General features: G+C 52.0%; 48 protein-coding genes across 48 annotated transcripts in view; 27 read left to right on the top strand and 21 right to left on the bottom strand.

Annotated features, from left to right (window-relative positions):
* Window positions 1–281: 281 nt before the first annotated feature.
* On the top strand, window positions 282–801 carry BDQ94DRAFT_132335 (uncharacterized protein; the record flags this gene model as incomplete). Its single annotated transcript, XM_026764036.1, has 1 exon — window positions 282–801. A coding segment is annotated over exon 1 (244 nt), but the record flags the coding sequence as incomplete, so codon positions are not given.
* BDQ94DRAFT_132334 (uncharacterized protein) lies at window positions 794–1,377 on the bottom strand. Its single transcript, XM_026764035.1, has one exon. It carries the CDS (start codon window positions 1,117–1,119, stop codon window positions 808–810), a length of 312 nt encoding a protein of 103 aa, XP_026632107.1. The 5' UTR covers window positions 1,120–1,377; the 3' UTR covers window positions 794–807.
* Window positions 1,378–5,232: 3,855 nt separating this feature from the next.
* On the bottom strand, window positions 5,233–7,284 carry BDQ94DRAFT_156043 (pyruvate kinase CDC19; the record flags this gene model as incomplete). The annotated part of the gene is made up of 8 exons (XM_026768580.1): window positions 5,233–5,478; window positions 5,537–5,618; window positions 5,668–6,501; window positions 6,600–6,721; window positions 6,775–6,855; window positions 6,911–6,957; window positions 7,015–7,059; window positions 7,161–7,284. The coding sequence occupies 8 exons, from the start codon at window positions 7,282–7,284 to the stop codon at window positions 5,233–5,235; spliced, it is 1,581 nt and encodes a 526-aa protein (XP_026632106.1).
* Window positions 7,285–11,129: 3,845 nt separating this feature from the next.
* Window positions 11,130–12,508, bottom strand: BDQ94DRAFT_164869 (F-box protein; the record flags this gene model as incomplete). The annotated part of the gene is made up of 2 exons (XM_026770137.1): window positions 11,130–11,251; window positions 11,311–12,508. The coding sequence occupies 2 exons, from the start codon at window positions 12,506–12,508 to the stop codon at window positions 11,130–11,132; spliced, it is 1,320 nt and encodes a 439-aa protein (XP_026632105.1).
* Window positions 12,509–12,592: 84 nt separating this feature from the next.
* Window positions 12,593–13,145, bottom strand: BDQ94DRAFT_1428 (uncharacterized protein). Its single transcript, XM_026766104.1, has 2 exons — window positions 12,737–13,145; window positions 12,593–12,660 (listed from the first exon to the last, which is right to left on the bottom strand). The coding sequence occupies exon 1, from the start codon at window positions 13,009–13,011 to the stop codon at window positions 12,754–12,756; it is 258 nt and encodes an 85-aa protein (XP_026632104.1). The 5' UTR covers window positions 13,012–13,145; the 3' UTR covers window positions 12,593–12,660; window positions 12,737–12,753.
* Window positions 13,146–21,293: 8,148 nt separating this feature from the next.
* Window positions 21,294–22,045, top strand: BDQ94DRAFT_164866 (DJ-1/PfpI family protein; the record flags this gene model as incomplete). The annotated part of the gene is made up of 2 exons (XM_026770136.1): window positions 21,294–21,300; window positions 21,375–22,045. The coding sequence occupies 2 exons, from the start codon at window positions 21,294–21,296 to the stop codon at window positions 22,043–22,045; spliced, it is 678 nt and encodes a 225-aa protein (XP_026632103.1).
* On the bottom strand, window positions 21,978–24,138 carry BDQ94DRAFT_1357 (uncharacterized protein). Its single transcript, XM_026764733.1, has 3 exons — window positions 24,030–24,138; window positions 23,780–23,946; window positions 21,978–23,729 (listed from the first exon to the last, which is right to left on the bottom strand). The coding sequence occupies exons 1-3, from the start codon at window positions 24,065–24,067 to the stop codon at window positions 22,330–22,332; spliced, it is 1,605 nt and encodes a 534-aa protein (XP_026632102.1). The 5' UTR covers window positions 24,068–24,138; the 3' UTR covers window positions 21,978–22,329.
* A 481-nt stretch (window positions 24,139–24,619) lies between these two features.
* BDQ94DRAFT_164864 (mitochondrial 37S ribosomal protein uS8m) lies at window positions 24,620–25,132 on the top strand (the record flags this gene model as incomplete). Its single annotated transcript, XM_026770135.1, has 1 exon — window positions 24,620–25,132. One exon carries the CDS (start codon window positions 24,620–24,622, stop codon window positions 25,130–25,132), a length of 513 nt encoding a protein of 170 aa, XP_026632101.1.
* A 2,229-nt stretch (window positions 25,133–27,361) lies between these two features.
* Window positions 27,362–27,754, bottom strand: BDQ94DRAFT_132312 (uncharacterized protein). Its single transcript, XM_026764034.1, has 2 exons — window positions 27,573–27,754; window positions 27,362–27,478 (listed from the first exon to the last, which is right to left on the bottom strand). Exons 1-2 carry the CDS (start codon window positions 27,700–27,702, stop codon window positions 27,372–27,374), a joined length of 237 nt encoding a protein of 78 aa, XP_026632100.1. The 5' UTR covers window positions 27,703–27,754; the 3' UTR covers window positions 27,362–27,371.
* A 686-nt stretch (window positions 27,755–28,440) lies between these two features.
* Window positions 28,441–29,833, top strand: BDQ94DRAFT_1325 (uncharacterized protein). Its single transcript, XM_026764073.1, has 2 exons — window positions 28,441–28,637; window positions 28,723–29,833. Exons 1-2 carry the CDS (start codon window positions 28,576–28,578, stop codon window positions 29,630–29,632), a joined length of 972 nt encoding a protein of 323 aa, XP_026632099.1. The 5' UTR covers window positions 28,441–28,575; the 3' UTR covers window positions 29,633–29,833.
* Window positions 29,834–32,296: 2,463 nt separating this feature from the next.
* bna4 (kynurenine 3-monooxygenase) lies at window positions 32,297–34,358 on the bottom strand. The gene is made up of 3 exons (XM_026764033.1): window positions 34,072–34,358; window positions 33,703–33,917; window positions 32,297–33,639 (listed from the first exon to the last, which is right to left on the bottom strand). The coding sequence occupies exons 1-3, from the start codon at window positions 34,193–34,195 to the stop codon at window positions 32,479–32,481; spliced, it is 1,500 nt and encodes a 499-aa protein (XP_026632098.1). The 5' UTR covers window positions 34,196–34,358; the 3' UTR covers window positions 32,297–32,478.
* Window positions 34,359–34,647: 289 nt separating this feature from the next.
* BDQ94DRAFT_132303 (methionine aminopeptidase MAP1) lies at window positions 34,648–36,511 on the top strand. The gene is made up of 3 exons (XM_026764032.1): window positions 34,648–34,905; window positions 34,992–35,390; window positions 35,449–36,511. Exons 1-3 carry the CDS (start codon window positions 34,771–34,773, stop codon window positions 36,097–36,099), a joined length of 1,185 nt encoding a protein of 394 aa, XP_026632097.1. The 5' UTR covers window positions 34,648–34,770; the 3' UTR covers window positions 36,100–36,511.
* Window positions 36,512–36,870: 359 nt separating this feature from the next.
* On the top strand, window positions 36,871–39,268 carry BDQ94DRAFT_132300 (putative MFS multidrug transporter). The gene is made up of 6 exons (XM_026764031.1): window positions 36,871–37,172; window positions 37,236–37,493; window positions 37,546–37,690; window positions 37,741–37,774; window positions 37,828–38,501; window positions 38,569–39,268. Exons 1-6 carry the CDS (start codon window positions 36,969–36,971, stop codon window positions 38,910–38,912), a joined length of 1,659 nt encoding a protein of 552 aa, XP_026632096.1. The 5' UTR covers window positions 36,871–36,968; the 3' UTR covers window positions 38,913–39,268.
* A 576-nt stretch (window positions 39,269–39,844) lies between these two features.
* On the top strand, window positions 39,845–43,536 carry BDQ94DRAFT_176801 (EF hand domain protein). The gene has a single exon (XM_026772758.1). The coding sequence runs from the start codon at window positions 39,948–39,950 to the stop codon at window positions 43,416–43,418; it is 3,471 nt and encodes a 1,156-aa protein (XP_026632095.1). The 5' UTR covers window positions 39,845–39,947; the 3' UTR covers window positions 43,419–43,536.
* Window positions 43,537–45,646, bottom strand: BDQ94DRAFT_1266 (WD40 repeat domain-containing protein). The gene is made up of 2 exons (XM_026763877.1): window positions 45,442–45,646; window positions 43,537–45,347 (listed from the first exon to the last, which is right to left on the bottom strand). Exons 1-2 carry the CDS (start codon window positions 45,562–45,564, stop codon window positions 43,719–43,721), a joined length of 1,752 nt encoding a protein of 583 aa, XP_026632094.1. The 5' UTR covers window positions 45,565–45,646; the 3' UTR covers window positions 43,537–43,718.
* Window positions 45,647–45,778: 132 nt separating this feature from the next.
* Window positions 45,779–47,261, bottom strand: BDQ94DRAFT_132293 (cornichon family protein). Its single transcript, XM_026764030.1, has 4 exons — window positions 46,859–47,261; window positions 46,557–46,712; window positions 46,426–46,492; window positions 45,779–46,364 (listed from the first exon to the last, which is right to left on the bottom strand). Exons 1-4 carry the CDS (start codon window positions 46,957–46,959, stop codon window positions 46,272–46,274), a joined length of 417 nt encoding a protein of 138 aa, XP_026632093.1. The 5' UTR covers window positions 46,960–47,261; the 3' UTR covers window positions 45,779–46,271.
* Window positions 47,262–47,685: 424 nt separating this feature from the next.
* On the bottom strand, window positions 47,686–51,610 carry BDQ94DRAFT_132291 (putative ATP-dependent permease ADP1). The gene is made up of 3 exons (XM_026764029.1): window positions 49,723–51,610; window positions 48,256–49,671; window positions 47,686–48,184 (listed from the first exon to the last, which is right to left on the bottom strand). The coding sequence occupies exons 1-3, from the start codon at window positions 51,349–51,351 to the stop codon at window positions 47,948–47,950; spliced, it is 3,282 nt and encodes a 1,093-aa protein (XP_026632092.1). The 5' UTR covers window positions 51,352–51,610; the 3' UTR covers window positions 47,686–47,947.
* A 489-nt stretch (window positions 51,611–52,099) lies between these two features.
* On the top strand, window positions 52,100–56,225 carry BDQ94DRAFT_156035 (putative long-chain fatty acid transporter; the record flags this gene model as incomplete). Its single annotated transcript, XM_026768579.1, has 6 exons — window positions 52,100–52,132; window positions 52,203–52,651; window positions 52,714–53,442; window positions 53,809–53,813; window positions 54,218–55,008; window positions 55,065–56,225. The coding sequence occupies 6 exons, from the start codon at window positions 52,100–52,102 to the stop codon at window positions 56,223–56,225; spliced, it is 3,168 nt and encodes a 1,055-aa protein (XP_026632091.1).
* A 617-nt stretch (window positions 56,226–56,842) lies between these two features.
* On the bottom strand, window positions 56,843–57,278 carry BDQ94DRAFT_132287 (uncharacterized protein). The gene has a single exon (XM_026764028.1). It carries the CDS (start codon window positions 57,099–57,101, stop codon window positions 56,943–56,945), a length of 159 nt encoding a protein of 52 aa, XP_026632090.1. The 5' UTR covers window positions 57,102–57,278; the 3' UTR covers window positions 56,843–56,942.
* On the bottom strand, window positions 57,182–57,625 carry BDQ94DRAFT_164852 (uncharacterized protein; the record flags this gene model as incomplete). Its single annotated transcript, XM_026770134.1, has 2 exons — window positions 57,182–57,466; window positions 57,524–57,625. The coding sequence occupies 2 exons, from the start codon at window positions 57,623–57,625 to the stop codon at window positions 57,182–57,184; spliced, it is 387 nt and encodes a 128-aa protein (XP_026632089.1).
* A 1,116-nt stretch (window positions 57,626–58,741) lies between these two features.
* On the top strand, window positions 58,742–59,794 carry BDQ94DRAFT_1229 (uncharacterized protein). Its single transcript, XM_026763811.1, has 2 exons — window positions 58,742–59,366; window positions 59,446–59,794. The coding sequence occupies exons 1-2, from the start codon at window positions 58,849–58,851 to the stop codon at window positions 59,669–59,671; spliced, it is 744 nt and encodes a 247-aa protein (XP_026632088.1). The 5' UTR covers window positions 58,742–58,848; the 3' UTR covers window positions 59,672–59,794.
* A 1,752-nt stretch (window positions 59,795–61,546) lies between these two features.
* Window positions 61,547–65,693, top strand: BDQ94DRAFT_156034 (putative C6 transcription factor; the record flags this gene model as incomplete). The annotated part of the gene is made up of 8 exons (XM_026768578.1): window positions 61,547–62,154; window positions 62,222–62,692; window positions 63,303–63,729; window positions 63,791–64,010; window positions 64,059–64,093; window positions 64,149–65,382; window positions 65,428–65,558; window positions 65,607–65,693. 8 exons carry the CDS (start codon window positions 61,547–61,549, stop codon window positions 65,691–65,693), a joined length of 3,213 nt encoding a protein of 1,070 aa, XP_026632087.1.
* Window positions 65,694–65,790: 97 nt separating this feature from the next.
* BDQ94DRAFT_1195 (ubiquinone-binding COQ10-like protein) lies at window positions 65,791–66,738 on the top strand. The gene has a single exon (XM_026763738.1). The coding sequence runs from the start codon at window positions 65,892–65,894 to the stop codon at window positions 66,642–66,644; it is 753 nt and encodes a 250-aa protein (XP_026632086.1). The 5' UTR covers window positions 65,791–65,891; the 3' UTR covers window positions 66,645–66,738.
* sod4 (mitochondrial 37S ribosomal protein mS42) lies at window positions 66,739–67,959 on the bottom strand. Its single transcript, XM_026763732.1, has 4 exons — window positions 67,863–67,959; window positions 67,619–67,799; window positions 67,422–67,546; window positions 66,739–67,358 (listed from the first exon to the last, which is right to left on the bottom strand). Exons 1-4 carry the CDS (start codon window positions 67,920–67,922, stop codon window positions 66,834–66,836), a joined length of 891 nt encoding a protein of 296 aa, XP_026632085.1. The 5' UTR covers window positions 67,923–67,959; the 3' UTR covers window positions 66,739–66,833.
* A 665-nt stretch (window positions 67,960–68,624) lies between these two features.
* On the top strand, window positions 68,625–69,851 carry BDQ94DRAFT_164847 (uncharacterized protein; the record flags this gene model as incomplete). Its single annotated transcript, XM_026770133.1, has 1 exon — window positions 68,625–69,851. The coding sequence occupies one exon, from the start codon at window positions 68,625–68,627 to the stop codon at window positions 69,849–69,851; it is 1,227 nt and encodes a 408-aa protein (XP_026632084.1).
* Window positions 69,852–70,090: 239 nt separating this feature from the next.
* On the bottom strand, window positions 70,091–71,797 carry PIG-S (GPI-anchor transamidase GPI17; the record flags this gene model as incomplete). The annotated part of the gene is made up of 2 exons (XM_026770132.1): window positions 70,091–71,497; window positions 71,552–71,797. 2 exons carry the CDS (start codon window positions 71,795–71,797, stop codon window positions 70,091–70,093), a joined length of 1,653 nt encoding a protein of 550 aa, XP_026632083.1.
* Window positions 71,798–71,967: 170 nt separating this feature from the next.
* On the bottom strand, window positions 71,968–73,093 carry BDQ94DRAFT_1188 (uncharacterized protein). Its single transcript, XM_026763722.1, has 3 exons — window positions 72,437–73,093; window positions 72,142–72,385; window positions 71,968–72,094 (listed from the first exon to the last, which is right to left on the bottom strand). The coding sequence occupies exons 1-3, from the start codon at window positions 72,784–72,786 to the stop codon at window positions 72,053–72,055; spliced, it is 636 nt and encodes a 211-aa protein (XP_026632082.1). The 5' UTR covers window positions 72,787–73,093; the 3' UTR covers window positions 71,968–72,052.
* A 1-nt stretch (window position 73,094) lies between these two features.
* On the top strand, window positions 73,095–75,426 carry BDQ94DRAFT_1185 (IZH family channel protein). Its single transcript, XM_026763717.1, has 2 exons — window positions 73,095–73,704; window positions 73,761–75,426. Exons 1-2 carry the CDS (start codon window positions 73,528–73,530, stop codon window positions 75,084–75,086), a joined length of 1,503 nt encoding a protein of 500 aa, XP_026632081.1. The 5' UTR covers window positions 73,095–73,527; the 3' UTR covers window positions 75,087–75,426.
* Window positions 75,427–75,690: 264 nt separating this feature from the next.
* On the top strand, window positions 75,691–76,725 carry BDQ94DRAFT_164843 (hem-containing dehydratase protein; the record flags this gene model as incomplete). Its single annotated transcript, XM_026770131.1, has 1 exon — window positions 75,691–76,725. One exon carries the CDS (start codon window positions 75,691–75,693, stop codon window positions 76,723–76,725), a length of 1,035 nt encoding a protein of 344 aa, XP_026632080.1.
* A 693-nt stretch (window positions 76,726–77,418) lies between these two features.
* Window positions 77,419–78,392, top strand: BDQ94DRAFT_132272 (uncharacterized protein). The gene is made up of 2 exons (XM_026764027.1): window positions 77,419–77,733; window positions 77,793–78,392. Exon 1 carries the CDS (start codon window positions 77,424–77,426, stop codon window positions 77,685–77,687), a length of 264 nt encoding a protein of 87 aa, XP_026632079.1. The 5' UTR covers window positions 77,419–77,423; the 3' UTR covers window positions 77,688–77,733; window positions 77,793–78,392.
* Window positions 78,393–78,443: 51 nt separating this feature from the next.
* Window positions 78,444–78,873, bottom strand: BDQ94DRAFT_1165 (uncharacterized protein). The gene has a single exon (XM_026763680.1). It carries the CDS (start codon window positions 78,770–78,772, stop codon window positions 78,521–78,523), a length of 252 nt encoding a protein of 83 aa, XP_026632078.1. The 5' UTR covers window positions 78,773–78,873; the 3' UTR covers window positions 78,444–78,520.
* On the bottom strand, window positions 78,444–79,669 carry BDQ94DRAFT_132271 (uncharacterized protein). Its single transcript, XM_026764026.1, has one exon. The coding sequence runs from the start codon at window positions 79,160–79,162 to the stop codon at window positions 78,818–78,820; it is 345 nt and encodes a 114-aa protein (XP_026632077.1). The 5' UTR covers window positions 79,163–79,669; the 3' UTR covers window positions 78,444–78,817.
* A 1,285-nt stretch (window positions 79,670–80,954) lies between these two features.
* BDQ94DRAFT_132270 (uncharacterized protein) lies at window positions 80,955–81,523 on the bottom strand. The gene has a single exon (XM_026764025.1). The coding sequence runs from the start codon at window positions 81,226–81,228 to the stop codon at window positions 80,983–80,985; it is 246 nt and encodes an 81-aa protein (XP_026632076.1). The 5' UTR covers window positions 81,229–81,523; the 3' UTR covers window positions 80,955–80,982.
* Window positions 81,524–82,947: 1,424 nt separating this feature from the next.
* Window positions 82,948–83,229, top strand: BDQ94DRAFT_164842 (uncharacterized protein; the record flags this gene model as incomplete). Its single annotated transcript, XM_026770130.1, has 2 exons — window positions 82,948–82,973; window positions 83,025–83,229. The coding sequence occupies 2 exons, from the start codon at window positions 82,948–82,950 to the stop codon at window positions 83,227–83,229; spliced, it is 231 nt and encodes a 76-aa protein (XP_026632075.1).
* A 462-nt stretch (window positions 83,230–83,691) lies between these two features.
* Window positions 83,692–85,236, bottom strand: BDQ94DRAFT_1149 (alpha/beta hydrolase). The gene is made up of 2 exons (XM_026763641.1): window positions 84,739–85,236; window positions 83,692–84,686 (listed from the first exon to the last, which is right to left on the bottom strand). The coding sequence occupies exons 1-2, from the start codon at window positions 85,140–85,142 to the stop codon at window positions 83,864–83,866; spliced, it is 1,227 nt and encodes a 408-aa protein (XP_026632074.1). The 5' UTR covers window positions 85,143–85,236; the 3' UTR covers window positions 83,692–83,863.
* Window positions 85,237–86,977: 1,741 nt separating this feature from the next.
* On the top strand, window positions 86,978–89,081 carry BDQ94DRAFT_1143 (glycoside hydrolase family 7 protein). The gene is made up of 4 exons (XM_026763627.1): window positions 86,978–87,666; window positions 87,716–88,102; window positions 88,154–88,355; window positions 88,412–89,081. The coding sequence occupies exons 1-4, from the start codon at window positions 87,451–87,453 to the stop codon at window positions 88,963–88,965; spliced, it is 1,359 nt and encodes a 452-aa protein (XP_026632073.1). The 5' UTR covers window positions 86,978–87,450; the 3' UTR covers window positions 88,966–89,081.
* A 338-nt stretch (window positions 89,082–89,419) lies between these two features.
* On the top strand, window positions 89,420–91,065 carry BDQ94DRAFT_132262 (WD40 repeat domain-containing protein). The gene is made up of 2 exons (XM_026764024.1): window positions 89,420–89,815; window positions 89,889–91,065. Exons 1-2 carry the CDS (start codon window positions 89,457–89,459, stop codon window positions 90,778–90,780), a joined length of 1,251 nt encoding a protein of 416 aa, XP_026632072.1. The 5' UTR covers window positions 89,420–89,456; the 3' UTR covers window positions 90,781–91,065.
* Window positions 91,066–91,248: 183 nt separating this feature from the next.
* Window positions 91,249–92,369, top strand: BDQ94DRAFT_176797 (uncharacterized protein; the record flags this gene model as incomplete). Its single annotated transcript, XM_026772757.1, has 2 exons — window positions 91,249–91,884; window positions 91,966–92,369. 2 exons carry the CDS (start codon window positions 91,249–91,251, stop codon window positions 92,326–92,328), a joined length of 999 nt encoding a protein of 332 aa, XP_026632071.1. The 3' UTR covers window positions 92,329–92,369.
* Window positions 92,370–92,582: 213 nt separating this feature from the next.
* On the top strand, window positions 92,583–93,958 carry BDQ94DRAFT_132260 (maleylacetate reductase). The gene is made up of 2 exons (XM_026764023.1): window positions 92,583–93,292; window positions 93,367–93,958. Exons 1-2 carry the CDS (start codon window positions 92,767–92,769, stop codon window positions 93,912–93,914), a joined length of 1,074 nt encoding a protein of 357 aa, XP_026632070.1. The 5' UTR covers window positions 92,583–92,766; the 3' UTR covers window positions 93,915–93,958.
* Window positions 93,959–94,016: 58 nt separating this feature from the next.
* On the top strand, window positions 94,017–96,203 carry BDQ94DRAFT_1114 (2-(3-amino-3-carboxypropyl)histidine synthase subunit 1/2). The gene has a single exon (XM_026763571.1). The coding sequence runs from the start codon at window positions 94,281–94,283 to the stop codon at window positions 95,991–95,993; it is 1,713 nt and encodes a 570-aa protein (XP_026632069.1). The 5' UTR covers window positions 94,017–94,280; the 3' UTR covers window positions 95,994–96,203.
* Window positions 96,204–96,743: 540 nt separating this feature from the next.
* On the top strand, window positions 96,744–99,491 carry BDQ94DRAFT_1116 (uncharacterized protein). The gene has a single exon (XM_026763575.1). It carries the CDS (start codon window positions 96,843–96,845, stop codon window positions 99,456–99,458), a length of 2,616 nt encoding a protein of 871 aa, XP_026632068.1. The 5' UTR covers window positions 96,744–96,842; the 3' UTR covers window positions 99,459–99,491.
* A 356-nt stretch (window positions 99,492–99,847) lies between these two features.
* On the top strand, window positions 99,848–100,858 carry BDQ94DRAFT_1104 (NudC domain-containing protein). The gene is made up of 4 exons (XM_026763554.1): window positions 99,848–99,891; window positions 99,950–100,193; window positions 100,259–100,580; window positions 100,664–100,858. The coding sequence occupies exons 2-4, from the start codon at window positions 99,954–99,956 to the stop codon at window positions 100,693–100,695; spliced, it is 594 nt and encodes a 197-aa protein (XP_026632067.1). The 5' UTR covers window positions 99,848–99,891; window positions 99,950–99,953; the 3' UTR covers window positions 100,696–100,858.
* Window position 100,859: 1 nt separating this feature from the next.
* Window positions 100,860–102,380, top strand: BDQ94DRAFT_1105 (Zn(II)2Cys6 transcription factor domain-containing protein). Its single transcript, XM_026763556.1, has 3 exons — window positions 100,860–101,053; window positions 101,115–101,420; window positions 101,471–102,380. The coding sequence occupies exons 1-3, from the start codon at window positions 100,946–100,948 to the stop codon at window positions 102,260–102,262; spliced, it is 1,206 nt and encodes a 401-aa protein (XP_026632066.1). The 5' UTR covers window positions 100,860–100,945; the 3' UTR covers window positions 102,263–102,380.
* Window positions 102,381–102,640: 260 nt separating this feature from the next.
* On the top strand, window positions 102,641–103,417 carry BDQ94DRAFT_164832 (uncharacterized protein; the record flags this gene model as incomplete). The annotated part of the gene is made up of 1 exon (XM_026770129.1): window positions 102,641–103,417. One exon carries the CDS (start codon window positions 102,641–102,643, stop codon window positions 103,415–103,417), a length of 777 nt encoding a protein of 258 aa, XP_026632065.1.
* A 224-nt stretch (window positions 103,418–103,641) lies between these two features.
* On the bottom strand, window positions 103,642–104,815 carry BDQ94DRAFT_176793 (A4/G1 family peptidase). Its single transcript, XM_026772756.1, has one exon. It carries the CDS (start codon window positions 104,755–104,757, stop codon window positions 103,777–103,779), a length of 981 nt encoding a protein of 326 aa, XP_026632064.1. The 5' UTR covers window positions 104,758–104,815; the 3' UTR covers window positions 103,642–103,776.
* A 1,799-nt stretch (window positions 104,816–106,614) lies between these two features.
* BDQ94DRAFT_1083 (autophagy protein 5) lies at window positions 106,615–108,056 on the top strand. Its single transcript, XM_026763515.1, has 4 exons — window positions 106,615–106,798; window positions 106,855–107,002; window positions 107,049–107,484; window positions 107,544–108,056. Exons 2-4 carry the CDS (start codon window positions 106,883–106,885, stop codon window positions 107,957–107,959), a joined length of 972 nt encoding a protein of 323 aa, XP_026632063.1. The 5' UTR covers window positions 106,615–106,798; window positions 106,855–106,882; the 3' UTR covers window positions 107,960–108,056.
* Window positions 108,057–114,563: 6,507 nt separating this feature from the next.
* On the bottom strand, window positions 114,564–117,861 carry BDQ94DRAFT_132243 (SAM and PH domain protein). The gene is made up of 3 exons (XM_026764022.1): window positions 117,677–117,861; window positions 117,420–117,620; window positions 114,564–117,349 (listed from the first exon to the last, which is right to left on the bottom strand). Exons 1-3 carry the CDS (start codon window positions 117,677–117,679, stop codon window positions 115,076–115,078), a joined length of 2,478 nt encoding a protein of 825 aa, XP_026632062.1. The 5' UTR covers window positions 117,680–117,861; the 3' UTR covers window positions 114,564–115,075.
* A 3,861-nt stretch (window positions 117,862–121,722) lies between these two features.
* BDQ94DRAFT_176785 (C6 transcription factor rosa) overlaps window positions 121,723–124,327 on the top strand; it is a gene marked incomplete at its 5' end in the record, with an annotated part of 2,685 nt that continues 80 nt past the window's right edge. The window contains 3 exons of the mRNA XM_026772755.1: window positions 121,723–121,909; window positions 122,013–122,213; window positions 122,273–124,327. The exon at window positions 122,273–124,327 is cut by the window's right edge and continues 80 nt beyond it. Of these exons, the coding sequence (XP_026632061.1) occupies window positions 121,723–121,909; window positions 122,013–122,213; window positions 122,273–124,170 (2,286 nt within the window). The 3' untranslated portion in view covers window positions 124,171–124,327. The remainder of the gene's footprint in view (window positions 121,910–122,012; window positions 122,214–122,272) is intronic.

Raw genomic sequence — 124,327 nt, 5'->3', positions numbered from 1 at the left:
TGTCTGCACTACAACGTCAATCCCCTGCTCCGGCCCGGATCTTCTTGCCCTCGAGTACTACAACGAGCATGGTGGAGACCCGATATTTGAGCCAGACTGTACTTTAGGACAGTATGTCGAGGATATCTGTCTACATGCAAATGCAGTATGTACGGCGAATGGCTGCGAGAAGCGAATGTTTGAGCACCACCGTCAATATGTGCATGGTGAAGCCCAGATAAGTGTTTTCACCCAGCCCTATCCCTCGAAATTGCGGGGCCTCCAGGATACAATCTTGATGTGGAGCTGTTGCAAGATCTGCGGTAATGAGACCCAAGTTTTTCCGATGTCGGAGAGTACCTGGAAATATTCGTTTGGGAAGTACTTGGAACTCTCGTTCTGGAGCAAGAACCTACACGCTCGGGCGGGCGTTTGCCCTCATGATTTGCAACGTGATCACCTTCGATTTTTTGGCTTCAAGGACGTCGCTATACGAATCCACTACGACAGCATTAATTTGCTTGAGATCATTGTTCCCAGAACTCGGGTTACATGGAAAGTGGACAATGACTTGAAGCTCAGAAACGAGGTTTATCAGCGAATGGAGCATCGCATCACTAGGTTCATGGTTTCAGTCAAGGCACGGCTCAAGGGAATCAGTGTTGAGACCGTTATCCCTCAACAAGCCGAAGATTGCAAAACGCAGATAGAGCACCTGAGTAAGAAGGCTAACGAAGACCATATCCTCTTGATCAAACAGCTACAGGAAAAATACACCAACTCGCGATACTGGGAAGTAATCCCCCTGAATGAAGTGATCCGCTCTGTTCAGGAGAAGGTTGTCGAATGGGATGCTGCTTTTGCTGAGTTCGAGAAGAATTTCTTCCCTTCGGAAAAGGATATCAAAAGATTGGCCACTCTGCAGCTGAAGAAAATCTTCATGGACAAGGAAGTGATACCTGAAGAGCCTCCTACCACGCCAAACGAAGCCGACAATGAAATCGTCGAAATGCCGGAAAGAATGCGATTAACGCGCCGTATGACCCTTTCTCCGGAGAAGGCACAGGACGTCCTAGTATCTGTTGTCGAAGAGCATTCGGGAAAGAAAGACGTTGCTGCAAGCCAGGGGAGTGATGCCATCAAGTCTGACGATGTCGGCTCTGCAACTCTCTCTTCCAGTTCAGGGAGCTCGCAGTTCTCACCCCCGCAGGCTGAGATTGCGGCCGAAAAAGAGGTGCAGCATCTGGATCTTGCAACGCCTTTGAATCACTCTGAGCATCCGGTACTAGCACCGCCTACCACGAAGGCAATAGACAGTCAGGAGCCCCCGGAGCCTTTAGAGTCACCGGAGCCAAAATCTACCCCTACTGAGTCTGATGTAATTTCAACTGAACCCCCTCCTGAGGAGCCAAGTGCTCGTCAGAGGAAGAAAAGTGACGAAATTGAAAGAACTGCAACTCCGAGTCGTTTTCCATCAGCCATCCCCCGACTTGCCGAAGCTACTTTGCGACGCAGTGGGAAGTCTACTTCTCCACCATTATTCCGTGCTCAAACGCAACCTGCTCCTTTTCAAAGGGACCTAGGCAATGATACAACCCCAATAAAGGGCATGAAAATCGCTTTTGGCAGATTGACACCGTCGGACGGAGCTCCAAGCCCTCCGTTGGACTCCAAGTACAGGTCTTCGGACAACAAGAAGCTCTCGGAACGTTTCAATCTGGCACTCCGAAGTGGGAGAATGACGCCAGGCGCATCTCTCATACCTCGTTCTATACCGACCCGAAAGAACTCTCGAGTATCAAACCTGGCTAAGCACTTCGAGCAGTTGAGCCGCGAGTTTGAGAAGGAACGGCAACGCGAAAGAGCGCGACGAGCTGCCAAAGGTACCCATTCTCGCGCAATCCCAATAGCGTCCTCGAAACCGATCGTCGAGGTATATAAGAATGTCAGGGAAGCAGTTGAAGAACGAGAGCCCTCGGGCGAAGGGGAAGATTTTATACCCCCAGCATCACGTATCCCTCAAGACCAGTCCAGCAGAAATAGCGAAGAACTACCGCGACGGGACTCCGAGGAAGAGAGCAGGCAGGACGATGCCTCACAGGAACCTTCTGCTCCCAAAGAAGAAAAGGAGAGCGCTAGCCCTGAGGACGAACATATATTGTCTGAGGTCGAAGGTGAGGAACACAGTGATGAAGATCGAGACGACCTGCAAAGAACAGACTCGAATGATGAGATGAAAATGTCACCTGAGGACGAGTCGATGGATTTGAAAGAGTTTCCCAAGCATGAGAGGAGTACACTATTGAAGCTCCTGACAAATTTCTGGTCGGAGCGTTCTGCCAGCGGCTGGGCACCTCTAGATTATCCACTTACCATGTCCGATCATGTTTTTGCAGATTGCGACATAATCGTGCGGGAAGACGAACCAAGCTCCTTGATCGCGTTCGCTTTGGACTCCAGCGACTACAAGGAGAAATTAGAAGCCATTCAAAGGCGCTACGAGGAGCCCGACGAGAAGAACACATATGAAGAGGATGGTAACGATGCTTTGGACGAGACCCGAGTCGAACATGCACTCTTGAGGTCGACCGGTACACATCTGAAGTATCAATTTCAGGAAGGTCAGGCCAAAATGCTGTGCAAGGTATTTTACGCCGAGCAGTTTGATGCCTTACGGAAGAAATGCGGAGTTGCAGAGCGGATTGTAGAATCGCTTTCTCGATGCGCCAAATGGGACTCCAAGGGAGGAAAGACCAAATCTTTATTCTTGAAGACCCTCGATGATCGCTTCATTCTCAAATCGCTTTCACCCATCGAAACACAGGCATTCTTGAAATTCGCCCCAGCGTATTTCCAGATTATGTCCGAGGCACTGTTCCATGAGCTGCCGTCTGCGATTGCGAAAATGTTCGGTTTCTACCAAGTGATTATCAAGAACCCCGCTACCGGGACAGAGTTCAATTGGTTTCTCCTGTTGATGGAGAACTTGTTCTACGATCGTGTCCCTACCCGGATTTTCGATCTGAAGGGTTCAATGAGGAATCGCAAAGTCCAGAGCACGGGAGAACGCAACGAGGTCCTTCTCGACGAAAACATGGTTGACTTCATCTACGAAACACCGTTATTTGCGCGGGAGCACTCGAAGAAGCTTCTGAGTCAGAGCGTCTGGAATGACACTCTGTTTCTGGGACGCCAAAACGTGATGGATTACTCGCTCATGATCGCTATTGACGAGAGTCGTTCAGAGCTAGTGGTTGGCGTAATCGACTGCATCCGCACATACACCTGGGACAAGAAACTAGAATCCTGGATCAAAGATCGTGGATTCGCTGGTGGCGGCAAGAATCGACCTACAGTCACCAGTCCAAAGGAGTACAAGAGTCGATTTAGGGAGGCGATGGCGCGATACGTGCTCCAGGCCCCAAGGTATGTCTCTAAGACCTCACACTCCCCAATCTCAACAACACTTGCTGACATGGCCATAAGCTGCTGGCACCAATTCCAAAATTCCCAGCTCTACAGATACGCCCCAGTTGAACACTACCCGAGCCAGAGTTATGCCACCGCGGACGCTGATGCTCTCGAGGAGACGACAAGCTGAGCGGGTCAGTTCCTCCACGGACAGTTCTGTACTAAATCAAGACCTTCATGACGGATATGACTTGACGAACACGACATGATGTACCAAAAATTCCCACTTCCAGTTCATTCATTGATGCTACATTTACACTTGGCGTGTCCATCCAACTTTTGTGTACGGTCTTTGAGCGGTATTTCTTTTTCTTTTGCTTTTGCTGTTTCTCCTCGTTCCACAAGCATTCCTTCATTTTAATGAGTGTACGAGACCACCATTACCACCACCCACCTAGACTACTACTAAATAGGACCTACCATAATACTACGCAACCAGCCATAATGACCATTACAATAACATAAGCAAAACAAACAGCAACCTGAATACATTCCTACATAAAATCCAATTCATAAAAAAGGAGAAACAGTATACCCGAAGGTAGTAAGTAGTAGAACGTAGTAATCCTTTTTCCGGAAGAACCCCGCGACACAGACACAGACACGAACTTCCCGAAAACACCATCGGCTGAATTCGGGACGTTCGGGTTACCATTCGGGAATCTGATTTGCTGCTCCGCGGTTTTAGTTCTCCTTCAGTTCAGTTTTGGGCAATCTGATTTCCCACATCGTCGCGTCACGGATTTTCTTTCTTTTTTTCTTTTCGTGTGCTCCTCTTTTTTTCTCCCCTCCTTTTATTTCTCTTTACTCCTTTCTTTTTGTATGTCGGTTGTTGAAGATTGCTCTCTCTCCATTGCTCTTTAATGGCGGGTGTAAGGCGGGATAATATAGCCTTACGCTCCGCGCTGCGCTACGGAATTGACTCACGAACTATTTAACATGACTAACTGAATTACTGCCAGTGGCTACTTACTAGGTAGCTATGGGCTGACTGAACTTCTGAAATGTGAAAGATTGACAAATACCTTGCCTCGGTTGAGGCTTCTTGTTCCGTTCCCCCGCACGAGAAAAGGGCTCTCGATTCGAGGGCGCATTGGGAGGGGTTGGTTCTTGTGCCACCCTCTTGTCTCGCTCTCTCTCTCCGTTTCTCTTTTGATCTACTACTACTTACTCAGTTCTCTTTTTCCTTCTGCAACTTTCTACATGATTGTTGGCTGTTGTTGACGAAACTACGTCCGATTCATGTCTTCGGACATGCCATCCATGGCTTTACGAAGCGATTCGTTGTTTACCAACATTAGCTACTTTGCTCTGGCGAATGATGAATTCTCAAGGGATTCGGAATGCATTTCCACTAACAAATCGTACTGACTGACACTCAGGATGCTGTGCTTTATCTCATCGAGGCATTGTGAACAACTCATTAAATTCTAGCTTTTGATCGCAGCAAAGTCCACCAAACATGGCTGGCTAACTAACGTCAAATCAAGATACATACACATTACGTTCCCAAGGTGTGTGTCTTCCCCCAGCGCGTTTCGGGCTCAAAGTGAATGTGGTGGTAGACGCAAGTGCGCACTCCTGGTGCTCCTCGTCCTGCCCCGACTAACGAGTCTCGCAGTGAAGACACAAGCAGCCTGCCCGCGGGGAGACTACCTGAGTCATCGCATGGCGGCGAGACCGGTCTACGATATCCAGAGACACACCCTTGACGCTTTCTATCCAATCGCTGTCGTTACCGTGTCATCCACCAACCGGTGGCATGCCAGACTGCTTTTGCATTTACTCAGCCAGGCCAAGGTTCTCCTCAGCAGGGACCACACGGACGGTGTTGGTGTGGCCCATACCGCCGCGCCATCCCTGGACACAGACGATGTTGTCACCCTTGTTGATGATGCCGAGCTTAAGAGCGTGGTTGATACCCCACTTGAGACGGCGGTCAACATCCTCCTGCCAGACCTTGACGTTGAAGTCGGGCTTCTTCTCGGGGAAGAGGAAGGGCCAGACACCACGGTACAGGTGAGAGTACTGGATTCGACACGTTAGCACACGACCTCTCGAAACAACACTACGCTTCTCGACTTACCCGGGAGGCAGCGGGGTTACGGGTAACCATGACAATGGGGCAGACGGGGCGGTACTTGGAAAGGTAGCGAGCAGTTTTACCGCTGCGATCTGTCAGCAATCATCCTACCCAACTGGATATTTGCAACTCACCTGGTAGTCAAGACAACGATGGCACCAGCGTTGAGTTCCAGACTGGCGCTAACGGCAGCCATGGCGATGGACTCGACAGTGTCGGTGGGGCGAGGAGCAAGGTTGCGGAGCTCATCGAACACATTGAAGTGGGGGATGGCAACCTCGGCGAGCAGGCAGGTCTCGGACATCATCTTGACGGCCTCGTTGGGGTGGTTACCCTTGGCGGTCTCTCCCGACAGCATGACACAGTCGGCACCGTCAAGGACGGCGTTGGCAACATCGGACACCTCGGCACGAGTAGGACGAGGGTTGTATGTCATGGACTCGAGCATCTGAGTGGCACAGATGACGGGCTTACCCTTGATGTTACACTTGGCGATCATCATCTTCTGGGCGATGAAGACCTTGGGGGCGGGGATCTCGATACCAAGGTCACCACGGGCAACCATGACACCGTCAGTCTCTTCGAGGATCTCGTCGAAGTTGTTGACACCCTGCTGGTTCTCAATCTTGGCAATGATCTGGATCTCCTTGCCCTCCTCACCCAGAACCTCACGGATGTGGCGAATGTCGCTACCGCGGCGGATGAAAGAAGCGAAGACCATGTCGACCTTGTTCCTAACACCGAACTTGAGATCGGCAATGTCCTTCTCGGAAAGGGCGGGGAGGTCAACGTCAGTGCCGGGCAAGTTAACACCCTTGCGGGAAGAGATGTTGCCGTTGTTCAAGCACCGGACGCGGATGGTCTTGTCATCTACGACTTCGAGGACCTCGAAGGAAAGGATACCGTCATCAACATAGATGAGCTTGCCAGGAGAGATCACCTTGGTGATGTTCTTGTAGTCGAGGTACCTACAATCCGACTTGTTAGCGGAGTCCATACACAGACACATCTGCGCTGGTCTCCCGATCCACTGGCAAGATCGGAAGAACGCGGGGAGGAATCTTACATGTTCTTGTCGTCGGAGGCGGTGGCATATTGCTCGTCGGTGGTGATGTTGAGCTCGTGGCCCTGCTTGATAGGGATATCCTTATCATCGGGGGTGTTTCCGGTACGGATCTCGGGACCTTTCTACAGAGGAGTTAATTTGAAGGATCGCGACCAGCCAAGGGACCCGAACTTACGGTATCAAGAGCAATGGCGAGAGGACGTCCGACCTGGGTCTTGGCGGCCTCGCGGGCGTTGTCGATAACAGATTGGTGGTACTGGGCGGGTCAGCATATCGTCATGTGCCAATGCACGGATGGGTTCCCTTCTTACCTCATAAGAACCGTGGGAGAAGTTCATGCGAACAACGTTAAGACCGGCTGCAAGCTAGTCAGCTGATTGATAACTCCCAGAGTTATAGGTTTTATCGCTCGTACCAGTGCGGAGAGAGTTGATCTTCTCCACGGAGTTGGTCTTGGGGCCTAAAGAAAAATCGGAGGTTAGCTCGGATGAGGTCAAGTGCGGGGTGCGAGGTCCTCATCAAGAGATGGCAATCGCAACGACACAACTGGCAGGAACGTACCGATGGTTCCGATGATGGAGGTGCGGCGGAAGTTCTTGGAGGGCACCATCTCAGTGTTGAGCTTGGAGTGCCACTCCAACTTCATGCGGTTGCTCAGGTGGTCGAGGGAAGAGCTGGCGGCCATCTTGACGGATGATTGATCTCTACTGAACCGGGGGGGAAGACAGAAGAGAAGGGATTGATGAAGATGGAAGAAAGAATGGAGGGAGAGAAGGGAGGAGAAGAGGGAGAGATAATAGGGAAGGAAAAGACGGGGCCGGTGAGCGAGAGAAGAGAGAGATGGTGGACTAGAGGAGGGGTGCCCGGGAAGGAAAAATGTTGGCGGCGGTGATTGGCTGGATCGGCCCTTTTTGGTGGGATTCCTGCTTTGGGACGCTTTTTTCTGTCGGTCGGTTCCCCGCGGGTTGAGAGCTGGCTTGTTAGTTGTGCCTCCAGCTACGGAGTAGTTACAATCACACTTCCCATCGCCTACATAATTCCCATTATTAATGACTTTTTCTCCCCCCCGGCACTATCGCTGGGTATCAAAACTCAATTATTTGCTGGGTGATCCACCTTTCACTGCTTTGCTACTATTCTTTGATCGTAGATACACCTGCTGCCTCCGTCCGCTCTTTTCACTGGTCAGCCAAGGGTTTCCGCCCAGCGATCAGCAGCATTTGTCCACTTCATCCTCAGGCACCTTCCCTCCGCGCATCTCAGGCATTCATACGCCGCATGCAATAATAATTGGTTGGGAAGACCAAAAGCAATTCAAGCCCAAGCCACAATCAGACACCCACACAACATTCTGCGAAGTATCTGGCAGGACCACATGATACCCTCTCACTCTGTCCAGTTGACCCCACATCGTCGCGGATCCATTCTCTCCTAGCGAGGTGGATTTGGATGCTTTGTCGGTGCTGAATTTTCTCCTCGCAAAAGAGCCCAATGCCCTTCGCAAGAACTATTTCCCTGACTCCATCGGAACCCATAAGGCTGAATTTTGCTCTGCTCGGACGGACCCAGTTGCCAGTTATGGAGAAGCTGTCTCCCTTTTTATTTTTATTTTTATTTTTATTTTTATTTTTTTTTTTTTTGTCCAGTGGGTAATTAATCATAATAATGAGGACGAGACTTTGGCCAGTAGACAGGGACCCTAAGTAAGTACTCGGAGGTTTTCTCTTCCACTTGGAGGTTTTTAACTCCGAATGTGCCGCTGCCTTCACTGGGAAGATAGATAGTTAGGTAGGTCAGGATGAGAGAGAGATAGTAATAGCAGCACCTTAACCACATATATCCGAACTGAAACTTAGTCTCTCTTGGCTCATTATGGCTAATACTTACTTACTTAAGTGAGTAAACATAAAACATCCAGAACAATGGTATGGTCGTTCTATTGATATTCTTATTTTCCGTGATTGGACACCCACAAGGTAGATAGATAGTAAGTAGTAGAGAGGTACGCACTACCTACTGAACCCATATCCTCACTACCACCACATAAGTACCTTCTACTTACAATCACGGATACCGATCAACAACTTAGCACCTGTTATTATAATGTATGTGTATACCCGTCCCGACTCAGCCCCCGGTGAATCTGGATAATCTGCAATATGCATGCTAGGCCATTCCACTCCGTAAGTACTTAGCCCGCCGTCGGCTCGGCACACTTCCTCTTACAAAGATAACTATAGCTAGCACACATATTCTCCATAGCAGATACATACTTAGTATGTTAGTATGCAGAGCCAAGCCCAGTTATCTTCATTCCCTTTTCGGTAGTTGTTTCATCCTACATATCATCCTCATCCACCCGCCTAGCTATTGACAAAGTACTGCCGACTTGGCGGTGCTGTGATTGCGTACTGCTCCGACGGAGGAGCATAGTTCAGTTTCGCTTGGCTTGGATTGAGGAAAATGGTTTCGGACTTCGGCAAATGGATGGATGTATGCATGCTGATCTATTCAGTATTGATGTTTGTTAGTATTTGCTTTTTGGGTTGAGTTGATTTAGTTGTTGAGGCATTGGAAACTGAATGGGAGGGAGTGTGGGTATTTATGATTCATCCTATCTCTAAAGTCATTACGGTGTAGCATTATCTGTCAAGCGATGAAATAACTAAGTAATATATAGACACTGCCCCTCCGGACTCTGTACTTTATGAGCTGTAACAAACACACCACAGACAAGTGGCCGCTCGGCTAACTGCCTACCTGCCGAGACTTAGTACCTAGTTACTACGGAGTACTTACTAACCAGCTCCAGCTCACTAACCACACCAGCCACACAACTCCTCTCCTCAAACCCAGCCACCTAAATGACCACCCCAGCCTCGCTCACCGCCTCGCCCAGTCAGTCGCCCACGTCATGTGAAAGCCACGTGAACCCTCTACCTCGATGACTCTCCGTGGGGTGACCTGCTGCTACCTACCTACCTATCTTTCTTTTTTCTATTCCCACTGACAAGAACTCCCACGCCCATACCCCTCGCTCCTCCTATTGATATAGTCTGTTGCTGCAAATCATTTACCTATCACATTATCACACACGCAGAAGTTACTCGTCATCATGGTATGTCACATACCTAACCAAGCCTCGTCCGTCCCCGGCCGGGTTGTTCTACGGAAGAGACGAGGATATGGGATAGATAGGGTATAGAATATGGGATATACTAATATATTCTTGTGCACATTCAGCTCGGACGTCTTAGCCACTACGCTTTCGATGCGGTTCTTAGTACGTACCCTTATTATTATTTTTCTTTCTGTTTAAGTTGGGGTTTGGAGCTGACCTGTTTCGCAATCTAGTCTCGGCCTTCCTGGCTGGCGTCAAGCGCTCGACTGGATTAACGTAAATACTACGCCCCATTTCTACGCTATCATCCATTCTATCCGAGGGTCAGGAAACTAATCAGTTCATCCCGCGCTCATCCCCCCGTCTTGGGGGTAATCGCGTGGGGTATTTCACAGCCCCAGTCTCAACTCCGACAAAATCACCGATAACAAGGACTTCAAGAAGTGGATCGACAACTACCTGGGTGTGGGTGAGTGGGTGATGGATCAGTCTGTGGCTGTGTTGGGTTCGACTAGCTACTTCGAGCGCAAGCGGTAGATCTACTACTACTACTACTACATCTCAACTACCGATCGCATCGCTTTTCCTATGTCGGAGTCGCCGGTCGGCTTACGAATGAATTGAATGGATCTCTTGTGGGGTGGGCATCTATATGTGATTTGCCTGGGTTAGGCGAATGCACTACTAGGTGAAACTGCGAGTTTCTGGCTGGAGGAGAGAAGGCGGGATAAGACAAGAAGGATAACAATCCCGTCGCGGCTGGGGTATTATTCTGGAGTTGGGAGGGATCGTTGCTCATGATTGATGATGGCATTTCGGCTCGTGTTTGAGTAGCGCAAGTCATGGCGTTGGGTATTTTGCGTTGGCTGTACACCTTGATCCATGCTCCAATGGCAATTTCCTCTGGAACATTCGCATCTCTCCTCGATACGCCTGTTTGTACATAGGTTCCCTGTGGAGGGACAACTCATCTATCTCTGCTCTCCGCTGTTAGCCAAACAACGGCCCGGACTACCCATCGAGGTTGCTCCCGGTGTTTTCTTATCCACCACTACAGTCACCGTGTGCAGGTCACTGACTAGCCATGAGGTTATACAAGAGTATCCGGTTTCAGGAGTCCAATTCATTTCAATATGGTAACCTCCGTAGAGCCCGCCTTTGGGCCGCGAGTGTGGTCTCGCAATAACAGATGCGCCAAAGTGAAAGATTGGTTGTCACATGTAAGCCCGTGTGGGTCTATCATAGCACATGTGTACTCGCTAGAAAGTTTAACGTCAAAAGCGTCCGCGCATGTCAAAGCATAATCGCCAAAATAGGAGCCCGGGTCATATTCTGGAAGCACCGTGGGGTATGGAATGAGTGACGTGATTCGTTCAATCGTAACTTTCGTACTATGTATTCATCGAAACCTATGTCCGGAGTAATGCATCGATGTCCAGACGACGGTAATAGGAGATATGGCCCATAGTTTCCCAATAGTGCGCCACGCACTCTGGCGAAATCAAAATGAGTTGGGATGCGATAAACGTATCTAAAAACCAGGTCAGTATGCAAAGCGAGATGCCCGGCCACTTTTCCGATCAAACTTACCATCTCTGAAACCGAGGCCCGCTACATGGCCTTTGCTCCTTACTATGCGTGCTCCTTGAAAGAGAGCTTCCTCCGCAATGCGAACAAATCCTCCTGGACCAATGTCATCTGCTGAGAATGATATTTCGCCACGAGGAACGTTAGGGTCTCCAGTGAGCTTGATAGCCTCAAGGCTGCATCGCCCTTCCCCTTGGTCACGTTGTAGGAAAAGCAGAAATTCACATCCATGTGCTGAGTAGTCTCCAACCCAAATGCCTTGGTATGGTTTCTTGTCCGTAGGCGTATACAGCTCCGGGTCAAGTGTAGCATAAGTCGACAGCGTCTCACTCCGGCCAGCGGTGAAGATCGGCATGCCCAATCGGAAATGTGCCCATCTTCTAATACGAAACGCATGCTCAGAAATTCTGTCCAGCTGTGGGGGGTGGCGTTCCCACTCCGGGTCAACTTCACCGCGATAGACGCGGTGTTTGGTTGGAATGGTTATTGGAGGCCATTGTTTGTTCGCCACAACATCAGACGTCATTCGGGTGGAACAAAGCGAAAACGAGTTGAAGACATGCTGCGTCTCGAGGGGCATAGGCATGCGGGTCTCACCGTGTAAATATAACGGCCGTCCCTCGTGGTGGTTCTTAAGGAGCAGGACTGGATCGTCTAGCCACAGACTGACTTTAGGATTGAACGTTTGAATAATAACATCTGGGTTCCAGTCCCAAAGTTGAAATTGGTGCGAGCGACGTTCTGCGATGACTCGGTAAGCCTCTATGACGCCCCGTCGGTGATCATAGCGGGCGAGAATTAAATTGCCCGTGTGCTCAGTGTCTGCAAACCAGATTTTGTTGCGAGGAATAAACCAGCAAGGATGGTGGGCGATGTAGAGACTGCGAAAGGAGTCAAAGACACCTGGTGTGTGTATGGGCTCGGGAAGATTGGAGTTGATGATATTGGCCCACAAAAGCTCGTTGGTCGCATGCTCAGCGAAAGTGCGGCAGGTGGTTGACAGGCGAGCGAGATCTTGAGCCGATAAATATGACAGTATTTGCTGGACTAGCTCAGGGGGAAGCTCTAAAAATGGAGCGCTGAATTCCCTGGGGTTGTTGGAAGTTGTTTCCGATAAAGACGTCTGGGGATCGTCGTCCATCTCCGCGGGTGCCTGTTTCCGTTCCTCCCAGGCCGGCTGATTCACAAGCGCAGCAGTCATCACGAGTCTCTTGAATGGACTGAAAGCCGAGAAGCCAAGGGTGACAGGTGCAGCAGCAGATGATCTGCCAGATAGCGCTCGGAATAATTGAGTTGGCCGTGAGCACAAGAGCAGGGGAGATAAAGTAGTCAAGGAAGCAAGTGGTTGACGATCTGCATACTAGTAAGTTAGCTTCCACTGGATTAGCGAGGGGAAGGCAAGTCCAGCTGGCCGCCCGCATGACATCACCCTTGCAGCCGCCTCGATCACCTCATCAACGGAGCTGTCCAGCCAAAGTCTAAATAAAAGGGCGGTGCATCCCTGCGAACATTGTGCAAAGCACGGGATAACCAGTGTGCGGTGGTGTTGCTGGGTGATTCTGCATTTGATCGCATCTGCTCGCAGGAGACTTCCCAGTTGTGGTGGTGGGCAGCCGGCAGTAAGAGAAGTTGAGTTGAGGGGAAAACGCCAATCTGGCGCTCGTCACGGGGATGGCGATAAGATACGGAAACAATGTCTTTCATTGGCTGGTCACACAGCAGAAACAATACTCCTTGTCTTTTCCTTATTCCATACTACATACGAAGGAGGTAATATCCGGATAGCTCGATAATCCCGTATTGATCATGATTTGAAATACTCACAAAACAAAGTACAGCGCCTGAAATGCAAGGCAGCGGGGGCAGTCAGGTGACTGGCGCAAGGGTGGGTTTGTTTACGCGTTCCCAATCGGGCAATGGCCCTGTCCTTCAACGCGTCAGGAAGGCACGATGGGCCCTTGCCTATTCGGGAAAAATCACAATACTCCAGGTCCCGTGGTGATTGCCGTCAACTGTTGTTCCGAACTACCATCATTATTACTACTGCTCTATATATCTATTGGTTTGTTTCACGGCCCTATAGCATCATTATTGTCTAAGCCAAGTGTCACAACCATACCTTTCTCATCCCCAGAAAAACAAAGCAGGGGCTGAGATCGTGCGACATTTGACTCACCCAAGTCAGGTCGATACACAATCGCCATGGACACGAGACAGGCGAAACGAAAGAGACAAAACAGCTCTTCATCCAGTCAAAAGCCTCAAGAGGCTCAAGAGCCTCCCACGCCGGTCTCGATCAGAAGAACTCGTCGAACCGAGTATTATATTACCTCCGCCACCTCTTGCGAGACCCCTCATCAGAGTAAAAAGGTTCGCTTCTCAGACCCGGGTCCTGGGCGGCAACATGGTTCTGCCCACTCAACAGGCCTTACTCCGGCCATGTTGCGGTCTTCCTTCGAAGAACGAGCAGAAGATGACCCGTTGATTCGGAGCCCAAGCCGTCGCCAACGACGGCGCTCAACCCCTCTTCCGCGGTCTCGCCGCAGTATGGACGCTCCTGATGCTGCCAGTACAGCCTTCCCAGAGCATGTAGTGCAGTTCACACCGTTGCGACAACTTCTAGACGCGCGCACGAAACGAAGAATCCGGCGGATTGGGCTAAGTGATGAGATCAACCATCTAGAGCGCGAGAAGAGGGAATCCGCCCAGTACGAGAAGACACTCCAGTCGCTACTACGCGAACGAGATTCGTTGAAGAATGAACTGGATTCGGTCAAAAGAAACCAAGACGTATCCAAGAGTCTAGCAACCAGCGAAGAAACCACATGGCTATCGCCACAATCCATGATTGAACAGGTATCGTCAGAGAATGTCCGATTAAGGGAACAGCTTTCGTTCCCTTCGCCGGGTGCCACAACAGACCATGATACCATCAGCAATTCCGAGGGAGAAACAATGGTGATCAATGAGAGTGCATGGGATTGTGATACAATGCTTATATCAAACTCGCCGGATATTCGGGCCTTAGATGCCCGGCTTTCAGTGCCTGATAATATTTCACTTCTGAGCCAAGGACATGCGAATACTGATGCATCGACTCAGGCATCCATACCTGACCACAGGCAAGAGGCGGAGATCATTGCGCTTTCAGCCGACCTCGCAGCTGCCAGGAAGGAGAAACGTGACTTATTTGAGGCATGTCGCGCCCGTGTCGCTTCGTTTGGCGGAACTGCAATTGAAGGTCTCCTTCGTCAGTCCTCTCCACCGCCGGACTTCCTGGATCAAGTCCTGCCTACCCTGACCCAGACACTGCGGCGTGCTTCTGACGCTGCCCAAGCACTGGACAACGTCAAGGAAGAATTGTCGGGTCTCGGATTTCCTGGGAATAACGCTGCGGAAATCATCTCTACAATGCGTGACCACTTTCGCGCCGCACGCCTTCAACTCGAACGAGCAGTTCCCGGCGAGACCGCCAATGCTAGCCTCAGTGATGGCAAAGCAACTCTGGGTGCATTAGTAAAGCGAGTTGAGGTGCTCGTCAAGAGCCTTGGAGACGAGCAGGAACGACTAGAAGGCTCCGTAGGCCGGGAGAACGCAATTCGGGGTCAGTTCGATACTCTGTTGGCTCGATACGAAGGTGCATCGAAGAAGATTCAAGACCTGGAAGAGTCTATTGCCTCATCCGCTGGAGACATGCTTCACACACGAATGCGTATGCAGGAGCTTGAACGCGAAGGAAAGGAACAAGCTGTCAGCATTCAGCGGCTGAGTGCTGCTCTCGACAAATACCACGAGGAAGTCAAAGGACTAGAGGCCCTGGTTACTGAATTGGAGGATGACAAGGCGAAGAATAACGAGTCACACAAACAGGAAGTGGACGAACTACAGCAAAAGCTGGAAGAGCAGGCCCGTTCCCTTCGTACTACCGAATCAACCGTTGTGGAGCGGGAAACTCGCATCCGGGAATTAGAAGAGGCCCTTCAACAGAATCGCACCCGCGTGTGTGACCTCGCAACCAAGATTGAGTCACTCGAGGCTGAGCGCCAGCAGACGATACAGGGTTTGGAGCAAGAAGCAAAGGAGGAGCAGCAACGCCTTGAACAAGAAGTGGGGTCGATGAATGTCCTCGTCTCGGAGCTCAACACGTCACTGGCGGAAGCCAAGTCAGATATTGACCGACTTCGCCGTAGTAACACTGGCTTGGAGGAGCAGCTGCGCCTGGAAGTTGAAGCAAGGGACAGTCTGCTGGATAAATGGGCTGCAGAGCAAGCGCGGTCGTTTGCCTTCATGAAGGAGACCGTCAATAATGAGCGACGGAAAGCCAGAGTACGCACTGCGAACTGGGAGCTGCGTTCGGACGAGATCCAATCATCAGATGGCCTGAATATCGGCAGCGAACCCATCACACCGGTCAGCATAACAAGATTTGTCGACGTGGAGGCTGGCCGGGGGAAGCATCGTAAGCGCCTGGATAGCGGGGTAGGAATACTCACCGACGATCTGGAGGATGCAGATGCTGGTCTCCTGCCAGAGTCGCTGCCTTCTGATCCCGCCGAGTTGTTGTAGTCTGTCTGGTACACGGGGAACCTTGGCACGTTGTTCGCTGTGCGTGGAAAAGTCTGCAATATATTTTGGTTAGCTATGCATGTTATTCGAAGAGTCTACTAGGTCATGTACATCAAGCATTGGACATAATGAAATGATTTGATAGTTATCTGTTGTGCTTCTGTAATAGCGAACGAGGCCAGTATTGGTATCACAGCGTGTGACCCAACTTGAAGGTGTGCCAGAGTTCATCAGGTCTACTTCGATCAACACTAATAAGGTCCCACTTTCAAAAGTGCTTCGATTTTGTGACACATCAAAGATACTTTTAACCAACACTTGCTTGCATATATGCAGATGCCGCAAGTACGTATGGTACCACCACACCTGGATCAGTTGCCTTTGATCTCGAACTAAGTCAGCAAGAGGCATTGACAGATACTCCTGGTGGTGCCGATAAGGCAAGCTCGCATTATGATACGTCTTCACGTAGAAAAACCAAGTTTCCTTGAATGCATCATTCTCACTTCGGAGCATGGTTACATTCTTGACTTCCGTCCGCATACTTTATCCAAATGAAAATTGCTTGAGAGACAGCCTTAGAACCAGCGCGTCGGTCTCACGCAGTACGGAGGCCTAGCCGAACTAACTACGTATAGCTTAAGCCTGGGCCTCAGCGGCCAACATGCACCTTGCTTTAATTTCTTTCTATTGATGAATATATTTCCGGATATCAGTGCATCTAATGGGAAAATGGCAGTGGTTGCAGCGGTCTGATGGCAGCTTGGGGTTTCCATGGTTGAGTCGGACTCCCTGCGTTATAAGGTTCATCCCGCGGGTGGGGGCGCTTTGATCTTTACTGAATTCTGGCACAGCTTCCCCGTCTCCCTTGTTTGCGTCAGGCCCTGCGGAATCCTTTTCTCTATACAAAGTACTATCGATTGATTGTTAATATTGTTAATATTTCTGAAGACAGGGTGACAACCGTGCCATGGGGACTGCAGTCAGCGGGGGGACCACAGCTGGGACTACTGCCATGTGTCATGTCCGAGGGAAAAGGGAGAGAGCGAGGAGGTCAGTGCATCCATACCCACCGGGGTAATTAAAGGAAAGCACTAACAGGCTAACAGCATCCTTTTGATTATTCCATGAATGCTCTAGAAGGACTAGAATGGCACTAGAGGGAAATTGGTCGCCGTTAGCATCCTCTCGAATCCATCCCTGATCCACCAGGGGTTTCCCAGGGAATGCGTCATCCAGGAACCTGTCCACGAACACAGCACCACTAGCTACACAGTAATTGCACCAACCATTGCGGGCTGACGGGGATGGAACTGGTTTTTGCCACCGGAAGGGGATGCAAGATCGGGGCCAGCATGTGAACTAAGGTTTGGGACAATCGGGGGATGCACGATCAAGGTTTCGCTAAAAATGTGTCGCAACTTGCAAGGAACTGCAAGCTGGCCTTTTAGGGGCGTGGGGGAAGGGAGACGATCGGGGGAGTGCAGGAGATTGCAGGAAAGTCCCGGCCAGTCGGGGCTCCATGGTGACCATGACCAACAGTCAACTGAACAGATGCTATGCTGTGTTGAGAGTGAGTAGAAAGAGAGGCACGGGGTTTCAGCTGGTAAGAGGACTGTTTCATCCCACCTCAGCAGTAGGATCAGCAGTAGCCATCATCAGTATTGACTGTGTATGAACATTTGCAAGGAGTTGGTGCCGATTATTCCGTCGATCGCAAAAGAAAGGAAGAGAGTCATTCCCTGGGGGGGAGGTCAATAGTGCCGGAGACTATCAGGCCAGGGGGAGGGAAGCACATCCACCAAAAGAAAGAGAGGGATTATTAGTTATTCTTGTTCATGATTATTGAATAATACGTAAGGCCATCCAGGCAGAGACCGTCGAGGAACCGAATCTGAGACGGAGCGCCATCAACTTGAAGCCGCGGATCCGACCCCTGAACCCGCTGCCTCAGGCGTCGGGGCCTCGTTGCTGTCTCTCTCCACTTTCTCTCTTTAGTTGGAAGTGACTCTCTCTCTCTCACTTCTTCTTCTTCTTCTCCTTCTCCCTCTTTTCTCTTGCTTTCCTCTCTCTCTTCCTCTCACCTACTCATCTCCATCCCCCCTGCCATTCATTCATCCTGATCACAGCTCTCACTCAATTCCCTCTTTGTCCACCATGGTTGTGTCCACCGCGGTTGCATTGTCTCACCTGCATTGACTTTGTTTACCCCCCACTACCGAACCACTGTTTGCCTCCCGCGTGTTGTTAACAAATTGGGCCTACTGTTTATCTCACGTCACCCCGTCCCTCCTCTTTCTGGGACGCGTTCATTCATCTTGTGAATGCCCTCCGATTCCTTCGCATCATCCGTGCGAAGCGCTGAATCCCCTCTTCGCATCTCTACCTCCGTCGATTCTCTGACCAACCCCTCGAGCTCCGATTCTCCCCTCCCCAGTCCCATCCGCCACGATCAATACCCTCTGCTGACCTCCCGCTTCCGCCACTTGTCGCCCAAACGAGCCGCCATCATGAACGAGACAGGCGGCCATCCTGGTGTGCGAAACCTTCTTGCTAGGTTCGAGAACAACCAGAGCAACACCACTTCCCCTCCCTCCCGCGGTCGATCTCCCGCTGGCTCCGAACATTCCGCCTCTGCTAGACCCTTGTCCAAGGTGCGCGCCAGCTTCATCGCTGTCGATGGGGCCACTCAGCCGAACCCTGTCGCAGGGCTTCGCAGTGTGAGTGGTCGCAGCGATAGCCCTGCTGCGCCGTCCCGGGTCAGGAGCTTCAATTCGGAGGATTTCGAGGGTGGCTTGAGAAGTCCGTTGTCTGTGTCACCAACCAGCAACGGCTTCCCTCAGAAGATCACCGAACAGCCAGTTGCGGCCTCGGAGACGCCACAGAATGATGTGCCTGAGAAGAGCGAACCTGCCCCGGTAGAGCCCGAAAAGCCCTCAGAAGAGGTCACTGGGGAGCCCCCTGCTCCGGCTGCTGCTCCTGTCCCAGCTTCTCCTGTAAAGGCCAGCAATGTCTCCCCCAAGCCGACCCCGACCAAGACAGTCGCCAAGCGACCATCCACTATCCAGGTGGGGAAGACGGCACCCAAGCCTGCTACCAAGTCGCCAGCGCAACCCCGTACGCCCACATCTCCTGCCAAACCCGAGGACAAGACTTCTCGGACCACGCGGGCTACCCGGCCGACGGCCACGAAGGCTGCGGCCCTCGAAGCCCCCAAAGTCGCACACAAGCCGAGCCGGACGTCCTTGAACACTGCGACGAAGCCCGTCACCAAACCTGCACGGCCCTCTATGCCTGCTCGTGACTTGACGAAGCCGACAGCCTCGACCGCATCTCGTACCGCCAAAGCTATCGCAGCCAATCCTACTCGCCCGGCTTCGACAACGGCTTCCACTTCGTCTACCGCCAAGAAGCCCACGACGACGTCTACGCTGACCCGCAAGCCGTCCACACTGAAGAGCTCGACTACTGCAACCCAGAAGCGCGCAATCACTCCTACCGCTTCCACCGTGCGCAAGCCGTCGTCTCGTCCCTCCCCTCCCAGCAACCCCGGGAACGAACGCCCTCACTCTCGTGTCAGCAACACGAGCTCCAAACCAGTTGACGAGGGATTTCTGGCTCGCATGATGCGCCCCACTGCTAGCTCTGCTAGTAAGACGCACGACAAGGTTGAGGTCAAGAGTCCCCCGCGGGCCACCAAGCCGGCCCGGGCGCCTAGACGAGTTCCCTCCAAGTTGGATACCCGTACTTCCCGTCCGACCAAGGTCGAGCAAGGCAAGCCGCTGGAGAAGCCTGCGCCTGAGGCGAAGGCTGAGGAGCCCGCCCAGGTTGTTTCTGAGGCCCCTGCCGTTCTGGAGAAGCCTGCTGAGATTGTCGAGAAAGCTCCCGCAAAGGAGCCTGTTCAGGAGCCTGTTCAAGAGCCTGTTCAAACATCTGTTGAGTCTGAAGCTGAAGCCGCTGCTCCCGTCGCGGAGGCTGCTCCCGAAGTAGATGCTCCCGCGGTTGCTGAAGTTGCTGCTACTGACCTTCCCGCGGTTGCTGAGACCGAGCCCGTTGCTGAGGTCCCCGTGCCGGCGGAGGAGCCGGCCATTGAAGTGCCCGAGACCAAGGAAGCTACCGAGCCCGAAGCTCCCGCTGAGCAATCTACTGAGGCCCCTACTGAGGCCGTCGTCGAAGCTCCTGAGGCTGTCGAGGCCCAGTCGGGCGAGGTTGATGTTGACATGGGCAAGCTCTCTCTCAATTGACTTTCTGCAGAGCCTTGACCAGTTACAATAGATATTTTCTCTTCTCGTTTCTTTCTCGTGACATATCTTTTTATACCCTTGATAATCGTGATGCGACCAGGTACATATGCTTGTCTCCACGTGTTCTTGATACTGATTTTATTGTTGGGCTTTACCCTTCTTCTCTGCTTCTTGGCTTCTCTGTCTTCCACTCTGGTCTCGGGTTACCTTTCGGGATCTTTGGGTAGGAGAGCCCCTTGTTGACAGTCGAACAAGACCGACGACGTGCATGTCGGAGCATTGCAGGTGGAGTTGATTCGGATGTGATCTTAGCGATGTGTACGGAGTACTGCATCTTGCATAGAACTGGGTCCTCTGGCATATTCTTATCCTTGATTATTTTATGCTTTGGTGTAAATTATTGGTATTCAGTAAATGAATAGTTTTGTTAATCCTTGCATTACATCCCAGTATTCACGCAGCAGCATAACTTACCTATATCATTTTCAACCCTTCATGAGCAAACTAATAACCAACTCAGAACCAGCTACAGCTGCAACACCTATTCACCATTTCCCTCACAGTGCTCTAGACCGCACAGCTTATACCTTGGGAGAACAACGAGCACATATTTACTAATAATGCGCTCGCCTGCATACTACGCCCTTTGCCTGACAAATCGACAACCAATTAGTCCTAGTATGCATCCTTCGTCCCTGAAGGATAATTCTATTCCCTCCACCCTCAGGTAACTAACCTACCTTGGTTGACCCCAAAACCCAATCCAATCCGCTTCGGTCAAAATCAACTCACCATGTGATGGATAGCATCATTATCAGGCCACAAAGTAAGCATTCAGCTCGGAGAGGATTTCTAATCTGTACACACAGTAAGTAGTTCGCTAGTATCTATGGAGAACCCGGTGAAAGAACATGCTCACTATCGAATGCTGAGGTCAGAGTGGCATTCGCCGTGACTCACGGCATGACATAGCACGTGCCTGTACTTGTGGGTTCTAGACTGGATTATCTATAGTAGGCAATTACAACACCAGGAACAGGCAGTGAGCATCAGTAGTATATATAACCCATCATCTACCCTCTCTACCACCCACTCATCTGATCCTATCTCTCACACATTTACTATCGCCATTCACACATCCTTACCACCATCACAACTACAAATAATCTCCCAACGATGACAGGTACTTCATACTACTCCCCTTCCCCGCTCCCCACCATCCACCTCCACCTCCATCCCATTGACACTAACCAACAGCCACCATCTCAGACTCCTCTACCCCTTCCCCCCTCCGCATCGGCGTCCTCCTCTTCCCCGGCTTCCAAGCCCTCGACGTCCTCAACGTCCTCTCCTGGTCCCCAACCACCACTCCCCCCATCACCCTCTCCCTCCTCTCCACCACCCTCTCCCCCATTTCAACCCTGCCTCCCAATTTCCCGCATGCCCTATCCCAATCCATCCTGCCTACAGCCACTCTCTCCTCCTCGCCGCCTCTCGATGTCCTCATAATCCCCGGGGGCTGGGGTACTCGCGCCCCGCTCCCCGAATACACAGAGTATATTCGGACTGTCTACCCGACTCTTAAGTACCTGTTGACTGTGTGCACGGGTGGGAAGTTGGCTGCGAGGGCGGGGGTTCTGGATGGGAAGAGGGCGACTACGAATAAGAGTGATTGGGAGGGCGTGGTGAGGGATGCGCCGGGTGTGCAGTGGGTGAAGGAGGCGAGGTGGGTTGTTGATAAGAGTGATGTTGGGGGGGATGGGAAGGGGACTGAGGTGTGGAGTTCGGCTGGGGTGAGTGCCGGTGTTGATTTGATGTTTGCTTGGGTGGAGAGTATTTGGGGTGAGGAGGTCGCGGCGGGGGTGGAGAGGGTGTTGGAGTTTAGGAGATGGAGGGAGGGGGATGTGGATCCGTTTGTTAGGGATTAATTGTTGTATTATGTTAGGATTATGGGAGTGGATGTGAAGTTAAAGGTAGTAAGGTTATGGGCAATGACAATCTCCTCTTTGTTAAGTTATTGTATGTTGTGGTATGCATTGATTGAGGATATAAATAGATGAAGTGAACATATATGGAATGGAATGAATCGCTGTTAGATTGGAACGTGTAAACCGATCATATACTATGTAGAAGCATGCTAAACTCCGGCATGAACAGACCCTTAACCATAATATCACAAGAATTAGAATCTCAAGTTCGTTCCAGGGGGTGGCTACAGCCTCTTCTCCAACTTCTTCAAAAACCGATTCACCCCATGCTCCACTTTATACGCACTCTTCACAAAATACTGCGGCCGATGCGGATCCCCCGGCTTCACCATCGCCTCTTTGGCATACTTCTGATGCGGTGAGATCGACTCCTGTGCCGTCGGCTGATACAGTTGGTTATGAACGTTATACTCGTTCCCTGATACCGTGGCGCTGCGCTTCGGCCCCGGCTGCTCGTACGAGTAGTTCGAGTAACCACCTAGCGAGAGCTGCATCGGTGGGGTAGATGTCGATGATGAGTCGGTTGACGTTCTGTATATGCCGGGAGTCGGCCCTGCTCCTGCTCCTGCTCCGCCATAGAGGTGCGCATTAGGATCAGTGGGAGGAGGGGCGAAGGACATCTGTTGTTGCGGCTGCTGCTGCTGCTGCTGCTGCTGTGGTGGCCCTGGTAGTGACTGGTTTGTCCCCATGGGATGGCTGAGGCTCTCGCCTGATAGGAACGAGGCAGAATAGGAGGGTAGACCTGGGCTAGGTAGGGAGGTTGGGAACGAGGAGAGGCCAGCACTCGGGGGTCCAGGAGGCACGTAGTTTCCAGGCATGCTGTAGGGAGGGGCCGGCCCTGGTGGAGGTGGAGGGGCAGATAGACCTCTTGTTGCTGATGGTGCTGTTGCTGTAGCTGCTAACCCCTGGGGCATTTGGGAAGATTGAGGATAAGCAAGACCATTGTCGACAGCTGCAGCTGCAGCAAGGCCGGTCCCTGTCTCTGCGTCGTCTGGGGGAGGGGTCTTCTCTCGGTGTCTAATTGGCTCTGGTGCCGGGGGTGCAGCGGGATTGTAAGGTAGAGGGGCGGGAGTTGGTTCCGGCGGAGCATTATCCTGTTGTTCGCTGGCTACGGTCTGAATTCCAGGCATGACTGGCTGGGCAGTCGTAGCTAAGCCGCCCAGTGGAGGGGGAGGAGGGAGGTTGCTTGGTGGTGTGATGGCTTGGTAGCTAGGCACGGGGTTAGACACGACCTCGGCTTGAGAATTGCGAGTCTGTCCATTCTGATAGCCAGGATCGGTGATCGCTACATTTTCCAGTTGCTGTACAACAGAACTGACGGTGCTCTGGGGCGGAGGTGGGAAGGGGTGTCGGTCTGTCTCGATCTGCGACTGCGAGAGGTGCCGCTCGATCAGATCTAGGAACTGATTGACGTCCTCCGTCGTCCAAAAATAAATATCTAGGGTGTGCAGGCGGAACAGGGCTGGCGAGTCGTTACCAGGCAGTTGCCATTCGCTTGAAATGGCGCCTGGGGGCGGTGGAAACGCCGGTTGGCCTGGGGGTGGACTCGGCACCTGTCCGTCCACGGTCACAGTGCAGAGAGTCGGGAATTTAGTCGAATGTCGGAGATGGATGTTATCCAGAGCTACAGGCATTTAGCAATGAACCAGCACGATGAGAGAGGTAACTACTAACCGCCATTGAAGGCATCCTGCTCCGGAGTTCCTGGGTTGTTCGCGACCTCTATTCTAACCTTCTGCAGAGCGCTGTTGAGATAAAGGTATAGATAGCAGCCCTTATCAAACCGGTGATGGAGGGGCTTCGGGCATGGCGCTGCAAAGTAATAATGGATATCCGCAAAGCTACACGGCGGTTAGCAAACTCCAAGCAAACAGGTGTGATACAGCTGCAGCTGCTGAGAGATCTGCGGGGTAGCGCTACTCACACGGTTAGTATACGCTCTTCACCCGATAACGGAGGCATAATAGGCGATCAACGTCGATAAGGCCACCCGGGCGTGTTGAAGAAGAGAAGAAAAGAAGAAGAGTTCCGCGCGATGCGGGAATTGGGGGGGAAGACAGCGCCATGATTTATACCTGGACAAGAGGGGAATTCACACCGGCCTGTAAGATGCAGCGATGCAGCGTGATGCAGAAGCCCGGCGGCTACAGAGTGGCTGAGAGAGCTTCTGGCCGCTGATTCGTTGCCGCCGGAGATGTCACAAGAAATATTGCTGCCTGAGGCAGGAAGCCATGTCGGCGCCGCAATTACGTTACTCCGAAAATTTCATCTGAGCTTCCGCATCATCGGGGATTGTCTGCCAGCGGGACCTCAAATCCGACCATTGCTGCTGCTGTTCTAGATTGAATCGATAGAGATTCGACTATTCTCTAATTATCCCTCCGCGCCCGCCGCAACAGGTACAGCTACCCCTCCGCCCGCTCCAGTCATCGCGCAAGATTGCTTACTCCGACCCAGTCACTTTATCCCCGTCCTCCGCACACCACAGGCCCCCGGGCCAAACCTCCTCTCAAAATGTCTCTCGTCAACCTCGCCCACGTCTGCTCGCACCTGAACAATGCCTGCAAGGCCCGTCTAGGCCTCACCTCCATTCCCCATTCCAAGCTCCACCTGAAACTCGCCCTCGCGCTCCAAAACGACGGCTACATCTCCTCTGTCGTCCGCGGAGGCCCGACTCCTCCCCCTGTACACCCTATCCTCGGCAACCCGAACCCCATCGATGAGGTCGAAGGTATCGAACCCCTGACTCAAAGCAACATCGCTACCCGACGACTCTGGCTTGGCCTGAAGTACTGGCAGAGCGAGCCCGTGCTGGGCAAGTTGAGCCTGGTCAGCAAGCCGACACGACGAGTGACGATTGATGTGGCTGGTCTGCGTCGGGTAATCCGCGGTGAGCGGGATAACACTGTTGAGGGTATTCGCTCGCCTGGTGAGAGCTTGTATATCTCTACGGACCGGGGTATCTTGGAAGCTAGGGAATGTGTGGAGAAGAAGCTGGGTGGGTTGGTCTTGTGCCGTGTTCGCTAAGAACCTACACCGGGAAGGCTGGAAGATAGATGGATTACTTTTGATTCTTGTGGTTTTGCATTTATAGCGGAGTTTGGTCAGTCGAGCTGTGTCTCATCCCATGCTTTGTATGTTTTATGTCGCGACTTTGGGATGGATACCTTGTATAGTAACTAGGTGACTTCATGTACGATTTACCATTTTGAAGGCCTGTTTTTCTTATCTTTTGGTGCCGGCTACTAGGAACTATGGACTGCTGATGGCCATTGTAGGTGGTGGATCTAGTTGCATGTGATGTTCATCTTGCTAGTATGGCCTTTTGTTTACTGGGATTTCCATTTAAATATAATTCAACGAACCTCAACAACAAGCCAAACCACCGGGATTAAAACTCGATGATTGACTTGGGACGACCTTCTCGTATCCAGGCAAGGTTTCGTGCAAGTCTACAAGGATCGACCCCTCTACAAACTACTATGATGCTCTCAACAAGTTGCAGCAGGCCAGGTCATCTATCGACATACAGAACCACCCGGTAGTGTCCGACGGCATACTGCTCCGCTTGCGAGCACCTTGAAATCAGACCGTCCGATTATCATGATATGCTGCAGCGTCTTTACACCGACCTGCCCGATCCAGTAGATCGTGCTGATTGCATCCAGTAGTGTCTGCTGACAATATTCTGTTATCCATGTGCATGTGAGCTCCTTTCCATGGTCTCTTTTGCGGCGGTTGTCTCGCTTTGGCCGTTCATCGAATTAGTGGTATGGGGTAATGAAGCTGCCTTACGCATGGCTCAGCTGTCGTGGCGGCGCTGATATAAGCAACAGGTTCGGCATGCAATATTGACGAGTACGGAATATGTTGTTCCTGTTAGGACTCCTACAATCCCCGTTTAGTAGCCGATTCAATGGCGATTCTCAGTTTATACTTTCCTGTTGGTGCATGGACTCTGCTGCCATTGCCAACACCTAACCGTGCAATGGTAGGATGTCAGTCTTTCTAAATGTTAGTCATAGAATTCGAACCAAGTCCGATGCGCAGTGGGCTTAGATTGAGCCAGCGATGTTATCTCCGGGCTGTCCGGATCTTGACTTGAGATCACCATGACCCATTAATCTATCGTCAATTTACCAACGACATAGGTAGCAGGAATGCTGGTCAAGACGAAGGAGGCATGGTCTGGTAGGATTGTGAAACCACGGTGGGTAGGGCAGGACAGCCCAGGCGTTTGTGTCTGCCGAGATAATATCGGGTGAGCTTCGAAGCCATATCAGACGCCACGAATCATCCACACACTTTACTGGGGAGGTTACCTCAGCGACTTTCCGTTGGGTCGCAATGATGTACGCCAGACGCAACCCGGCAATGTCTCACAGCTTGTGCTGGATCAATCTAATCGAGTAATCGGTTTGATCCGTGAGAGGAGACCCTGGTTGCTTTGTCTTCTGGATTCTTCCTGTCCAAGGTTTCCCCCTATTTGCCTCGGTAGATTATTTGCCCAGATGGGGTCACTTAATGTACCCGGAATATGGGCAAATAGCCAAGGATCCCCTCAGTAGATCGGGGTGGTAAGTTTCAATGTTCATAGTCCACCATTCGTTCGAATGCTGTTTGCATGTCAGTGACCTCGTACGAAGAAGTAGTTCCATCGAGTCAGCGTCGGGAAAGGAGTATTGGCTGATACGGACGCCCTGAGTTTGGGCGACAGATCATGCAGCTATGTGTGCCCAACTCATCGAGGAGCAGTGACATTTCAGGCCCGGAACCTGAAGCTCCCCGCCCTGTGGATTCTCGACTTTAGGCCGCCATCCGTCCTTGACCGTGGTGCGTGCCCGCGATCCACTTCACAATATATACACACAAAATTTCTGTGGTAGCTGATTTGAACTGGGTCCTTCCCTCCAGCCTAGGCAGCCGTAGAGCAAATGTGAGTAGCTCGTCCTCGACAGTGGGGGTGGATCCGTAGATAGACAAGGGCTAGATGCCTACCAGTTGGAGCTTGAGATGACCGTACAAGCGCCAGACTATCGCGCGGTTCACCAGCACCATCGAGTAAAACGATATGCGCATAGCCAAAAGAACGATCTGGAGTGGAGTAAAATAATGACGGTAGATGCGGTAGCAGAATCCCGATGGGGAAACGAAGATCGGGTCTATTTTGGCCCTCGACGAGTGGACTCAGGCACCCAGGCCTGTCCCCGCCGTCCGCCCCGTGATTCGCAGTTTGCTTCTCTTTTCCACTGCAACCTCCGCTTCATCATCGTCCTTGGTCTTGTTCTCTTCTTCGTCCCTGTCCACAATTGGATCCCAACCAAGGCCCAGTCGATGTGGGTGGAGAGCATGGGACCATTGACACGGTGCCCAGTAACTTTATTCCCATTAACTTCCCCCCTCCCAGAAAAAGCCCCTTACCCGCACTGTTCCATCAGCAAATGGACTGACTGGCAATTGGGCCAAGGCCGTGAATAGTAGGTAATGGTCTCGTCCTTATGCCCAGCGGACGCAAGTTCCCTGCCGAGTCCTGCGGTTGCTGCCCAAAACCCTATGCAGCACCGGATCCTTCGACTCCTCATTTCCTTTCCTGACATGCGTGATTGAGGGCAAGATCAGCATACAGAAGTTGGCCATGTCCCGCTGGTGGAGTCTCGCTGCGATTTACTGCCGGGTCCATCCATGGCTATGTACCCCAGTATGCCTGGTGCAGCTCCACTGATTGCACGGAAGACTGGCAGGGCGTCTAGCTCCGGGAATTATTGTCTGGCTACTGCGCCGGCGGACTTCCTTATTGCTTTTCATCGTCCCTTGTTCTCCCGGACGTCTCTGGCTCAATCGATCCCCCTCAACCCTGTCGGCGAGGCACGGTGGAGACCTGACTCGATTGGCCCTGAAAGCAAGATGAATTTGTTGTTTTCCGTATAGTACGAGGTGTCTTCCGGCACGCGCTTCCTCCCTGACATGAGCGGAGCCCGGCCTTGAGCAATCCAGTCCTCTTGCCACTTATAGTGGAGTTCTTCATATCCCTTCCGGCTTGCCATATCTCACGCGGCCTTTGAAATTAAAAGCTTATCTGGTGCCGTGGACCGTCCACCCTCTTATTTTATTTTTTTTTGCCCACATTATCTGCTACTTTTACTATAATAAACGCCCCGTTCTACTCGCTGTCAGGCACCATTCTGAAAGGTCTGGACTGAACAGGCTGAGGTTACCTCGCCATCGTGTATACCCGTTCATTCTTCTATATAAATCATCAGCCTCATGTCCACGGTCCTTTCACCCTCATTGATCGCAATGTCTTCAGGCCTCAGTTACTTCTCAAGAGCATCCGGGAGCAGCGGCTCCTGCACACATTCCATCAGCAGTGATGATTCGTGGTCCCGCCACAGGTTAGCCCCAACGCAATATTCTCGTTAAACTCCTCTTGGTGGTGTCGTTGGGGGAAGCTCACCTTATACAGTGGCATCATGCCCCAACAACCGTCCGTATACGGGACTTCGGGCGAGGCGCCCGTGATCTACCATCCAAGGTACCTTGTCACTATCTTGTATCGACGTTGCTTCCTTTCTTTGCAGAATCTATCATGCTGAGACTCTCATGTTACTCATTCTTAGCGCTAGAAGGTTCTCCCCTCCGCAAATTGAGCGTGGACCTATAGATACTCAGGTTCCTGTCAAGCCCAACAAGCCAGTTTCATCGGACTTCGCCATGCCATACAGCGGACTTCCAGTGACCTCACATGCATTGGGAACAATTCCCGTGTCTGCAGGAGGCGCCTTGCCACGCCCCACAGCTCTCTACCCAGAGTGGGACCACCCTGCTCGCCTCCCAGCGGAGTCGCTCAGGCGTGATTACGACCTAGTCAGACCTTACGAGACGTCGGAGTACCTAATTGAAAGAAACAGCCGACGCGCAACGGAGAAGCCCAAAGGCGCTACTCGGTATCACTCGCAAAGACGGCCGTCTAATCGCGACGAGTTTGACGGACCCCACCAGTTGCTAGACCCTCCGTCACCGCGGGTCATAGCAGCCCAAGGGAGGGATTTGCCTCATCTACCTACTAATCTTGATGTCTCAGAGCAAGATCAAATTCTGACGTCAGTAAATGACCGACTGTCACAGTGCGCATTTGACTTTGTTGCAAAGTATCAATTTCCGATTCCACTGGAACCGGACAAGAGGCCGGTGAGAGTTCCTTCTGACCGCGAGTGGACCGAGTGGGTATATCTCCTAAAGAGACTGGCGACCAAGCGTCGCGTCCCAGCCCGGGTGTTGTATAATGGCCAGATCAAGCAGTTAGTGACCGTGCTGGAAAATTCCCTGGAGATGAGACATGCAGCCAAGCATCAGTCTCGGCCCATCAAAGATGATCGGAATGTCCTTCAGCTTATCTCAGCTGGCACACAGGTGGCCAAGATCCTTAAGGATGCCAATGCCATGGAATTCCTTGACCGCCTCTATCTTGATACAGAAAAACGCATCCATGATCGACGCAGCCGTCGAGTGAAATTTGCCAGCCCATGAACTAGGGTGGTTGCCAGCCTTTGCCTAAATTATGATGATGATTTGAATTATGGCCACACGATCCTGCCTTCCCATGGACCAAGCGCAGAATACCGCCATGCTCCTGTTTTTGTGGTTTACCCCCTCCGCACCCTCTGGACGGTCGTTCCCAGGAAGGAGACTTCCCAAGGAGAACAAATACAGTGCCCGTGGAATATCCGGATTACCCGTCCATTGTTTAAGCGGAACTGCGGACCTTTACCTTACCCTTACGGATGGATTGACTTTGTCCAAGCGTCCCACATATGGCCCCTGGATTTGGATTCCCCAGTATTACCGGATTGGCCGATTCGATGATCTCAGGCTATGACCTGCCGAGAATTTAAACAAATTTGGTTCAATAGATCCCCTTTGATTGGACGATGATGAAGTATGCCATGGTGATATTAGGGCTTCTTTTATGCCGTTATGGAGGTTTCTCTTGTGTTACTCGGGTTTATTTGTCTCTTTTTTTTATGTTGTTTGGATTTCCAACATCACATTACCTTTCGGCTTTAGATTATACTTTCGGTTCCGTTATATGTTTTGAACCTTATGCCTCGGTTTGGGTTGAAGATTTGTCTATTGACTATGTTTCTCATTCAATATCATGTTGTACAGCCTAGATTGGCTAATGTGGGTGGCTATTTGTTTTTGCATTGCGGTCAACTTTCGTTGATCTAGAGGTTACATGGCTGTTGGAATGTCATGTTTGTTGCGTTCTGTTGGCATTTCAGGCTGAATACTTTTGAAAATCTACGCTGGCTCAGTGCTTGGTCCACATTTGAATTGTCCACTAGCACTGATAAAGCGTTGTCAGCAGCCAGACTTTGTGTCTTTATCAGGGACATATACAAGTACTTTCTGGACTCTATGAAGCGGGAATACAGTGTTATTTTCACACCATAGAGCCATACAAGAATTTGCGGAGGAAATCGAGGCGGAAAGAAATGGGGCGACTGGAAGAATCCAGCGACAGGATCAGTACTAGTCTGTCAACCCCATGTTTGTCCAGAGAGGAAAGATGGGCCAGACGGGGACTCCTGGGTAAAGGGGTCCAAATTACCCCTAGTGCTGCTCCAGCAACCTATACCTCAGTCAAGATAGTCTTGCAACTGCCAAGCAGCTATCTCTCTTACTATCATCACTAACGAACTAGATACAACGCTAACCGCAATCTCCTCAAAAGGACCCATCATACTTGGCGTGCCATTTGACAGCTCTCTCCAAACACGTATGTAATACAACGCTACCAAACAAAACCACGAAAAATGGGAGAATCTCCGTCTGCTTGAAGCATCGGCACATTGATGCTTGAAGCTCACCGGTAAGCCTGAGAGTGGGATAACAGAGAAAGAAATGCGTTAGCCCGGAGTGAATTTCAAGAGCAGCCAACGGTCACTGGCCTTCATTCTGGAGTAACTTTCCTAGCCTAATAAGTATTTAGTAGTTAATATGTGTCAATTAGTCAGGTCTGTCACATAACTGTACTAACTGTTACACTAGAGCACAATGTTCTAGGAGTATCTTCTTTCAATCGTACTAACATATCCATACTACCAAAGTATCTTAATATGGTTACTGGAATGGATACCCATCAATTCTTATCTGATCACATCATCCTCGTGTCATGAAATGGATTCCTAGGTCATGAAGTACTAGTACCTTTAACTTGGTTTACTCAGTTCCTCCCAACCGAACATATATAACCAAACTTAGCACCTTCAATCGAGCTGTAGCTGTTACCATCAATCCAATTCACTAGCAACAGGCTCACCCAATCTATCTTATTAATCTTCTACTATTTTAGTTCCACTAAATAGTATCAACCTACCCCATCAACCCCGTCTACTAGTACTCACGCCCTTCCCTCTCCCCCTCCCCCTTCCCTACTATTGTATTCAATCCACCCCTCCACAAACCCCCAAATCCCAACCAACCCTTCCAACAACTCAACATCAGTACGTATCTCGCCCTCAGCGACATCAATCCACATCGACATCGCCACATCATCATCTAACCCAATATAATCATCCCTCATACGTTTAAGTTCAGTCTTAGTGCGCATCCTCAGCTTCTCACCGACACATACTACCTCATATCTCAACTGTAGATACCACAACGTACGGTAAACGCGATAGTCCTCGAACCATGAAGGAGGTCCCACGTCGTGCAGCTCGTACGGTGGTATGGGTTGGTAGTAGATATGAGGAGGGGGAGGAATCGTCTCTTCCTGTTAGACGTGTAGTGAAACAAATGGTGCTACTGACAGCTGGTTGTGAAGAGAACTGGCGTAGTTTGGTGGTTCTGTGGAAGTGGCGGCGGAGTTGAAGGGACATGGGGTATGTTTTTGAGGACAGTTTCGACGAGGCGGATGGCTTCGGGGTGGGCTTTTGATGATGTTCGTGCTGATCTTCGTGACTGTGTCTTTGGTGAGGTGCTGGGAGTTGATGGGGTGGTGAAGAGGCTGTGTAGTGGTGGGGAGATCCGTATGAGACTTTCGAGGGTGATCCAGTCTGCTGTGTAGTTAATGATTAGGCAGAGGAGCTCGTATGGAAGCTGGCTTAGTGGATCCATTTTGGGAGATGAAGGTGTGGGGTTGGTAATTGTCTTGTGAAGTGAAATAGATCACGATCAAAGATTGGAGGACAAGGTTCATATGACACAATCTAATCAGTCGAGCTGATAGTAACTTATTTACGTGCTTTTGGCGTCATTCTATGATTGCATGAAGCAGAAACTTGCGGCAAAAACATCAACTATACTTACACACGCTGTTTTATAACGCAGAACAACAATCCCAGAGAAGAGAAATACTTACAATTCCCTCAATTTCTTCCAAACATTGTCCTCCACACAGCTCCCAATGACAACCTCTCCGGCCACCTCATCAACACCCCAGCTCCAATCATCACCGACACCAGTACCGAGCTCAGCCCAGCGACACCTAACAACTTCCCCTGTCTCTTCACAGACGCAATCACCTCAGAATACCTCTGATTACTGAAACTCACCCGAGAATACTGTGTCTGCCATCCCAGACTCGGCACATAGTGATCCAGCGTCTCCTCCACCATCTTGCGCAGCTTATAAACCGGACTCTTGACGCCCCAGCGCATCTCAAGATAATTTTGCTTAGACAGGTCATTGATCGCCCATGTATCGGCTGTGCGTTGGTTGGTGTATGCTTGCAATGCTGCGGCACGGGCAGAGGCGCGGGCTTCAGGGGTAGGACTGATGGAATCATCATACACGCCATACTGGTCCATGAAAGAAAAGAGAACACGGATATCCTCAAGACCGGCGTTCAGTCCCTGTCCATAGAATGGCAGGACGGCGTGCGCGGCATCGCCGACTATTACTACGCTGGAGCCGAAGTGGTGTGGTTTACATTTCAGACTGATGAGAGGGAGGTGTGGGTTCTCGGTGAATTGCTCGGCCAGGGCTTCAGGCGTAATCAGGTTGGGACACACGCCGGGAAAGTTGTAATCGAAGGAGGTCACCAGATCTTGCGGTGAGCTCTTTTCCAGTTTCTCATAGTGCCAGGCTGGTGCGAATAACGTGCACGTGAAGGATTTATCAGCTGAAGGGAGCGCAATGAACATGAATTCCTTGCCCGGCCAGATGTGTAGATGGTTGGGAGAGATCTGGAAGTCTCCTGTTTCCGGGGACGGAGGAATGCGGAATTCGCACCAAAGCGCGTCGATGTATTCTTGCTGATAGTCTACTCGGGCGAACTTCATCATGTGATAGCGGGAGGCGGAGTGGGCGCCGTCAGCACCGATGAGGTAGTCGAAGGTGATTTCAATCTCGGTCACTGATTCCGGAGTGGAAGCGGTGCCCGGGGTGCGGCGTTCGAGCCAGGCACGGTTGGTGCGGAAGTCGGCACCGGTGAGCTTGTGGTTGAAGAACATCTTGACGTTTGGCGTGCGCGACAATTCATCCAGGAGGGCATTGTTGAGAGTGCCACGGTCGACGGCATTGATGGCCTAAGAGCGAGTTAGATGAGGTTTATCACTATTTGGGAGTAAGTGAGAGGTGTGAAGGCATACCCGGCCGTGGACGTCATAGGCTTGTGCAGCTTCCCAGAGCTTGCCGTCGCTTCGGCCGTGAATCATACGTCCGTGCATGGGGATGGCGTCGGCGAGGACGCGGTCGATGAGTTCCTCTCGATTGGCCTGCCGCATGGCGGTGATACCCCGTTCAGACAGGGCGAGGTTGATGGACTTGGTGAAGTTCAGAGGAATGGTGTTTGGATCACGCAGATCTGCAAATCAACATGTAGTGTGAGAATGGCCCCATTCATGATAGTAGATCGAGTCATCAGGATGATGCGGGGTAGATGATAGAGTCATCAAAACCTGTCTGATGACAAGGGGATCAAGATTTCCAGAATAGCCTGGCATCTTATAGCGACTAACCTCCGCGAAGCTCGTACATTTCAACATCGTCACCTCTAGCAGCAGCGTAGAGAGCCGCCAGGGACCCCACCGGGCCAGCACCCACGATGACCACTTTTTGTCGTCCAGCAGACGGTTCCGCCATGTTGACCGGAGTCCGTGATCGAGAATCTACCTGATCACTTTATGTGAATTTCTGATTCTTGAGGATGTTTCCAAGTCTGCGTAGTATAAACAACTGCAGATTGGCCGAGCTTAATCTGATATTGCAAAGGCAACTGACAGCTGCGTCACACGCATTCCTTTCTTCTTCCATATGGCGGTGGGTCTGTGGAACATTTTTACGGCCAACAGGAGTTCGTTCTAGCCGCTCTCGCCGATAAGCATCCGGGGCTGATTGACCAACGAGCATATCCCATTTGGGACCCTTGACGCCGGTTACGCGCGCCTGTTGGCGCTTACTTTAGGGTAAGACCGGATACACTAGTCTAAATTAGGCTAAGGGTAGATAGACCACACTAACCTAATGCGGGAATGGAGTGCCTGGAATTGGCCGGGCGGATAAGCGCCACGCCACGCCAGGCCCATCCGCGGGGGATTGTCCCATTTTTTCCCTTCTAGCTCAACTTATAATTCCTCCGGCGAACGCTTTCCTTTATTTTTCTCTCCTAGCAGACATTTACCTGATTCTCTTACATTCGCGAAATCGCTCGTTCTAAAATGGCGGAAGTCGCAACGCGGAAATGCATGGGGGTGGACTGTGACAAGAACGCAGGCACGTTGCAGTGTCCGACATGCCTCAAGGCAGGCACGGACAGCTTCTTCTGCTCGCAGGACTGTTTCAAACGGAGTTGGGTAGGCTACCTTACGTGACCCATCAGGCTCACGTGGGTTTGAACGCTTTTCAAAGTGATCTGCGAATGCTAACTGGTCCGATGCAGAGCGAACACAAGACTATTCACAAGAAGAGTAATTTCCTGGCCAACCTCTTCACTCCTAAGGTAGTTTCTGAACCAGATCCAGCAACCGGCTTGTACAACCCCTTCCCCGCGTTCCAGTTCGCCGGCAACCTGCGCCCTGTCTACCCGCTGTCGGCTCCGCGAACCGTCCCCAAGACCATCCCCCACCCCGACTACGCCAAGGATGGCATTCCTCGTTCCGAGCAGAAGTTCGTCGGCCGCAACAACATCAAGATCCTGAGTAAGGAGGAACAGGAGGGCATGCGCAAGGTGTGCCGCCTTGCCCGTGAGGTCTTGGATATTGCTGCCCGGGAGTTGAAGCCCGGTGTTACGACCGATTACATTGATGAGGTGGTTCACAAGGCTTGTGTCGAGCGTGAAGTGAGTGGTTCTGATGTTTAATGGTGGCTTGGTTTGGTGCTGATGCGATTGGTTACAGTCGTACCCCTCCCCCCTCAACTACTACAACTTCCCCAAGTCGGTCTGCACGTCCATCAACGAGATTATCTGCCACGGTATCCCCGACCAGCGCCCCCTCGAGGACGGCGACATTGTCAACATTGACGTTACGCTGTACCACAACGGTTTCCACGGAGACATCAACGAGACCTACTATGTCGGTGACAAGGCCAAGGCCAACCCCGATGCGGTGCGCGTTGTGGAGACGGCGCGTGAGTGCCTGGACAAGTCCATTGAGCTGGTGAAGCCGGGCATGCTGTTCCGCGACCCTGGTAATGTCATTGAGAAGCACGCCAAGTCCCGGGACTGTAGTGTGGTCAAGAGCTACTGCGGTCACGGCATCAACCAGCTGTTCCACTGCGCTCCCAACGTTCCTCACTACGCGAAGAACAAGGCCGTTGGTGTTGCCAAGCCCGGTATGTGCTTCACGATCGAGCCTATGATCAACCAGGGCACCCACCGCGATCGTACCTGGCCCGACGACTGGACCAGCTCCACAGCCGATGGTGGCATCTCCGCCCAGTTTGAGCACACTCTTTTGGTTACGGAGGACGGTGTTGAGGTGCTGACCGCGCGCTTCCCCGACTCGCCCGGTGGGCCTGTACCCATCCCGGCTGCTGCGGCAGCATGAGATTCAAGTATTATTGCATGCAGGTAGCGTAACGAGATAGAGCGTTTATGATTACGAGAGCTGGGTGTGATGCGTGCTATATTGGCACTGTTTTGGGGTGTTCTAAGAGATTCTCATGCCGCTGTCTTTGTTCGTCGTTGAAGATATCCTTAGTGTATGGGAGTGGACCATAACCATATCCATGTTTGTGTCTTTTGGTGTCTGGCATTGCGTTGTCGAAGTTTAGTTTACTTTCCAGCAAGAGTGAAGTGTAACAAATAAGTCAAGTTATTACTGGCATCGTCACGAGGATGCGTAGTTAGCATCACGTACGCGGCCGGATCGGAAAAGATAGCCCACGATAGAGTTGCGATTGCGATATCCGAGAACAGTCCATCGCCATCGCGGCGGGCGGACCCGTCTCCGTATCGAGGAATCTCTCCACTGCGTCTTATTAGCAAGCCTCTCCGGATGAGTCATAATCAACAAACCTACATTGACTCACTCACCTACGCTGGTTCATGCTTGTAAAAACGTTGATGATGATGATCCCTCGAATGTCCAGCCTCGGCCGAGCGAGAATTGGCAGTTGTGTTGCCGATGAAGCCAATCAAGACGGACTCTGACGGCAATTCCGCAAGTGGGGAAAATAGTAGGCTTATCTCCACGTGACAAGAGTGCAGGGGCCCATCATCCCCAACTAGTGGAAGTCTAGTTAGTGAGTCCTTTTAGTGAGTATTACTTATTCGTCCTTCTTTCTCTGTCAATCGGTGACTCTTCCCTTGCTTCATCCTCCCCTCCTCCTCCTTCTCCACCTTCTCGACTTTTGTGTCGACTCCCTGGCCCCCCTGGTAATGGAGATTGCCCTTCTCTAGAGCCATTCCCCCACCATGTCTCCAGAAAGGATTCCTTCCGAGACCTCTCCGTTGCTGGGTCCCCAAAGCAATGTCTCTACCACGGGGGCTATCCCCAACATTGGCCGTCAGGATGTCGAGTCTGGCGAGCAGACTGTGCCGCCCCAGGAGGAGCAGGCCAAGGATGCTTCCGAGGCGGGGAAGGGCCTGAGGTATATCATTCCGGCTATCTCTTTGGGAGTATGTGATTCCCCATCTTTTTGCGCATCGGAAATTCCTCGGTAATACTAACATGCTGCCCAGGTATTTCTCTCCGCAGCCGACCAGACCATCATTATGGCCAGTTATGGGCAGATTGGCAGTGACTTGGAGGCCCTTAATCTGACCAGCTGGATCGCCACCTCCTACTTTCTGACCCTGACGTCGTTTCAACCGCTGTACGGCAAATTGAGTGATATCTTCGGTCGCAAAGCATGTCTCTTATTCGCATATGCCGTCTTCGGCATCGGTTGCTTGTTCTGCGGTCTTGCGCAGAACATTGATCAGCTTATCGCTGCACGCGTAGGTTGATCTGTTGTCTTCGCTTCGAAGATGTAATTAACGATGTGGTCAGGTTTTCCAAGGTATCGGTGGCGGCGGTATGACCACCGTCGTGAGTATCCTGATGAGCGATATTATTCCCCTCCGAGATCGGGGTGTTTGGCAGGGAGTGATCAATATCATCTATGCGACGGGTTCCGGCATAGGTGCCCCTCTAGGTACGCTCGATTGTTAGCGACAGATGAACTCTCTCTAACCGATTATGCAGGTGGCATCTTATCCGACTTCATCGGCTGGCGATGGTATGCCTCCTTCAACCACCTCTCGTTTCCGGCCACTCTCTGACATAACCCAGGGCCTTCATCGCTCAAGTCCCCCTCTGCATCCTCGCCTTCATCGCCGTGACTGTCATGCTCGACCTCCCCGCCCAGGAAGACAGCCACTGGAAAACGAAACTACGCCGCATCGACTTCCCCGGCGCCATCGTCCTTGTCGGTGCGGTCTTTGGCTTCCTCCTTGGCCTGGACCGTGGCAGCAACGTCTCCTGGACAATGCCGATTACCATCGTTTCTCTGAGCGTCTCCACGGCTCTCTTCGCCCTCTTCATCATCATAGAGGTCTTCTACGCGGCCGAACCCTTCGCCCCCGGCCATATCATTTTCAACCGGACCTTCTTCGCCGCATACGCATGTAATTTCTTCAGTTTCGGCGGCTGGCTCGCCGCCCTATTCTACATTCCTCTCTTCTTCCAAGCCGTAGACGGCGTCTCCGCCACCGTTGCTGGCGTGCGCCTTCTCCCCAGTATTATCTCCGGCGTCAGCGGCTCCCTCTTCGCCGGCTACATCATGAAATGGACGGGCAAATTCTACTGGCTCACCATTGCCGCCTATACCGGCCTCACGATAGGCCTTACCACCATCTTCATGGCCTCTGGCGCGGTCACCGAGAACACCACCATCCTAGTACTAGGCATGGTCGCCTGCGCCTTCGGAAACGGCATCGGCGTGACCTCTACCTTGATCAGTCTCAGTAAGCCTCTCCCCATCTTCATTCTCAACCAATCCGGCAACCCGACTCACTAACCTCACCCTAATAGTCTCCAACTCCACACCGGAAGACCAAGCTGTCGTCACAGCCTGCTCCTACCTCTTCCGCTCCCTCGGCTCCGTCATCGGCCTCTCCCTCTCCTCAACAGTTGTTCAGCAACTCCTTCGCGAACGCCTGCACTTTGCCCTCCGTGACAGCAAAGATATCGATAAGATCGTCGACGGCGTCCGTCAAAGTCTTGACTTCATTAAGACGCTGGATCCGACTACCGGGAAGATTGTGCGTAGCTGTTATGGCTGGGCCACGAATAGGGGGTTCGCGTTCTTGGTCGGAGTTGTGTTTTGTGCGTTGCTTAGCAGTTTCTTTATCAGGGAGAGGAAGTTGTCGAGGTAGGTTATGTATATGTTAGGGTTGGACTCTAGCTGTTGGTGGTGAGGGGCATTGGGTAGATGATGATGGGCTTGCGGGGCTGTTTACTTGCATCCTGGTGAGTGGGTACTTATATACTTGCATAATGGCTGTATGCGCCATTGTTGGATATTTCAAAAGAGATGTTAGAGACACATATGATGACTTAGATGGCATCATTTGATCCAGTGATAAAGTGAGGTTCATATGACAATGGATTTGGGTAAAGGAAGCATTGAAACGTCTAATACTAGACCGATGTTGGGGATTTTGTTTGTTGTACATATGCATGAGTTCTCGGGTGTATCTACTATTGTAGCTTGAACAAAAATGAATTTATCGTCACATCGCTTGCATGAGGGAATATTCGTATTACAATCCCTTGAATCAACCGCAGAACAAGATACATCCATGGCTGTTTCATTGTGCTATGCTGACAGATGCATGTTAGCGCAGCTCTTACTACGAATGGATTCCATTAACGTAACTCACGGCCGCACCGGCCACCCGCCCGCGCCGGCCACCCCTAGCACACCGCCCTAGAATCACTGTACTACTCATTCCTAATTCACTGCCTTTGATAGAAAGAGTGGTTGCATGTAGAAACGTGTTGGGCGGTGTATTGGGTGGCCGGTGCGGCCGTGAGTTACGTTACCAGGCATAGCATGTTGAGTCAGCAAATATGAGAACTCTTAGGTGCTCTCGCTAGAATCAGCTAAACGTAACGAAGTCTATCACAAGATGTATCCTCATTCGGAAGAAAAATCAACGCCGAGTAAGAAGTGAGCAGAAGTGGTGTTGAGTCCGTACAGTGGAAGGCGGTGATGGGACTTGTTCTTTTAGACTTGCACAGCTCCGCCAACTTTCCCCGGAACCCCAAACTGTCAACCTCGAAGTCACTCTGTCGCGGTTTTGAGAGTCAACAGCACCTGCAGCCCCCGAGTTCCACCGGCAACTCCCAGGGAAATTCCACAAGAATGATCCTATCGGCCTAACCGTCACATTCCTTTGTCGCCCGCCATGTCGGACACCCGCCCACGGCTGGCGCTGTCACGATACCGCCCGATTCTCTACCTGCTCTCCGGGGTGGCCGCCGCCTACGCGATCGTCTACATCCACAACTACATCATCTCCTCTCCTCCGTCGCCTTCCCGGACTTCCCTCCGACGCCGCAGAGCCGTCCGTCGCCGGCGACGGAGAAGCGAAGCCAGCAACGCCAGTGACCATCCCGTTGACGACACCCCGTCGACGCGAGCTATCGCGCACCTGGAGCAACTGGAGCGCCAGAATGGAGTTTACGGAACATTTCGCATCGAGACAGAAGATGGAAGGCGCGTGGAAAGTGGCCTGCTCCCGTCTTTGCTCGCAACCCGGGACCAGCTCATGGAGGAAGTGGGGGTTCCCCAAGCTCATGCGGAGCGGATGCGCGAAATGATGGAAGACACTTTTCTGGAATCTTTCTTGGCACTGGACTTTCCACCCACACATTTCATACAAGAAGGCTGTCCGGAATGGGAATACTTAATGGTAGAGCTCCAGCGGCGGGGGATCTCGCAGGCCGGAATCGAGAGGGCCTTGATGCGATTCAATGCAGACAATAACTACGGAGAAGAGTTACGGCGGCGGCGACAGAACGGCGAGCGGGTCACTTTGTCGACATCGACCTTTCCCGAAGAGTCGCCGCCGGTGCCGAATATGGATGGCGGGGAGACGGTGGTGGATGATCAGAGTGTGTTTTCGTGGCGGGACGGGAATAACGACTCCTCGCCAACGAGAGAAGGACAGAATCTGCTCAACTTGTTGTATCATATTGCTGAGGACCAGGCCAGACGGGACGGGTATATTCATCGCGGCGTGACGTGCAATAGCTGCGGCGCCATGCCCATTCAGGGTATTCGGTACAGATGCGCAAACTGCATCGACTACGATCTGTGTGAAACGTGCGAAGCGATGGGAGTGCACATCAAGACACACCTGTTCTACAAGGTCCGGATACCGGCGCCATTCCTAGGCAACCCTCGACAGTCTCAGCCGGTCTGGTACCCTGGGAAGCCTACCATGCTGCCGCGCAGCTTATCCCGGTCTTTGGCCAAGCGCCTCATGAAGGAGACGAGCTTGGAAAATACCGAATTGGATGCGCTTTGGGACCAGTTCCGCTGCTTGGCCAACCATGAGTGGGAAGAAGATCCAAACAAGCTCTACATGGCCATTGATAGAAAGACGTTTGACCGGTGTTTTGTACCGAACACATCCATCCGGCCACCGCCCCCTAGTCTGATCTACGACCGCATGTTTGCCTTCTACGATACCAACGGCGATGGTCTAATTGGGTTTGAGGAGTTCCTGAAAGGTATTGCCAGTCTCAACAATAAGAGCAACGATGAGCGGCTACGGCGCGTATTCATTGGCTACGACATTGATGGCGACGGCTACATCGAGCGGAAGGACTTCCTACGGGTTTTCCGGGCCTACTATGCGCTTAGTAGGGAGCTCACTCGAGACATGGTGGCAGGTATGGAAGACGACTTTCTGGAGGGCGGTGCTCGGGATGTTGTATTGGGAAGTCAACCGATCAGCTCGGCCTTTCCCGGCAGCATTCCCTCGGGGGAAGCCTCGAGGACCGGGGAGGGTAAGCGTATGAACCAGGACGGCGACATGGAACTTGTGGACAACGAAGGGATCGTACGATCAGACCGCGCCGATACCGCAGATCGACACTCGGTTGTGGGAGACGCTGCAGTGCGAAGCCAATACGGCAGCGTGCGACCCATGTTCCCAACTGCGGCTCGCCTGGCGACTCCGTCCGGATCTGGCGTAGCCCATACTTCAGGAAGCAACACTAGGAGAGAAGTTAACGGTGACGATGGTAGTAATATACCTGACGATGCCTCCAACTCTTCCGGTGCCAGCGACAGGTGGCCTCCGCCGGAGCATGTCCGCGACTACGATATTGTGAACGCGCTTGGATATCATGTGCCTTTGAACGATATCACTGATCCAGCCGATCGAGCCCGTGTTGGTACCGCGGTCTACAACAGAATGTGCGCTCAGGACCGAATCCGGGTTAACGTGACTCGCAGCACCGGCATTCACAACCGCTGGCAGCGCAGGCGGTTCTATACTGATGAGGAAGACGGCGCAACTGCTCCGCCCGGTTATCGCAGCGATATGGACGTGGATGGCCTGAGCGAGGATGAGGACGAAGATGATGTCGACGAGCCTCAGCCCGATTCTCACCCACCATCTCCCCGATCTCGCTCCTCCTCCAAGGTGCGGTTCCAAGACGATCTCACCGATGACTACGACGTGCGCTCCAACCCGTCAACCTCATCTCGCAGCATCCTGGTAGGCGAGCGATGGGGCGGGTTCGAGATTCCAGAGGTCGAAAGAGATGTCGGCAAAGAGATTCTGTATCAAGTCACCCAGCAAGGATTCAACGAGCTGCTCGACCTCCTGTTCAAGCCGAAAGAGGACCTCCTTATGGAGGCCTTCCGGACTCGGGCCGAGCGCAAGATGTGGGCGCGCGAAATCGAACAAGTCGAGCAGATGGAATCCGGCACGCAACTTGGCCCCGAAGAGGGCCGGCAAACCAACGACGAGCCGGGCGAGCCTCCAGAATCGACGATGGTCAACCCATTCCGTGACCATTCTCTAGACGAACTGCTCAGCCGGGCAGGCTACTCCGTCCGCAGTCCACCTCTCGAGCCCGTCCAGGATGGCCCAGTGCTTCCCCCTCCCACCCCAGACCTGGGTGTACCCAACGACGACGTTGTCTATCTTGGCGTCCCGGAAGTCGAAGAGGAAGGCGACGATGAAGAATCCATGGACCCACGAACCAGCCATGACTTCCTCCGCACTCTAGGAACACAACACACACCCATGTCCCCCTCCTCTCACGCGTCCACCTTCGAAGAAGACGACGAAGTAGTCGACGACGACGACGACGAAGAAGCATCCCGTCCCCCGTCCACGGCATCCTACTACGATCCCACCCTCCCACACCACCGACCCAACGAACCCGGCGAGCACGACCACGACGACTCCGACCTCATCCTCTCCAGCAGTACCAACAGTCCCCCAACCTCACCCTCCCACCTCGCCTTCCACCCCCAGCAATCCCATCACCTTCCCGCCGAACTCCGTCTCGAACCCACCGCCACAACCTCCTTCCCAGCCCCCACCTCCCCCTCCATCTCCTCCCCAGAAGCCGAAGCCACAGCCCCCAAACTGTCTCCCTCCCCTATCCACCCCCTACCCCTCTCGTCATCGTCCTCAGCCCCTCCTCTCGCTAGACAAGCCAGTCCGCCACGGCCCCCGTCCAAGGCTCGCATCGCCCATCTCGCATACCTAGAGAAGGTCGAGCGCGAAGCCAAGGAACGCGGCGGCAGTGGCGCAAAGCTTAATTTCTCGGAGTTTGCGCAGCGCATGGCAATGGATCGGGGTCGCGCGTTGGCGTTTGTGGCGAGTTGGATTGAGATGGCTAGTTTTTAGTTGTTGGTTTTGTCAGTGAGGGTATCAACTGGTGAGATTGTATATTAGGTTTATTGTGTGTGTGCATTGTATGTGTGCATGGATGGTATGGGAATAGTAGATTTCATGAATTGGTCTAATCAAACCTACTCTTTTATCTATCTACTATCTTTTTTCGCATGATGGTTGCGATACAATACAATGGAACAACGGTACACGTAAAGTTCAAAGAGGCATATAGCCAATATAACCCATTTGATGCATATATCTATTACACACAAAACACCCTATAGAAACAACGAAGTAAAGCATGCATGCAGCCTAATCCCAATATTTAATCAACCCATCCAACCCACCCGTAACAACCTTACTAGTTTCCTGGGGATGCCAATCCAGACAAGTAGTCGCGCCACCTTCTTTCCCACCAGCCAGGATCTTATGGTACATTTTCCCTGTTTTCCAATCCCAGAAGCAGACATAGCCGCCACTATCACCGGAAGCAATGAACTGTCCATCAGGGGAGATCTTGATATCAATGGCGTAGCCGGCATTGTTGTGGCCACGGAAACTCTTCTTCCGGTTCTGGCGGAATTTGTCTGTGGCGCCGTACACGACGATCTGGTTGTCGCCGGATTGGAAGGCGACATATTTTCCGTTGGGATGGGGGGTGGCGCGGGTGAGGGCGAACATGTATGGTTCGGCGATGAATTTGATGGGTACGGGGATGCCGTATTCCCAGGCGCGGAGGGATTTGTCGTCGGAGGTGGAGATGAAGCGGCGGTTGTCGTCGACAAAGGTGATGGTGTTGATGGCTGCCAAGTGGTGGTCGTATTCTTGGACCAGTTCGCCGGAGCGGGTGTCGAATTGCACGATCTTCTTGTCGGACATACCGGCCAGGAACTCGTGCGAGTGTTCGGCGCCGGGGTTGAAGCGGATGACATGGGGGGTCTTGCCTGTGCTGAAACGTCCGAGACATTTGCCGTATTCGGTGTCCCAGAGCTTGATTTGGCGGTCGTAGGAGGCTGTGAGGAAGGTGGTGCCGCTGGGGTGGAAGTCGGTGTCCGTGATGGCCTTGGAGTGGCCGGAGAAGGTGCGCAGCAGTTCGCGTGAGTGGTAGGCGTCCCAAATCTTGGCTTTGCCGTCGGCGGCGGAGGAGAGGAGGAGGTGGCCGGAGCGGGGGAAGAAGCGGAGCGAGGTGATGGCTTTGGTGTGCGATTTCCAGGTATGGATGAGTTTCTTGGGGATGAAGTTCTTGGCGCTGCCGGGGTCTTTGCGGAGGTCGATGTCCAGATCTTGAGGAACGTGCATGTACGTGCGGCCCAGGTAGTCGAACTGCTCTGTGCCGTGGAATTCGGTGGATTCGACCTTGGTCGTGTCGTCTTGGTAGTCGGTGGCTTCTTTGCTCATGGCAGGCATGGCCGATGGTGCCAGGTCTTCCTCTTCATCGACCTCAACGTATTCCTCATCGCTAGCAAGTTCGCGGTCCTCTTCGGCGGCCTCCTCTTCGTAAACCTCCTCGCGTTGGTATTTTGCCCATGGGCCGAGGTAGGCACCTTCACCTTCCACGATGCTGGGGTCGCCCTTCTTCTGCCGTTTCGCGCGCAGCGCTGCAGAGGCCTCCTTGGAGGGTTTCATCTGGATGACATCGCGGCCACCGAATTGAGCTGCGTTGTCAAGATTGCCGACGAATTGACCTGGGAGACCAGGGTTGCGCGTGTAGCCTAGACTCTGGAAGGTGCGGTGTTGCGCGGCGAAGGTCGCCTCACTGATGGCTGCTTCTTCGGCGAAACCGGTCGGGACATTCTTGCGCTTGAGACCATTCGCTGGTCCGGCAGGTTTGAAGGGGTTGGCGGGGCCTTGAGACGGCCGCGAGAGATCATCGTAGGTAGCGTTGTAGGTCAACGCGGTGGATGAGGTGTTAGCGAGCATCATCTGCATATGCGCTTGGTCCTGTAGGTTTGTTAGATACACCATACATACCGAAATAGAGATAATAGGGGATCAATGCTCAGCAGCTATTTCAAAAGAAACTGGGGGACCAAACCTCTGTGTTCACTTCAGGCGCCGCGACGATCGTAGTCGCTGAGGGCACCGTAGGTTGGACTTGCGTGGGCTTGGCCGAGTCATCGTCGCTAGACTCGTAGCCTGCGCCGAGTAATGATGCCATGATTGCTGCGATGGCTATAATCCAGGGAAGAAAGAGCAGACAGAACTTCCCCGATGCGGCGAGAAATGAAGTCGAAGCAAGCTTGGTTTCTTCGATCGGCAGAAGTTCCACGCCCGACTTTTACGGAAGGCGGAAGCACCGCCCGCGCAGGAATCGCGGCGGACAACAACTCTACTATTACATTCTAGATAGCTGTTCTTCTACAGGGAATCAGGATATCGTACGCGCTTCATTGTCACACCGCTGAGGTATATACAGCACCATTATTGAAGACATTAACAGGTAAATAGCAACATCAGAAACCCAAGGAAAGTACACTAAGCAAACAAAAACAACTCAAGCAGCCTCACCGGCGTGCTGCTCCAAGGCGACCGGATTACCTCATCTATCGCCTATCTCTCTTCCGCAAACCTAAAAAAACATCAAGATCTTGAGACCTCACGCATTCGCTGTCATCAATGATATGCTTTCATAGTCACGTCATATACAAGGTCTCTTCTGCTGCACGCGCCGGCACACCGACGGCAGTGTCAAGCAGCCGGGACGAGAGGCGCAAGTTGCGTCGGGATACAGCAGCGAGACAGATACTCGCAGAACCATGCTCCGTCCAATCTTCTCTAGCCAAAGGAGAAGTCAAGACATTCGCACTACATGACACTTCAGCCCGAGCGGCCGTTGCGCAGTGCGTGTTCCGTCTTGCCACGAAGTCAGTGAGACTCGTCGCGGATCAAGGCGACGATCATGCTGTAGAGGTAGAAGAAGAACATCAGGAGGTGGAAGCCCAGCTTGATGAAAGATTCCTGCAGTTTGCGTCAGCGGTCGGTCCGCCCTGGTAGCGGGATTGGGACAGTGCAGTCTAACCTTCTTGTGGACGTTCAGCTTGCGGAAGATCTCGGTCGCATCCAGGAGGTGCTGGTTCTCGTAGATCCTGCAGAAAGGGCGGTTGTGTTAGTTGGGCTGCAGCATGGCGGAGCTGGAAAAGACAGCATTACTTCTTAGCATTGAACGCCAACAGAGGCAGGTTCAGGACGATGGCGACCCAGTAGCCATTGATGATGAACAGGAAGGTCAAGAAAGCGTGAACGGCGGCTTCGGGAACAATGTAGGCGTTGAGGCGGTTGCACAGATCAATGGGGTTGATGTAGTCACTGCGGGAGCGAACCGGGTTCGTTAGCTGGTTGGGTTCCATCACGCTGTCGCAATCCATGGCGAGCTCCCATGCGGCTCACAAGAGCTCGTCCACGCACACGACAGAAATCGGCGAGACAAGAGGGAGGATAGAGCCAGATCATACCATTCCAGATCGCTGTACATGATAGTAAAGAAGACCTGCAGGAACAGGTTGACGGCGTTAATCAACACCGCCAGCAGATAGAGCCAGGCTTCACCGGACATGGTGGGCAGAGTGAAAAAGAGATGCTCGAAAGACTCGAAAAGGGTGCTAACAAGCAGGCAAGAAGGAGGGGAGGAGCGGAGAGGTGGCCGTGCTCAGGGGCAGGGAAGTAGAACTGGAGAAAGCAGAGGCGAAGGGGTGAAAGGTGAGAACTGAAGACGAAGGAAGTTGGACTTGATTGTGGATTCGAACCGATGGGGGAAAGCCGCGATTGGAGCTGGCAGGCGGTGAGGCTCTTCCGGGGGAGAGACCCGCGATCAGCTGTCAAGTTCGTGGAGTTGGATACTGACGAATCTACATCAATTTCGACCCATTATTACGATCTACTACTATCTATGCAACACTAAAAAGCAGGGCGATATTCCCAGTGGTCACAAGAAAAGCAATTATGGCAATGACCGTGGACTACCCGCCAGTTGATGCTCGCCCGCTATCGGATCCTAGTAATCGCGGCATCGGCCACTACTGCCAATCACCACCACTGCAGTATCGATTACGAAAACTTGCTGGAGAGCTTAGCAAGGGTGGGATATCATTTAAGGTAAAGCCATATCAGAATATGAACCCTCACCTACCCAACAAAATCTATATAAAATGGCGGTATGGGCACAGCGTAGCATAGCATCTCTGCCATCGCAGATACATGTCGATGACGTGGGGAAACACGTGCTTCCATCCGCATCTGGCGGCTTCTACTGGCCAGCCCGCAAGTCCGCATTATAGCATCACCATCAACAAGTAGTGTATTAAAAGCACCATCAATAATTGATCTCTATTTACATAGGTATAACCCGTCATTAGCTAGCTAACGTTGCAATGAAGATCTGTGGCAAGAGCAGGACTCAAAAGCAGGAACAGAAAACGTCGTATCAGAATGCTCATCATGGAGTCAATACCAGTACACAAAAAACAACCATAGCCCGTGGGCTGCGTAATAAAACAAGATCAAGTGTGTCAGCAAAGATGGTTGCCAGCACCTTTATGAAACTATCACCGCTTCTCAACCAGCAGAATATGCATCGCGCCATATGCGATTACGATAAATGCACCCGAGATGACGGCCAGTCCGATGACATCAGTCCACAGAGCTTGGGTATCAAATCCAAAAGCGCTCAGAATGGACGCGCCGGGAACTTCAATGTCCAGGCCGTATTTGTGATCAATCAGGGTCAGATACGTTACTTCATTGACGATCAGAGCCTCGAAGCCGTAGTGGAATATGGAAAGCTATAAGATAGTCAGCAACTGGTACTTACAAGACCCATGAATGAAGTGAAAACAGATTCGTTGGTACTCACAGTTTGCAGCCACAAGGCAGACTTGGGAATGGCATCGTGGTTGAGCAGGAGACCAGCGAAGAGCAGACTGAACAGCATCACCAGGCTCCCAATCAAATTGGCCACGCCTCCATCCCGGAAGATGATACCGATGAACAAGCAAATATTGGCGGCCGCTAGGTTGAAGAGAACAAGTACCAAGACGAAACGGAAGAATTCGCCCCAAGCCGGAATCAAGCCAGTCATGGGATACACGATGATACCCATGATGATAGGGGGGAGGAGCCGGAGGGGCACGATGTCAAACACCACCTTGGCCGCAAAATAGGTAATCGGGTGGTAGTAGCCATTCGCTCTCTCGCGTACAAACAACAGTCGCTCCCCGGAAAACACCGTTAGACTGGTAAGCGTGCTGAACCCGAACAATGCGAGGATGAAGAAAAACAGACCCAACCGGTTCTGGAAGCCCTTGATGTCGTCGGTCAAGCCGTAGAAGAGGTAACCGCACAGAACAGCGAGGAGGATAGAAATGGCATAATGCGTGAGCATCAACATAGGATTCCGATACAGGTTACGCCAGGTCCGTTGTGACAGGATAAGGAACTGTCGCAAGAGGCCAATGCGAGCGTATGTCTTGCCGGTTCCAGTAGGAGCAGACATCAGCTCGGGGTTGGTATACCCGTTCGCTGTGCGTGCATGCTGTATGGCCGCCATGATTTCATCATGGACGGAGCGTGCGATGTCCGATGCTGCATAGTTTGCAACCAAGATGTCGAGGTCTGTCTGTCCCGGGGCCGCTGGGGGTAGCTGATCTGGGTCATCCATGATTTGGGATGCAGTGGTGCCTGTTTGACGAGAAAGACGCAGCCATTGCTGATTGTCCTCGGCGGCATCATCCAATAGCTCGTCTTCTTCATCGGTTTTCGGGGTAGGGGGAGCTTCTGGGTCCTTCTTGCGCGAGTAGAGCTGTCTGTCCTGTTTCTGTTTAAGGGAGACGCGCCGTTTACTCTTCGGTCGCCGGTTCGCATCAAAAGTACTGCTGCTATCCTCAAAGCTAGCATTGGATGCACTAGCCACAGATTTGACGGCTCTCAGGCTGCTCGACGCCGTCTTAGGGGGGTCTACCCGAACATCCAGTAAGGGAGACTCGACCGCGTCGCTGTGAGAGCGGGTCACACTAGCGTGCATCGTGAGGTCGACAAGATAGTCCGCAATGTTGAAGCCTGGTGGGCAAGAGTAACCTGAATGATCGAAGTATCTTTGGCACGTGGAGAATGGTCCAGAATAGACGGTTTTTCCTTTAGCTAGGAGAATCAATCGGTCAAACAAAGCAACAATGTTGGAGCGCGGTTGGTGAATAGTGAAGATGACAGTGCGATTATACGTTTTGGCCAATGTCACCAAGCACTCAATCACATTGAATGCATTATATGCGTCCTATGCAGCTTGTTAGAAAAGTACAGTGTTAATGGGGCTGACGCATCTTACCAATCCACTTGTAGGTTCATCCAAGAAGAGAATACTGGGGCTGGTAACCAACTCGCATGCGATGCCAACTCGGCGCTTCTCACCACCCGAGATGCCCCGACCTCTGCCTTCCTCAGATCCGATCAATTGGTCCTTTATATGGGATATCCCAAGTTGCCTTTCAACTTCAAACACTCGCTGTTCCTTCGCAGCCCTGCTCATGTCTCGCGGCAACCGGAGCAACGCACTTGTCAAGATAGTCTCGTGCACAGTCAAGGTGGGAAGCATAGTATCTTCCTGATCGACAAAACCAATCATACTCTTAAAGTCATGGTCACTGATCTTCTCCCCATTAACATAGAAATCGCCACGGACAGTACCCCGCTTGTTCTTCCGAGCAAGGATGTCAAGGAAGGTCGTCTTTCCTGCACCCGAGGCGCCCATGATAGCGGTAATCTGACCAGGCTGAGAAGAACCTTGAATACCACTGAGAATCTCCTTTCCATTCAAAAAGTACGAGACACCGTCCCAATACAAGGCCGCTGGCTTGTGTTCTGCCAGGAGCTTGGCCGCTTCGTCGTCCTCGTCATCCGAAAGAGGCAACTGGATGCGACCGAAATACGACCTGCGTGAAAGATACCACACAGACAGAATGACAGCAACGACGAAGAGGGCACATCCCGCGATGACGCCTGCGATAAGAGGGGTATTGATCTGTTTGACCGGGCGTGTGTAGCCAGGAACATCAGTCCGATACAGACACTCACCGGCATTGCAATTCAAAGTGATACTCTTGTCGCCGAAAACAGCTTTGATCAACTCGTCCATAGCTGGCTCCTGGAATGTGCTACCATCTTCCGGGCTGCCACCCTCAGTGGAGACCGAGGTGAACGTGGCAGGTCCCACGATTGACTCCCTGAGAAAGTCACCGATATCGATGGATCCTTCCTCGCCACAAAGCATGCGCCCTGGAATACACTCGCAGTTGATGCTTTCGCACGTGTAGTGGGTTCTGTTTTGACTATGGGTAGTCTCCAAACCCCACTGACACTTATCCAAACCACAATAGAACGACTCTACTCGCCCCACCCAGAATTGAAAGTTGCAAGTATGGTCTTCGGCCTCGCAAGAAAACGTCACCTGAGGCTTGCGCTCCTTCAGCTGATCAAGGATCTTGCGATTGGTCACATCACACATCTGAAAGTTCTCTTTGACAGTAACACCCTGTTTGTAGCAAACACCCCCTTCACCTTCTGGCATCATCGCATTACATGCATCGTCCGTTTGGCACACGTTACAGTTGATTCCTTCCCAGCCATCTTCGCACGCGCACTGGTCGCCCTGTCGAGGGGACCTCTGGTGGCCGTCGGCCAGCGACCCACACAGAGGCTGCGCGCAATCATCGCCACCAAAACCCGGTGGGCAGACACATTTCCCGGTGAACTTATCGCAGTCGGCAAACTGGGCGCACTGGAACGCGTCTAGTTGGCAGTTGAAGCACGGCGGGCAACCGTCTGGACGATCGTCGAGTGCGGAGAAGAGCGGAGATATGAGGGAGGCCTCGGAGTAATTGCTCCGTGCTGCGACCGTAGAGGCCGATAGTGAGAGGGTGAGAACGAGAGATAGCTGGAGTGACGATGGCAGCCGCATGCTGGCTCAAAAGTGCGAGAGCTGCCCTCACACTCGATTCAGTTGAAGGTACCTGGCAAGCTGGTGGGCGTCGGACCGAGAGACCAGGTGCGGAGTAAGCAGCGACGACGATGAACGCCAGAGAATCACAATAAAGGATAGGACATCTGGTTACAAGCTAAAGGACTGTAAGGCTTCCCTGGCAGATTCAGGAAAACACAATACCACCAGCGTGATTGCACCGACAGAAACCACAATCAAAGAGCCACGAAAGGAGCGGTAAAGATGGGTGGGAAGAGGAGAGGCTGGATGGGAAACCGGTTGAGGCGATGACGAGGGCGGAGAAGCGCCAACCCGTGGCCTGACAGCCTGGGGCACCCAACCAATGATGGCCCGGCGCGATGTGGTATTATCGGGTACCTACCGCGACCTACGTTGCTTCAAAGGAACTACGGCATATATTGACATACTGTGGATCATCTTGTCACCTACAGGGCGCGGTGGATATCATTAAGATGGCCTCAAATATTCCAATGATCATTGTATACAGCAAAGATCGTAAATTAACCGGCCATTCGCTGGATCTGTCTGGCTTCATCCACTTCTCCTCCGGTTCACCCAATTGGGAAACCCCATATTCAACTTTCACGTGACTCGGTACCTGAATTTCACCAGATATAAAAGCATTTTGACTCATTGAGCCATCGTTGAGAAGTGACAGCGTTGTTGTTAGAAGTGACCGAGTTTCTGTACTATAAAAGTCTTCGCAATGGTTCACATCAAAGAGTTCGCCGTGGAACAAGTATGACGACCCCTCTCCCAACCGGACAACCCCGCATATTTGGACCATATCAAGCTAACCGTGTTACAAGTGGATGGACAAATATGAAACCACAGCCAAATACAATGTGGCAGAGACATGCTGTGCGTCAATCTCATTTAATGATCTCCGGGAGCTGTCGGAGGACAAGTCCGACCCGTTGGACTTGAGCATTAAGCTCACTTACGGAGCTATTCGTGGGTCGGAACGACTCCGGGGAAACCTGGCAAGGCTGTACTCAGATCAAACACCTTTGCCATTGGACAATGTCTTGATCACTGCTGGCGCCATTCAAGCCAATTTTCTCCTGCTTTATACTCTGGTTGGGCCCGGCGACCATGTTATCTGCCATTACCCCACATACCAGCAGCTCTACTCAGTCCCCGAGTCGCTCGGGGCCGAAGTGAGTCTGTGGAAGGCGAAAGAGGCAGACAACTGGAGGCTGGATCTCAATGAATTGAAGAGACTTATCCGTCCAAATACCAAACTAATTATCCTCAAGTTAGTAAACCCCTCAAATCCCACTGACCAGCTTCTCTGATCAAGATCTTTTCGCCTTACAGTAACCCCCAAAATCCGACCGGAGCGGTGATACCCCAGGAGACATTGAAGGATATTGTTGAAATAGCTCGAAGCTCATCCATCATTGTCCATGCTGATGAGGTTTACCGACCGCTATACCATTCTGTCGGGGAAGACCAAGCCCCATCATCGCTCCTGTCTCTAGGGTACGAGCATACGGTAGTGACCGGCTCCATGTCTAAGGCGTATAGTTTGGCAGGACTCCGTGTTGGATGGATTGCATCTCGCAACCGCTCAATCATTGAGACCTGCGCCAGCGCCAGGGACTACACAACCATTTCCGTCGGCCAGCTGGACGATGCTATTGCGAGTTTCGCCTTAGCCCCGGCGTGTGAGCCTAATCTCATTAAGCGGAACCTTAACTTGGCCCGCCGGAACCTGGCGATTTTGGCGAAATTCATCGAGTCTCATCGGTGGGCATGTGACTGGGTTAAGCCGCAAGCAGGTACAACGGCATTCGTGCGTTTTCACAATCAAGGCATTCCAGTGGATGACGTAGCCTTCTGTGAACAACTCCTTCAGAAGACCGGAGTAATGTTTGTCCCTGGACACTTATGTTTTGGGGAAGGAGATGATTATGAGGGATATGTTCGGATAGGGTATGTGTGTGAGACGGAAGTGCTGGAACAAGCTATGGAAGCGTTGCGATCGTTCATGGAAGGGGAATATAGGAATGTGCCGGTGAGGAATCGGACTTCGAGATCTGCCGAGTAAGTTAGATAATGAATCCAATAGTCAGCCAAGCCTGCATATACATGCAGCAACGAAAGGGAGAAAGTGAAATCAATATCACAGTTACTTAATCAACACAGCCGAGATATCTACTTACACTAACCATGCTTTTAAAATAGCGATGGATGGAATCAGCCCCAACGGAGGCTTATTTTCGGTGATTCCCACACTTCCCACGGACCCATTGGCCGGTTCACCAACCAGCCAACTTGGCGAGTCTCCACCCGATCATCTGCTTTCTTGTCGGGCCATTGAAATGATCGAATACAATAGTTCCAGGCCAGTGGAGACCGTCGCCAGCTTCATTTGATGCATAACCCGTCATAGCGCTCGTTCCGTGCAAGCCGAGGTAACTCTGTCCACCCGCTCCTCCCCACGCCAGGCCATACTTAAAAGGTGAAATGAATGACAAGGATCTTGTCAGCTCGGCCTCATGGCTGTTAACCAAAGGCTCCATCGATGCCGACACGCGCTCCAACAGTTTCTTTGTTCCTCTGCTAGTATTTAATATCCCGCGCGCTTCCTCATCTCCGGCTCGTCTGCTCGTCTCCTAACTCACCTTCCCTTTCCCTTTCCCTTTCCGGTGACGACCAGCGGGCAGACCATATCAGTTTGCCGCTTCTTCCCAACCATACCAACGTAATCAGTCAATTTGACCTCAAAAATGTCTGCGATCCCTGGTCCGTGAGCTCCCTACCATAATTCTATATGAGGCATACTTAGAATTCTGGTACTGACTAGATGTTCTACCAGATCTCCCCATCCCTCTCCCGATCGCCGGTTCGGCGCTGGTAGCCACGCTGGCATACCTAAATGCCAAATTCTCCCTATTCCAAGACAAACATTCAATTTCGTCTATGGTCAGCATAGCTAGTAACTCCAAGTCCGCTGAGCGAACCGATCGCGTCAGTTACTTCTATGTTCTGGAGCAGCACGCCCGGGATCCCAAAACCAAGGATCGGCCGTTTATCGTCTACAATGGACAAAGCTGGACATATCACGAAACGTACGTGCTGGCGCTGCGCTATGGCACCTGGTTCAAGCAGGTTCACGGAGTCAAGCCCCGGGAAGTCGTTGCCATGGATTTCATGAACTCCTCGACGTTCGTGTTTATTTGGATGGGTCTTTGGAGTATTGGCGCTGCGCCCGCCTTTATCAATTACAATCTGACAGGGCAGCCCTTGACACATTCGGTTCGGGCCTCAAGCGCACGACTGCTACTCGTTGAGGAGGAGCTTCGCCAGAAGTTTACGTCCGAGCAATTAGAGCTGTTTGCTTCTCCTGACTTTCGAGACGGAGGAGATCCAGTCAATGTGGTCTTCTTCACCCCGGAAGTCGAAACTCAGATCCTCGGAATGGAGCCCACGCGAGAGGATGACACAGCTCGGAGCGGCATTCAGCTGCGCGACATGGCCACGCTGATCTACACAAGTGGGACTACCGGTCTGCCCAAGCCCGCGATCCTCCCTTGGAGGAAAGTCTGGGCTGGCGCTGTAATGATCAAAACCTGGCTGAAGATGACCAAGGATGATCGGGTGTTCACGGTACGCTTCTTTGCTTCTTCTGTACTGTCTCTCGATAACACTGATCATTATCATAGTGTATGCCACTCTATCACTCATCCGCAGCCATCCTCGGTCTCATGCCGTGTTTATGGACAGGAGCGGCTTTGATCATCGGTCGCAAATTCTCTGCTCGGAGCTTCATGCGAGAAGCCGGGGAGAATGATGCAACTATCGTGCAATACGTGGGCGAAACCATGAGATACCTCTTAGCAGTGCCGCCCGCCATTGATCCCGTTACAGGGGAAAATCTAGACAAGAAGCATAAGATTCGCCTGGCTCTGGGCAACGGCCTGCGGCCCGACATCTGGAACCGGGTGAAGGAACGGTTCAATGTCCCTACGATTGCCGAGTTCTATGCTTCTACCGAAGGCCCAGGCGGCTTGTTCAATATCTCGTCGAACGACTTTACCGCAGGTGCAATTGGCCGTAGCGGGTTTATCACCAGTAAGATCATCGGTCGTAGTGTCGCTATTGTTGAGATTGATCAAGAAACCCAACAACCCTGGCGCGACCCCAAGTCAGGTTTCTGCAAAAAGGTCCCGCGGGGCGATCCGGGTGAGCTGCTATATGCACTCAACCCGCAGGATCCTGGAGAGTCCTTTGTCGGTTATTACAAGAACAACAAAGCCACGGACGGCAAGATACTCCGCGACGTGTTTCGCAAAGGTGACGCCTACTACCGATCCGGAGATTTGATCCGATGGGACAAAGACGGTCGGTGGTACTTCTCCGATCGTCTCGGTGACACCTTCCGTTGGAAGAGTGAAAATGTCTCTACCAGCGAAGTAGCGGAGGTGCTGGGCGTGCATCCGGAAGTGCACGAAGCCAATGTCTATGGAGTGGCATTGCCGAACCATGATGGCCGTGCTGGCTGCGCCGCCCTCGTTCTTCAGCAACAGGCACGCTCCGAGGATCAGACAGTGGTCATCCCTCCATGTGAAGAGAGTCTAAACAGCCTGGCGGCGCATGTGCTGAAGAATTTTCCGCGTTTTGCTGCTCCCCTGTTTCTCCGAGTCATGGCTGAGATGCAGGCTACCGGAAATAACAAGCAGCAGAAGCATACTTTCCGGACACAAGGAGTGGATCCAGCACTGGTCCCTGCGAGTGATCGCATGTACTGGCTCCAGGGGAACCAGTATGTGCCGTTTGAGTCGAAGGATTGGGACCGACTACAAGCTGGGCAAGCCAAGCTGTGAGCTAGCCCCAGTAGTTCCTGGGTCTGAATAAAAAAAAATCTCGATATATATAGCGCTGTATATACTTAGTATACGAGTGTCTTTCAGATGAATTATTTGTGCTGTTATCTTGAATACTACATTACTTAGTTGTCGTGGTACATGTTCATGTGCAGAACGGGGAACTACTTAATTATATATTTCTGCGCATACTACTCAGTACTACTACTACTACTACTACTACGTACATAACCGCCATCCGCATCTCTCCTAGTACGCAGGACTTGCTAATTTATTCAAAGAAATGTATAAGCAGGCTATCACAAAGTCCTCGTTCGCTCAAAATCTCCCCTCCCACTCCAATTTCGACCAAAAAATTCGCGTCGAATCACCACGACTATAAACAATACTATCCCAGATACTAGGCTTCTCGTATCACAGGGCATCGCTACAGTCTACGAAAAACCATAGTCTGCTATGTGGTAGCTCTTTCCACAGGGCAACCCATGCCGCAGGGCAGCTCATATCTTCAGTCAATCGATCCCATGGATGATCCAATTGGCGCTAGTTGATACCCCTACAGTGTCTCGATCCGAGGTCGGGACATAGATGAAACAGGCAAATTTAATCATTCTGAGCCATTGAGGATTGAGACAATATATGAAATGCAATACCGGAAAGTCCTACAGTGGAAGTCGTCGTGTCGTCTTGTCGGCGTGTCGTCGTAGTTGGCCAATTTCAATTGCCACTTTCTTCTACCTGATCCTTGAATGATTTCAAAAGCTTCGCGGCCGTAATATGTCCATTTTTCTCAGCCAATTCTACGGCCCGCCGATATTGCCGCTCACCATCATTGCCTACCAGCGATGCTCCTTCGTCAAGAAGTAGCCGAAGCATGTCAATTCGACCGTGCTCTGCCGCTCCCTCCAAGGCTGTTCTGCCATTGCGTCTTGCAGGAGCAGCATTAACGTCCGCGTCTAGGTCAGGAGCTTGCAAGCAATTCCCAGGAGCTTGCAAGCAATTCCCAGGTAGCCTTGAATGGCAGCAATCCGCAATGCGGTTGCTCCACCATCCTCTGATGGTGCACTGTTGACATCGGCTCCGTGGTCAAGAAGGAAGTTGATCAGGTCCATGTTTCCGTTGTTCACCGCATGTTGTAGCGCCGTGCGTCGACCCGCGCCCTCCCCTAGGTAGTCAATATTAGTTTGCTGGCTTTTGACTAACCATTGGACTCTGGACATTAGCTGGTCCTTAACCGCAGCCTGTAGAGGAGTGAGAATCTCACACCATCCTGGTATTTACTCATCATATTCATTCACCGTGTCGGGGTAGTAAATTTTGATCTCTTGATTCATGTCCACCACCTGCTTCAGGATGTCGTCAATTAGCCCAGTGTGATGAAAGATAACTGCGGTTGTCATTGCACAGCCAGTAATTTGTTTGTCCCAGACACAAGATTGGAGAAGAACTTGAAGATTCGATCTGTCATTTTGTTGTGCCGCTATTTCAAGAACTGATTGCGGGTCCTCGGGCTTAAGATCGAGGTTATCGTCCTGGTACCATCCGCCGTCGAACAATTGCAGTGTTCCTGTTGTTTCGGCACCTGCTTCGAATATGAGTCTTATGGCAAATAGCAACCATGGAAGAAACTGGTTCCAGATGAGCCGCATACCCGGCAGCAGGAGTGCAGACAACCATCCCTTCTGGGATGTTGGGAGAAGGAGCTAAGATCTTATTAGTTGCCTGGGATTCATTGTGACTAGGAAGATATGGAAACACGCTGAGCGAACCACCTGGAAGGTTATTCACTGTCGAAACAAACGTTTGATTGTATCGAACTTCTTCAGCTTGCTGGGGGGTTGGGGGGTATTGAACCCCGTCGACATACACTTCGCTCTCTTTCTGGTGTTCCCTCTTTCTCTTGTCGATTCGTCGCCCGATGAACTTGCCCTCCGACGGAGTCAGAGGGTGATTTTTTCGCAGGCCCCATCGCCTGAAGAACGTTTTGTACTGCGTCTTTCTATTTCGATATGAGATTCTCTATGTTTGTAGGTGCTGCAGGGTAATATGGTACTGACATTTCATCAAATCCGTACTTAATTCGAGGATATTCCCCTACTTCGCATAGCTTCTGGTTTTCATGGATATAGAGGCGCTCCAGTTCGGGCCGGTAGGACTCCCAGATGGCGTCCGCTATGCTTGGATGTCGTGGTCTTGTGTCTCAGGGCTAAGGAAAGGGATTCTTTCCGGTGGAAACCAGCCTGGTACATATCGCGGAGGTAAATCGGGGAGGTATAAAGTGACTAAGTACACCGAGTAACGCCAGGGCAGGAGTCTGGCGAATTAAGGCGTGGGCGGGAAGATGCATACCCCGACTGATTCCTTTCTATTGGCGGTTTCCAGAATTTTGATGCAGGCCGGTCGGTCGCCCTGCTAGGGGCTTGCACGGATCAAAATCCGACGACAGATGTCGGCGTGTGTGGCGATCCTTAGCGTCTTGCCCGAGTATCGACCACGGGGATTGGTCTTTATCATATCCTTGGGCCAAACCACGGTGTGGATGTGATGGCAATTGTAAGCCGATATATACAGAAACACACAGCACGAAGGCTCCTTCTTAGCTATAAAAAAGGCACTTTCGCTAATGACCTCTGGCCAAATCCACTTATTAAAAGCACTCATTGAGTCCTGCTTCAGTTCTTTACCTTCTACCCATCCGAGGGCCATCATGGAGTGGCCGACCTCCCAAGAGGTTACGACTCATCCAGACCGCCTCCCCATCGGTCAGTTCCTCTTACCCCGGTCATCAGCTGTTTCGGGGTCCCAGCTAGTCTCCTCCGTCCTTGCAAATTACCCCTATGGGGCCTTTACCTCCGTTGCGGCTGGACTTCCCCGTAGTATTGAGCCTCATGTTTGGACAGTCAATCCGACGGAGAGTCTGTCTAGTGACGGAAACATTCCACCGCCAAACGGCGTGGCGCAGACTGCACAAGCGCCGTTTGCCTATCACGAGATCCCTGCCGAGTCTCTTGATTTGTTGTATGCTTCCACTAGTAGTGGTCAGCCCCGACGAGACTGGACGGATACCAATGCAGACACGGACCCAACCTGGGTTGCCCCCATTAGCGCCACGAGCCAACTGCCACACCCAGCTTCTGAAAGGTATGTCGCCTGCTCCATCTGGTATCCCTGGGTGACCTTACCAACATGGCACACTAACGGTTAAATATCTCCGGAGTAGTATCCCTCCTACTCCATGTAGTGATCATAGCCCACCGACCTTTGAGTGCAAATGGCGAGGCTGTTCCAGCTCCACCCGTTTCAGCACTGAAGGAGACCTTGTTCGCCATCTGAAAACAATCCACATCTCCCCTGATGCGTATTCCTGTTCAGTCTGTGGAAAAACTTCTGGTAGGAAGGATCACCTCCGTGACCATCGGAGACGTCGTCATCGTGGCTTGACCTGAGACTCTGCTTTACATTCGTGTTTCATGTTTAAATTTCCTGCCATATTCTCCTACCATTGCCCCGTTTCGGCTTTTTCTTATTTATCTATCTATATATACTTATTTGGGGCCTTATTGGCTACTTTTTTCATTTCATGTTTCTCTTACTTGATATATCCATTATGGAGAGAACAATATAATAGAGAATTTTCCGATTTATATCGTCCGCACAGTTCTGATAAACAATGTCGAGGAGGCGCGGCCAATCTCGCGGGCGTTATTCTCCCACTTTGAACTTGGATTTGTTACTTTGAATCAATATCGAGTTCCTATACACTCCCGCATTTCACCAGCCGGTCGCAGACGATCGGCCAGGATACCTCACACGTCGTCCACTTGACTGTACTCAAGTCAACGACCAGAAAGGCGTCAAAAATTCAAGTAATTCAGCAAGAAAGACGTCTACTTGATATCAACATATCAACTTAAGAAAGAAGAAAGAGAGAGTGTGTGCGTGTGTGCAGGAAACAAGCCGACGAAACTGATTGTGTCTGATCGGAAGGCCAGACAGGCAACAATGTTAGATGTCAAGCCCAAACAGGCAAAAATCAACGCGAAGGGGCTCATACGTCTTCCGTTTACACTATCTATTCAACAAGTTTACCATACCATTGAAAGTCATTAAATATAGGGGAAAGTTGAACAACGATGCTGCGGGTGCCGGACTATGGGACATGAGAATGAACCAGAAGGTGGGGTACCCATGGATTATGTCCACCTGCTGCGGTCTTCAAGCGAGGTGCAGGGGGCTGCTGGTACGAGGCAGTTTGTATTGGCAGTCTAATCTTGGCAAGAATCATCGGACAGCCAGCCGCGTCTGACACCTATCAAGTGGTTTGGGTAGTTAAGTTTACGGAGAATCTGATTATCCTTACGCCAACCCTGTGCGATATATTTAATACATGATTATATTAGTGGCATATATACTCTATGTCCATATATTTTTGGATGATATTCTCTGTAATGCCGATTCTTAGCGGGGTCTACCTACTACCATAGACACAAGGATTAGCTTATTTTATCATTTAGTCGAGATGCGAGGGGTTCGTCGAGTTTTTCTACAGAAGAATTCTCGACTCTTCTAGATCGCCTCGACGAGAACAAGAATTTAGGCCTACGGCAAATTTATGGCGCATCTGAGCATTGCTATAGGACTGTTATTTGACATGAAGCTGCATTCCGCTACCACGCGGCTCCGGTTAGGGTAATTTGAGTTGTTGCTTATCTTCGGACCCTGATAGCCTTCAAGCATCACTGGTCTAGTGTACCCAGCGGCGGCGACGATGAGTGGATATATTCGCTGTGGCGGTAAAAACGGTGCGGTATAGCCTACCTAAAATGCTTAAGGTATCAACACCTAGTAGTGCGAAAGAACCACGCTTTCATTCAAAAGAGTACGCCTATCTACAGTCTTTCCGCTGTCAGCGACAACTACTCCGTAGTTCAATAAGAAGTAGAACATCAATTATCAGAAACTCTTTCCTGAACGGGTTTCTATCTATTTACTACCGAATAGTACTTTTAATATCTTGAAACCTGCTGAAGTCAGTACTACTGTGCCATAGAAAAAGGGAAAACCCTCCACGTTCGGCGTCATTTCTCCCAGACCGAGAGAATCCGGCGGCTAAATGGCGGCGCCGAAGCGACTCCATAAAGGCTACTCGGAACATAGCCTCTGGATCCCGGTCTCGGAAACGCCCAGCGACCCGAGGTACAAAACCCCAGCACTTCCGAGACAACGCCATGTTAAGCTCCCCTCTTCACTTCTTCCACGATCACTCGAACCCAGCTGAAGCATTATTTCATTCTCAATCACAATACAAAAATATAACCACCATGTCCCTGCCTTCAATAACCCGCTGTTCCACACGACACCTCCGCCCACAATCGCTCACTCCCCAACTCACCCGCACATTCTCCATTCGCCCAGCACTCCGCACCGACACCTCCGCATCCACCATCGCAACATCCTTCCTCACGCGCTTCCAATCCCTAGGCCCGCAAACCCGCTCCCAAATCCTCGATGCTAATCAACTCCAACTTCTCTCTCTAACACTCAATCGACCCTCACTATTCCCCAACTCCCCATCTCTCTCCAACACCCCAACCTCCCTGCCGACCGGCACGCCCTTACCCGCCGGATACCACCTTGTGTACTTCACCCCCGCATTCTTGGAAAATGAGCTCGGCGCGGACGGCACCGACACCTCATATAACCCTGCGTCGCCGTTCACGCGTCGCATGTGGGCCGGCGGGGAGGTGCATTGGCCGAGGGGAAAGGACGGCAAGCCGAATTATTTAAGGGTAGGGCAGGAGGTGCAGGAGACGACGAGGGTGCTTAGTGCGGAGCCAAAGATTGTGAGGAAGACCGGGGAGGAGATGATTGTTGTGGGTGTTGAGAAGGAGTTTAGGAATGAAGATGGAGTGGCTGTTTTGGATAGGAGGTGAGCAGCGATTGGTCTTTTATTTGTCGTGTGAGTTTGGGGATGGTGCTGATGAGAAGGTATATAGGAACTGGGTCTTTCGCAAAGCTCTTACCTCGCCGTCGCCTACGAGTTCATCTACACCCCCGGCGACGAAGGCATTCAATGGACCAGCTAGTTCGTCTACGGAGACGAGTGAAAATGTGCACACGCGCACATTGCGCCAAACGGCAGTGACATTGTTCCGGTTCTCCGCGTTGACATTCAATCCGCACAAGATCCATTACTCGACACCGTGGGCGAGAGATGTCGAGGGTCATAAGGATATTGTTGTGCATGGGCCGTTGAATCTCATTTCGATTTTGGATCTGTGGCGCGATACGAGGAAGAATGGAAGCGGGGAGGAGGTGGTTCTTCCGGAGAAGATCTCGTACAGGGCGACGAGTCCGCTGTATGCGGAGGAGGAGTATCGGATTGTGTTGGAAGATGGAGAGGATGGGATCGGGAGGGTGCAGATTGTTGCGCCAGGGGAGCTGGTGGCTATGAAGGCGGAGATTCAGTAGATATCGTGTAGTTAGTAGGAGTGGGTTGTAGATATTGTCTGTTTCTAGCTGGGAGGGATACATGTATGGGGTGTTACACAAGAGTTCTTAATGACATACCCTAAAATAGAAATAGTATAGCAATTATCTACTGTATAGTACTATCATTTTGAACAATGCCGAATCTTCAATTCTATATAACTTATCTGCTCCACTTCATTCTTAAAGTATGGTTCGGACTTATCTTCGGAGATAACAACTCCACCCCCATCCTTATCGCCATCACGGCAGCCTTCCATTCCACTTCAATCCGACACTCAACTCAACTTCACATCCACTATTTATCTATCGACCACAACTACCCCACCCTCCACACATCTCCCCTCATACTCGGTACATACTAGACCCACTACATACTCCACTGCCCAACGACACAGACCGAACAAGAACAGACATGGAAAAGAAACGCATCCGCGTTCAACTCTCCTGCACTGCCTGCCGAGCCCGCAAGTAAGCACGCGGCAACCCCGCCCCTCTCCCTATCTCACATTTCTCCTTCTACCTCCAATCACTGGCGCCTACTACTCCATACGCCACTCAATCTAATGATAATAACCCATGCATTAGGCTAAAATGCTGTCGTACCCACCCCTGCACAAACTGCCTGAAGCGCAACGAAGCCGGCACCTGCACCTTCGTCGGGCGCGGTCCGCGCGGCAAGATTTCGAGTAATGGACGAACCAGCCCGGCGCACGTTCAGGATCGATTACAACACTTGGAGAATTTGATTTTGTCGTTTACGCAGCAGCAGCAACAGCAACAGCAACAGCAGGAGAAGCCGGATAGTGTGGGCGAACACCAACAGGTTATTAATAATGGTGGTCAGATCACGCCGGCATCGTCGGTGCCACCATCATTGTCATTTGGGGACGTACAGCAGGCACAGAAGGAGGGGGAATCGGAAACTCCGCCTCCTGATCCCGGGAGGTTGGTCGTTGGGGAGAGAGGGATGAGGTATATTGATGGAGCGCATTGGACTGCGATTCTCGAGGAGGTAAGAGCAGTCATTTCGTGTAATCAGGGAGTTAGATTGGGTGGGGGCTGATGACGTGCAGATTAGCGGGGTCAAGGAGTACCTAAGGGATAACGAGGAGATGGGATTGTCGGACGAGGAAGGGGAAGATGAGGAGATGGTGAGGCCGTCGAATGCGCCAACGCTATTACTTGGGTTGCACCAGGAAATGACTATGGACGAGTTGTTGGACGGTTTGCCGGCTCGGCCGGTCGTGGATCGGGTCGTTGCTATGTTTGTCAGCCTTAATGAGCCGACGACAGGTAGGTGTCGCTGTTATATCGATCCTTGATAGGTGGTGCTGATAGGAGTAGTGATGGTGCACTTTCCTACTTTCCAGAAACAGGTATGCTAGCTCAATTTAGTGGGAAATATGTAGAGGATGCTGCTGACGTGCGCAGTATAATCAATTCTGGTCAAGACCAAAGGAGGCCTCCGTTTCTTGGCTGGCACTGCTGTACGCGGCTCTCACTATCACAATGTCCGTGTATATGCGCACCGGGGAGCCGCTACCGGCAGAATTTGGGGAAGCAACTGAGGCTGTCCAGCGCCTCAGGCACTTGACGGCGCAGTGTCTAGTTCAGTCAAACTACACCGTTCCCGGCCGTTTCAAAGTGGAAGCTCTGTTTTTCTACACAATGTGCGAGTTCTTTCGCAGCGAGGATGCCCAGGTCGGAGTATCGTTCCTGCTAAACATGACAATTCGGCTGGCCATGCGGTCAGGGTACCACCGGGATCCGCAACAGTTTCCGAATATCTCACCATTCGAAGGCGAGATGAGGCGGCGGGTCTGGGCTATCATGCGCCAACTGGATGTCCTGATCTCGTTTCAGGTTGGGGTCCCGCGGGGTATACAGGACTGGCAGCAGGACGTGGAGCCCCCGCGTAACATCTCTGATGAGGAATTCGGGGAGTCTACCGTTGAGCTGCCGCCATCTCGACCCGAGACTGAACTCACTACAACTTCATATATCCGCGGAAAATCGCGACTTATGGCTATCTTTGGGAAGATCTCCGATTTAGCGTACTCGCGCGATCCCATGACATATGATGAAATACTGGCCCTGGACCGACAACTGGAAGAAGCTCGGGATCTTGTGCCCCATGCATTCAAGATACGCCCTCTTGACCAGTGCTTTGTGGATTCTTCATACCTGATCCTGAGACGATACACACTGGAACTGCTGTACCAGAAGGCCCGCTGCGTGCTGCACCGGCGCTACCTGGGCGAGGTGCATACCAACCCCCGCTATGCGTATTCGCGTTGGGTATGCATGAGCGCTTCCAAGGAGATTCTCCGCCACCAGGCGGATATCTACCACGAGACTCAGCCGGGTGGGCTTCTTTACCGAGACCGACAATTCCCGAACTCGCTACAGACTGCAGATTACTTGCTTGCCGCGATGATCATCTGTTTGGATCTGTCGCAGAACCCTACCGGCACACCGCCAGGAAGCACTGACGAAGATGTTATCCGGGGCCGGGAGGAACTGCTATCGACCATTGAAACGTCGCACCGGATCTTCGAGCAGCAGCGTAGACGGTCGGCAGATGCACAAAAGGCATACGCTGCACTAACAATCATGCTGCGGCGGTTGAAAGCCCAGAAATTGGACAGCGAACAACTGGCTTCCGGTAAGTGGCACGGGATAATGTGGGATACGTCGCTAATGGATGCAGCACAACAACAACCATATGGAAGCTCCAATGGACAGTCATACCCAGTGGTAGATACAATGGGTATTACCCCAGAGTATCAGTCACTCGACGTGATCGGAGAGATGCTCGATGCGCCAACCAATCTCGACTGGGTAAGTGAGCGGCTGCAACTGATGAATGAAGCTAGCTAACAGGCGTAGAATCTCTGGGACCAGCATATGCAAAGTGTCGCCGACATGGGGGTAGGGTTATGGGGGGATAATGTACCAGGAAGTGTAAACATATAGAAAAGGGAAGGAATTGTAGACCACAGCGGAAGTGTCAACCGGGAGGAACCCGAGATAAGCTCGGGGGGCGGAGATCCGCTCGGAAGCCGACAAAAAGTCCAACCCAAAGTTGGACCACCATTCTACCCTCTACCCAAACCAACTACTGATATACTCCTAATCCCACCACCACATTGCATTGCACATTTCACATCCACAATGATGCGACCACCGATACCACGCAGCCTCCACAACCGGGTCGCATCCATCCCACGAGCAGCGCATCGCTCACTCTCCACATCAATCTTGTCCAACGGCATCTCCCACCAACCAACAAATAACAACAACAACCTACGAACCACCAGATCAACAACCTCAATCTCTCCAATCACCTCAAATCCCCAGTCTACAATCCAAAAGCGCCCCTTTCTCTCCTCCTTCCTCCCCAACTCCGACTCCGCCTCCAAAACCCGCCACCTAACCGCAACCCGAACTCTCCCACACCCTCCCGCCCCCCTCTTCGACATTATCTCCTCCGTCGAATCCTACTCCTCCTTCCTCCCTTTCCTAACCGCCTCAACCGTTACCCACCGTGACCCAACCACCAACTACCCGACCCGCGCGTTCCTCACCGTCGGCTACGGGCCCCTCAGCGAGACCTTCACCTCCAAGGTGACTTGCGACCCGGAGAACTGGGTCGTGGAGGCACAAAGCGGCGCGAAATATGGCGTGGGCAAGAAAGATGGACAGGGGTTTCCGGGTGAGGATGAGGGGCTCTTTGAGTACTTGAGTACGAGGTGGGAGTTGGAGAGTCAGGGTGAGGGTAAGGGGACGGTGGTGAGACTGGATATTCGATTTGAGTTCCGCAGTCAGTTGCATGCTGCTATGATGGGCGCTGTGGAGGGACAGATGGCGGGTGTTATGGTCGAGGCGTTTGAGAAGAGAATTTACGATGTGTTGGGGAGGGCTTGAGCTTTCTCTCCTTTGTGGATCATGGACGGTATGTGGTGGCTAGGATGTATTATATTATTGGTCTGTGAAGGGAAAGGAAGGAGACATGATACACATCAGTGCATACATAGAATATGGAATAGAAGCTACACAGTGTATAATACAGTTTATCACATGAACAAAAAAGAAATGACCGGAAGAGAGAATAAATCACAGCATGCTCAAGTTCCGTCCAGCATTAGCCGCATTGCCCTTAACCGGCCCAACCGCATTGTAGTTGTCGAACACCACCTCCCAGTTAATCCGATCCCACCAGCGCTCCAAGTACTCCGCCTTACCGCCAATACCATAGTCCATCATCCACACATGCTCCCACGTGTTAACACACAGAATAGGCTGCACATCCAAAGCACCCGGCGCCATGTTCTTCTGGTTAGCCGCGTGCGCACCCATCGCGCCAGCGTACTGGTTGCCTAGCGGCGCGTCCGGCGAGTGTGTCGCCATGTCGACCGGTTGCCTCCGCGCATGAGCCGCCGGGTAGGGCGAGCCAGCGTTATACGTGCAGAAGATGTGCATCAGACCCTCCCGCTCCAGGTTCTTGGCCAGCCAGACGAAGCCGGGGCCGAACATGGCGTTGGCAGTGGCCAGGAAATCGAGTTTCAGGGATTCGATCGAGGAGCAGGTGTCGACGATGTCTTTGGCGAACTTTTCGGGGATCTGGGTTTGTTGGGGGGACTATAGGACAGGGCTTGTTAGATGCTGAGCTCGACAATTCGACCTGACCTTGGTACCACTCACCAGGCAGTTGAAGAAGAAGTGGTTGTTGTGGGCCATCGAGGCATAGTTGAACACGGACGCCATCTCCGGCCGGCGGGAGTACTTGACCAGCAGTTCTCCGGGCTTTGCGTCGGCGTCGACGGTGTCTGTTGCAGTAGAAAAACGATGATGTTAGTTTCATACCAGCGGAGTTTGAGCTGCACTGCGAGGATACTAACCCTGCGTCATCAGGTTCAGCTTGTCAATGAGCAGACCCTGGTATTGCGTCCAGGCGAAGTCGAACGCCTCGGGCGATAGCAGCTCCGGAACGCCATTGTTTTTGAAGTACTGGTCGTTGGTCAATTGGGGCACGCGGTGCAGGCTCCGGATCTGGAAGCGTGGGAGCGCGGAGACGGGCTTCTGGCGGAGGTCAGGTTGGTTAGCTATGAGCCCACCCCGGACATTGGGACAGGGTCAGCTCACCTGGGAGAAGGCGGAGGCAGCACGCAGCGCGGACTGCGGCCGGAAGAGGCGGTTCAACATGATGATGGGGGATTGGACAAGCGACAAGATGACGAGCAGCAAGCGGTTGATTTCAGGACCACCGCAGAATTTCCCGTTCGGCCTTCAGAACTCACCTCTTTCGGGTCTAGCGCAGGTTAGGTAAGCGGGCGCCAGCTAAACCAATCAGAATGCTGCGATTTACTTCGGCAGCATTTCAGCCTTCGTGATCTTCTTCGTCTGGCTTCATCGCTCAACATCCTCTACGCGCCGGGCTCTGCAGGAGCTCTGGTCGGGTTTAGAATGCCATGGCCTGCCGTTGATCGTCGCCTTCCCGTGGCTCTTCCCGGCGCCTATCTCAACCATCCTCATTAGCCCTCGAACCATGCGCCCCATCCGCTGTGCTATTCTGAGACTCGGCGCCTGCAGCTGTGGGTGTTTGTATCATGATGCTGCAGAATGTCGGGCAGCACGTAGCACTGGTTGATTAAGATGGGCGCTTCCTAGTCCATCGTTGGGAGCGGATGGCAAATGCCTTTGTAAGTCGCTCATTGTTCTTTCAATTGTTCTTTCACTCATTGACCCTGTTGCAAAGTTCTTGTCTCATACTTTCTTTCATAGACAACGTTCCTCGTTTAGCCAAAGCCTACTCCAGCCTTTATTTGGTTTTCTTCTTCTTCATTTCTGTCAATTGTACTGGATTAGACTCTGATCGCAATGACGAGGCCACATCTTTGTTCCCTCATGACACGACCCTCCATGATACTGCTCCTCGCCCTCATCGCTTCGACAGTATCGCCAACGCAGGCCTTTGGCTTACTGCTACGAAGCTCTGACTCCTGTCCCAGCAACTACAACAAATGTGCGGACAGCAAGTTACCGGCTGATTTCTGCTGCTCCAGCTCATCAACATGCATCAGCCTGGACGACTCCAGCTCTGCCATCTGCTGTCCAAGTGGACAGAGCTGTGATTACATCGAAACCATAACCTGCGATGTGCAGCTCCAGAACGCAACAGCACATCCCAAGAACTCTGTCAAGACGACCCGGCTGGATGACTCCCTCCCTAAATGTGGCGACAAATGCTGTCCCTTTGGATACACCTGCACAGGAGACTCGCTATGTGCCATGAACACATCCAGTGCATCCACCCTCAGCGCCAGCCAGTCATCCACAACGTCCACAGGAGGGACCACATCCTCCACAGGAACCATCACCTCCTTCACAGCCTCCGCCTCTACAACCGATGCCTCCAACCCCACCATCGTCCCCGTCACCACGGGCTCCTCCAAATCCGCCATCTCCGACAACAACAGCAGCGCCAACGGCACCTCCTCGGCAGCCGCACTATCTTCCAAAGCCACCAGCCCATCCTACCCTACCAACGCTATAATAGCAGGCTTCTTTCCCGGCGCCATCTTCGGCGCCGTCCTAGCCCTGTTAGCCCTCTTCCTCTACCGCAAATACCAAAAGAAACACCAGCCCCCATCCGCCAAAGTAGCCCAATTCACCCGCCGCTCCTCAAAAGGCACCCTCCTCGGCATCTCCTCCCCGATCCCCTCCGACGAGACATCTTACCGGACAGACTTCCTCCTCCGCCGTAACCGCAACACGAAGCGATACTCCGAAGGCGCTCGCTCACGTATCCAGCGCACTGGAACTCGAGTCCGGAGTCTCTTCAACCCTAACAATGCTCCTCCTCTACCGAAAGCTAACCCTGCAAAGACCCTTGTCCCGGAACACGGCGGAGGAGCAATGCACGCCCGTGTACCGGTGCCTGTTCCCCCGCTACCTATCTCCGTGACACCGTTGCAACCCGGGCGGACGCCATCGAAGAAGAAATTGACCCGTACGGAAAGCATAAGGGTGTATACCCCGCCAGGGGTGTTTGCTACGACAGGGGTGTTGAAGCCGGATCCGTATCCAACACATATAAGGACGGAGGGGGCGTTTGATGACATGGAGAAGTGATGTCTTAGAAGTAACTTTTTTTGAATTCGTACGTGGATTGAGATGCGTACGCATTTACGTTGTTTTCCGTGACTGAATAAAGTAATGAGGTGGTTCATTGTCTGTAGTATGTTCATGTCCTGAGATACCTTAAAGTTAACTGTTTATTTGAATTCCCGCAATCAATATCATGCAATGAATCTAAGAATCTAAAATACTATACATACACGAAACCAAAACTACCCACTAAAACGGGGTCATCACTTCCTTCTCTCCCTCCAAGCACTCACCACCTTCTTGACCTCCTTCAACAACCCCACAATAAGAGGTACTCCCACCGGCCCCAGCAGCGGCAAATACACCGCCACCTTATGCTCATCCGGGAAATACATCTGGCCTACCATACTCTTCTCGAAGAAGCTGCGCTCGGCCTCGCCCTCCGCGACACGGGCACTCGCCAGGGCGGCCTGGAACTGGCCGTGGCGGAGATGGTCGCATGCGGAGGAGAGATGAGAGAGCGTAGTAGAGACGGAGGTGGCCACGGTAGCGGGGATGGGGATTTGAGGGAGGGACTCGGTGAGACGGGCGAGGGAGCCCATGGTTGAGGAGGCGGAGAGGAGGAGGGATGCGGCGCGGACGCGGGTGAGGGTTTGGAGACGGAGAGGGAGAGGTGGAGGGGTGGAGGGGGCGCCGAGGAGGGTGAGGAGTTGGTGGGAGAAGGTCATGAAGGCCGGGCCGAGGGTTTCTTTGGTGAGGTGCGTGGGGTGGTCAGGGGTTGGGGTTGGGTTTAGGAGGAAGACACCGCCCCATTGCGGGATGATCCAGCTGGTTGCGAGGCTGTCTTTGACGACGAGGGGGGATTGTGAGGGGGAGGGGATGTAGAGGATGAAGTTGATGGTAGGGCCGGGGCCGATGCTGGGGCTGAGGGGCCATTCGGCGGCGTTGATGAAGGCGCTGAGGTCGTCCTTTTTGAGGGTCCAGGCAGAGTGGGTTTCGTCGTATTCGGGGGGTGGCGCGGTTGGGGAGGAGGTTGCGTAGAGCTGGACTTGGGTGTCGACAGTGAAGTTGCTGATGGGGGAGAAGGCGTCGAGGACCGGGGTGATGTAGTCGTGCACGGCGGCTTGGATGTCCCAAGAGGAAGGGGATGCGCCGGGGGTGAAGAGGCTGAAGGCGAGGTGGTAGGTGTCGGCATATTTCATGGAGCGGCGGAGACGGCGAGTAACGCTCTCTGCGAGATCCGGGGAAGTGGGTGCGCCGGGGATGTTGTAGTCGGAGAGCACCTGGGCGATGATGGCTTTCTCCTCGGCGAAGAGAAGCTGAAGCTCGTCTGCGAGGAAGGTGGATAGGGGCGAGTTGGACGCCGACGGGGGCGGAATCTGGCTAGGGGGATAGAAGACATCGAGCTGAGTGGTATCATGGTGGAGAGCTGCGCGAGGGCTGGAGAGGTCGTCCTGGGGCAGTAGACGGACGGTCAATGCGGTGTCTGCGGCGTCGGCTGCGGGCTGATCGGGGTTCTCGTGGGAGAGCTTCAGTCGCAGATGGTGCGCGGAGAACTCATTGAGGTCATCGAGCGTGTGCTGCGTAGAGCGGAGAAGATGCTGAGCGTCGACATCAGGCAGGGAGGGGGTCTCAACGCGGATCTCGAGGGGGAAGACAGGACGACAGGTCTGGTGTTGGGGATACTGTTAGCGAGGCTATGAGCAGCAAGGTGGTAAGATTACCTTTCCATCAGCCCAATCAATCATGTCCGGGACAGGCAGAGAAGCGCGATAGATCGAGGTGGTCTTCCACCAGATGGGAAAGCCCAAGAATATGATTACAGCCCAGAAGGCCGCAATGACCTTGAAGCGGGTGCGGATGGCCTCGGGCTTCTCGGGCGGCGGCAGACGCGCCGTGGGGGTTGCGGTGCTCATGGTGTGGTCGGAGACAGTCTGAGGAGACGTCTGGGGATAATTATTGGCCGTCATGGCCACATACTTGAGAGAGGGAGTGGTGGTTGTCGAGTTGGAGATGAAATGGAGATGGAGTTGAGATGCGGCAGCCAAGGCGGAGTGGCCCCGCCAGTTGGCCGATCGTCTTGGTTTTCTCGCGGTTGAAGTTCTACGTCTGGAGCAGCAGAAAATAGTCTAACAGCATACCGATAATTCCATATTATGCTATCCTGCAAATTCACTTGGGGTATCTAACCAATGCGCCAGCCCAAAACAACAAGACAATCCCAACTAATACTCCTTTTCGAAGATCTTTTGGATCGGTTTGGCCGCCTACACCCGTTAGTAAACTTCATAGAGAGGAACACAGTGCAACCCACGTCGATAAACCGCTCTAAATCCTGATCCAAGCTGGCCAAATCCTCCTTGCGCTTGTTGTTCTCCGCGATCAAGGCCTGCTTGCGCTTCAGCAGCTCCTGTCGTGCCTGTTCCAGCTTCTCCCGTTCCGCATGTTCGTGATTGATGCGAGCGATCATCAATTCGTGTTCATCGGACTGCTGGTGCTCGGGATGCAGAGCCAGAAACTCTTCGAGGGGAATCAAGGGTAGGGAGCGATATTTGTGACTATCCTGGTCAGCGTTCCCCACCATACAATGTCCATCGAGGACCACCTACTCGTAGGACTCGCAGGCGGCGATCTCGCCCGTCAAATGTCGCTGTTCATAATACAAGTTCTGGAGTTGGAGATGGAGACGGTCAATCTCCTGGCGGGCTTCTGCAGTGGACTGCTTGGTCTCGCGCACGCGCATAATCGCATCCCGGTTCTGGCCCCGCAGACGAGCCAGAAGAGCAAACAATTGTTTCTGCTCGCGAGAGGCTGCCAGAGCACGCTCTTGAGGGTCATCGGACAGATCAGCCGTGGGGTCGAGTACGGCCAACAGTTTCATGCATTGATCGCGAGTCTCGGCGCTGAGCCCGAGCACGGGCAGCAGCGAGGGATTGGCGACGATATCGCGGATGGCCATGGCGGGTTATCACAGGATGGATAATTCCGACGGGAAGGCGGAGACGACAGAAGGATAATTAGCGTGTACCAGTGCTTGAGGAGAGGAGGATGTTTGTGGTTCGGAGGTGGCTGGTGGCAAGGAAATCAACGCCAACGTGGAGCAGGTGCGGTCGCTGATGGGCTGAGCGCTAATGTTGGGTTTGTGACAGTAGCCACTGAAAGGTTTGGGATGAAAAGAATGGCGTGTAGACTCAATGAAGTCCAAGGCTAGTGAGCTGCCGGTTGGAAGACCGAGCGGGAATGAAAAAGGCCGTTTCAGCGCAGTGGTTTGTTAGTTAGTTGATTCGGAGACGAAGCGGCCGGGAATTAATCTTTGGATCCTCCCCTCCCCACTTGATTTGATTCTCTCCTCCTCTTTCTTGTCCTTCTCCTTCTCCTCTTTTTGTCGACTGACAGACACCTCTGTCTCCGTTTTCCCCTCGCCTCTCTCTAACTGTACTGGCTACTGTTGGATTGCCTCTCCTCTTTTTCGTCTTTCCTTTATTACTCTCTCCTCTCTCCTCTCCTCTCCTTGCATATTTATTTGTTTTCTCTTCTTGTACGTATTTTGGTACTGGTTTTCTCCGCCTCTCCCGGTTCTCCCGATCTTCCCCACCCAAAACAACATCCTTCGCTGTCTGCCCAACCACCACTAACTCCTATTTTCTTCAGGATATGTGGAATTGATTTCTACGCTGTGGGTTCTCTGTCATTGTACGCCATGGCCTGCTCATCGCAATCTGTCACCATTGAGTCCTATCCTGAGGCGGCGGTGGCCTCCGCCTATGCCACCCCCGGAGAAGACACCGGCCTCCTGAGAGATCGCCGTCGCAGACACTCTTTTCACACAGCTCGCAAGTTGTCCTGCGACTACGATGCGGACGCTGTATTCCTACGGGTACGCTGCATTCTCGTCTTCACCCCCAATTCTGTCCCTGACTGACCTCTCCGTAGGTGGAGCTCTTCCTGGCCGAACTCGAACGACGCCTCCACTGGCTCGAACAATACCGCAAGTCCCACATGGATCAGATCGACGCCAGTCTCCGCCGTGGATACGCCACCCTGGAAGCCGTGCGAGATTCCTGCTCCCATGCCTCCGGGGAGCTGATGGGTGGTGGGAAAAAGCGGGCCAAGATCCTCGTCGAGACGCTGGAGGACCGCTACATGGATGCACTCGCAACAAAGGAGACACTCGAACAAAAGGCCCAGGCGGGAGTCCGATTGATGGAGTCGTTTCTGGTCGAGCTGGAGTCCCGCGCCCATGCGGTCCGCGACCGAGGGCTCTACGGCACTCTGGACGATGGATGGAAGGCGATGGACTCGAAGCTGGTGCATGCCCGTGAGGTGGTCGACGAGGGTATGGAACGGGCACGACGGGCGAAAGACGCGCTGCGGGAGAGCATCGATCGAGCTATCCTGCTGGCCCAGGAGCAACGGTTGATCACGTATGCGGATCTCCCGCACCCGTGGCGGGTGAACCCGCATATTCTGCAGGGGTATCGGTTCACACACTCCAAGGTGGAATGCTTGACCTCGGTGTTCTCGCCTTCGAATGAGACGTTCAACATCTGGTCCCACCTGATTGGGCTTTTCATCGTCCTATCGGTGGCCTTTTACTTTTATCCGCTGAACCCCAACTTCCACCTCAGCTCGCGGACGGACATTCTGGTGGCCGCCGTCTTCTTCTTCGCGGCGTGCAAGTGCCTTGTCTGCAGCACACTGTGGCACACGATGAACAGCATTGCCAGCCAAACGCTGATGGAGCGGTTTGCCTGTGTGGACTACACGGGCATCTCGATGCTGGTGGCAGCCTCGATTGTGACGACCGAGTACACGGCTTTCTACTGCGAGCCGGTGTCACGGTGGACTTACATTTTGCTGACCATGTCGCTCGGTATCGGAGGTGTGATTCTGCCGTGGCACCCAACCTTCAACCGGGCGGATATGGCATGGGCGCGCGTGGCCTTTTACGTGTCGCTAGCGCTGACGGGATTCGCGCCGTTGGCACAGCTGACGTACACGCGTGGACTCGCCTGGTGTTTGTATTTCTACGCACCAGTAGTGAAGAGCATCATGGTGTACTTCGTGGGAGCGTGTGTTTATGCGTCGCAGGTGCCGGAGCGGTGGCGGCCAGGACTGTTCGATTATGTGGGTGGCAGTCACAACATCTGGCATCTGGCTGTCTTGGGAGGGATCCTGTTCCACTATTGCGCGATGCAGGATCTGTTCGCGGGAGCATTCCAACGGGCGCAGGGCGAGTGCCCGAACCTGGCCAAGTAGGAGGTAGATGGGTAGTAAAAGGGGTGTAGATGATGTATAGACATAGAGTAGATGTTGGTTGTATTGTGGATGTTTCGTTCTTGTACATACATTTGGGGAAGATAGCGGACATAGACTTCTTTCCTATAGCTTCAACAGTTACCATCTGACCACAACCTTGGCAGTTATACTTCTCTCGATACTTCTCTCCCGGCAACCCCTCATTCAACGTCTGTCTAGTTGTAATAGTTTGGATGAACCGGCGTTGAGAAAACGAGCAAGTCAACCACGGGAAAGGGCCCATCCATTACATTTGCAGCGACGGGATTGGGTGAGATGCAATGACACGATGGGTCTGGAGGAAGACTACTAAGAGACCATAGTGGATGACAGTTGGTTCACGAGATAAAAGGAGATCCTCATCCGTGAGCACTAGACAACTACCAACCCCTCCATGAGGCCATAGAGGGGCCACAAAAAGCAGCTTGCTGCTGAATATATAAACTGATCGGACTGACCACTTTATCTACTACTGCACTTCTGTCTCGCCACCACCACAACAACATCATCCTCCCAACCCATAACCACCTCACCACTCAAAAGAACCCAAATAGAACTCAAGAAAATGTTCCTCGCCTCACTCCCCCCCAACACCCCCATCACCGTCACCATCACCGGCACCCAACCACACACCCCTCCTACCCTCACCACCGAATTATCCTCTCTCTTCGCCTCCGCCGCCTCCGACTCTCTCTGCGCCCATACCGAAACTCTCCACCAGCACCACACCTCCCCCACAAGCATCATCCATCTAACCTACTGGTCCACAACAAACTACGAGACCTGGCTCAAATCCCCCAAAGTCTCCGCCTTCTTCGCCTCCCTTCCCAGCAATCAAAATGATGAACCAGCAGGAATCTACCACGAAACCCTAACCATCCAGCCATCTCGCATCCAAGGCGCCACGAACCACCCCGTGCCCTCGGGATGTATGCACTTGGGCAAGATTGACCTCAAGCCAGAGTTGTCGGGGTATTGGGGGTGTTATCCGGATCGTATCCAAGAAAAGGATATAAAAACTTCCTTAACCAAGGAAAAGATCAGTGCTGTTGCTGAAAGCAAGAATGCTAAAGAAGAGGGGAAAATAATCCCGGGAAAACAAACCATCACACACATACCCGATAATATCTGCTTCGTCGTCGAAGGCCAAGACCACTCCGCCGCGTCGGAGAAAGAACGCACTTACTGGAGCGAACACTTCGATTCCTTGTCCCAGGAATGGGTGGGCCAGGTGCTGGGTGCGGGATTACCCGGGGGTGTGGTTTCTTCGAGGGGGTGTTATAGTTATTCTGTGCCTTCTACTATTTCTACTTCTGAGGGGGTGAAGAGGTATCCGTTGACGCTTGGGAGGGATGTCCAGCTTCTTTACTTTGTGGATTTGCAGCATATGGAGACGTTGGGGAGGAAGAGTGCGGAGCATGTGAAGCTTAGGAAGGCGTTTATGGAGGCGTATGGGCCTGGGGGTGTGTTGTTTGGAGGGGGGTTGAAGTTGTGGGTTGAGACGGCGGTGTTGAGGGACGGGGATTTCAAGGGCGAGTATTGGGGCTGTGAAAAGGGGACGGGGTTGTTGGGGGTAAGGGGAGTGATGGGGGTTGAGTGATTTAGTGTGTATATGCAATGGGGATCTTGTTAGCATGGCAGTTGTTGATATGCAACGGTGGTGATATGGTGGAGAAGATGTATTGAATCAAGGTCTATATCACGATGATCTTGGTCCGTCTGGAGGGTATCATGCAGATGGATATGGAGAATGGAATTGGTGTACACACTTAATGCTCTGTATCCGTATGCGTCTACTTATGGTACCCAATGAATGCAGTTTGATAAAGCTATAGTCATCACACTCTCTGTACCTCTCCCACTATCAAGCAGACCATGGATACCTCAACTACTACAACTGAGCAGCAGGCTTACGTGGACTCGACCCAAATCAACATAGAAAGTAGACATGATCTACCACTACTAACACCATGTACGGAGTCTACATGTCCTTGTATAGAAACGAGTATATCCTGACTTGGTTTCATGACTCAAAATCCTGCTTCTAGCTCACTCAACGCATAGATCCGAAATATCTCACAAATTTCGTCACCTGTACTGATAATCATTCAGTACCTGTCACGGCTGCGCCTTGGAATGCACGCAGATATCCATTCTTAGCAGCATATACGTAATCACTGCTGGTCATACTCTCAGCACATGAACAGGTAGCAGCCATTGATCATTAAACTCCATCATCCGCAAGAACACCCACCTCGCGTGTACATCTTGCAACGCATGAACCATCCTTCGCGTCGCATGACCTCTGCATTACGAGCCGATCAAGTCTCCACAACTGTTCACTGCGTGGGACTGCGGTGCTCTCCATGCCAAGTTGCATTGCATCGTGTTTGCCCACGCTACCTGGCATCGAGACACATTATCCCGCCCTGCTTCGAAACCTGTTTCGAGACGAGGTTCAACACTGCTGATAGGTTAGAGTACCGGAGAGTGGCCGAGAGTAAATCAAGCTCTGGGAAAGATACTGCCCGCTTCAGTAGAACAGCTCATATCACTGGCTAACAAGGATCAATGTGACAATATGCATGCATAATCTGGTTTTCACCCACTGCGCGACTCACGGTCAATCCACCGCGCCACATAGGTGACGTTGCTGCTGCCACTCACCTCGGAGATGTAAGTGTAGATCTCAACGCCTCGACGCCACGCTCATCCCTTCCTGGTTGCCTTCGGTTGCCTTGGGCCTGACTCGGGTCTGGCGGTGGGATGCTGCCGTTATTGCCATGTGGATATGGTAGCCTCGGGATAGTTGACCCAGATAATGGGAACCATAAGGCTGATCGCGGCATATCTCAGTCTATAGATCCCGTGGTTTTAATATATGCAATGTTAGACTATCGCTTGCCAGTCTAGTAGATCATACTGCCTACGGTGATCCTAGAAAAGCAGCGCAGCTAAGAAAAAAGCATACTCTCTCGTGATGAACATGATCCTCGTATAAGCCACCATGCTGGGTCCCCCACGAGGATCACGAACAGGTAGATAATATATCCACTTTACGCAGGGATCATCCGGAAGCGAAGGCTTGAGCTCCCATGTGCCGTGCTCTCAGCCGATTGCTATGTCGGTTTTCTTGTCAGCTGGATCTTCTGATGCTGTTATTGGCCTTTGTCCTCTTTCTGCTGTTCCACTTCATCACACCCGGTCATTCTGCTGGTTCATGCAGGTGTCCGCTGCGCTTCTCGCTTCGTTCAAGCGATGTTTCAGCTATCAGCTGCGCCGAACCCTAGACAGTTCTACTTCAGCAGCATGATCACACGCCAGAGATTCACACGCATGCACTGTGTATCATCTGGAGGGAATAAGCACTCCCCAACCACACGTATTGTGCTTCTTTAAGACCTACAGGTCTCAGTTGGCCTGGTCACCATGGGTAACCCCTGCCAAAAGTAGCGCATCACAAATGGCATAGCAGAACTACGATTATCATCACACAGGCAACAATATTGAGTCCAATATCCCAAGCTCGTGCTATCTTCGATCCAGCTTGTAACGCTTGGTGCATCAGCAAGGACCATCAGTATCCCACACGCAGAGATGGGCTTTCTCAATGGTATGTGCTCGTGTAGTTTGCTTGAAACAGCCATATTTGAGGCATTTCCACGTCGTATTGGCCATCTCTCACGAGCCCACTAGTGATGGACCACAGAACCGAGCTCGTACTTTGATTCTGATCGGACATCTAAATCGCAGTCGATGGTAAACACTAGTCCTTGTAACATACTTTGCTGCCTTACCAAAGATTGGACGGCAGCAGCGTGTTTCAAGTTTCCGAGTATCAAACGGCTTTCAGTCGGCTGCTTTGGGCCTGGACGTAGATAGTAAACCGATATGAACCTGTTCGTATCAAGATTTGTCACATAGCCCTTGAGCCATGCATGCATGAAAGAGGCATGCCAACGCCATATCATGGCAATGCACTTACGCGCATGTATAAACGCAAATGACTCATTCCGTGTCGCGGCTTGAGCCGACATCCAAAGGCCCAGCCTCGTGTAGCACCCCGGCTAAGCATACCTTGCTTAGCGAACATAATCTAGGGATTTGACGGGAGCAATACGAATTTGTAGCAAATCCCGAAAGGCGGAAGGGTGTATGTCGCTTCCGTGTAACGCTCAGAGACTACTAGTTTTATGGTACCTGAAAAACTAGTCAGGGGACCCGTAGGTTCCGAAGAGTTCCTGCGTAGAGGGTCCTAGTTTGGACGTATCGCTCGGTGAGGAGGACTTGACGCGGATCCCTGCCGAGGTCGTCCATGTCCGAGCATACCTCAAGGAAAAAGGGAGAGAGAAAAAGCAACGGTCCTTGGCTTGTTGACGAATGCCAACAGATTGACGGAGAACGCCGGTCCACAGCCTTTCACATTTCCGATGAAGGCCTCATCAGCTGCTCGCGTCACCTCGTTCCTGCAATCCTGCTAGTTGACGTAACTAACTTCTGGCGGGTGTTTCAGCTGTCCTGCGCGTGAGTGACGACCGCTTGTCATGCTAATTTTGTGGCGGCCGGAAGGGGCTGTACAGGGAAAAGAGTTACGCCGAAGAACAGGGGTAGCATAGGAAAGGGAACACTCAATTCCCCGGAATTTCCGTCGACTTGTTTCATAATTTCATCACACTATGCCTTAGGCTTCAGCTGAAGGGAGGATCAGCGATGTGCAGTTGCGGCGTAGATCTTTGCCGCTTTAGCTGCGAACACCAGATCTCACAGCCTGCGCAAGACACTAGGTCAAGGGCGCAGTTAGCTTGGATTCCTAGGAGTCCCTCTTCTTCTGGTCCCGTAATTTTAAGGCTCGGCCGCTGCCATAGTTCGGCTCGGTTCGAGACATGGCAGCTCTGACCAGCGGTCCACGCGGAAAGGCATGCTTGGCTGGTCCAGTTTGTTTAATCTCTTGTGTTCTCGCTTTTCTTTTCTTTTTTATTCTTTTTGGCTCGCTGGTTTTATAACCTTGTCACGTACTTTTCAGAAAGATCCGGTTCCGATAGAAGCCACTGATCGTTTGACGAAGTAAATGAAGTCATCCTTGGACTCGGTAGCCCTAGTAAGTACCTGCTATCCATGTCGGACCGCCAGCCAAGGGTGGTCCATGCGGGTTTGCGCACCGGCTTTCTTACCGAATAGAAGCAGCGATGAAAGATAAGGTTGCTGGAGCTAGGAGCTTGGACCAAGTGTGCCTTGCAGGCGCGCAGTGAAACCAACCAACCCGTGTCCGCGACCAGGGGAAAAGAAAAGTAAAAAATTATTGACGGTATTATTTACTCGGCCCTTCAATAAATTCGTATCCTCACTCAATCCTGCGGCCGAGCTCGGTATTCACTCGCATTACCGGAATGCAGTCCGTTTTCAGGCCGTGTGAATCAATAGCACTGGAGGTGTTTCCTGATGGATACCTTTCCCCGCGGAATGGCGTGGAGACTGACCGTTTCTGGGTCATAATCTGCCAGCGGAGAAGCCCGCAAGGGCGCTGACATATTCGGGGGAAGCGAAAAATAAATCAGAACGGAATCGGCCGGCGTTGTCTGTAGATAGCAGGGGACGATAGCCCAACGCTTTGTGAGTGAGACCTCAGAGGAGCCCCTTTTCGGAATGCTTTCTCCGAGGATCCCTGAGATGGCCAACCGCCGTTCCTCCTCCATTGCTCCGTTAGCCGTTCATAGTCACTTTAGCTTGTGCAACGGACCCGGCGTTCTGGTAAGCCATGCGAAGGAGGCAGCCGGACTTCCACCAACTCGGCGAATCTAACGTTAGCCGCCAAATAGGAATGATTAGGTCCGTGGATTGACGCAGGGTACTTTCGCCGCTACTCCGTAGTTTGCCCATTATTTACGGTAGTGCCATCACGATCCGTGATTGACCAGGCCAAATTTAGAAAGCGACAATTGCTTTTGGGGGGCGCATCCTCATTTCTTATCGCGCGGGCGTGGATATCCCCTTTTTTGACTGGTCCACAGGCCAGAAAAAAGCAAATCTGACAGAGCACTGGCCAGCAGCAATCTTTTAAGGAGAACGAGGCTTGACTTAGCAGGCTCCTTTTCAGCAAGTACATAGTTGATCGTTTGATTAAAGGGACAACCCCTCAGTCAAGCTGACCGAGGTAAGCATGTCCGGCGGGCTGTGACAAGCAGGTATGTGAGCGCCTCCGGATCAAGATCGGGGGTTGTTCAATAATCCCTGCTGATGTTCTGCTAATTTTGGACTGTTGTCGACAGGGCTAGAAGAGACAGCGAACTAACTAATGTTGCGTCCTCTAATCGAGCGAGGACTGCTCTCGTATCGTAATGATGGTTGAGGAAATGGGGTGAAGCTTTCCACATTCACCTCATCACAGCCTTTGCTGCCCAACTTGCAAGTTTGTATGCTGTCGAAGGATGACATTGTCACCTGCAGCTTTCGTAGTGACTGCCACTGAATGCAATAATGCCGTTGATTCTTCGGAGACCGCAGAACCGTTAGTGGATAGTGTCGCCAATCCTAGCTGAAAACAGTAAGACCCAAGGAACCTGAAAAGCAAAAGAAATTATCGAGATGCAGAAGCGTGGGTGAGAGAAAACGAAGTCCAAAGTCCGCCTATCCCTGGGGCAGTGCGTGATCGCTTGGATAGGATCGACCACGTTTTGTCCACATCGGTGAGGTCTCAGGCGATCCTTCAAACGGTCTGCCTTCGATCCCTTCTTCGTTTGGCTGCTCAATCCCCCCCGTCTCTTGTCCGAGAAAGGATGGGTCTTCACTATGACATAGCGCGAGTGCGAAAAGGGAGTAGCCTGGCGGTCAAAGGGGGGTCGGAGGCAGTGGTCTAGATTTCTGAGAAGCTTTCAATCGTGGGCAGAGCAAGCTGATTTGGGCGTTTCAGCCCTCAAAGCCCCTATCCGATGACGACTGCCGTTGAACATCCGCTATGACCAGTTTGGTTTGGTAGTGGACTTTAGACCCAAGACGCATACCGAATGACCGGTTATGGTGTTTCTCGGCTCATGTGCCCGATGTAGGCCATGCTGATGATCGTTCATGGGTTCCCCAGAATGTCCTTACTGTATCCAATGGTTCACGAACCGGACTTTGGGTCACACATTTCACCCTAGTGCTTACCCTGGCAATCATCGCTTCCAATTTCCTAGGGATTGGGTGAATGTGACTAAATTCGTCTATCGGGTCAATGGGCTGATTCTCGGCAAACCCTAGATCGAGGATGTGCAGCTATCCGAACTTGCAGGGCAGAGTCTCATCTCGATCAGTGGCTGATCTTAACTAGACAGCCCAACCGTTCCTTGAAAGTAGCCTAGTTAGTCAGAGATACACTACTCCGAGGCACTATCCCACCGAAGATCTTTATCTGCCTGTGTCACTTACTGGCTTCTTTCCTACCATTTCGCTTCACACTCCGGACCCTTTTTCGGATTTTCCAATCTCATCGTTTCCCTCCTCGTCTGTGGCAGTCCAGCTTTTTTTGGATGCTTCCAAGGCATCTACTTATTCTTGTATCACATTCTCGGTTTCAGTCGTCAGCAACAGCGAGGCTTGGAATATAGCTGGGGCCGTTGAAAGGTATATAGGGACAGGTTCCTCCTCGCCGTTTGGTCAGAACTCGTTAACGATTTCAAGCCAAACAAGCCTTCCCATCCACTCCAGTTCTCAATCTGCGTCTAAGAGTCTTCTCTCTCTATACTCAATCAGCTTCCATCACGCATATTCATCTGTCCAAACCCTCTCAAATCTATTCGCGAAAGCCATCCATTGAGTTCACGGAACCCATCATCCAAACTTCATCATGTCAGGAAACGCTCATACCTCCAAGTAAGCATCCTTTCCCGCCTCTTCAGACTTGCTATACTCACACACTTGCAGGTCCGCCAACGGCATGGGCAGCAGTCTCAGTGCAGGAAACCTGAGTCACATCCCCGATGGCAGCAGTGGCAGCATGGAACGCTTCTCGCAGTCATCCGCGGCGGAAGCACCTTACTATGCCCGAGCACGCATGGGTGAACGCTCTGATCATGTGTCACGCCTCTCGAGCCAGCTCGACGCGACAGAACAGATCTTGAAAAAATGAGCGAAACCCGAAAAAGAGAAAAAAAGAATAGAAAAGACAAAATGCAAACGCGAAAGAATAAAAGCGCTATGAGAGACGACCTTTTTGCGAGTCGCTTTGAGGAGACTGGGAAGCAGGCGATATGCTGCCTGGGTTGCGGGGAAACGGGCAGGCGGAAGTGAAGGGGGAAATGGAGGACGACGAAGACCAAACGGTCAGTCTGGCCAGGCAGGCGCTATACCCAAACAGGAGCCACTTGCTCCAACGCTGGACCAGAAAGAGGAAGGAAACGTTTATATAGAGGTCCTATAGATACCAACTGGCGGCGGAAAACGCGCCGCCGTCTATCCTTGACAATGCAGATACCCAGTCTCCTATGTTCTAACCACTCATTCTATCCAAGTGATCGCATAAGTAGTTTCGAGATTAAGTGCGTCAACAAAACAGTAAGACTTGTGTGACATCTAAATTATCGCCGAATGAAACCAAGAGGATGCTCTATATTGAACTGACAATGCGGGCCAACATGAAATCGATGGAAAGCACCAACCCAGTGGAAGAAGTCAAAACAAAAAGCCCCGCTCCAAGATGTCTATAAAGACAGTAAATCCAATGAATGATCTGCGTCGTAGGGTAAATCCCTATTGCAGCGTCCTCAGTGCATGAATTCCATCATGTATTGGGCCACTTCTTCGTATTTGGTACTCGGGAATTCGTGGCCTGCATTGAAGAATCTAAAGCTTGCATGCCCTTGAAGTGCCGACGTTGCATCGGGAACAAGTTCATTCTTGACGATGACAGCATCATGGTCCCCGCACATGATGAGAACCTTATCACTCGGGAGGCCATTCATACGCTGCTCATCGACCGGGAGACTTTTTTGTGTCGATAGGTAACTTCCAAGGCGTTCCCAAGTCTCGCGCTGGCGCTGCTGCAGAATTGGTCCATGTCGCATACTGGACATGAACGCATGCACGAACCCGGCATGCTCTCCCACTTGCCATTGGACAGCACGGGGAACATTGACATGAGAGTACGTCCGAGACAGCTGCTGAACTTGTGCCGCACCCTGTGTTGGCAGCTCCTCAGCGAGTGCATCCTCGGCGGTGAGCTTATGAGATTTCGGCTTTGGCGTAGTCAGCGGGCCTGCGCGCAGGCGGCGTCCAACAAGGAAGCCAAGCACACGTTCCGGAACAAGACCGCGGGAGTAGAGGAGACGTGACTGGAAGCTGATCTGGGAGTCGCGGATCAAGCCGGCGGGTGCAAGCAGTACCAGCGAAGAGAGAAATTGGGGGAAATATGATGCAAAAGAAGCCGCTATACCACCACCCAATGAGTAACCCACGAGGCAGAATCTACCGGAACCGGCTCCGGTCCAAGAAAGTGCGGATGAGTTCAAAGCGAGCAGGATTTGGGTAGCGAACAGTCTGTTGTCCTGTGGGATGTCAGATGGGCAGTCAGAGTAGCCTCTACCGAACCTGTTCAAGCTTGTTAGTGACTATTTTTCTTCAATGTAAGCGAGTCACATACAGGTCAAATAGCATGACCCGGCAGCCCCGGTCAACCAAGGCATGGGCCAACCCCCCAAGTGCAATACATGGAGTGGTTATCCCGTGAACTAGGAGAACCTTAGGTCCATCTTCTGGACCCCATTCATATACACGCATAGATCCATACGGCGTTGACACATCCCGGGCTCCCGGGAGTACGTCCGTGGGCAGCGGAAGCTCACGGTTCACTGAATCGGACACGGACAAGACCTTCTTGCGCGGGGACTCAAGCACTGTGCTTTCCAGCTGTGGGTCTGAAAGCAGTGATCGAAACAAGAGACCCAAAGTGAACGAGGCCCCTGTGACGGCGAGCAAGGGAAGTTGGCTTCGGCTGTTCCCCAACGAATCGGAGAAGGACTCGATAGTCTGGCTGTACCACGCCATGTTCTATCGTCTATTGTGACTGTCTATTGTATGCTCTTTAGTCTACACAAGAATAAAGGAAAGAAGGGAATGATGCAAGCCCGGTTATCCTGCCAGGCGAAACAGACGAACGAGGGGGAAGCGACCGGTGCGGTTAGGCGGTTGGCCTGAGGATACACCATCTCCATTTGGGCAAGTCATGCGATAAGCGATAAGCGGGTGATAAGGCACTGCCGAGGCTTATGGCTAGGCAGCACAGGGAATACCATTGTTTTCCCTCCATGATCTACACTAATTGTTATCCAAATGCTCATCTTTGGTCTTCATCATCTGGATCTGCTTAACTCAGCACCTACATATTATATGGGCAGTTGAACATACGAGATCTGTCTGCCAGGGAATGTTCTGCTGCTGGTACTGTTTCCTAGTAAAACGGTACTAGTATATATTATATGACTGCTATGACACCAAGTCCCGCTTACACGATACGTACAGAGCTGCAAGCATCATGGCAACCTGCTCACTGAACAGATATTTGCGAGCGAGGTTATCGGTAAGTAACCCTTCTAGTACAGCTCATACAACAGCAAAATCAAGAACGTCCATTAGAAAGTGAACACCGAAATATATCCGAAATCCGACATATACACCGAGGCTATAGTGTGCCTGCCGGAACGGGCACACGGAATCAATCCCCTTGTAGCTCGCGGAGACACTCTTGGACCGACATTAACAGGCCACCCCACTCACAAAGGCCTTGTCTGGACAGCAAGATGCTCTGATGTGGGTTGAACATCAATGCAGTCGCTGCATGATCAATCAAAGCAAGGCCGTACAATATCAGAAGAGATATTCTTGGCATCTACGCCATGTATGTCGCGGAGAATCACTCCGCACCCTCTGAAAATCCATCCGGCTAAATTACAACCATTGAATCGTTGTTGGCTTGCACGCCTCCGAACGTAATCGGGAAGCGATCTGCAAGGTACAGCGCCATATCGTGGCTTCCGTCGGCTTTGTCGGATGTCTGTGTGTGCACTCTACAACGGTTCGACTTACAGGTGACACGGCTCAGAATTACCCTGCTTAGTTGCGGAGTCAGGCAAATGAAAGGATGATGGCGCTTGGGGAAACAACTTATGTTATGGAAAAATGGGGATTTGACATGGATATGTGTGGTGAAACAGCTATGTGTCGGAGATGCTAACCGCCTGGTTCAAGCCGGAAAGGCGGGCTCTAACGGAAGCAAAGACTATAATGTTTCTTGGTTTGACGTTGACAAGCCCATCTAGGCCACCTAGTTCCGGCTTGGATGAATCAAATTTCAGCCTAGCCATCTGCTTAAATCCGAATAATTTTGGCACGTACTCGAGCTGTCATTGATGGGATGTAGCACCCCGCATTCCGAGATCGACAAAGCTAGCAGAGGACCCTGGAAATTAATCAATCCTTCATCAGGATTTGAGATGAATCGGGGGATGGCTGATACCAAACAACGCCACATGCTGCCACATCTTCATTAAGTCAGCGTTTACATGGGACATCGTTGCTCTCATGTTTCCTAAAAGGGACTGCGAATGATATTTCTTAGACAACGCGGCTAACTGAATACAGGGATCACGATTCGAAGATATTCTAAGTATCGGAAATGAAAAATAGCATTAGAGCGGACTGCACGATTGCAGTCACTTGCTACTATTCTTCATTAGAATTTGCCGGGTACAATACAGATACCTACTCGAGCTAGGATTCTAGAACCGAAGAAAAGGGCTCCAAAAACCTGTCTATTGCAAAACTTCATCAAGTTAGCAAGTAAGGCAAAGTTTCTCTGCATGCACGGCCTTGGAAAGGCTACACATGACTCAAACAGTCTTCATTGGAAGGCTCCAGTGCTTATTACATGCAGGGAACAGAAACAATTCGGAGGGCCCTCCGTGAATCCTTGAGCTCGATGAACCAATAATACACAGCGGAAGCCAAGCAGCCTGATATACTCCATCCTAGTGATAGAACCTGGGCCCACTTTCGGACATCTCTCAACACGCAGAACCCTCTTTCTGCAACATGACACTCTATTATTGTGCGTTCTTCATTTCACGGCACAGAAGAGCTTGCCTAATTTGAAACATCGGCGGACTGGCGGTCCGTTATACCGGCAAAAATGGGTGACCCTATTCTTCCGGATTGCAAGATGATATGGAATTGAATGCTGGGTGGAAATGTTATAAATAGGGAGGTTATGCCGCTGTACAGCTTGGAAATTCATCTGCCGGACAGACAACGAAATCACTAAAAGGAGACGACTAGAGTCTTATACAATTTCATTACAATGCATCAACGTGCCCTTCTCTTCTCAGCCCTGCTGACGGCTGTTCGCGCCCAGCAAGCCGGAACGCTCACGGAGGAAGTCCATCCTTCCTTGACCTGGCAGAAATGCACTTCTGAAGGCAGCTGCACTGAACAGAGTGGCTCAGTTGTCATTGACTCAAACTGGCGCTGGACCCATTCTGTCAATGACAGCACCAATTGCTACACTGGCAACACCGTGAGTTTGATTGACCCCTATGTGCTGAACTGGCTAACGCACCTAACAGTGGGATGCAACTCTCTGCCCTGATGATGAGACCTGTGCGACCAACTGCGCCCTGGACGGAGCGGACTACGAGTCCACCTACGGTGTCACCACTGACGGTGATTCATTGACACTGAAATTCGTCACTGGCTCCAATGTTGGCTCGCGGTTGTATCTCATGGACACGAGTGACGAGGGATACCAGACGTTCAACTTGCTTGACGCAGAGTTCACTTTCGACGTTGATGTGTCTAACCTCCCATGTGGGCTAAACGGCGCGTTGTACTTCACTGCAATGGACGCCGATGGTGGAGTCTCAAAATACCCCGCCAATAAGGCTGGAGCCAAGTACGGAACAGGATACTGTGACTCCCAATGCCCCCGGGACCTGAAGTTCATCGACGGACAAGTATGTAGTCCTCCGAGATTCCCTCATCGCTAGCATGCTGACCTGAATCAGGCCAACGTCGATGGCTGGGAACCTTCTAGCAACAATGACAACACAGGTATCGGCAATCACGGTTCTTGCTGCCCTGAAATGGATATCTGGGAGGCAAACAAGATCTCGACCGCATTGACACCCCATCCCTGTGACAGCAGCGAACAGACCATGTGTGAGGGTAACGACTGCGGTGGAACCTACTCGGATGATCGCTACGGAGGTACGGATACCCAAATAGGTGATCTAGGTTGATGTTTCGGCTAATTCCATTTACAGGAACCTGCGACCCTGACGGCTGCGACTTCAACCCTTATCGCATGGGCAACGACTCTTTCTACGGTCCTGGCAAGACCATCGACACCGGGTCCAAGATGACGGTTGTGACCCAGTTCATCACTGATGGCTCTGGCTCCCTCAGCGAGATCAAGCGTTACTACGTGCAGAACGGAAATGTTATAGCGAACGCTGATTCCAACATCTCTGGAGTGACTGGAAACTCGATCACAACGGACTTCTGCACTGCGCAGAAGAAGGCCTTTGGCGACGACGATATATTCGCTGAGCACAATGGACTTGCTGGAATCAGTGATGCTATGTCTTCCATGGTTCTCATCTTGAGCTTGTGGGATGATTACTATGCCAGCATGGAGTGGCTCGACAGCGACTATCCCGAGAACGCTACCGCTACCGACCCAGGTGTTGCACGCGGAACATGCGACTCGGAATCAGGCGTCCCTGCGACAGTCGAGGGGGCGCATCCCGATTCTTCGGTGACCTTCTCAAACATCAAGTTCGGTCCCATCAACTCGACCTTCAGCGCTTCCGCATAAGGTGAAGTGCAGGGTTCAGAGCCTCAATTACATCCCACAAGCCGAACACAACAGGACAGGTTCCTGGAACGGAATATGGGAAAGTTGCGGCTTGTAAATAGTCCGAAAAGTGGTCACTGCTTTTGTGTATCGGGCTGTCTTCCCATTTTATTTTCATTCACTCCAGATTGATTGATGCAGATTTTGTTTGTTGATTCTTCCACTTCGTGCTGTGACTTTATGTACCTCACTTCACATTCGCTTCTTTTCTGTTTTGAGTCCACTCAATCCAAGAGACAGTTGTTCCTTTGCTACTCCTGACCTAGTCAGCCCTGCGTAGACAGCAAGCTCTTAGTAGCCTTAAGCCTAAACTTTATAGCCAACCAACCCCGGAAGATCCGTCGGCCCGCCCTCTCCGAGACTGATCGGCTCCGCCAGCCTGCAGCTGCAAGCTCCGCAAGTCAAAAAACTACGGCATAGATTCGCCCTCGTGCAATTGCTCATTCTTCGCAATGTTCGACACCGTTTGCACCCTTCCGCTATCAGCGGACCTGTTCTCCCAGGCCCTGCATCCCAAGGAGCCCGTCGTGTCCGTGGGTCTCTCCTCCGGGCATGTCCAGACGTTCCGACTCCCCACCGACGAAGCGGCCAGCGACGACGACGAGACGTCAAATGCCTCGTCACGCAATGGCAGAGGACACATTGATACGATGTGGCGGACGAGACGCCACAAGGGTAGCTGCCGGTGCTTGACGTTTGGAATTGATGGCGAGACGCTCTATTCGGCCGGCACGGACGGGCTGATCAAGGCCGCAAAGGCGGAGACGGGAGTCGTGGAAAACAAGATCGCTATTCCTACAGAAAAGAATGGGTAGGAGATAAGCCCCTTTTATATGTGCTTGAAGGGAGGAGAGGACTCAATGGCTCATTGTATTCGCTTTTAGATCCATCGATGCTCCCACCATCATTCATGCGCTTTCCCCTCAGACCCTCCTTCTTGCGACCGATTCCAGCGCCCTCCACCTCTACGATCTCCGCATACCCTACTCCAAGGTTTCCGCGAAGCCTGAACAATCTCATCACCCTCACGACGATTATGTTTCGTCGCTTACGCCTCTTCCGGCCTCTGATACTAGCACCTCGGGGTTCAGCAAGCAATGGGTGACGACGGGTGGGACGACCCTGGCAGTTACGGATTTGCGACGGGGTGTGCTTGTTCGCAGCGAGGATCAGGAAGAGGAGTTGATCAGTTCGACGTACATTGGCGGATTGGCGGCCAGTGGCACGAGTCGCGGCGAGAAGGTGCTTGTGGGAGGTTCTGGCGGTGTTCTTACGCTTTGGGAGAAGGGCGCGTGGGATGACCAGGACGAGCGGATCTATGTGGAGCGTGGAGGAGGCGGTGGAGAGTCCCTGGAGACCATGGCTGTTCTGCCGGATGAGTTGGGTAAGGGCAAGGTGGTCGCTGTTGGTCTGGGAAATGGTCGGGTCAAGTTCGTGCGGATCGGCGCTAACAAGGTTGCCGCGGAGGTTATGCATGATGAGACTGAGGGCGTGATTGGCCTCGGCTTTGATGTTGAGGGGCGCATGGTTACTGGTGGTGGACAGGTGGTGAAGGTTTGGCATGAGGCTGTTGTTGGCGCTGATAGGTACGGGGCGATGCCGGGGGAGAAGCGCATGTATGGAGACAGTGACGATAGCGATGGTGACGACAGTGACGAGGACTCGGATGATAGCGATGCCGGTGGCCGCCAGGACAAGTCGCAGAACAAGCGCAAGAAGACGAAAGCCAAGGGCAAGGGCGGGCAGCAAATTATGGCTTTCCATGACTTGGATTAAATGGAATCGAGTGTGGTTTATTGATACCCTAAGCGGGAGGTTGTTATGCATAGCATTGGTGTCGGGAAAATAAAAACAGGGAGTGTGCTTTGCAGATACGTACTCAATGATGCTAATATCTCTAGATAATTGAGCTTCAGCCATATTGTCACCCAGTTTATCTAAATTCAGTGTGCTTCGCATCGTAGCTGAGCAGAACTAGTGGATCCCGCAATCTTGCTCCATTCCCTAGAAATCCAGGTACAAAGAACTGCGGAAGCGAACAGCCTTGTCGGCTACCAGTTCAAGACTAGCTAGCAGCTTCATCTGTTCATAAATTAATTGCTATATTAGACTGTCTTGGCAGCAGGGAAAAGCAACATTAGAAATGGTAATAAGCGCCAACTAGCAGATAACCCATCTCACTTAAGACAAGCTATCTCCCCATACTCTTCCATCGTCATCATCATCATACATCCCTCCACCGCAATGCCAGGAACCATCCTCCTCACCGGAGCCAACAGCTCCCTCGCCATCCCAGCAGTCCACCACTTCCTCACCAAATACCCAGACTACACTCTCGTCCTCACCGTTCGCAACCCCTCCACTTCCGACCCCAACACCAAGCGTCTCAACGACACCATCACACCCTTCCCCAGTCCAAGTACCTCAATCCGAAAGCTAGATCTCTCCAACCTCTCCGAAGTATCGACCTTCGCGCAGACCCTAGCAACTGAAATATCCAATGGCACACTTCCTCCATTAGCAAGCATCATCTGCAATGCATACTACTGGAACCTCGCCAGCGAAGTCGAAACAACCGCCGACGAATTGGACAAGACCTTCCAGGTAAACCATATCGCTCACGCCTCGTTAGTGCTACGTCTGCTAGGCTCATTCGCGCCTGATTCTGGCCGGGTTGTTCTCTTCGGCAGTGATGCCCATTGGCCCGGTAAGAATGGGTTGGAGAAGTATCCGCCTACCATTCCAGAGGATTTGGAGGTGCTGGTGAAACCGACTAAGAAGGCGGGTGAGGATGTTAGGGGGAAGGGGTTCTATCAGTATGCAGTGTCGAAGCTGGCGATTATTATGTGGATGTATGCGTTGAATGGGCAGTTGATCAAGGTATAATATCTTCCCCACTTTGCTTTGCTTCGAGTAAGTAGCAGACTTTGGTAGCTGTACTAACATTGGGATTAACTTCAGGACGACAACCTAAAGCACATCAAGGCTGTAGCTATCAATCCAGGCAACCTGAGTGATTCTCGCGCTCTCCGCACCAACACGCCGCTGATTCTTAGGATCATCTCCCGCCTCATTATCCAGCCGCTCCGGCCGCTGTTGAGACTGCTTGACCCGACTATGCGCACGGCTACGGAGGCCGGGGAGGATGTGGTCGAGCTGGCTGTGGGTGAGAAATATGCGGGGGAGGCAGGGTACTTTACGCTTTTGAAAAAGGATGAGAGTTCGCCTGAGAGTCAGGATGGAGAGAAGCAGGGGAAGATCTGGAAGAAGACGTTGGAGTGGGCGCAGGTTAGCCCTAAGGATACGGTGTTGAAGCTTGAGTAGAGGGCATTTACTTACCGGTGCAAGACAACTATAACACTGTGCTATAACTATTACAATAGTTCTTTAATAAAGATCTTTTGCTCAAAGAATTAAACACTGAATATATCTAACACTGAGGTTAATTCGCGTTCTAATGCAAGCAGTATAGTATCGGCATGAACAACAGCCAACTGCCGAGCCCCTCCGCGGGCGACCCACGGCAAAGGCCTTTGCCCCAATAACTTCATGACGTTCCCTCCGGATCGGTGGGGTGTGGGGGATTATTCATGATGATCAAGCTTCGTCGGCTGTTCGGGTTCCTAGTATTCCAATTCATGGGTCGATCTAGGCAAAGATATATACCGATCCTAATTCTCATATGAGTCTCCCTCCCCGCTATCCTCAATCACTTTCCCCTCATCTACAACTCCATACACTACTCCAACCACAGCCACCACCATGGACTCCTTCGAATACAACGCCAACCCCGGCCGAGTCATCTTCGGCAGCGGCACATTGAAGAAGCTCCCCGACGAGCTCGCCCGCCAGAACCTCAAAGCACCTCTCCTCCTCTCGACCCCGCAGCAAGTCTCCCAAGCCGAGAATGTCAAAACCGTCCTGAACGGCCAAGTGGCCGGCATCTTCACCGAAGCTACCATGCACACTCCCACTCACATCACCGACAAGGCATTGGAATACGCAAAAGCCCAAAGTGCCGACTGCGTCGTCTCCATCGGCGGTGGTAGCACCATCGGCCTAGGAAAGGCCATCAGCATCCGCACCGGCCTGCCGCACATCTGTATCCCGACCACCTATGCGGGCAGTGAGATGACCCCCATTCTGGGTGAAACGGCAGACGGATTGAAGAAGACGCGCTCCGACCCGAAGATTCTCCCGGGGACTGTGATCTACGATGTGGACCTGACTATGACCTTGCCGGTGGCCATGAGTGCGACGAGCGGTGTCAATGCCATCGCGCATGCGGGTTAGTCCTACCCACTACATTCTTTTCTCTCTACATTCCATACTAGAAACAAAGCTAATCCAGTGAACCAACAGTGGAAGCTCTCTACGCGCGCAACACCAACCCCGTGATCAACCTAATGGCCCTGGAAGGCACACGCGCCCTCGCCTCCTCCCTCCCCGAAATTGTCCAGAACCCCAGCTCCCCCTCCGCGCGCTCTTCCGCCCAATACGGTGCCTGGCTCTGCGGTACCTGTCTTGGCAGCGTAGGCATGTCCATCCACCACAAGCTCTGCCACACCCTCGGCGGAAGCTTCAACCTGCCCCACGCAGAGACGCACACGGCGGTGCTCCCGCACGCTATCTCCTACAATGCGCCGAAGATCCCCGAGGCCATGAAGAAGTTGGCCGAGGCGCTGCCGGAGAGTAACGGGGATGCGATCCACGGGCTGAATGTCCTGTTGGAGAAGTTGCAGGTTAAGCGTGGATTGAAGGACTTTGGTATGAAGGAGGAGGATATTGATAAGGCGGCGGATATTGCGGTTAGTAACCCGTACTGGAACCCTAGGGAGATCCAGCGTGAGCCGATCCGGGAATTGATTCGGAGGGTGTGGGCTGGGGAGCCGGCGAGGGCGGATTTGTAGATTAGGTTTTCAGGGAGGGGTATTGTATGTAAATAGCAGGTATGTAGAGTTTACATCTCTATCTAGATGTGGAATACGTGTACATTCTACATATACACTTTCCGATAAATTAACAATCCTATTTTTCTACATTGTAATATGGCACCATAACCAACCTCAGTAATCCATCCCACCGCGATTGGCCCTCGCTCTTTTCCGCGAGCGAGCGAGTGGATGGCGGGGTGAAAGTGGGGGGATAGTGCCCGCCAGATGAAAATCAACCCGAAATTTGCAACCATCCCACTTTTCCACACCCTCAAGTGAGTTCCAAACTTCACTACTACACCACAAATCTACACATTCAATCCATTATACTTCCCCCCCACCATGGGCGCCGATATGGAGGCCGCCCCGGTCCTCTCCACCCCGGACGACCGCATCCTCGAAGCCACCGACCCCGTCCCGAACCGCAGTCCCGTCTCCGACGAAGAAATCGCCATCACCTATGACATTGAACGCACGCTCAAGGAGATCCGCCAGGCGCGGTATAAGCGCATTGCGCTGCAGTTTCCGGATGATATGCTCCCGGATGCGCCGAGGGTGTTCCAGCTTCTTAGTCGGGGATTGGATACTACGCGAGAGGGTGCCCGTGGTCAGAGTGCGGGGACGGAAGAAGGTGCAGGAGAAGGGGAGAAGAAGGATCTGGCAGAGTCGGTGGCTCAGTTGAAGGTGGACGAGGCTGAGCCTGCGCCCAGGTTGTATATCCTGGCAGATACTTCCTACGGAACTTGTTGCGTGGATGAGGTGGCGGCTGAGCATGTGGATGCCGATGTGGTCGTGCATTACGGCCGGTCGTGTTTGTCGCCGACGGCCAGACTCCCTGTGATTTATGTGTTTACGCATAAGGAGTTGGCGTTGGAGAAGGTCGTGCGTGCGTTCAAGGAGACGTATCCGGAGCTGGATACGAAGGTTATTCTGGCGGCTGATGTGACTTACTGTGATCACGTCCCCGCAGTGTATGAGGCTCTGGTGAAGGAGGGGTATACGAATCTGTTTGCGACGGAGGTGCTTCATGACCCTTCATCTGCTATTCCGAACCGCACGGTGCCGGAGACGGTGCGCGAGAGCCCCGAGTCTCTGGCTGAGTGGCAGCTTTTTCACATCTCTGATCCGCCTACTGCGCTACTTCTCACCCTTGCTTCTCGCGTGGCGGCTATCTATATCTATCCTACGGATAAGCCGGGCCAGGATGTTAAGCCCCTGCCCGCGTCCACGGCCGCCGCCTTGCGCCGTCGCTATGCTATCCTGACGTCCTTGAATACCGCCCCGATCTTTGGTATCCTGGTCAACACGTTGAGTGTGAAGAATTACCTGCATATTGTGGATCATGTTCGGGAACGGATCGCGGCGGCCGGGAAGAAGAGTTATTTGTTTGTGGTGGGCAAGCTGAACGCGGCTAAGGTGGCTAACTTCAGCGAGATCGGCGGCTGGGTGGTCATTGGATGCTGGGAAAGCTCCCTCGTTGATAGTCGGGATTTCTGGAAACCGGTTATCACGCCGTTTGAGTTGGAGCTTACCCTGAAGGGGGATACGGAGCGGGTCTGGACGGGAGCCTGGCAGAGTGATTTCCAGACTGTCCTGGATCAGTCCGCTGCTGAGGCAGAGAATGGAGATGCGTCGACGAACGGTGCCGCGCCCGGGGAGGATGAGGATGAGATGTCCGAGCCCGATTCGGCTCCGCCAGAATTCGACTTGCGCACTGGCCGGTATGTCTCGCATTCCCGGCCCATGCGAAACCCTGCACCCCGCGTTTCTGCCTCAGGAGAAGAGGGTGCTGCCTCGTCAGCATCAGCTGGAGGCCCATCGGCAGCGCGAGCCCTGGCCAGACGAGCCAAAGGGGATCTGGCGATGATCGGCGGGACCATCTCCCCTGGAGCGGAATTCCTTCGGTCGCAACGGACGTGGAAGGGGCTGGGCAGTGATTTCGACATCCAGTACGAGGAGGAGGAGGAGGACGCGAAGGATAGCACACTGGTAGTGGAAGGGCGCAAGGGTATTGCAAGGGGATATACGGTAGGAGAAACAATAGAGCGACACTAGTTCAGGCCGCCCTCGCTCCCCTGGCGTTCGGAGAATCGGATTGTTGGGCGCGACCGTTGAACAGGGTGGAAGTATGGGAACGAGTAGGGGGTGGACAAGGCAAAGCCTAGTCAGGTGAAACTAGTGGTCTGCTATTTTCTATGCAATGATGGATCGTTTTTGTGCCCTACTGATGCTGGTACTGCCCAAAGCGGATGCCGAGTTTAGTGGTTGTGGTTGTGGTGGTTTGGATCGTCGGGGGGGAACAACACCACGCAGCTAGCAGCAGATAGTGGAAAGAAATCAAGAGGGATGAATTCAATATTCAATAAACACACCGGGGCGAATCACTAGTGAAAGTTGAGACCCGTCAGGCCACACACTCCGGTGACCAAACGTATATCGTCATAGGATTAAGTCTAATCCCATCATCAACATCATCAGCAGCAAGCAACAACACAAAAGAGTGGCATCCCAACGGGGCCAAGGCGACCTATCACATGATTGCCGGCCTCCCGCTGGATTTTTGTTGCCCATCGCCAATTCTGAGCTGAGTTGTCCAAGCCACCCCCAATCGGTTTGCTGTAACTTGTTTCTCCCTCCTCTTCCCTCCGACTCTCCCTCCATTCTACTCCTCCCTCCCGTGGATGGCCACAGCTCATGTCCAACATTTGGGTGTAATCCGCCCTCCTTGCGCATGCTCTCCTTCCTGGTTCCCTTATGATGTGCGGCCCTCTCCCGCATTCTCCGCTGTGCTCGCGATCTCGCGTCACTCTAACCTTCAGCTTCCTTCCAGGGGAGTGAAATCAAAAGGGAAAAGAAAAAGGCTGTTGAAGAAGCAAAGGGTTCCGCCATCCGGTTCGGATCGTCATGCCATCCGTATCTCATACTCCGGGAGTGCCCGCTATCGATCATCGATCGGGCCCTGAGTCGACTACTACTACTACTACTACTACTACTACTACTATTACTGCAGCCATGGCCGGCAAGCCCAGCGGAGACCAACAACAGCAAGACCTGGTGGACTCCGCTCTCGAACACTCCGTCCTTCCGGCCCAACATCCGCTATCCACCTTCGAACTCGTTGTCACTACCAATGCCCCCATCCTCGAATCTCTCCTCTTGCAGACTCCCACCGAGGCCATCCTGAGCCTCTACCATACCTCCCGCTACCTCCGATCATTCCTCCGCTCTTATCCGACAGCATGGAAATACCTCTCTTTTCGGCTCCTCTACCCATCTGGCACCCCGCCGCCCCTCCGGGTTGTCTTCACCGGCTCCTCCGAGACCGTCATCCCGCGCCAGTCCCGCCCGTATGCACTCGACCAGCTGTTGATGAACGTGGTGATTCCGTTCAGTCCGTGCTTGCGCAGTCTAGAGCTGGATAACACAGCTGTGTCGGGGCAGATTCTGATGTCGACGGTATTACATTCGCGACGCGAGACCTTGGAACATCTCTCCGTACGAGGCTGCAAGAACGTGTCGCTCAAGTACCACATCATCCCGTATCTCACGATGTTTGGCCTCCAGTATGATGTCAATATGGAGCAGAACATCGGGAGTTCGCCGGATACGAAGCATCTTGCACTAAAGAGTCTTTACACGTATCGCTGTCGACATCATCGACGACGGCCGTATCTGACTTCCTCCTTGTCGCGAAAAGACTCCGACTCCGAACCCACACATGAACTGGTCAATCTCTGCCATAAGCTGGGCATCTGGACGGATACCGCATGGTGCTCGACTCCTGCGGGGAGATGTTTCCGGAGGCGGGGCTACGTGTCTATGCGTGTTCCACAGGGGTCGGCGGAGGTGTGGGTGGTGTTTGATCGGCTGTGGAGGTCGAAGAACTGGATTGGTCCGGTAGACCAGGCGAACCGTCCAGCCCAGCGGGATGCGAAGCTGTGGGAACACAGTGAGACCGGCTATTACGGCGAGGCTTTGGGGACTGGAGAGGGTGGAGACCATGGAGAGGGGAAGATGCTACCGGCACATTTGCGACGGAGCCATACACAGTTCGTGGAGAATATCCGCTGCGACAACTGCTGCGAGTTGATTCCTGAACGATGCGAGCAATGCAGTATATTGATGCACTGTGTTGGATGTCGAAAGACTCTATGTGCTAGCTGTGCTTATGAACGGCCTTATCTGCACTGCCGGCCTCGATCGGCTTCCAAGGACAGTCCATACTGGTGGGCTCCTGGAGCTACCATGTCGCCATGTTCTATGCAAGACCCTGTCGAAGATTCCGAAAACACTACTGGAGCCAACAACGCAACTCCCTCCTATCCCGCTCTTACGTTCCATTGGTGCTGCACTGAGCCAATCTTTTCTGGCGGCGGCGGCATCAGTATTGGCACACCGAACCGCGATGTGGACCAGGTACGAGCCGTGCCTCTGCCTCGAGGACAAGGATGGGAGGACTTGGAGTACTCGGCACAGGAATGGAGCAAAACGTTCCCGCGGGACGCCTACGGAGACCCTCGCAAGCCCGACTACACGCTGGAAACCGGACATATCGCCATGATGCGGTGGCTACTTGGCCCGCCCGACCGACAGCCTGCAGCTTGTCCGCGCAATCTATGTCAGGACTGCTACGACACACCTCAGTGGAAGGTCCACTGCAAGAGCTGCTCGAAGCCGCTGTGTATCGAGCATGATCTACGGGGACTCCGCTTGAGAATTTGTGGGTACCGGGATCTGACGCTGGAAAAGCTGGCGATCCAGAACCACGCCGAGACCGGCTCTCGCGGGTTTGCATCGCGGGTGCCCTACACGAATTCCGTGCCAGAGTTCGAGCTGCCGTATCGGACGCAGCGGATCCTTGATTCAACTACAAGCAGTTTTACCGAGGACAACCAAGAGGTCTTTCCCGAGGCGAGCAGTAGCGCGTTCGACCATCCTCGACCCACGCCTTTGGTTCACCGCCGCTCGCGGAGCCTCTCCATCTCCAATTCCAACCGTTCACGCTCATCCTCGCCATCCTCGGTCTACTGCGACTCGCCGTCCGACCAGCCCAGATGGCAAGGATGTCAGTCCTTTTTCTGTCCGCAGTACCGAGCGGTCGGTGACCAGCGACAGCGGTGCTCCAGCGTTCTCCGCGAGTGCACCAGTTGCTCGGTGTACGTATGCGAGGACTGCACCATCGCCTTCCCGCCGTGCAACTGCTCCTATTGCGAAGTCAATTACCTGTGCCCGAACTGCCTGAAGATGCGGGAGCGAGACGGGACCTGCCGCCGGCCGGCAGAAGAAAAGGCCCGTCGGGAACGCAAATGGAAAGAGGACATGCGTCTGCTGGAGGGCATCGTGCAGGACAAGCTAGCGAACAAAATGGCAAACAAGATGGCCGAGTATGCCGGCGAGTTCTTCGACGTCATCGAGCGGGAGGAATCCGGCGAGGTGCAGCATATCGAAGAAGCCTCGACGTATCCTGGACCGGTGGCAGAGGATCTAGGCGAGGAGATATTAACGGACAGTACGGAATGAGATAAAATATGGCTGGCAGGGATCTACGGGCGTCGAGGATGGGTGGACTGATGATTATTTTCGGAGTTATTCTACATCTGGGCCTGCAGATATTAAGCAGCGTGCATAGCAAATGATACTGTTCGGGTTGCCCTGATGCGCCGGGCGCTGAGGGTTATCCTGTTGTCCCGGGAGGACAGAAGAGAACCTGTGGGTCATTGATGGAGGAAAATGTATGTAATAAAATAATGACATACGATATCCTACCATTACCTCAATGATACTGTTTATTGTAGTCGCGTAGTGTCTATCGACTACACCGTAAACGCAGTAGAAAGTTGCCCCGCACGCGGAAGCTTCCAGCCATCCAGCCAGTCCCCACCATATCTGTAATTCCCTCCAATTCTCCCAAACAATCTCCATCCCCTCACGCTCTACAATCCCTCACAACCAAGTACGTCCCCAACTTTCCCCCAAGTTAACCCATATCACCACTAACACACCCTCAACAGCAAAATGGCCGACGAACAACCCCCCAACCCCGCCGAGCTCGCCCGCCGCGAGGAAGAAGAATCCGCCCGCAAAGCCCGCGAAGCCGCCGAACAAGCCCAACTGCCCTACAAATGGACCCAAACGATCCGCGACGTGGAGGTGACAATCCCGGTGGCATCGAATATCCGCGGTCGGGATCTAGATGTTGTGCTCACGAAGACGAAAATCCGCGTTGCAATCAAGGGGCAGGAAGCTTTTATTGACGTACATAACCCCACTCTACAACTCTCTCTTACGACAATACTAACATAGTAATGGGGAATTTTTAGGGCGAGTTCCCTCATCCAGTAATCCCCGACGAATGCTCCTGGACCCTTGAATCGACATCGAAGCCGCCCGGCAAGGAAATCTCGATCCACTTGGACAAGGTGAACAAGGTGGAGTGGTGGGCGCATGTTGTTACGAGTGCGCCGAAGATCGACGTTACGAAAATTACGCCGGAGAACTCGTCGCTGAGTGAGTTGGATGGCGAGACGAGAGCAATGGTCGAGAAGATGATGTATGATCAGAGGCAGAAGGAGATGGGTGGGTTGACGAGTGATGAGCAGAAGAAGAGGGATATTTTGAAGAAGTTTCAGGAGGAACATCCTGGTTAGTATTCTTCCCTTTCTTTTTTTTTTTTTTGCCACTATAGGTGGGGGGTGAGGTGAGGCTAATGTGGTGTGTCTGTGCAGAGATGGATTTCTCGAATGCGAAGATTGGTTAGGTATATAAGTAGTGGTATATGAATTATGATGGTGTTTAAAGTGTATATTTTATGTTATGGTGGTGGAATATAGCTGGCTTCCGCATTAGGATTAGTCTGGTCAGGCACTCCCGTGAGGCTGCTCTCATCGTCATATGTCTTGAGTCTGTCTGTCTTACTGTCTTGTTCTCTTCATTCTTCGTGATTGCATGGTTGCAAGCTATGCACATTCATGGAACGTAGCAAGGACTAGCAATACTTGGTGGCTGCCATGCAGTCTGTCCTCCAGCTTCGTCCTTCTCCCCGTACTTTTCATCCCCGACGCCCGCATCGCAAATCCCGCGCTGGCTGCCTCGTTTGCAAGCAGCGACGAGTCAAGGTATTCCCTCTTTACTCTTCTAGTCGATATCCTCTCTGATCGCCTTCTTCCTTAACGACAGTGCGACGAGGAGAAACCATCCTGTCACCGATGCCAAAAACTCGGGTTCGACTGCAGCTATGAGCCCGAGACCAAAGACAGCGTCAGCGTCTTCCTTGCGAGCCCGCCCGATTCAAAAGCGTACTGCATGTCGGTGGACACCGTGACCAAGAAGATCAACGAGATCCTGCAGTTGGATTCAAAAAGCGGCCCATTGCCTGTAGTGCAGGCATTGCAGCACTTCCACCATGGCCTAACGAACCCGGCGCTCGGGCCGGGACGCGCTCAATCCGCTATGCAGGCGAAAATCATCCAGCTAGGGTTTAATGTATGCTCTTGACTTCATCTTACTAAGGAGGACTGCTGCTGACAATAAAGTCACCTTTCCTTCTGCATACCATCATTGCAGCAGCAACTTCGCATATCCGCCACATGGCTTCGGATGGTCGCGTCTATACCCTGACGGAAACTTACCACTGGCAGCAGGCTATCACCCAGTATTCTCAGGAAATTACCACCATCGGCCCGAAGAACACGGATAGTCTCATTTCGGCGTGCTTGCTATTGACTATTCGCTCCTTTGCTCTAGATGAATACGACCCGCTCAGCTCGTTTGTCTTCTCAGACGATATTACCTCCCTGAGCTGGCTGACACTGCAAGGGGGCTTGCGCCATCTGATCATGGCGACGGCGCAGTGGAAAGCTGGCAGTATGTGGTGGGAGGTTTTCATGAAGTCTCATGCTGAGACGGCGGATTTCTTTGAGGATGATCGTCCTGGCCGGGTGGCTATTCATCCAGGGCTAGCAGATCTATGTGGTATCGATGACACGACCACCGCAAAGACGAGCCCGTATCATGCGCCAGCACGAATATTGACAGGACTGCTGTCGCTGGAGCGAGGAGTCCGGAGTTTTGCACCGTACACGGGATTCATGGGGAGACTGCTACCTGAGTTCTTTGCTAAGTTGATGCAGAAAGATCCACCGGCATTGATACTGCTGAGTTGGTGGTTGGGCTTAATGTATGGGACGGAGATGTATTGGGTCGAAACACGAGCGATATCAGAAATTACGGCGATAACGTGGTATCTGGGGGAGGGATGGGAGGAGTTTATGAGGTTTCCAAGGGAGTGTATAGAGGACTACGAGAATGCTTGCATACCAGAATGAACTGGAATGATGCTATCTTATCCGCTTATCGATAAAGTTCAGGCCAGGAGCGGGGAACTCCACCAATCAGCGATGCGGGGAACGTAGATGCCTGGATGCTGAGGCGCAGCCTCGTCGTGACTTTTGACTTTCTTTCCTTCGTTCATTCTCGTAGACATCACCTTTCAATCAGGGACACGTAGTCTCTGCATCGCATTGACGTGCTCCGGTGTCTCAATCAACCTTCTTCCACTTTGCCCCTCCACCACCACCATCGACACCCGTCTCACAACGGGTGGACTCGGAGTCAGGAACATCTACAGCAGACTCACCACCTCACTCCAACAACTGCACACGAACATCTCCTCCATAACTGTACCAAGACCAAGAACAGCAACAATGCTCTCAACCCTCCTCGCATCCCTCTGTCCATGCTCCTGCACCAGTCCCAGCCCTCCCTCACCACCACCAGCTCCGACAACCACATCCACCCAATACCACCACCACAATGACCTATCCCAATACCAACCTCCCCTCGAACCTTCCCTCCCAGCCTACACCCCTCACCCAAACATCCAAGACCTAAACGAAAAGACCCTCGCCCTGCACCTCCGCGACCCGCCCATCTCTTCATCTTCCTACAATGCCACCAACAGCAACAATTCCTTCCCCCTCGACGAAAAACACCCCTACACTACTACCACCACCCCACAAACATCAGAGAATAATGCTGCTGCAACAACAGCAGATGACGCATCCTCTCAAATCTCCTTCCCTAGCACAACCCACAGCTACGGGAACACCTCCACCGCGACGAGAGAGACGCCTCCTCCGCCGTATTCGCCGACGTGGAGGGGCCATGCAGAAGGGGAGGTCGAGGGGGTGATATCGCCGGTGCCGTCGTTGAGTTTCTCGGGCGATGGGGAGAGGTCCAGGTCTGTGTCGATGTCGGGGAGGAGTAGTGGGAGTTGGGGAGATGGTGTTGACGGGGAGGGGGATGGGGAGAATGTGAGAATTGCGGTGCCGAGGGGAGTGTATGTTGCGGGGGGTGGGAGGAGGTGGGGAGATGAAGGGAGTGTTGGGGAAGAGTATTATGGGTATGGTGATATGAGGAGGGTGAGTTATGAGAGTGAGAGGAGTGGTGGTGGTGGGAGGAGGGGGTCGTGGGTTGTGTAGAGATTCATAGCTGTTTGTTATGGCTTTCGGTGCGTTGGTTTGGTTTGTTTGCTTGGGGTTTGGAGTTTTTCTGGGATGTAAATATGGGTCCTATCGATGGAAGTGCCTTATAAGGCTTAATGTGGATATTTCTATTAGGCTATGTGTGGATGAGATACGAGTAAATGATATATAATATACTCAATTATCTCTGATAGGTATATGCAATATCAAAGTTTACTTGGTATCTGATAGTCGAATTGCTTGCCACCTAACTATCTCACTCAATCAACCCCAGGTTGATCTCTGACACCCCCAATACAAAACGTGTATAAACACAATTTAGAAGAAGAAAAGAACAATGTCTCACCACTTCCACCTTAAGAGCTCTGGTAAGTCACCTTCAGCTCCGAGTCACTAACAACACTAGGCACAGCCTGGACATGATCACTAGTGCTATCCTCAACAGCCATCAAAGACGAGCCATCAAGGCCAATAGTCTTTCCACCAGCCTTAGCAACACAGCCCGTGAAAGTAGCCTCACCGAAGTTAATGAAGGTCAAGCCGTCACCATCGATAGCCAAGTCCTCAACGATCCATTCAGCAGTTTGACCGACCAGAGTCGACGAGCTATCCGGGGCCGTAGCAGTGGACGTAACGTTCTTGCCGGTAGTCAAGTTCTCAATGAGGGCAGTTCCCTCACTGCTGGAGGTTGACTCGACCGAGACGACAATCACATCACCGATGCTGAATTCCATGTCAAGGCCGACAGTGTCAGCAGGGTACCACTCCGACCAGCCGAGGAAGGTGGTCTCGCCGTTCTGGACGTAGATGTCCACACCGGCCTGCCAGATCTGGTTCTGGCCCGTGGCACCATCAATGCCGACCCAGAAGGAGACGGCCTGGTCGTCCGAAGAGGAAGAGGCCGCGGTGGGAGTCACGCTGGGGAGGGTGAAGGTGGCAGCCACGTAGGAGAAGGTAGCGGTGCCGCTGGTTTCTTGAACGGCACCGGCCCAGTTCTCGTTGACTTCGTAGTTGTCCGACGAGGTGGAGCTGCTCTTGTGGTTGGTGCTAACGGCGGAGGTCACGGCGGGAGCGACTTGGCTGGCGACACTGGGTTGAGGGGTGAATTGCGCCTGAGGGATGGCTTGGGTTTGGTAGCCATTGCCGCTGGGCTGGATGCTGGGCTGGGGCACGGCCTGACCTTGACCTTGGCCTTGTCCAGGGGCATTGAAGCCCTGGTTGCCGGTGCCGGGGAAGTTTTGGGAGGAGCCAAATTGCTGACGGGCGTGGCCGTGGGGACCGGCCAGGGCAGGAGCAGCCAGGAGGGCTGACAGAGCCAGAGTAGAGGTGAACTTCATATTGGTGGTGGTGAGACAAAGGAAATCTTGTAAAAGAATGAACTGAGCACTGCTCGGGTGATCGTATGAGTGGCTATACAGATACCGGATCTGGGCTGATGAAAGAAGAAGGGTAGGGAGGATGCTGAGGCTTTATAGTCAACTGCATGATGATTGACTCTGCCGTTGGGCTATTCGAAGCTGTTAGTGGTTTAGACTTGAAACGCGGTGCCGCAGCTGGTGGAGTCACGGAGATTGACGTTTGTTATAGATGAACTTCGGTGTTTCATGGTGGATGTTGCAGGCGCATTCGGCAGTGATGTGCGGTCGGGCCACTGCTAGCTTTATAGGGCGATAGCTTAACGGATTAAAGCTCCAAGGGGTTCTTGGCTGTTGTCTAATCACCATTCAGCTTGAATATGTGGAGTCATCTCGTCGGCGTAGATACTCCAAGGGGTGAGATGTGAATCAGGGGTAACAGGTGGACCTTGAATCTTTCCGTCTGCCCTATGTAGCGGATAACACTATGCTGGATCAAGCCATGATCAGTACTCGTATTCCGGAGTTCTTGGTCCAAATGCACAACGGCACGTAGACCGATCAGTATTGCAGTCATCAGGGGAAATGGCTAACTTTCAGATCTTCTACTCCTGAACATAGTATAGTTCACGTAAATTGAATATCCGGTTGATTGGGATTGCCTTGACAGTACCGACCAGGCATTAGGTGGATTACGAATGATTAACTTGTCATGCAACCTGTGTTTGAGGTTATTCTGATGCCTTTTCAGTGGATCCTTTGCGCGAGAGGGTTCATCTATGTCGGCATCTTGAAATCCGCTTACATAAATCAAGAGCATGGTGCTTGAAGGTAGCCTGGCTATAGCCAATCTAGAATCTTTGGTAAATCAAGCACAATGCTGAACACGATGTTGATCTCACTGTCATGGATAAATATTTCAGCATCATCAATAGCTTGACGATGGAAACGGTCGTCTTCGGAGGCGCCCAGTGATGCACAAATCCAAAGTGAAGAAGATCAAGCGACCGGCGCATTGATGTTTAACAATCAAAGGCATTTGCAATTAGTCCAGGTGATGTCGACATTCACAATACAAGCTTATGGCACTCTCACTGCAAGCAAAATGAAGTTCCTCAATGAAGTCGAAGCAGTAGTCCTGGACCTCCTCTCAATTGGGTACTCAGAAATCGTAGGTGTTCATACTTCCATAATTGACGACAACTGGCGTATGGGTCATGGCATTGTAGCAGCCAGATATCCACCTGCAGACAGCTTATCTCATGAGTACGATCGATGAGAACATCCGAAGTATAATGATTTGGTATCAGATTTCCGTATTGGCCATTCGCACTCGAGGACCTTCCTGCATTGTCACCGCCGCAATGTTCCTTCGGACTGTAGCTTCACATTGTTAAGTATAGGGACCCAGCATTCAACCACTGGTACAGTCGTCTCCATAGCTGGAATACTTATGAAGAGTTCGGCGTCCCACTGTGTCACCAGAATGGTTTGACGGCGCCGTCTTCACTTGAATTTGACGATCACTCCTGTATGGAGTATTCCGAATGGAACCTGTTCGGAATCATACACCTCTAGGGTCTCACTCAATGGATGTTAATCTTCTTGAAAAGCTGCTTGGCAGCTGTAACATCAGGTCTAGGAATCATCACATCTGGTCGTGGATATGAAAGATGTAAGCCGTGTAGGAAGCTGTCCAAGTGAATTGAGAAAGAAGCGCGACGCGCGATCAGGCAGCAAGATGTTTCTGCCTGAGGACCAACATCACGTGTGGGCTGGACCAATTGGGGAGCCCATCGCGGTGGATGAGTGTACGACCTCATGATCATCTTCCCTCTACTTATTCACCAGGCCCGTGCCTCTCACCATCGCATCGGTCTATAAGTTGTCACATCATACAGAAGTGTGGTCTGTATTCATGACTCGCCGTGGGTGTATCGTGGTCTGAGCCTGCGGGGCATTCAACCGGCGACCCGTAGCGACGATCGCCGCCTATTGCAACCATCCAGCGATATCCCTTCTTGTGAGTATCATAACACACTGCTATGTATACTAATTAATGCTGACGCAATATCACAGTCTGTGATGCAGTGCATCCTCCCTGAAAATGGATTCGAAAGCCACTCTGGGCAGTATCCAGAAAGCCGTCTGGGCCGGAAAGCTGCCCTTACATATCACCTTGGCCCCATCAGAGAGCCGTACATTTGACCAGACAGATCCATACCTAGTACGTCCTCTTCTAGTACCTGATGAACTAGAGCTAACTCACTCAGATCTCCTGTCCTCGCATATCATACTTACCATCGCTTCTCCCAAGGCTGAGAGCTTTCTTCGCCCCCTCCTTAATTGACCCCAGTTCCCGCCCGCACGAAGGCTGGTTCTCCTTCGAAGGCGTTCCGTTGAAATGGCACTACCCAGTTGGCCTCCTTTATGACCTTTATGCCGGAGCAGATCCTGCCTCTAAAGGTGGTGCTGAAACTGACTTGGTATCCACAACGGATGAAGACCCGTTACCATGGCGTCTAGTCGTGCATTTCAGCGACTGGCCTGATGAAGAACTCGTCCGACTTGATGCAGATGGGATAGTGATGCACGATGCTTTTATCAATAGTGTCAAAGAAGCAGATTTCCTGAGGAATGGTACCGCCAAAGGAATCATGACCCTTTCCAGGGAGGATTCGGCGGGGCTTTGGGAGTCAGTGAGAGATGGTACGTTATTCCATTCACTTGGACTTGAACAAAGAGGGAAGTGCTTACCATGCACCCAGTGGACCTTTCAAACTTCCAGCGAATATCCAACATTCTCCTACCACCCCAGTCACAACCGTTCCGCAACATCCCTGTCCGGTTCTTTCTCCCCCTTCCCCCGGACTCAGACTCGCCCTCTCTCAAAGTAGTCCAGTCTCCTATTCCACCAACCATTCAGCCAACATCCGGACCCGGCGCCAGTGTCATGGCAAGTCAATCCATATTGAGTACGTCCAGGGGCCCTCAACCGCAGACCATAGGGTCAGCACTGCACTCACTACTACCGCATTTATTTCCTAGTCGGAGGACCCCTGTCCTGGCGAAGCCTGTACTGCATGGTGCCGCGGTGCCAATGGGTGCACCACTAGACGAAGTGGTAAGGTGTTCAGGGTATGGCGACGGGTGGCTTTACATTGTAATCAGGATGATGGGATAGTATAGAGTCGTCTCATTGACAAGTGGTGCGCCGTAACTAGCCTGGCATTGCTGTTAGATAGCGTTGATCTTCTCTAATGCCAACTTCAATATACCGCAAAACTCTTTGACATCTTGTGCGAGCCCTCTTATGATTTTCTTCTTATTGTGACGAGCAAGACGACCTGAGAAATCATTTTGAGGTTATGGCCCTTGCTCTTCTATTCTGTCCCTGCGAATCGTGGCACCATCATGCAGTAGTAACCGGAAACCCTCAGGTAACCCCAAAAACACAGGCAAAATAGAAACAACCCACCTTTCCCAATGTAGACCTCTCCAAATTAACCTCCCTTAAGCACTCCGTAAAAGGAACAAATTCTCCCTCCCCCATAATTAACAAAACCCTAATTAACACCTCTCGCCAAACGCTTAAATTAACATCCACTTCCATCCCCTAATTAAGACAGAACTAATTAACCACCGAGCTAGACAGAAAACAATGTTAATAATAACATGAAAGAACCCTGGTCACGCTTTCTTATTCCTTTTCCTTCCCCCCTCACCAAATGCCCAGCCCATCACAATCTCATCACATCACGGCCGTACATGATTGGTGGATTTCCTTATTTTGTCCGGAAAAGTGGGGTTGTGGTCAATAGGTCACTTACGTACTTTCCTATACTACCTGAACGTCGCTGTCTCACTTGATTAAGATGTAGTGGACCTACTTAGTTATCTACCTACCTAGATAGGTCAAGGTAGATATGTACCTGGCTCTAAGTAGCCTTGACTACATGTTGGTGGTAGAGATACTTGGAGCGGGGTAGTAGTTACGTTAGCTGTCACATCATCTCATTTCATCTCGAGTTTCTCCCTCCCCTCATCTTTGGCGCTTAGGTTCTGGCTGCGGTTGATAGATAGACTGATTGAATGATGTGTTCAAAGTGTTGGGAGAGAGAGAGAGCTGAAAGAGCTGAAAGAGGGGGAAAGGAGTGGGTGATGAGGTGGTTCTCTTTCTCCCCTGTTTGCCTTCTTTTGGTTGATTTTGAGAAGTCTAGACCTTTGCTGGATGGTGGTGGTGCTGGTGGTTGGTAATAGAGGAGGTGCGTGGGACTATACGCATGCAACTGTTATGTGATATGCGGTTTCTGACCTGTCTAGCTAGTAGTTCTACTAGCAGCTAGGATTATGGGTTTTGTTGGGTTCCCTTTGGTATGGTAGAAGTTGTAGGGTACCTCTTATACTTATTTAATGCTTATATATACACATTGGAACCGGGAATTTACCATGTAATATGGGTATAAACATCCAGAAGGTCCATACTACATTGTGTATAGATAATGGATTTCTACTTCAATGGGCGTACACTCATTCACAGTGCACGCACCGGCGGTAAATAACTAGGCGCTTAGCCTGAGGTGTGTGACATGAGTTGTGCAGCGCCTGGGCATGCATGTGGTAGATGTGTGACAATGTATGCCATTGGTGGTGGGACAGCGCGTATGTACCTATTGCCTGATGACTGATGAGCATGGTGTTCATGCAGGGGTTGATTTCGATTTATCTGTCGACTGCGTGCTTGCTCGTGCGTCATTTGCTTTGTCACTCCTAGCTCGCGGCGGTTAGTTACATGGTTGGGAGTGTCGGCAGTTCTGCTGAGTCGGTGTCCCCCGAGGTCCGAGGTCGGTCAACTAGGACTATAGTACTCAATTGGAAGAATTGTTCAACTTCTGTAGGCAGACGTAGGTCTATTTGGATAAGGACAGGGCGTTGGTAGGGTCTTCTGTACTACGCTTTTTACGATGGAGAAAGCTATACTGGGAAAAGAGAAATAGATAGTCAATTCAACTCCAAATGCTCCTCGCTAATGGCTGTAAGATGCTGCTTCGCTAATTTTTCATCACAACATCATGTAGTGTAAGTTATATAGGAAGGGAGTCTTTGCTATGCCTCGCTAAGCGTAGAGGCCACCTGTGTAGAGATCACTGATCCCCATTGCGATTCTCCGTCTCCAACTGAAGCCGAAGTCGAACGGTGGGTTCCGTCATCACTCCCTGAATCTGTGTCGAGCTCTTCTATTGGTGTTGCTAAACTACCGCAGTGGCTGCCATTAACGGCCAGCTGCAAATTGCCCGTTTCGTCGAACCAGTGGGCACCCAGCGGGTGTTTTCGAGCTATATCCAGAGGAGTATCCCCTTCGTCGGAGTCCTCCTCATCGTCGGTAGTAGGGTTTGGTACTTTGATGGTCAAGTCTGCTCCTGCAGCTAGGAGAGCCTGGAAAATGGAATTGCGACCTCGTTCAGCGGCCAAATGAAGAGGTGTTTTCCCCTCGCTCGTCGTGCAATTGACGGAAGCACCACGGCTGACAAGATAGGAAACCAAAGATGGTCGCTGCATGGTCGCTATAACTGCAAGGTGTAGTGGTGCTTCACCCTTGGGTGATTCAGCAGCAGCGTTTATATCAGCGCCGTGCGAGAGGAGCAGATCTATATATTCCGATGTCTTGTCGAACTCAATGTCTGGGGCACCTGTGCCCATGATTACTGTTTGATGGAGAGGTGTCCAGCCGTTGATGGAAATTGCGGAGACGTCCAATTCCATGTCCAAGAGCGTCATAAGGATATCTAGACAGTCCTGGCTCGAGGGAGGAGTTATGTGGAGTAGTGTCTCTCCTTTGGGTGTTTCAACGTCGACCTTCGCGCCATTTTCTAACAGGAAAAAGAACATCTTCTTGTTCCCATCCATGGCTGCACATTGTAGAGGTGTGTAGCCTTGGGATGTGCGGGCCTCAATGTTGGCCCCTTGTTCTAGGAGATGGGACGCAACAGTTGAGCTCGACGCCTGCCGTGCTTGCTTGTGGAGCAGCGTTTCACCATCCTCGTCCCAGGTATTGATGTCCGCTCCTCCGACCATCAGAATGTCAAAGGCTATCCAGTTATTCTCCATGGCCGCAATGTGCAAAGCTGTTAGACCCGACAAAGAGCAGAAGTCGACCTTTGAGCCCTTCTCAAGCAACATAGTAAGAGCCTCACAGTTATCGAGCTTAGCAGCCAACTGCAAAGGTGTGAGGCCTTGCTTGTTGAAAATGTTTAGATTCGCGCCTTTTTCAAGAAGGAAAAGAAGAACCCGAGGTCTCCTAAGTTCTATAGCAATATGGAGCGTTGTATTTCCGGTGAGTGCATTCTGGGCGTCCATGTCAGATCGACTCTTGATAAGTAGGGGAACAGTCGCTTCATCCAGTGCCGTTCCAACAGCCAGATGCAGTGCCGTAACTCCTTTCCGATTGGCCGTTCTGGAGTTAGCGCGTCTGGAAAGCAAAAGACGCATTATCCTCCTCTGGCCCTGTTCTGCCGCAAGGTGCATTGCCGTATACCCTTCATTACTGGTCGCATTGATGTTGGCTTTGTTATCGAGAAGGAGCTCTACCATCTCTTCATGACCACGGTGAGCAGCACAATGAAGCGGTGTGAGCCCTAAGGCATTGTCATTGGCGTTGACGTCAGCCCCTTTCTCTATTAGACGTTTAGCCTTCGTTGTTATTCCAAAGTAAGCTAGGACATGAAGTGCACTCCAGTCAGGATAATATCTTGCCAGACCCAGTTCTGGAAATATATCGGTATCATCTTCGCTATAATCTTCGTAGATTGGAGGTCGCCTCCAGCAAAGTTTGTTGAGAAATGTTCCAATAAGAACCTGGGTCGTCTGCTCTTCTTCGGGAAGCTCGCGGACATGGTCTCCCCAATATGTGGCAGCATAGGCGAGAAGGCTGCTGTTCGAAACTTTGGGGGTTGCACGGTGGTTCAGGTAAAAATCATCCACAACCTCATCCGAGGCAATGACAGTAAGACACGTCTCAGCTATATGTTTCCGCGCCGTAGGGAAGAATACCCTTGCTGCTGCTCCCGTCAAGTACTCCTTCGCTGTTCTGTGCACAAGATGGACAGTAGTGGTAATCTGATCGACGATGAGAATGCCTGCAGTTTCAACGTAAAGGATATGCTCGAACGAAGAAGGCTGTTTCTGAGCAGCGCCGTTCTGAGGCTCAAAAAATACAGCATATTCCAACTCTGCCACGGTAAGTGGTCGGTAGGCATATAGTGTCCAGGAAATGCACCGGCTAGCATGGAGATTATGACTTGCCAACTGCTTCATCGATTCAGCATAGGCATCATTTAGAGTATTCGGTAGGTGCAACAAAGTTGTTTGAAGTACACTCGCATCAGGGCACCTCGACAAGAGATCCATGTGAAGTTGGGCCAGGAGAAACCTATCCGTCGGTCAGCAAGTGCAAGGTACATAAGCAAGCATCACAAAACGGGCCAACGCACAAACCACGCGATCTCAGAGCCACCTGCGCAATGACCGCATCTCTAAGTTCATACTCAGGAGGATATTGTTCTAGAAGAGCCGTGAGGCCAGAATCTCTGCCAAGTCGAGCATCGATGTAAGTCTCGAGATCCCGTTGAGACGCCCTGATAGGTATGCAGACATCCTTCTCATGCCGGGCTTCACGTAGAGTAATGAGCAACTGCGCATGCTCTGGTAATTTGTGAAATCGATTTAGTATACGATCTTTTTCGCCAAACAAGTCTAGTCCATCTATAATGACAAAGACTTTGGAGAAATGATTGACTTCTGCCCGGATAGCACTTTGGTAAGCCTTTGCTGATGCTTGGCCCCGTAGGAACTCCTCAGATTCGTACAAAGCTGCAGTCGTATGTGATGCAGCACCCCTACGATGAACAAGTTGAGCAAGGAAATTTTCAAGCATAGATATCGAAGACCGCGGGCTGTCTTCTTTCTCATCTTCGCAGAACAGGAAGACTACTGCAACGTCGGAGAGAGCAAAGGTATTCCGCAGATTTTCGGTAACAGATGCGCTAGAGCAACACATTAGCCACCTTTCTGTGTATTGAGTACTTTATTGACTCACGCCATAAATGTTTTCCCGGAGCCAGCTGCAAGCCAGTCAGCACAAGTGTTCATAGCCCTATGAAGAGGTTCAAATACCTGGCCCGATGAAGTATAACGTCCGATAGGAGCCGAAGAGCCAAGCCTTGTAGCTCTCCTCCTGAAATATCCACTGGCATGTTCCCTGCTCTCGCCTATTGCACATCCCGGTAAATCTCATCAGATTTCTCGACGTGACTGGACTCGTGATGCAGTGGAAATCCTCTCCGCAAGAGGGGTTCTGTCGTAGCCATTCTAGGGAGGACGAGTTCAGTGATTTGTACGATGATCAAGTGGGGAGAACCAGAGAAGATACTTACCAGGCTCCAAGTCACGGAAGGTCCGTATTGAAGTTCGCAGCTGATGCTCCATCGCAACTTTCTCGCTAAGGACTCAATTAGCGGGTTTCACAGAGCAGAAGTAAGCTTCCCTTACGGGGGATCGTCGCGGGGGTGCAAAAATACCGGGAATCAGGCTGCATTGCGACGAGGAAAGCCATCCTGTACTGTTCCAACCGTTGGATGAACGTCTGTTCGAGCAGGCCCTTTCTATAGACACGACTTCCTACCCCTCCTGGCTGAAAATTGATCTCCATCGTCGCAATCGTGATTTCGAAGGAGCTCAAGAGCTCGTCGAGAGAATTCAACCGTGCCTGAGCAATAGCCCATTTCTCCTCTGAACTCAGTTGCTCGCGGATCTGGTATAAAAGATCTAAGATCTCACTCATGGCGAGGATGGCCTTATGGGAGGAATCTTGTGACTCCCGTCCACCACCGAGGGAACGCATGGCAGCTCGAACGGAATGAGCAGCTTGCGCGAGGCGGCAATTGACGGCGTGAACGTCAACCATATTGGGAGACAGCGCGAGCGGCTGAGCGCAAGCCTCTCCGCTCGGGATTATTCTGAGTACATGTGGCATTGAGAGGAGAAATTCGAGTTGAGCATTGACTGGAAGAGAAACAAGAACACTTGTCGCTAGATAAAAATGGCTAGCCAGGATGAAATCCAGCTACTACTAGTATGGTCGTTAGCCGCCAGAAAGTGCTGAGATCAGCACCGAACGAGGTGGTAGTTAGGTGGGTTGGTATGTCCAGTTAGCCTGCTAATTAGATTGGAGCGGGGAGGGGGAACGACAGCCATCAAGGATGTCCTGCTCATGCTCACATGGCCGACGGCGAACATCGACGGCGTGGACCCTCCCGCAGTGATCATCCAGGAACTGAGGGGATGGGCGTCAACATTGCGGTATCCAGGCCATCCGCTGTTGGACAATGCATATGAGTTGCATACCAAGTAGGAGAGCGGTGGGTACGTGGGCGAATGTGAGCGAAAATCCGCCCGGAAGAAGGGTACCTGAATGCTACTACGATGTGATGTAGAAGCAGGTTGGCTGCCTGTAAGCGCCGGGGGGAAGAGAAAGTGAAAGAGGACGGAAGGCAAGACGCAACGAGGGGGTGGATGGCGTATGTTGGTTGGCCATAGTCTCTGGGGAGGCAAGCCAGTCTCCGGGCTGCATTAAGCGCCGGGCTGGGACAATCTCACGGCTCGTGCGCTAGTCGGCCACCTTTCCACCGTTGACTGGCTGTGTGATGGCACCCCGCAGACGCTTATCAGCCCGAAATCCTACTCAGCACACATGGCACCACTTGCTGTCTCGTTGACCCTGAACTCCCATGGTTCGCTTTGGTATCTATCTACTCCCATTGATTAATATTTTTTTTTCTCTCCCCGTGGGAAGCGCTGCTACCTAGGGTACATTGGTCCCATGTCATGGAAAGGTAATTTTATTCCCGTACAACACAAGTCGCATCTATGTTCAGTCTCGAAAGCAACGCATAGATAAGTGAAAGGTGCAATGTACATGATTAGGCCACCAGGAATAGTAGTAAGAAAACCCAAGGTATACACCATCTGGAATATAACATATGCCAGAAATGAAAAAGCCCAAGGAAAAGGGAATCATGAGAGAAAAGAAAATTCGTGAACTCGTCATTCTTCGTACAAGAGTGTGTGTGTGTGTGTGTGTGTGTGTGTGTGTGTGTGTGTTGTAGTGATGCAAAATTGGAAGAAATAGGATGAGGTGAAATGAATGAAAACAGACATGACATATTAACTCCAATGGTGGGTATCTTTGATACTAAATAAATTGGGCAACAGCACACTCAGTTACGGTCAGTCCACCAACCCATTAAATGAAGTTGTTACTCGGATCAACACTGCCCTCGCGACCGCGCTTCAGAGCCTTTGCAAGCATAAGCTCTCTCATCCAGTCGATACGTTCATCCCGGGTCTTGACAGCGAAATGGTGGCTCTTCCCAGTATGCAAGAACAATGCCTTCTTGTCCACTTGACTGTTGCCAGCTCCAGTGGCGGGGATCAGAGAAAATGAAAACGCAGAGTCGTTCTGGGTGTTGTTCCTGCGCTTCAGGACAGTTTTCTTGAAAGCAGCCGTGAGTTTGGAGCTTGACGCAAGCGACGAGCATGCAACAGCATAGTCGTCAACATCGATGTACTCTAGCGCTTTAGAGTGTCGCTGCGTTGGGGCCTCATTAGAATGCTTGGCGAGCTGAGTGCCCTTCAGTGTATAGAGGTTTTCCTCCCACTCATGGCGGAGAAGGCGTGTTGTCTTCCGCTTCTTCATCCAGCCACTGTGGGTGACATCATTCGGGGACCGTCTGGTGGGCGAGTTGTAACCCATACGAGGAGTTCTTGAGTACTCCTCGGGGGTTTCAATTGGCCTCAGGGTGGGTCGCTCATCGGAGGAAGTGTTGCGACGGTGAGTCCCAGGTTGCACTGATGCAGAGCGATGAATAGGATCGGCTAGAACAAGCCGGTCTGATCCGAAGCGCATGTTCGGAGGTACTGACTGAGAGTCCTCCCGCGGCACGAGCCCGGCAGGAATGGCAGTCAGAGGAACATCCGTCTCGGAGTATGGAGTACCTTGCGCATAATGAGGGTCACTGCGATAGAAGTCGGCAGGTGACTCGGAGGTGTCATAACCATAAGAGTCATAGCCCCTATGAATGGCGGTTGGATACTCTTGTGTCACAGTCCTTTGGGAGGACAGCTCGGGGGTGTAGTCGTCCAACTGGTCTTGCGTACCCGGAATCATCAGTTTCGGAAGATGACGGAGATTCTCGGAGAGAGTAGGATTCGCCCTTGGAGACGTGCAAGGTTCTTCTGTCTCAAGAAGCTCCTTCGGAGGAGTGACAGGGTCGTTGACTGCTTGGATCTTTCGCAGGTGCTGGAAGCTCAAGAAGTTTCTCACGTTTTCTTGTGGGTCTCTGGGCTGCACCTCGTTAAGTTTCTCTTTGCACAGACTGGCAAGTCCAGGCGTGCGTAATGGTCCCATAACATCAGATGAAGCGATGAGGGAGGGAGTAACTTCTGATTTGGGTGATTTGATCAGGTTTGGCGCTGTCTTCGGGTTTCCAGGATCGCCCGTCAGAACAATCCTGCCATTGACATTCCCGATAGGGAGATCCTGGGAGAGTTTTGAAAGCTTTTCTTGCTGCTTTTGCCACTTGCGGCAACTCTCCCCTTTTGAGCAGCTGTGCAATTTTGGCAGGACCTGCTCAATTGCGACAATTGAGACTGGGTTCCCAGTGTTGAGATCCTCGGGTTTATGTTGAGCAGAACCGCCGTGTTGACGACGGCGGCGATTCTCACTGAATCCCGCGGATTTGTAGCTGTCGGAACCTGAACCTGACTGGCAATCGGAGGTTGACCCACTAGTGTGAGTGCGCGGGGTTGGGGGAATAGATGCATACTCTGAGGATTTGAAAGTTCCTACAGAGGCAGATCGGGGAGGATCCCGGAGGCTTTTGATAGCGTTCATGATATTATGACGTTTGCCAAAGGACTGGACACCCAGTTCCTTCAGGTCTTCATTCTGGAGTTCAAGGAGAATAGATCCAGAGATGTCATTCATATAGAATGTCTCGACGACACCCGTGTCAAACCCGCGAGCATGCAGCCACTTGACCACATCGTCAGGAGACCACTGTCGAATTTCAACCTCAGTGGAAACTGTGCTCTGACTTGCTATAGAGCGAGGTTGGTTATGGAGTTGAAGCTGTTGGGGTCGGTGTCGCTCCCGGGATTGAACCGAGGACTGGGTTGGGGCTGGGGATTGAAACAAAGGTTGTGGTTGTAGTTGGGGCTGTGGCGTGGATGTGGCACGGTTCGGGACAGGAGTATCTCTCCTAATAGGATCGAGCTTAGAAGCGGACTGGTGGAAAGGTGCCATGGCACTTGGAGGCCGGCTTTCCCAGCCCATTTCAGTCTCTCCGTAGTTACTGTAATAGTCTGAGAGATCTGCAGACGGCCGAAACAGATGAGGACCATTTGGGCCCCTGACGGCCTTTTCATCGATATGAAAATCAAACGCTGTCAGCCCAGTGGAGTCGGGTGTGGTAGCCTCATCTGGTGTAGAAGCGGAGGAGATGCTTCCAGTCCCGAACTATATGGCGACAGTAGCGTTAGTAACCGCTGTGCCATCGGAGAGATTCCCGATTCATTCGAAGACTTACCGAGGCAACGCTTGTGAAGGGTGAGTCGTCAAGGTAACTCAGATCATCATCGTTATCATCATCGTCACCACCATGGTCTGATTCCTCCATGATCGTCTCTTGGGAGAGGGGTCGGCCAAAGGAAGCTCTGGCGGCATAGTATGAAGCCGCTTCACTTTTCCGCAAGCCAGGTAGGCTGCCATCGTAGGCTAACTGGGTTGACTGTCTTCTAATCAGCCAAGTCACTTCAAGTGGAGGCGGGCCACAGGGATTCTTACCATTGTCTCGCGTATGTCTAGTGCCCCAAGGGCCGTGATAGTGAGGGGAAGGTGCAGAAACCAACTAAGCTAGTCGATCTAGCTGTTAATTTGTTGCTGGTGAACAGTACGTTGGTTGAGAAAAGGTGTGGAATGTGATATCTGGTAAACGGGTTAACACTGGAGACTGGAGAGGCAGTTGAGCGGTAGCGTCGCTGGGAACGGCCGGATCGGGTCAAGGAAGAGTTTATGTACAACGGTCGCCCAAGGGTTTGCGGTCACTTTGCACAGAATTTCTGTGCCGGCGGTAAATACGCAGGGCCGTCACCCGTGGACTGGATCGAGCGAATTGGAAGAGGAGGGGAGGCAGCGACCCAGGAGGATTTGGACCAGCGGCAGCGCAGGCCTGGGTTGCCGCTGTGATGAGAACGATGGTTGGCACGTCCAAGTCGCCCTAGACCGACGGTCAGACTGTCAAAAAGGCGGAGAAAAACGAGAGTGGATGGCGATCGCAGTGACTTCCTTGGATACCAGAGGTCGACATGCAGCCGGGTGGGCGTCGGCGGGTGACGGCGCTCCGTGAGAGGTCAGTTTGTCGGCGCTACTGCTGTGACGACTCTTGCAGCAACACACCACAGGCTCTGATTGCTTCGCAACATGTACGCGCCCAGGAGCTTGCAGGTTTCACCATCTCCTTAGTGCCATTTTGAATTTCCTCCATTCCCAGCCCCGCTGTCCGACGGAGGGTATCATTTGCTCTGACACCTAGGCTACCAGCACTCGGCGAACCGCCAGCTTGTTACAGAGTTCTCCAAACGAGCACTGAATGCCACACACTTAGAGCCGGCCTCGTCATCGCCTATGAGAATCAGCTCCTAGCTCTCAACCTCGTGGTCTCGTGGCCAGGAACGCCTGAGGCTGATCCACGTTCTTAGCTTGAGTCCAACATCGGCGCCAGTACACCCAATGGATATGGCAGTATACCCGTTGAACCTGAAGATCATGTTAAAGCAATGGCAGTCAGCTGTCCTAGAAGACTGGAGGAGACAATCCCTGTAATGATAGTAAGTTCTGAGTCCCTGGAGGACGACTGGACATCCAGTGGTTGCCGCCAACGTGGAAAGGTGATGGCAGGCAACTTGCCTTTTACTTCACGGTGGGTTTGTCGAAGTGTAGAAAATGCGTATCTGAAGATATATTGCACTGGGCAAGTCATTGTCTTTTGACTTTCGCCAGAGAATCACGGGTTGGTGCGGGTGTTGGCTATAGGACTCCGAGAACCAGGCGCATGGCAACCATTATATCGGAAGTTGGTATAACAGTTCCAGTCTGATTATCGCTATGCGGGAGGGTGGAAGATCCTTCCAACCAGCTCCTCAGACCATATCACAATCTCATCACACCGTTCCTTGGGTGCCCCACCTCCGGAACGAAAGATACCCGAGATGTGATCGTCCAGATCCCATGTGTCAACGCAGGTTCATTTACATCGGTTAGGAAAGGTTGCTACCGCTCCCTCTACTGTGAACTGATTTCTATGTAAGCAAGACCTATCAAGTAGGTGTCTATCCGTAATGTCCAGCTGATCAGCACCTATACTAGAGATGGTGAGAGGCATGCTACGTACTAGGTGATGGAAGCTCTGGTAGCGAACGGCCCGTTGTGGAGTTGTCCGCTCCTCCCGGGACTTTTCTGTAGTTACTTAGCTCATGATTTACGCTGCTGATTAACCCTCCGGGCACATACATAACTGGGGGTAATTAGTAGTATGTCAATATGCTAGTTCATCTGGGCCTTATGCACAGGTGTATCACTGTGCCCGCAGTGCTTGTTGCCCTCATTACCTATGCTTTGTCGCCGTCTGGCTTGAAGGCGGCAACCGTCAGTAGCAGAGACGGCCCGGCCCACGGGGGGGAGCTGCGAGTCTTATAATGAACTACTGGCCACAGTGCAATTGATTTGATGTTGGTTGCTCATTCTGATACTGTATGTTAATTTCTTTCAAAGTCTGCTAAGGTCTTGCTCGCCGCACACCCAGCTTACTTTGCTCTTGCCCAATTCCCCTCACTCTTTCACACTCCTCCCTTCGTAGACACCTACGCAGTTCACAATGCTTCCTCTTCCTTGCTGGTCTTGCGTTTGCAGTTCCCTTGTTCTATTTTTGATCATGATACTGGTCCATATGAACAGCATCACCAGAACGAATATAGATAGACATAAAAATAGAACATTTGCTTTTCTAGAGCATGTCAAGCAGCAACGAGTCCCGAAACTACCGATGATTTCTTAGATATGCATTAGTGGGGATAGATTTAGATCAGCGTAGCTTGAGAACGTGGGCATTTGCAGTGCGTATCCGACCCCGAATGATAATAATAGTCAATTTACCCTTGTTCTCATGGTCTGTGTGTGCGACCATTGAACGATAATCGCAACTAATGCATACTGTTTACGAAATTAACAACAGGGTAACTCGATATGGCTTAGGTTCGCGGGTAAATAGATTGATAACGCGTTATTTAGGTGGAGCTTAGTGCAGCCCTGTTATCTAGAGTTGAAGCTATGGCACCCAATAAGATGCAATTCCGGGCGGCGATTCCAGGGCCAGTTGCTAATTATGACCTCTCCTTGCGGTTTATTAATAGGAACAAACCGGGGTAATGGTAGAAGTCGAATCGCTGGAATTGTAGAATCCGGAGCACCCAATGAATGCTGGCCGAACCTATACCGAAGCGCTCCCGATACGGCCGGGCGCGTAGGAGAGTAAGTCCGGGCGGTTACGGGTTGCTAATTAAGGGATCTTCTTTCGAAAAAAAGGAAAGAGAGTTGCGTCGTGCCTCCGGGGCTCCGAGCGTCCACATTTGCATTCTTTCTTTTTCCTTTTCCCCCCACCTTTGCACGGGCCGAGTCCCACTTACTCCGCTGCATGGCAACCAGCACCAACCCCATTTCACCGGTGGGTTAACTACTGGCTTCGACCAAATCAAAAACTAATCCTGGAAGCTTGGCACGTCTCATTTGACGCCCGTTGGGGACGGGTAGCCAATAGCACATATTGAATATCCTTCCCAAATGCTGTGACACAGATCTATTGGGTCACGATTTACCTGGAGGGAGAAATTGGTATCGCCCATGCGTGGTGCGTCGCTAAACATCTCGTTCTCACCTCACCCTTTTTACTGATGATGTGAACGTCTCCCGCATGGAAGAGAAAAAACCACGCAGCTCCATAGTCACTTGTAGCTATAGCATACAGACCATCTAGATTGTGATAGATGTCCTTGCGACCACAATGGTGTGATAGCAATAACCCGGAATGCCCTTCATCTACGCCGCAAGTGTTGGTGTTTTTGGAACTATTGATTGACCAAAGCCAAAAGGAACATTCGCTCGACCAACCCGGCGCCATCTCTACGCGCCGACCTCACGTTCGCGCTAAGGACGAACCAAGAAGACCCTGACAAGAACCTATGAGACCGAGGAAGTTCCCTGCAGCTATCAGAGCTGCGCGTCTAACAGCGCGGGCGTCTCGACCTCCAACGCGCTCTGTCAACCAACATTCCTTCCTCTACTACAGTTCCCGATTTAGCAGCGCCGCGTTTCTATTCACGATCTTCGAGTCTATGATGATTTGCTCTTCGAAATCGGTCCCCACAAGGCGCGCATATCAGACCTGTTTTCGAACAATATCCCTTGTCCATCAACCGCTGAGGTTGGCAAAAAATAGCAACTATCAGACTATGTGTATGCTGGCGCAGGTAAATCGCATACTTTATCATATCGACTATCCAGACCAGAATGGCTTCATAAAGAGCAGCTCGATTCCACTTCAATTCTGTCTTCCATCCTCTCAAGGACTCAAGAGTTGAGACCCCATCCAGAGGATACCAAAGCTTCAATCCATCTTCACACTCTTGTTCTTCGTCTTGTTTCACTTGTTCTTTCGCATTGCTATCAAACCCCAGAAAAAAAAAATCTTATATCAGATATCGTGTCCCGCACCCCACTTTTCCAACGTACTTCAACCATTTCCCCCCTCCTGCGAACTTCTGGAAATGTCTTCTCCAATGGCATCTGGTTCCAACTTCCCGATCTTGGACGATCCTATCATCTCGGATAGGGACAGTCCGGAAGTCACTGCGAGTCCGGCTGCGGTGGACAATACGGAGGTCGCTGGTAGTTCAGAGGCACCCCAGGCTTCTGACAAGCCAAGCGGGTCCTCCAACGGCAAGTCCAGACAGAGGTCTCGCTCAGGTATAAATCCCCTTACAACAGCAGCATTCAGTGGTCACAAAAGAGACAGATCTTAGGCTTACGGCTATGCTCTTGATCTGGTTGCTAATCATGTCACCTCCAGGCTGCTTCACCTGTCGGGTGAGGAGAAAGAAGTGCGACGAGTTTCGTCCAAACTGCGCCGCATGCACCAAGCTTGGGCTGAGGTGTGAATACAGGACTCCTCAGTGGTGGGCGACGGTGGAGATGCGCAAGAGGCAGAAGGAGAGGATAAAGCAGAGAATACGGCAGACCAAGATCATGGAGAAGGAAGGTGGTCTCCAAGGTAAGTCCCACGCACCTTACATATGCCTCATAAGGTGTCCAACCTGGTATCACGTACAGAGTACCGGGATCGGATTTCAGCACTCGCCCGGCGCCCTCCTGTTAATGCTCCCCCTCGCACCCCCCGCCCCGCGTTCGCAGAGCTCCCCCGCGCTGCCAGCCAGTCTCTCCCGACGCCCGTCACCCCCGGTGATGACCAGTTGAAGTCCCAGCAGGATGCCGTGCTTCAGAGCATGGGTCTGGGTTCGTCCCCGACCCTGCCCCAAGGCACTTCGTCCGTTCCGGCCAACACGTTCACATTGCCCATCCTGGGGTCTTCACGGACGTCAGCACTTCCTCCCACACCAACGTCGGCCCTCTCGACTTCGTCTTTCCCTCAGTCCCCGGTTTACCCCCACGCTTGGTCCATGATGTCGAGTCCAGCTATGCCGACGTCCGCGTCTTCCGGTCTTTCGCATTTGCCGCCCTCAACGCCTCTACTCTCCAGCACTGAGTGGAGTCAGCCAAGCCTCAGTCCGGTACAGTCAAGTTCTCACCAGTCTTTCAATCCTGTGGATGGTGGTGCTCCACTGTTCGGAGGGGCCCAGAAGCCTCCTTTATCAGAGACCTTGCGCAGCTTGATCTCGGTAGGAGACCGTGCCCTTCCGCTTCTCGACCACTTCGCCGACCATGTTGTGCATCTCGTTTTCCCGATCCTCGAAGTGAGACCCGGTCCTGCGCTACATACCAAGGAAATTCTCGACCTGATGCAGACCAACAAGTCCTATCTCCACTGCTGCCTGAGTGCATCCGCGATTCACCTGAAGAACAGTCTCCGCCTCAACGACCAGATGGATCATGACATTATGGAGCATCGTTTCACCGCAATCAACTATCTCACTGAGATGTTGGATAACAGCACTGGCCACTCACAGGTAATGGATGCGACACTCGGTCTGATCTACTACCACTCGGCGGTTGCCACCACGGAAGACTATTTGTCTGATATCCCTTGGAGTTATCACTTCCAGGGTGTCTCGAACCTCATCAAGAAGCTCAACTGCGCACCCAGTCCTATGAATATCACACTCATCGCTTGGGTAGATATCCTCGGAGCTACAATGATCGGTGAAACGCCCCAATTTTCCCACACATATCGCCAGAAGCACACGTGCGGCATAAGCTCTGGGCTGCAGCATATGATGGGTTGTGATGATCGCCTCATGTACCTGATTTCGGAGATTGCGTGTCTCGAGTACTTGTGGAACTGTGGGACCATTGATGAGCAGTCACTATTCCAGCACGTTTCGGCTATGAACGACCAGATCAACTGGACGGAGGCCACTGAGTCCCCAATCGGGGCACTCTACGACGTGAGCGGGGCCATCCAGTCAGAAGAGCTGGCCAAGCTTGTGACAGCCATCTTCCGTATCGCGGTTCGCCTTTACTTGCACAGCCTCCTTCCCAATTTCGACAGCTACGACGCCACAGTCTTGAGCTGGGTCGCAGCTATGGGTGATCTTCTGCAGACTATTCCGGCTGGGCCTAGTGGCTTTGATCGCTGTCTTGCCTGGCCATTGTTCATCGCGGGTCTGTACTCCGCTCCCCCCAGTCTCTTCCGGAAGACCCTGGCCGAGAGAGTCGCAGCACTGCGGTTCCTGGGCGACTTCGGAAGTATCGGTCGGATGTATCAAGTCCTGAAGGAGGTCTGGAGGCTTTCAGATGAGACTGGTCGTATTCCTGGAAGCGGTACTAGGCCTCCCAAGAAGTCGACCAATTCGACTCTCAATGATACCGCCACCACTCAGCCGTCACAGCTGATGCAGCGGGTGCAGGAAGTCGAGGAAGCCGGGGATGTCGATGAGCAGGAAGCCGATGAGCAGGAGCAGCAGGAAGTGGAGGAGCCTCAGCAGGAGTCCAAGTACATCCACTGGCGAGAGGTCATGCGGAGCAGGAAGTGGGAGTACCTACTACTTTAGTGGGTTTCCCATTGACACGGCACGAAGATTCTTGCAAAGTTTACCTCCATGAACAGGTGGAAGATGAGATGAAAACGGCAACGATGGGATGAGACGACAAACCGACCGAAGGGGGACAAAGGCGCGCAACTTTATGACTGCATCGATCACAGGTATC

This window comes from Aspergillus welwitschiae (genome assembly GCF_003344945.1).
Source record: "Aspergillus welwitschiae strain CBS 139.54b unplaced genomic scaffold BDQ94scaffold_1, whole genome shotgun sequence".
NCBI classification, from domain to species: domain Eukaryota; kingdom Fungi; phylum Ascomycota; class Eurotiomycetes; order Eurotiales; family Aspergillaceae; genus Aspergillus; species Aspergillus welwitschiae.
The sequence above is the reverse complement of the archived record's forward strand: the minus strand, read 5'-3'. Positions and strand labels throughout refer to the sequence as shown.

What these genes read in the sequence shown, in the direction of transcription:
- BDQ94DRAFT_132260 (XM_026764023.1), top strand. Translation starts at nt 92,767, where the DNA reads ATGGACTCCTTCGAATACAACGCCAACCCCGGCCGAGTCATCTTCGGC. An exon ending in CAATGCCATCGCGCATGCGG is followed by an intron (nt 93,293 to 93,366) that starts GTTAGTCCTACC and finishes GTGAACCAACAG; the next exon opens with TGGAAGCTCTCTACGCGCGC.
- BDQ94DRAFT_132287 (XM_026764028.1), bottom strand. Translation starts at nt 57,101, where the DNA reads ATGCTTCGGCTACTTCTTGACGAAGGAGCATCGCTGGTAGGCAATGAT.
- BDQ94DRAFT_132243 (XM_026764022.1), bottom strand. An exon ending in CCTTCACAAGCGTTGCCTCG is followed by an intron (nt 117,350 to 117,419) that starts GTAAGTCTTCGA and finishes GTCGCCATATAG; the next exon opens with TTCGGGACTGGAAGCATCTC.
- BDQ94DRAFT_1114 (XM_026763571.1), top strand. Translation starts at nt 94,281, where the DNA reads ATGGGCGCCGATATGGAGGCCGCCCCGGTCCTCTCCACCCCGGACGAC.
- BDQ94DRAFT_132271 (XM_026764026.1), bottom strand. Translation starts at nt 79,162, where the DNA reads ATGTCGGCTCAAGCCGCGACACGGAATGAGTCATTTGCGTTTATACAT.
- BDQ94DRAFT_132312 (XM_026764034.1), bottom strand. Translation starts at nt 27,702, where the DNA reads ATGTCAGGAAAGGAAATGAGGAGTCGAAGGATCCGGTGCTGCATAGGG. An exon ending in CATTACCTACTATTCACGGC is followed by an intron (nt 27,479 to 27,572) that starts CTTGGCCCAATT and finishes GAATAAAGTTAC; the next exon opens with TGGGCACCGTGTCAATGGTC.
- BDQ94DRAFT_176801 (XM_026772758.1), top strand. Translation starts at nt 39,948, where the DNA reads ATGTCGGACACCCGCCCACGGCTGGCGCTGTCACGATACCGCCCGATT.
- BDQ94DRAFT_176793 (XM_026772756.1), bottom strand. Translation starts at nt 104,757, where the DNA reads ATGAAGTTCACCTCTACTCTGGCTCTGTCAGCCCTCCTGGCTGCTCCT.
- BDQ94DRAFT_1325 (XM_026764073.1), top strand. Translation starts at nt 28,576, where the DNA reads ATGCCCCAACAACCGTCCGTATACGGGACTTCGGGCGAGGCGCCCGTG. An exon ending in CCCGTGATCTACCATCCAAG is followed by an intron (nt 28,638 to 28,722) that starts GTACCTTGTCAC and finishes ACTCATTCTTAG; the next exon opens with CGCTAGAAGGTTCTCCCCTC.
- BDQ94DRAFT_1188 (XM_026763722.1), bottom strand. Translation starts at nt 72,786, where the DNA reads ATGGCCATCCGCGATATCGTCGCCAATCCCTCGCTGCTGCCCGTGCTC. An exon ending in GCCGCCTGCGAGTCCTACGA is followed by an intron (nt 72,386 to 72,436) that starts GTAGGTGGTCCT and finishes TGACCAGGATAG; the next exon opens with TCACAAATATCGCTCCCTAC. An exon ending in ATTTAGAGCGGTTTATCGAC is followed by an intron (nt 72,095 to 72,141) that starts GTGGGTTGCACT and finishes TAACGGGTGTAG; the next exon opens with GCGGCCAAACCGATCCAAAA.
- BDQ94DRAFT_132291 (XM_026764029.1), bottom strand. Translation starts at nt 51,351, where the DNA reads ATGCGGCTGCCATCGTCACTCCAGCTATCTCTCGTTCTCACCCTCTCA. An exon ending in ATGAACCTACAAGTGGATTG is followed by an intron (nt 49,672 to 49,722) that starts GTAAGATGCGTC and finishes CAAGCTGCATAG; the next exon opens with GACGCATATAATGCATTCAA. An exon ending in CTGCCTTGTGGCTGCAAACT is followed by an intron (nt 48,185 to 48,255) that starts GTGAGTACCAAC and finishes ACTATCTTATAG; the next exon opens with CTTTCCATATTCCACTACGG.
- BDQ94DRAFT_1116 (XM_026763575.1), top strand. Translation starts at nt 96,843, where the DNA reads ATGCCATCCGTATCTCATACTCCGGGAGTGCCCGCTATCGATCATCGA.
- bna4 (XM_026764033.1), bottom strand. Translation starts at nt 34,195, where the DNA reads ATGGCGGAACCGTCTGCTGGACGACAAAAAGTGGTCATCGTGGGTGCT. An exon ending in AATGTACGAGCTTCGCGGAG is followed by an intron (nt 33,918 to 34,071) that starts GTTAGTCGCTAT and finishes GTTGATTTGCAG; the next exon opens with ATCTGCGTGATCCAAACACC. An exon ending in CCTATGACGTCCACGGCCGG is followed by an intron (nt 33,640 to 33,702) that starts GTATGCCTTCAC and finishes ACTCGCTCTTAG; the next exon opens with GCCATCAATGCCGTCGACCG.
- sod4 (XM_026763732.1), bottom strand. Translation starts at nt 67,922, where the DNA reads ATGTTGAACCGCCTCTTCCGGCCGCAGTCCGCGCTGCGTGCTGCCTCC. An exon ending in CTGCCTCCGCCTTCTCCCAG is followed by an intron (nt 67,800 to 67,862) that starts GTGAGCTGACCC and finishes GACCTCCGCCAG; the next exon opens with AAGCCCGTCTCCGCGCTCCC. An exon ending in GCTGAACCTGATGACGCAGG is followed by an intron (nt 67,547 to 67,618) that starts GTTAGTATCCTC and finishes CTACTGCAACAG; the next exon opens with ACACCGTCGACGCCGACGCA.
- BDQ94DRAFT_1195 (XM_026763738.1), top strand. Translation starts at nt 65,892, where the DNA reads ATGATGCGACCACCGATACCACGCAGCCTCCACAACCGGGTCGCATCC.
- BDQ94DRAFT_132293 (XM_026764030.1), bottom strand. Translation starts at nt 46,959, where the DNA reads ATGTCCGGTGAAGCCTGGCTCTATCTGCTGGCGGTGTTGATTAACGCC. An exon ending in ATGTACAGCGATCTGGAATG is followed by an intron (nt 46,713 to 46,858) that starts GTATGATCTGGC and finishes TCGCTCCCGCAG; the next exon opens with TGACTACATCAACCCCATTG. An exon ending in AGCTGAACGTCCACAAGAAG is followed by an intron (nt 46,365 to 46,425) that starts GTTAGACTGCAC and finishes CGCAAACTGCAG; the next exon opens with GAATCTTTCATCAAGCTGGG.
- BDQ94DRAFT_1143 (XM_026763627.1), top strand. Translation starts at nt 87,451, where the DNA reads ATGCATCAACGTGCCCTTCTCTTCTCAGCCCTGCTGACGGCTGTTCGC. An exon ending in ATTGCTACACTGGCAACACC is followed by an intron (nt 87,667 to 87,715) that starts GTGAGTTTGATT and finishes CGCACCTAACAG; the next exon opens with TGGGATGCAACTCTCTGCCC. An exon ending in TGAAGTTCATCGACGGACAA is followed by an intron (nt 88,103 to 88,153) that starts GTATGTAGTCCT and finishes GACCTGAATCAG; the next exon opens with GCCAACGTCGATGGCTGGGA.
- BDQ94DRAFT_1229 (XM_026763811.1), top strand. Translation starts at nt 58,849, where the DNA reads ATGACCTCTGGCCAAATCCACTTATTAAAAGCACTCATTGAGTCCTGC. An exon ending in CCACACCCAGCTTCTGAAAG is followed by an intron (nt 59,367 to 59,445) that starts GTATGTCGCCTG and finishes TCTCCGGAGTAG; the next exon opens with TATCCCTCCTACTCCATGTA.
- BDQ94DRAFT_1083 (XM_026763515.1), top strand. Translation starts at nt 106,883, where the DNA reads ATGGATTCGAAAGCCACTCTGGGCAGTATCCAGAAAGCCGTCTGGGCC. An exon ending in ACCAGACAGATCCATACCTA is followed by an intron (nt 107,003 to 107,048) that starts GTACGTCCTCTT and finishes TAACTCACTCAG; the next exon opens with ATCTCCTGTCCTCGCATATC. An exon ending in TTGGGAGTCAGTGAGAGATG is followed by an intron (nt 107,485 to 107,543) that starts GTACGTTATTCC and finishes CCATGCACCCAG; the next exon opens with TGGACCTTTCAAACTTCCAG.
- BDQ94DRAFT_132270 (XM_026764025.1), bottom strand. Translation starts at nt 81,228, where the DNA reads ATGTACTTGCTGAAAAGGAGCCTGCTAAGTCAAGCCTCGTTCTCCTTA.
- BDQ94DRAFT_132300 (XM_026764031.1), top strand. Translation starts at nt 36,969, where the DNA reads ATGTCTCCAGAAAGGATTCCTTCCGAGACCTCTCCGTTGCTGGGTCCC. An exon ending in GACTTCATCGGCTGGCGATG is followed by an intron (nt 37,775 to 37,827) that starts GTATGCCTCCTT and finishes GACATAACCCAG; the next exon opens with GGCCTTCATCGCTCAAGTCC. An exon ending in CTCTACCTTGATCAGTCTCA is followed by an intron (nt 38,502 to 38,568) that starts GTAAGCCTCTCC and finishes TCACCCTAATAG; the next exon opens with TCTCCAACTCCACACCGGAA.
- BDQ94DRAFT_1104 (XM_026763554.1), top strand. Translation starts at nt 99,954, where the DNA reads ATGGCCGACGAACAACCCCCCAACCCCGCCGAGCTCGCCCGCCGCGAG. An exon ending in GGCAGGAAGCTTTTATTGAC is followed by an intron (nt 100,194 to 100,258) that starts GTACATAACCCC and finishes GGGAATTTTTAG; the next exon opens with GGCGAGTTCCCTCATCCAGT. An exon ending in GTTTCAGGAGGAACATCCTG is followed by an intron (nt 100,581 to 100,663) that starts GTTAGTATTCTT and finishes GTGTCTGTGCAG; the next exon opens with AGATGGATTTCTCGAATGCG.
- BDQ94DRAFT_1266 (XM_026763877.1), bottom strand. Translation starts at nt 45,564, where the DNA reads ATGGCATCATTACTCGGCGCAGGCTACGAGTCTAGCGACGATGACTCG. An exon ending in CGCCTGAAGTGAACACAGAG is followed by an intron (nt 45,348 to 45,441) that starts GTTTGGTCCCCC and finishes ACAAACCTACAG; the next exon opens with GACCAAGCGCATATGCAGAT.
- BDQ94DRAFT_1185 (XM_026763717.1), top strand. Translation starts at nt 73,528, where the DNA reads ATGGCCTGCTCATCGCAATCTGTCACCATTGAGTCCTATCCTGAGGCG. An exon ending in CGGACGCTGTATTCCTACGG is followed by an intron (nt 73,705 to 73,760) that starts GTACGCTGCATT and finishes ACCTCTCCGTAG; the next exon opens with GTGGAGCTCTTCCTGGCCGA.
- BDQ94DRAFT_1357 (XM_026764733.1), bottom strand. Translation starts at nt 24,067, where the DNA reads ATGCCTCCGTTATCGGGTGAAGAGCGTATACTAACCGT. An exon ending in GAAGAGCGTATACTAACCGT is followed by an intron (nt 23,947 to 24,029) that starts GTGAGTAGCGCT and finishes ACCGCCGTGTAG; the next exon opens with CTTTGCGGATATCCATTATT. An exon ending in GCAGGATGCCTTCAATGGCG is followed by an intron (nt 23,730 to 23,779) that starts GTTAGTAGTTAC and finishes AAATGCCTGTAG; the next exon opens with CTCTGGATAACATCCATCTC.
- BDQ94DRAFT_1149 (XM_026763641.1), bottom strand. Translation starts at nt 85,142, where the DNA reads ATGGCGTGGTACAGCCAGACTATCGAGTCCTTCTCCGATTCGTTGGGG. An exon ending in CGGGTCATGCTATTTGACCT is followed by an intron (nt 84,687 to 84,738) that starts GTATGTGACTCG and finishes AAGCTTGAACAG; the next exon opens with GTTCGGTAGAGGCTACTCTG.
- BDQ94DRAFT_1105 (XM_026763556.1), top strand. Translation starts at nt 100,946, where the DNA reads ATGCAGTCTGTCCTCCAGCTTCGTCCTTCTCCCCGTACTTTTCATCCC. An exon ending in GCAAGCAGCGACGAGTCAAG is followed by an intron (nt 101,054 to 101,114) that starts GTATTCCCTCTT and finishes CCTTAACGACAG; the next exon opens with TGCGACGAGGAGAAACCATC. An exon ending in TCATCCAGCTAGGGTTTAAT is followed by an intron (nt 101,421 to 101,470) that starts GTATGCTCTTGA and finishes CTGACAATAAAG; the next exon opens with TCACCTTTCCTTCTGCATAC.
- BDQ94DRAFT_132334 (XM_026764035.1), bottom strand. Translation starts at nt 1,119, where the DNA reads ATGGCATCACTCCCCTGGCTTGCAGCAACGTCTTTCTTTCCCGAATGC.
- BDQ94DRAFT_132272 (XM_026764027.1), top strand. Translation starts at nt 77,424, where the DNA reads ATGACCTCTGCATTACGAGCCGATCAAGTCTCCACAACTGTTCACTGC.
- BDQ94DRAFT_132303 (XM_026764032.1), top strand. Translation starts at nt 34,771, where the DNA reads ATGGCGGAAGTCGCAACGCGGAAATGCATGGGGGTGGACTGTGACAAG. An exon ending in ACTGTTTCAAACGGAGTTGG is followed by an intron (nt 34,906 to 34,991) that starts GTAGGCTACCTT and finishes GGTCCGATGCAG; the next exon opens with AGCGAACACAAGACTATTCA. An exon ending in AGGCTTGTGTCGAGCGTGAA is followed by an intron (nt 35,391 to 35,448) that starts GTGAGTGGTTCT and finishes GATTGGTTACAG; the next exon opens with TCGTACCCCTCCCCCCTCAA.
- BDQ94DRAFT_1165 (XM_026763680.1), bottom strand. Translation starts at nt 78,772, where the DNA reads ATGGCTGTTTCAAGCAAACTACACGAGCACATACCATTGAGAAAGCCC.
- BDQ94DRAFT_1428 (XM_026766104.1), bottom strand. Translation starts at nt 13,011, where the DNA reads ATGAAAGACATTGTTTCCGTATCTTATCGCCATCCCCGTGACGAGCGC.
- BDQ94DRAFT_132262 (XM_026764024.1), top strand. Translation starts at nt 89,457, where the DNA reads ATGTTCGACACCGTTTGCACCCTTCCGCTATCAGCGGACCTGTTCTCC. An exon ending in ATTCCTACAGAAAAGAATGG is followed by an intron (nt 89,816 to 89,888) that starts GTAGGAGATAAG and finishes ATTCGCTTTTAG; the next exon opens with ATCCATCGATGCTCCCACCA.